Source organism: Artibeus jamaicensis, unplaced genomic scaffold, assembly GCF_021234435.1.
Source record: "Artibeus jamaicensis isolate MK-2021 breed Jamaican fruit bat unplaced genomic scaffold, CSHL_Jam_final contig_402, whole genome shotgun sequence".
Taxonomy (NCBI): domain Eukaryota; kingdom Metazoa; phylum Chordata; class Mammalia; order Chiroptera; family Phyllostomidae; genus Artibeus; species Artibeus jamaicensis.
Window position 1 is genome coordinate 16425937 of NW_026521818.1, and position 144179 is coordinate 16570115.

A 144179-nucleotide genomic window follows, 5' to 3' on the forward strand; every position below is an offset into this window, starting at 1 on the left:
GCCTCATACCTCTCCTTTGCCCTCACTCTCACTGACAGCTTTGCCTCATTAAGAAAATAAAAATGGAGCACAAGCCCTTCATCTTCCCACCGCAAGCCCACAATACCACTTTGTAATTCCTCCTTCCCGGGCATCAAGTCCTTCTCTCACCAAAAGCCAGTCCCTCTGGGTGTTTGCTCTGGACTCCTACCTATCACTTCCCAAGGCTCTCATGCCTTCAGTCATTTTCTGCCTCTCCTGTGTCATCAACCTCCCACTTTCTAAGGGAAAATTTCCACTCTAATGGTCCCCTTGGAAATAAAAACACACAAAACCTCTGCTCTCTGTGTGTTTGCCCAGCCCAGTAGCCCTTCCAGGTAAATCCTCTCAGGAGTTGTCTACAAGTGCTGTGTCCCCATCCTCACCCCGAAAAGACTCACAGCACACCACTTGTCCCCCTAGCCTCATCTCCACCGAAACTGTCCTTGTCGAGGTGGCCAGTGGTCTGTATATCATCAAACCCAATGGACATCTTTCTAGAACTTTCAGCAATACTCCAAATACTCATGTTTACCCCTTCATTTCTGGGTGTTTTGGTTTTTTTTTTTTTTTATTTTATATTCTCTCCAGACTTTCCTCCTTCCACACCAGATGCTGCTTCTCAGTCTCTTTTCCTGGCTTCTCCTTTGGCTGAGCTCAGGGACCAGCCCTGGGTCTTCCCTCTCTCCCACGGGTGACACCCACGAGTATTCACATGGGTTTCAAATCCATACACTGATGACTCGCAATGTTGTATCTCCACTCCCAGACTTCTCCTCTGAGCTTCAGGCTTGTGATTCCACCTGTCTCGTTGATGACTCCACGTACATTTTCAACAGCTAATTTAAACCAACTATATCAATAACAGAGCACCTGACAGTTCCCCTCAAAGCTCTTCCCTACTCTTCTAACCCCCACCCAGTCTTTCTTTCACTCATAATAATCATTAGCATTTATTCAATGCATACAATGCACTAGTAAGCAAGTCAGCTCCTGCATAACCTCATTTAATGCTCACAACATTCCTATGGAGTAGATATTTTTATTATTCCTATTTTAAGGAGGAGAAGACCAAGGCACAGAGAGGTGAGAGTTGCCAAGATTAAACAGTTAATAAGAATCTCAGATTGGATCAGCACCCAGGCATTCCAACTCAGGGACCAGCATTCTCACCCATACAGTATAGTGTGCTCTCCCTAGAAACTTAACAGTTGTATTGATTACTTTGTTCCCTATACCCCCTACATCTGAAGTCATCAGCAGGTCTGGTTAACTCCAGCACTAAAATATACCGTGAACCTGTCCACTTCTCTCCACGTCCTCTACCATCATTTTGGTCTCATGTAGCCCACGGCTACAGCCTCCTAAGTGGTTGATTCTCAGCCACTTTTCCTGTCTCTGAGCTGCGTATCATGAATGGACAAATATATCATATCACTCTCCAGTTTAAAGACTGGCAAAGGTGTCCCATGGCAGTTCGATGAAAGTCTCAAGTCCTCACCATGCCCTTCAGCATCCTGCATTTTTCTCCAATGTCATCGCAAGCCACGCTTCCCTAACACATGGCTCCTCACTGCCACTGGCCTCCTTTTACTGCCTCCAATGCACCCAGTGCTGCCTCCCTCACTCGAGGCCTTGGCTTGTTTCATTGTCTGGAGCGCCCCCCTTTACCGATTGCCTCCTGCCCACCCTATATAAAAATCACCCCTTAGCCCTGGCTGGTGTAGCTCAGTGGATTGAGTGCAGGCCTGTGAAACAGAGGATCGTGGTTCGATTCCCAGTCAGGGCACATGCCTGGGTTGCAGGCTGGTTCCCAGCAGGGGACACACGAGAGGCAACCACACATTGATATTTCTCTCCCTTTCTCCTTCCCTTCCCCTCTAAAGATAAATAAATAAAATCTTTTTTTAAAAATCACCCCTTAGAGAGTCCCCTTAAACATACTACCAAAAGTAATGCACTACCTTGCACAACTTACAATTCTTCCATTTATTTTGAATCTTCCTGTGTTTCTTTAAAAAACTCTTTTCTTCCCCAAGAAGTTCCACGAGGACTGAACCAGGTCTCTTTCATTCTTTATGATTTTGACAATGTCCGGGAGAGCACGCAGCACAGTCAAGCCCCTCAGTGAGTCTTAATTAATAAATGTACTCATTCTTGTTTCCTTAAGTATTTTAAGTAGGGTGAGAATTTCCAAATTTAAGGTTCAATTTTTTTCTAAAAGGAAAACTGGATTTTCTGAATGATAAAAAAAATTAGAATTATTCACTCCTAAAAGAGCTAAAAGAAAAGAGGATAAAAAGAATTTTCTTAGACAAACAGAAATGCAAATTGTTGAGAAAAGCTTAGCTTGGCAGAAAATAGACAGAATTTATGGTCGGCTGACAGGGTATACTGATCCTCTCGTCCTGCAAAGTAAATTAAGAATTTTAATGTTCTCAGGTATCTTCATACTGCCTTCCACAGTGGCTGCACCAGTCTGCATTCCCACCAACAGTGCAAAGGGTTCCACATCCACATCATCCTCACCAGCACTTGCTGTTTGCTGATTTATTGATAATGGCCATTCTGGCAGGTGTGAGGTGGTGTCTCATTGTGGTTTTAATTCGCATCTCTCTGATGATTGGTGATGTTGAGCATGTTTCCATACAAAGTATTTCTATTGAACATTTGTATGTCCTCTTCAGAGAACTCTATTCAGACCATTTGCCCTTTTTTTAAGTTGGGTTGTTTGTTTTTTTTCTGGTGTTGAGTTTTGTAAGTTCTTTATAACTTTTGGATATTAACCCCTTATCAGGTATACTGGTCAATATGTTCTTCCACTTTGTGGGCTGTATTTTTATTCTGTCAATGTTTTCTTTTACTGTGAAAATACTTTTTAGTTTGATGTAGTCCCATTTGTTTATTTTTTCTTTTGTTTCTTTTGCCTGGGAAAATATATCTGATAAAATAGTGCTACAAGCAATGTCTGAGATTTTGCTGCCTATGTTTTCTTCTAGGATTTTTATAGTTTTGGGTCTAAAATTTAAGTCTTTAATCCATTTTGAATTTATTCTTGCATGTGGCATAAGAAGGTGGTCTAGTTTCATTTTTCTGCAAATATCTGTCCAATTTTCCCAACATCATATATTGAATAAACTATTTTTAGCCCATTGTATGTGCTTGCTTCCTCTGTTGAGTGTTAATTAACTATAAAGTTGTGGGTTTATTTCTGAGCTCTCTATTTTGTTCCATTAATTTGTGTGTCTGTTTTTATGCCAGTACCATGCTGTTTTGATTACTATAGCCTTGTAGTGTAGTTTGATATTATGAAGCATCATTCTTCCAACTTTGTTCTTCTTTCTCAGGATCACTGTTTCTATGTAGGGCCTTTTGTGGTTCCATATACCATTTTTGAAATATCTGTTCTAATTCTGTGAAATATGTCATTAGAATCTTGATAGCAATTGCATTGAATCTATAGATTGCTTTGGGTAGTATGGACATTTTAATGATGTTCTTCCAGTTCATGAACACGGTATGTGCTTCCCCTTTTTGTATCTTCTTCAATTTTTTCCTTCAGTGTCTTATATTTTCTGAGTACAGGACAGAAAGTGTAAAGTTAAGGAACTTTAGCACCCCTATATTCATTGCAGTGTTATCTACAGTTGCCAAGATATGGAAGCAGCCATCAGTAGATGAGTGGATAAAACAACTATGGGACATTTACATAATGGAATACTGCTCAGTCATAAAAAAAGAAGAAAATACCCTTGCTATACCCTGCCATACCCTTTGTGACAGTATGAATGGACCCAGAGAACTTATGCTAAGTGAAATAAGCCAACTAGAGAAAGACAAATACCATATTATTTAACTCATATGCAGAATCTAATGAGCAGACAGAACTAACCAGCAAAATAGAGATGGACTCACAGACAGACAGCAGGATGACAGCTAAGGGAGGGGATAGTTAGAAGGTGGAAGGACTGAGCAAAAAGGAAAAAGGACTCACGGACACAGGCAACAGTGTGGTCATTGCAAGAAGGGAAGGTGGTGTAAGGAGACTAAATGGTAATAAAAAATACAACAAAAAAGTCTAAATTAAAAAAATAATGTAACAAAAATACTAAAAAATCCAGATCCAAAAGCCAACATCATAAAATCTATAATATAAGAACAGTATGAAAAATAGTAGTTAAGTATAAAAAATACAAATACAATCACCTAACTGGTAGACTTTCTCAAAAAGGAATGAAATTGACTGTGTCCCTGATGTTTCTGAGATTCTCCCTGAAAACATGAGTAGTTGTTGCTTCTTGTCAGGAACTCGTTTACACTTTCTAACAGGCAGCAAGGACGGCACTATTGAAATGCTGGTTCAACGATGACTTTGTTCAGTGTAACCCTGCAGCCAGTAAATTCAGCAGAGACAGCGCAAAAATATAATTTGGTGCTTTGTTATAGAACTCCACCTATCTCGACTGCCTCATCTTTTGCCACGTTCCAGCCTCTTGGTTACGAGGTTGCACTTCATACTGTACACCCAAAACATCCCATTCACCAATTCAGTCACGAACTCATTCATTCAGCAAATAATGTCTTGAGAGCCTACACCGTGTCAAGCACCCCTCCAGGGGCTGGGGTTGAAGCAGAGAAGAAAACAGACGAGGCCCTGATCTTCTAGGAGATGATAAGGGTAAGTATGACAATGACCAGAGAAACCACAAGGCACTTGAAGGAAATAAAACAGAGTAACAAAGAGAAAGAGTGAAGGGAGCCCCAAGGGGTGAAAACAGGGAACTGAATAGCCACAACTGAGGTAGACAGACGTCTCTCCAAAACGGTGCTGATTATCTGAGGAAGAACAAAGCCAGGCAGGGAATACACCAACAAAGATTCGGGCTCCTGAACCTTCTCTTGCTCCTATCTGTGTATGTCTGTCCTTGTAAAGCCCAGTTTTAGCAACAGCCTTGCTAAGTCAGTTTTATCAGAATGCACAGCCTCAATATTGGATTGGTTTTTTCATCCTCTATCATCCCCTACGTGGCATCGGATCACTTTGGCCTGTCTTCTGGGAGAATCGAGGTAGGGTGGTTTAGCTAGAATCCCCCTGACCCCTGATGTTTTCTCTTAGTAATTTCCCATCCATTGATCACCCCCGCCCTGCTCCTTAGCTTTAAATTCCCACTTGCCCATAGTATATTTGGAGCTGAGCCCAGTCTCCCTCACTGTAAAATCTCGCTACAGTGGTCCCTGTATGGTCAATGGTCATGAATAAAGTCTGTCTTACCATCTTCGCAAGTGTCATTAAATATTTTTTTTCTTTAACAGCACTAATGACCGATGGCCCAAGATCAGTGTGGCGGAGCACAGTGAGTAGGTTGTAATGACAACAGGAAGGCAGGTGCAGGACAGACCATGGGGTACAGGGAGGCCACAGTTAGGAAGACTGATCCAGAGCCTCACCCTTGGGCTCCTGTTTGGGTTAAGCCATTGCCCCCACTTTCCTACGTCGTAGGAAGCAGAGGGTGAGAGTTGAGTGAGGGTCACAGTGGACAGGCCGTGACTCTCCACTGAAAGTCAAACTCCCATCGGGGGGCCCTTCCCACTCAACTCTTGCCCTGGGTTTCTGTATTCCTCCTTCCACTTCACCCCTCAGGGCTGGGGTAGCAATAGGTCTACTCCTAAAATGCCGTAGGGATGCAGCACCATCCTTAGTGGCTTTTCCAAAATCCTGTCCAGGACCTCTTAGAAATACTTGTTGAACTCCCAGACTGAGAGTGATGTTCCTGCAAGGACTTTCACTGATAGATTCTAAACTAAAAACAGTACACCAAGCCACCTTCTCATTTTTAGCAGTTACCTTTGCTTCCTCCTTCATCTTGATAAGCCCCTTGCCAGCAGTTTGCTCCTCTCATGGCACGTAACTCCACATAACATTGCCTTTGGAATTTTCAGAAGTTTCCTGGTAGATCAAATGTCACTCAGCTCCTATGGTTCCCTTCCTTTGCACAAAGCTGCCCTGAGACCAGAGCTCTCTTTTGGGTGATACAGGTCATGCCAATAAAATGTTGAACCTGAATCAGTATATACATAGAAAAGGAACTGGGTGTGTAGTTTAAATTTAACTGTGTGACCCTTGGCAGGTTGATTTTCTCATCTTTAGGATGGTAATGATGATAATGAGCAGCAATGAACTTATTCATCAACACTCAGGGTAAGAACAGTGAGTGGTGATCAGGCCACACTGAGTAACTCCACTTCATTCCGCAGAAGAACCAGTCCGTAATAGCAGATCAATCCAGCATTAAATCATTCACTTCACTAATTCTGAGAAATGAAACATAAAAATCCAGGAAGACTCTTGTTTTGGTCACCCCTGAAAATTACAATTTCCCCCAAAATGTTAAAATACGTATGTTTTTATATTAACTCAGGCTGCTGTAACAAAATACCACACACTGAGTTTCATAAACAACAGACATGTGTTTCTCACAGTCTGAAAGCTAGAAGTCCAAGATCAAGGTGTTGGCTAACTCGGTTCCCAGTGAAGGTTATTTTCCTGGCTTGTAGAGGGCTGCCTTCTTGTCGTCTGTTCACATGGGGAAGGGGAGAAAGAGAGAAAGAGAACTCTGATTTTTCTTCCTCTTCTTATAAGGGCACCAGCCCTATTCAATCCGAGCCCCACAGCCATGAGCTCATTTAACTATTAGCATCTCCTCACTGTCCCTATCTGCAAATACAGTCTCACTGGAGGAAGTGTTTCAACACAGGAATTTTAGTAGATGACACATACACTCAGTCTATAGTAATTACCCAAACCCATTGCAAAATATTGTGAACCAAATATTATCTATTGCTCTCAGGAGCAGGAACACAGGCATGACTTGGAATTTCATTAGATTCAGTGTTTTTCTTCTGTAATACATAATGATGAATACTGAAGATTGTAATTAAAAACACAAAGTTGTGTTTAGTAAAAATTTGTGTAAATAATCACTTAGGATATATGTGCAAAACTAAACCAAAAAGCCACTCTCCAATTTATGGAACTATATGTTGTGTGAAAATCTAAATACAAAGGCTTGTCATGGCTTTGCTAAAACTTTAATGAAAAATCTTGGCCATCCTGAGAAATATTTTTGCCTTGTTTTTCTGTGATATGCATTCATACTTTAGTAAGAAACTGAACATTTTTAACTATTAAGAAAAGAAACAAGAATTTTTAACCAGACCTACGTGTTTCAACATGGATAAGTCTCAAAAGCAAATATGGAAGGTAAAAAATGAGATTCTAAAAAATATATCTCTGTACTTCCTTTCTACTCACTTTTCTCCCTTTGAAGAGATTGAAGAGTAAGTTCTAAGGCAAATGTTACAACTTAACCTTTGTTAAATCTAAATGGCCTGTTCATGGAGCTTGCTACATTATTTTCTAAACTTCCAGGGATTTTTAAAATACTCAAAATTAAAATAAAACAGTTTAAGAATAACAAAAGAAATACAAATCAATAATAAATGAAAATAATGCACAGTACACCAACAACAAGATAGAGAATTTAAAAATTACCTGTGGGAGAAACCTAACATATTTCCTTAGAACATCATTTGTCAAGGATTACTCATCAGAACACCAGTCCCTCTTGGATAAAGAAGGGTGAGTTGAGCTTAGTATGTTTCTTTCTTAGGGTCTTTAACATGCTACTGTGCTTTTTGTAACTTCAAGGATGCTAAGGAATTGAGGATGAATATTGGGCAAGGTAGAGTATGAGATTTCCCAATTCACATGCATTCTGGGAATGAAAGCCTTCACCCAGCATGGCTCAGACCATGAAGTAGAAATTATATGTACAAACTCAAATAGGGTTGAGTTTTCAACTCTTTGTAGGAGACTGTCTAGCATAGCAGTTTTCCATCTTTTTGGTCTCAGAATCCTTTACACTGAAACTAGTATTAAGGAACATCGAGAGCCTTTGCTTATGTGAGTTATACCTGTCAATATTTATCCCTACTGATAATGAAAAAACTTGCTATTTTAAAACAACAATAATACACCTATTAAATGTCAACAAATATATTAAGTGAAAATGACCACATTTTCAAAAATACTGTGAAGGGTGGCATTGTTTTACATTTTTGCAAATCTCTTTCATGTCAGTGTTAATGAAAGGCAGCTGTAGCCTCATGTCTGTTTCTGCTTCAGCCTGCTGCAATGTGACTCTCTGGTTGAAGTATATGAGGTGAATTGGGTCTCAGACAGCTCTATAGATGGAAAAGGGTAGAAAAAGAAGGGGTATTTTAAGGGTCTTGTTAGATCATTGTAACTGTTCTTTAATAATACACCCAAACTCAACAAATGGTAGTTCTTACAAATTAGTTGCAATAAGCAATGTGAAACTATATTAGTGAACTTTCACACTCTGTTTCATTAAAATCCATTGGTCTACCTTGTCCTTTGAATGGATCTTTAACCCATGCATGCTCCTGCAATTTGCATTAGTCATTTGGAAATTGTGTGCCCCCTCAGTCATACAGATCTTCCAATGGTTGACATATGTCACTTTCCAATATCAAGTAATTGCATTTGTTAACATCACCTTTTATCTCCTCAAAAGCTCCTTTATGTACTGGGAAGCTGTCAAGTTCATAGGGGCAAATGCACGTTTTTCAAATTAGGATTTGCCTTGAAAGCTCAAATTTGACCACTGGCAACAAACACTGTCAGATGTTTTTCCTGAAGTAACACTCATTTTGTTCCTTTTTGAGAAAACGTCTACCAAGTTGGAAAAACTATACTTTATCTGTCAGTCATTCTCTCAAATAAAAGTGGTGCTCCAGGAAAAAAAGCAGATAGTTCAGCTCATAACTCGAACAATATAGAAGGGCTTGTCCTCAATATAACCACTGTACTTCCATCTCCAGCAGCAGTGCTCCAGGTATACTTTTGGCACACAAAACATTACAAGACATGTACTCAGAGTCAAAATTTAGTAAAAATTAATAATTGAGGATATTCTCAAGAGAAACTCAAGCTTTAAAAAAAAAACTACACGTAGTTGCAGTGAAGATTAACAACTAGTACAGTTTGATGCTGTTGCTATGATTCGTTCTAAGGCACCATCATCTGCCAGCACTTTCCTAGTATCAGGGTAAATGTCAACAAAGTGGAAAGAGCTGAGTACCAGCATTATTATAAACTAGGTTTTCCCTCACAGACCTCCTAAAGGGGTCTTGGGAGTACCGGGGCAGCTGAAGACCTCACTTAGAGAAGCCCTGACATTACAGAGATAAATTAGTCTTTAATCATTTGAAAAATTAAACAAAGGACAATGCCTTTGGCTACTGCAACTCCCTAGAAAGACTAACTCACCTGCTTCTGCCTTTCTGAATCAAACGGAAATCAAAATAAAAGAAATAGGAGTCCTCACCTACCTTGTCAGTCTATGGCCACGTAGCCTCATTTAGACTTTGCCATTTTTTCCTCCTCCTTTCATTTCACGGGTAAAGATAGTAACATTCAATATTTAGGATGTTCCTCATGGAGAACTGCCAAAGGCATAAAAAGAATGTCATGTACTTTTACAATACAAAATTCTCCACTGAAGCTGTTTTGTGTATAAGGTTTTGTGGTCCAGTTTCAACTAACAGTTATCTATTACCATTTGGGAGTCAGACAAGAGAACGTGTGCTTTTACAAAAACCCATCAGATAGTGGCCCATTTTGCAGCTATGAAGGTTGAGGCACACACACACATACACACAAATTATTGTATAGGAAGTCCACAGTTCTGGAACCATCACATAAGCCTTATGTCTGAAAGAGATTAAGGAAATAAATGATCCAGCTCCTCAGGAACGCCTCATAAAACAGCCTCTCTCTCCTCTGCCCAATTTTTCTGCCATCCTCAGCTAGATGCCACTGCCTGTGAGATGGATCAGCCAATTAAGCCAGAGCCTCAGGGTGACACTCAACTACTGAGCCAACAGACACTCAACAGCCACTCTTCTGTATCCAGAAACACTTACTTGTCTAAGAGTGGGGATTTTATATGAATTCTATAATCATTAGTAAAGCCATTAATTAATTAATTAATTAATTAATACCAACTTTGAATGTTTGCTGGGGAATAATATCTACTTTTATAAATCTCTGAAGCAAAGGCTGTTCCACTATACCATCAAAAGGAGAAGGTGCTACAAACCCTTCTGTTAAATCACTCAGCTTAACGGTCACGATTTGACTCTTAAAAGGTCTTTGCCATGATAAAAAAAAAAATGTGTTTCTTAAAACTCAAACTTCATCTTCCAAAGACGGAAGATCAAAGAGCTTTCTGGCATATTGGGAAATTCTTTCTTCCATTTGTAGATTTTGCATCAAAACAGATGCAGCAAAAAAAAGCCACATCTTCAGGCATTTGGGATGTTATGAAGGTAGACAACTCTAGTTGTGTGGAGGCATTGCAGATGTCTCCCCTGTCACGGGGAATAACCTGCCTGCCCAGGTAGGTGGGGCCCGCTCATGGCAGAGGATGGGATGTGGAAAGCATTTTTCTGAGGGAGGGAGGACTAATTCACCCTGTCACCTTTCTTCCGTTGAGGAGGGCTGGCAATTTGAGAACCCATGTCTAGATCCATTTTCTATGTGAAAAGGAAGCCTTTTGCAATAAAACAGGCATTTTGTCATCTTTTAACAAGATATCCATTTTATTTTTGGAAACGCACAAAAGATAAGTGAAGACAGAGCTTCTAACATCAGTCCCCTGTAGTTAAAAATAAACATGGCTATACTTGAGCCTTTTGAAAAGCAGCAGGAAGCAACTCTACTGCAAATATTTAGTATATGACTTAGGTATAGGGAGATTTAGTTTTTTGTTTTTGTTTTCTAATACCACACAATTTGGAGAAGTCTTTATGGCAATTGCTATACACAACAGCTTGTTTTAATTCATTCATTCCATTTTAAAAGCCACAGGAATATCTCAGAAATGGGCAAATCATGAAAAAGTTATTTACTTTATTCTAAATGTAACTAGACCTAGGGAGGCTTTGCTAATTACTGGTATCGTAGCGAAGCAGAAATCTGTTCATGTCTCATTCAAGCCGTGGATTAGATAAAACATTAGTTCCACGAAGCTGATCACTCTGGAGGTTTACTCATTTGCCTTGATGCAGTAAATGTTGGCACATTAGGCCTCCTGGAATATCCTGAAGCTGGCCTAATAACACATCTGCTGTATTTATTTTTGAATGTAAATGGCACTCAGAAGTATGCTTTGAAAATTAATTTTAGCTGGAAAACAATTAACATTAATAAATACAGATTTTGTTTCTGCTAACAATTACTTCATGAAATTGTTAGATGTGGTGGAAAGTGCTAGTTTACAAATACAGTTTGTAGCAATTAAATCCTTTCTGAACCAAACTACTCCAAACTGGAGGGATTCCCGTCAGATGCCGTGATGGCTATGGACAAGACTTGCATGAGTTTTATGACTTTGTGATGTGCACACAAACAGAAAAGGCATCTGGTAGGTCAGGGTTGTTGTGGCCCAAAGGAAATTTGTTTCTAACAATTGAATAAAGACAAAAGGGCAGTTACACAATTCTTTTATGAAAATGCATGCTTACTTGATGTGGACAATGAAAAAAACAAGAGGGACACTTCCCTACTCCTACGCTCTAAATATCTTTTAAGCGTGGCCACAAAGGCAGGAGGGTGCTTTGTCAGCAAGGCTCCAAACCTAAAGTGTGGGACCTCCGTCACAGCACTCTGACCTGTGGTATGAACTAGAGATGGTCTGCTCACACCAATGGCCAGCATGGACAGAATAAAGCATTCAGCTGTTTCTCTGCACCACGGGCCATCTGTTTACATCCTGTGGTAAAATCACAGTGCTGGGAATTGCACACATATCCCTAGCATGGCCTGCAAATAATCACCCCAGGAATGTTCAGTTCTGCCCAGCCCTTGAGGAGAATGATCTTGGTCTGAGCATCCAGAGACCTCAATTCCTTTGTATCCTACCTTTGACCTGGGCCCTCTCATCCTGGCTTTGTGTACTCACTTTGCACCAGCAAAGTGGGAAGGATTTCACCTTATTTCCTTCTGAGTGGTGTTCACTGTGCCTCTGTTAAGCCTTCATTCCCTCAAAGGGTGATTGCAAAGTTAAAGGAGCAATACATGCAGAAATGGGGGAAAGTATTATACAGATGAGATCAAAAAGTGGTTCTCCTTCAAAACAAAGCAAACAACTTTATGAGAATAAGCTATGGTATTTTAAAAAATAGGACACTGATCTAGGGAAAATTAGATCACCACACTGTTATACAGCTAAAAGTGCTGGATTACAAGCATCCTGAAAGACTGGGGTAGCTACCAGCATCTTTGTGTTCCTTGGTTGGTAACCAGAGCGAGTAATAGATGCTCAGTGCTTATCTGCTGACTGGAAAGTGGCTAAATTAAAAATTTAAAAGCAGAGTTAACAGCAATTGCATTCATTAAAGGGATATGATATTTGCAAGCTTAAAATACTTCAAACGGTTCGGGGAACATCAGCTAAAGAATTGCAGGTTAGGCAGTCTGGCCCTGCGCCTGTTACATGGACAGAGCATGCGCGGCGTTGGGCAGAGCGCCAGAGAATGGTGCGGAGGGAACCTGTGTGGGCAGCACCCAGGGACAAAAGAGACTTAGTTTTTCTCCTCCACTTGAATTTGCTATATTTATACTAATTTTATTCACACTACCCATGAACAAATATAAGACTACGTGGTGAGTTTTCTGTTTTTCTCCATCTTTTCCCAAGACAAAAGAAATATATTTTGGGGGGAGAGGCGGGATTGCCATGTGCGTGTAGGAATCAAAGAAAAAACACCAGGAAAGCCACACACTGCCTTCTCTTATTTCATTCCTACCACTTGCCTAAAGAGTTTAAAGGAAAAAAGGGGGAGGGGTTACCCTTGCACCGATTGTTTATAGTTCTTCAGCAGTCTTGTCTTGGTTCCAGATCTATTGTTGGGTCAAGCCCAAAATCAGAATGCTCAACATGGTGTCAGTTTCTACTTCAGAAACTGGTTTGTTAATGACATCCTAATGCCAATCATCATATAGCAGAAACTGTATTAATATTTTTTTCTCTCAGGCACTGTTCCACAGATGTCAGCTCTAATCCCTAAAGAAGTCCACGACAAGTCAATCTTCATGCAAATACATTAGCAATGCCTGCAAAGATTCTAGAAATATGAGGTGTGAAAAGCATAATTGGAAATAAAACACCTTAAAAATATTAAGCTTAGCTTGAGATAAGTAAAATTATGTAGTCTTGATGGCAATAACTGGCCTGCAGATTGTCCAAGCCTACATTTGCCTAATGTAAACTAATAATACATATATTAAAATCTTTTAAGTTATCTAAATATGTCAACTGTTTAATACAAATCAAGCATAGGAAAGCTGTCTGCTTTAGCTGAAAGTGATGCCCAGCACGAATAGTTTACAATTCTAATGAAATGAATTAAAAAACTAGTTTGTAATATGTTATTGATGTTTCTCTTTCAACACAACCTTTAAGCTGTGTGCAGAGAGCGAGAAGACAGATTTGCCCAACCTGTGGGTCTGGGGCAAGCCCGCCTTTTAAGAGCTGAATTGTAAACCAATGAAAGGTGTGTAAACAGATGACCGGGGCAATTACAATGTGGAATTGATTAGGCTCTCAATTACTAAAAGCGCATCACCTGTATTATTCTTTTCATGCTGTTCTTTGATGGCAAAAAACATGAATAGCTCATCAGGATGACAATATGTTTGTATTTTGAGTTGCACTCAGTAAGGGGATGTCTACAATGAGAGACGGAGCCATAGAACGGCAACGGTGAGCTGGCACCAGATCCTTATGGCAATAGGGAATATACAATGATTCCACCCCCTGCAGGTATTGGTCAGAGGGGCTGCCTTGGTGTTAGAGCAGAGAAGGTAGGAGAGTCTGTGGGAGAGCATAGTAGGGACCTATACATATTAAGTTAGAAATAGAAGTATGAACTGGAGCAAAATCTGTAAGTCAATCATCCTAAGTATCAAGGATTTGTTCATTGCATCTGCTGAATACATACAGGTAACACCTACCCCTAATGATAATGACATTTCTTCTCCCTGTCCATGCTCTGTCTTTTCAGCTTGTCTTATAGATAGATGCTAAAGAAGCTCCCAAAATTGTGATAGTTGAGGTTTGGGTATTAAGTAGTTCACGTAGGGTTAAATTCAATTTTGGAGTGTCAGAACCTCAGAATGGAACAGAACTCTTGGGGTTCACTCCAAAATGGCCCAGCCTCCCCACTGGCCCCATGGCTGGCCCACACTCTGAACTGCATTGCCATCTCCAGACCCGAGGCCTTGACCTGGGTGGAATCTTGAGGCTCAAACTAGAAAGCAGCCCCTCTTCGAGGTCACCAAGGAAGCTTGTCATTCCTAAAGTAGGCCACTCAGCTTAAAATGATCTCCCCTGTGGGTTGTTGTTTTGGTGTGTAGGTTTCTGTTTGTCTGTCTGTTTGTTTGGAAAGGCAATAAAAATAGCTAGCTTGTGACCAATACCAGAACTGTTAAAACAGAAGGATTAATTCTAGACTTGGCCTCAAGTGCCAGCAGTTGTTTTTGAGAACGGAGTTGGGGGGTCTGTTTAAGAACGCTGAGAACTCGTGCTGGTGATGCGCAGATGCGGAGTAACTGGAGCAAGTTCAGAGACGTGACAAAGATGATTAAAGGGATAAAGAATGGTTTCTCGGGGAAGGCTAAAGAGATTCTTTTTGCCTTTATCCTCCCAAAATGAGAAAATAATGATTATGAACTTCAAAGTCTGCTCTCCGTGGCTACCACAAACCCAATGCATGGGCATGGGCTTGAATTCAAAGCAGGAGAGAATTTGGTAAGAGACAACTCTTGTCCCTCAGAGGACATGGTAATCTGATTCCCACAGAGGTGAAAGAGTCCCCGTTTGTGGGCAGTGTTTACCAAGGGGGTATACCGCACATTTAAACAAATCTAAGCTCAGTGACTGGTGTTTTCAAGTGTTTTTTAACTTGGCAATCCAGACTTTAAGGAGTAAAAACTGGAAATAATGCACGCATTTCATTTTCCCACCCCACTCTGGGTCTCCAAGCCCCCAGGGCCCAGTCTTATGAATGTATCATAAAAGGAAATTCATGGCTAAATTTCAGTTCTCGGTGGACAATGTTTTTCTTCATTTTTAGTATTTTCAGTACTTTGCAGAGCACATATGGGGAAAAGGAAATGAAGGATTACATCTAGTTGGGAGGCTTAAAGTAAAGAGAAAGAGGCACAGATTTGGAAGAGAGCCTGTGCCATTGATCTTGTCTACCAGCTAATTGAGAACATTCCCAGGCTTCACAGGGCAGTGCTATTTCTAGACTCTCAGGATTTAAGAAGCATTCAATAGTTCGACCCAAGCAGCGTGTCCCCCGGATAGGCAGTCTGGTTAAACAATAATTCAATCCTGTCTTCTGAGCACCCCCACCCCACTCCCCAAGTGCAGAAAAACCTAAGGAAGTTTTCCTTCTGCTTACAGACACTTCCATACCTACTATTAAAAAATTACAAAAGTAATCATAAAGAAAAAAGTCTGGGGCTTTGTTCCAAACATCCTAGTGCAAACTGACTCCTCTGTTTTCCTAATCCAGCCCAAATATTCTCTTTCCTAATTCTCCTTCTTAAGCAATCAGTCTGTCCCTGTGGGCCATGGGAAACTCCAACTACATGTAAAAAGAGCAAAAGACTCCACTGGTGACCTTCAGGCTGGCTAAGGACCCAGCCAAAACTTGTTACCATATGGAGTTTCCATTTCCCTGTGAGAAACCACTGGGGGTACATGAGTGGGAGACATGAATGGAGGTGCTCGGTTGTAAAATGTTATTCACATGCAAGAGATCATTGTTATTATTTCCTGTGATTATTCTGCCTAATAACAAAAGGAAAATAACTGATTCTGACACCCAAGTTTTGCTGTAAATAGGCAGAATGTTGTCATGAATATGCAAAATATTATGATCATTGCCATACCTAACTAATTGCATTTGAAACATGCTGGCCATAAAATAATTAATTAGCAGTGCAAAAAGGCATCATGATACTAGCTATAAATACTAAACATAGCTAATTATTTCCATCATAAAATGGTCCTGCCAAGTAATTTATGACAGAACCAGCCAAGCCCAGACTTCTCCTGCAGCAGGCCTTCAAGGGCTGTGTCACCAAGGCTTTCTATTTTGTAATATTGTTGGGATGAGTGGATGCCAATTTGGACATAAACTAAAATGAAACTAATCTAGGATTTTCAATGTTCTTTGAGCCGTTGAGTGATTGTTGTGGAAAATTCAGGCAGATCCTTTTGTTGTTGACATCAAAAGTGGTAGGTCACTCTGAACCTGCGGAGTACATTCTGAGCTCAAGCAAAAATTGATTTCCTTTTTTAAAAAGCAGCTGGCATTACAATGAATAGCCTTCTTTCGATTTTTCTTCTCCAGTGAAGCATTCAGTGAATGCAGGAGGCATAATAGGCTGAAGTAAACAGTGTCAGGTTCTGTTATATCAGGAGCTCTTTTAAACCAAGCAGACAAGCTATCATCAGTGCCTGAAACCCTGCAAATCACAGCAGAGTCAGAAAATGAGTTTGTTTCCTGACCAGTGTGTTGATGACATTTTGAAGAATGGGAGGAGGCGCTTCGCTAATCACTCTGGCTGCCGCATGCTCCATTATGATGCCATCTCGTTAATGAGCAAAAATAATGCGCCTGGATAAGGCGGTAATAGAATTAGAGCCTCTGCGAGCTAAACTCAGGACTATTGTGAACACTGATTCTGTGTGAAATGTGTGAGAGAACCTTGAGATTCGTGTCTGACACTCAGTTGTCAGAATCCTTTGGCCTCATTTTTTCCTCATGGTTTGAAGCTAGGAAATTGGCCCACGTCAGAACAAAGTCCCTTGCCCTTGTTCACAGTCCTTATGGCCAAGACCTCATGACCAACCCAAAGACAGCAAGTCTGGGTTGTGGCTTTTTTTGTTCCCGCTTTTGTTTTCTCTCCCAAGCAACTGTGGGAAAAACGGTTGTGAAATAGGATTAGGGTGATGGAAATGTTAAAACACATTTATTCATGCAATAGCAGAACCAGGCTTGCAAAGATTCCATTGCACACAAAGGAGCCTAAGGAGCCCAGCATTAACTGTGTTCTGAAAAATATTTCTCTTCTAGGTACACAGACTTCTCACCTACACAACTGTAACACTGATGCTAGGGACCGTTGAACCCACCTTTGTTCGAACCTGGGGATGAGGAGGAGAGCTAAGTGCCCTCAGGAGCCCCTACAAGGCAAGGCAAGTGCCATTCACCTCCAGCCGCTGAAACTTTAGTCAGGCTCTCAGGATGAGAGGCAGCCACTGGGATGGGAGGGGCTCCCGAGGCACCCGGATGAGTAAGTGCCCAGGGCTGAGCAGGGAAAATAAATACTTACTGCATGGTGCTGGGGACCCCTTCTTCCTCATCCCTACAAGTATAAAAAAAAAAAAAAAAGCTTCCTCGCCAGGAGGGTGTTTCTAAGCAATCTCACCTCTAAATAGAATGTAATTACGGAGGAAATTAACTTCACAGCTAAAGATTGTGTTGTCATGATAATTTAGAAGAGTGGGAAGGATGTTTTCTGAGCAATCCCTAATCTTTTTTTGTTCTCTCTTTTTTGTTATCACTTAACAGTATTCATTAAAACCAATAACAGAAATTGCTTCTCTTTAAATTTCCAACTGCGTCTCGATTTAGTTGAGTTAGACTTTTCTTGAAACAATACATTAATGTCATGCCCAATTGACTTTTGCTGTAAAAGAAATAAATCTCCCGTGGGACTTTGTTGCTTGCATCTGGAAATGGTTAAAAATATTCACTCTGTCAGCCCATTGTTCAAAGAACAACGAACAGCGTGGGTTTCCTTGTCCCCCAATCTCAATGCACTGTCACCACTCTCCCCCTTCAGCAGAGGAACTGACATCCGTCCCATTCAGCTCAAAGCAGTGTTTACCTCTGGAGAACAGCATCTTGGCTCCCCTCCCACCCTTGGCCCCTGGTCCCTGCTCTTTTATGAACTGGCCCCGTGTCCCTGCAGTTTCCCAGTGAGGCCATGACCATTTCCCCTTCGAAACGTTCAAGAGGTGCTAACAAAATTACAACAACTACTGATGTCATTTAAAATTGTAATTCATCTTCAAGTAACTCATAGAAAAAACAAATCCTCCCCCCTCACTCATAGAGTACTAAGGGTAATTCTTGACTTTGCTCTGCAGAGCCACCTGACAGTGTGATACGGTATTCACCACGTCCTCAAGCTGGGCAGTTGTATTCAAAATGAAGCAGCACGTACTTAGTGAAAAAATGGCAATAAATGCTGTTAGGTCTGGGCCACATCTTTACCAGCATAACTCACTTGTGTGATTGAATCCCTGGGTCTCAGTCTGTGACCCTCAAGGTCTCAACCAACGGAGGACCCTGACCAAATAGGAGGCTTCTAGACCCACTGCAGAGAGTATTAGAGCCCCCACTCTGCATGAAGCATTCAAAGCACTTGATACCCACATTACTTTACTTAATCTTCATGAATCTATGGGTGTTGTTACTAGGCTTTCTCTCATTATAGGCCCTGTTTTACAGCTAAGGAAATTGCAGCTTGCAGAGGCTCCGGACACCTGGCTAGTGGGTGGGAGGATCAGCGGTTGGTCTCTTGGAGCCAACATCCTTCACGATGCCTGTGTCCATGTGACTTAACCACTGGATGGTCTGCCACTGCTTTGGGAGAAGATACTATCATTATTTTTCCACTGCCTAATAATTTTACCAGATATGATAACAGCTAATCTACTTCAGAAATATAAAAGAACATGAAAAGAAAGTTACTTTATCCCTCTAGGGTCAAAGGAAAGTGGGAAGGGAACCAACATTTACTGAGTCTCTGTTACATTTATACACAGAGAGAATGGCCTTTCAAGGGGGCATTTTTATCTACATTGTATAGATGAAGAAATTAATGTTTACAGAGCATAACAATTGTTGATTTCATAGAACTCAGAAATAGCGGAGCCTGACCCAAACCAAAGTCTGGTTTGTCCCAAATCCCATACTGACACATCAGTTAGGACGAGAACTTCAAATCTATAAAGTTTGACTACATGAATGAATGAGCAGTGCTGTCCCAAATGCGATCGTAAAATTGTTGAATTTAGAGAAGTTGCTATTTAAAGCTTCTAATCCAAAGTCTTCCAAAGAAAAGAGAAGGAAATAACCTTAAAATCATCATTCTCGATTCCTCATGGGAAAAGCAGAATGAATATGTTGGGTTTCCCCATGTGGTTACTTGGGGTTTCATGTAAACCATGACACGTATCTCTGCTGAATAATAAGGAACTTAAAGTGAAAATACAAAAGCAAACCGGGAAGTACAGTGATAAGGTCTGGCAATAAAATATGGTTTAACACCTTTCACTGTGGGGTTTCTCACTATTCAAGGTCAGTGTGTCCTCTAAAAGTCTTCCTACCTTTTTAAGGAATTAAGCAAGTCTGCAAGGGTAGGATACCTCCTCATTGAGCATTTTCTTTTTCCATTTGTTATTAGAATATTTCCTAGAATGAAGTCATTGTCAGATACAAAAATGATATAATGTGCAACTTTGCAGAAACAAAAGTGTGCTGTAGAATACATATCAAGCAAACATCTCAGTAAGCCAAGGAGCATTGCATGAATACATGAGATGAATAAATAGTGAATTGCATTTTGCATTTTAAGTTGCTTTTTATTGAAGCAGTAAACAGTCACATGACCTTGAATATAGCCCTTAGGATTGCAGTAGAGCCAGCTTTGACAGCAACCCAAAAATACTGCAGTTCTAGAGAGACAGAAAAGCCCTAAAATTGATCAATGCCCCAGGTAGAGTTGATGAAAGTTTTACATAAAAGGAAATAACTATTTCCATCTGAATATTATATGTAGAAGTTCACACCAACTGTCCAAACCAGCCATATTATCAAAATGGAGAGTTGACTTAGTCATGAATTATATACTATAACCTTGTGATTGGCTGCAAGATGTAACATCAAGCATTATTCTCCACATAAAGCTGATAGTCATTGAGGAAATTATTAAATGCAGCCAAACCCCAAAATTTAGAATGCCTCACAGCAAGGAACAAGATTTTACCATGTACGCTTGGGTTATTTATAGCAAATGGTTTCACAAATGCCCTAGCTGTGAAAAAAAAAAAAGAGTTTAAACACAGTCGCCTCCAGTTTGGAAAGTCTGCAACATTTTAAATGCTTTATACTGCTGTGGTCACAAGTACACCTGTCATAGGGCCAACATGACTGGAAGTTGAATTCTTGAACTAATAGGACATAAAAGCCTTCTAGCATTAGCAATTTTCCATCTTGTTCCAACAAATTTTATTAGCATATATGCCCTGTTAAGTGGCAGAAAACTGTTACTGTGGTTGTCTTGGATTAGCAAGACCTAATGGTTCACTTCTTGCCACTTTAAGAATAAACTCTCACATTTTCTTTCCTATGCAATCTGCTTTTATACTCATTTGCACTAACAGAAGGCAGTACATGGGAAAAATATATTCACAAGAAACTTACATTAGCTCTTATTCAGAGAGCTGAGTGGATCCAATTTTGAGGGCAGGGCTGCTTCCTCTTATAGAAAACTCCATTTTACTTTAATTTTTAGAGTGGTTCTACTGGGCAGTAGGCTATCAAATCATTGCGTCTATGTGAATTTTGTGCCTTCAAAGTTGTTCACTGGAGCGTCTTCTTGGCTGAAGTTTGTTTATCTGCAGCACAAGTACCACCAAGGCAGCAGCAAAAGCATCCCCACTGGGTCCTCCAAGTACTCTATCTCTCACCTCCCTAATGCATGACCTCTACAGAGAAGAAAGAGAGTTAACCCTTTGGGCATTGTCCTGATTCTCCAAATTTAACATCTCATTTGGAATTCAAAACTACAGATTCCAATCCCTGGATGATCACTCGAAAGAGCTTTTGAAATTCACCTTTGTTTCTCTGGATTGAGGCTTCCCTATCTCTTATGATGAAGGTGATGGATAATGCTGACCTACAGAAATTAATTAGTAAAATTCACTTGAAGGCTTATTGCTAACATCATTATAATTCATTCCCATAGGAGCCATTTGATTATTGCCCTTCTTGCCAATAAAAAGTAAAGTAGCTAGTTACTAGTTGCAGATCATTAACCCATTCAATCTTTACCGTCCGTCATACAGGAATTCTGTATGAAGGACATGAGGACCCTGACATTCTTCTAGGCTCCACCCCCTCTATTTGCATAGAAAATGCATCCTAAAATATCCATGCATTGAAGATCTACAGATCACTGAGGGAGGGCTAGCCAGATTTTTAACAACTGCTTGGAGCTACGAAATATTCTGGAGAAAATTTCTCTACTGTCTGAGCCTCTTAAGAGAAGTGCACAGAGCTGAGCAGGAAGAATGAGGTAGCTGCCAAATCTGAAACATTCTCAACATCACTGAAGGTCTGGAAGCATCACATGCCTGGAGCAGGTAGTTTATAAACAAACAAGTATATTCGTTAATTATTTAATTAATTAATCTGACTTCCAAACACCCCAGTGTCCAGGGAGAACGGCTTCTGATGTACTCTTGAACTCGTTCTTCATACAAAGTTTATTTCACATTTTATTGCAAAAGTTGTTGAGATCTTTCCAAAGTAGGCCATAATCACAACTTGTAAAGCTATATTTTCATAGGCTCAATATTATTTGTACATGTGAGAAAGATCTTTGTACCTATGGTCAATGAGAGTCAGAGGTGTGTTTTACTGGATTAAACTGGATTTATTCATTTCACACAGGCATGAATAGTGAAGGAGTAAAGCTGAATTAAAGTAGTTTTGTAAGGTGGAAAAAATAACACATGATAAAAGCATAAACCATTAATAAGTAGTTACTATTTAATTTTTATTTATTTTTCCTGACTCTAATGGGCCCATTTAGGTCACTGGTATTCACATTACTTTCCTTAGCCCAGTGTTTCTGCAGAACTAGTAATTTATTCTCATGATAAATTTTCCAAACTCCTTTACTTGGCTTTTCTTTAAAATTTTCTCTAAGTTTATGTACATTACCTCTGAAGTATATATATATCATAGTTGGAATTTCATGAAGAAAATTTTTTCTGTGCACAGGCCTTACTTTGTACAGGAAATCTAGAACAGTCACCCTTAGGATAACTCTTAAGTTTATGTCTAATCATTAAGTGTCGATAATATGAAACTCAAATGAGATGATAAAACATGACTTAGAAAAAGTAACATTAAAATCTATTGCTGGAAAACTAATTTAAACTATTCTTCACTTCTGTGAATATTTATATATGTATAACTATAGTGACTAATACTTATAGACTCAGAGAATTACTTGAAAGGTTAAAAAAGAATCAAGGGCTATCCTAGAAGTAGCATTAAATTGAGATTTAAGTAAAATATTTGCTAAAATTGCTGTTTCTGACTTAAAAGCAATAAAAGAGGTGAACATTAAGCCCCCATTGACCCTAAATTATTATGTGCTCGAGCTGAAATACTTTAAAAGGAAGACATTACTGTGTTGCAAAAATCACTAGCCTGGTCACTATCCTGACTCTACTTGCAAGCAGATGCATGGCTAGATGTCCCTCCTCTGACTCAAATCTAGTTTTCACAGATAAAAAACAGACAGGTAAAGAAAAATCCGAGCTACATTCAGGACTGGAGAAACCTACATATTACAGTGCTCTTTCACCTTTTAGAATAAAGTGAAAGTGCACCCTGAAACTCTTGGCATGAAAGAACCCTTCCAGGTTGCTGGTTTTTGTCAGGGTCATGTATGTAGCCTTTTCTTCTCTAATGGAGAAATTCATCAACTCGACAACTACATTGGATCCCAGTGCTCTTCACAGTGGGCTTCTACTCTAGTTAGCCATTTGGTGCTTGTATGTTCAATACTTTTGTCAGTTTTGTCAGAGTGAGGCAGGAGCCATCATGGAAAAAACATAGCCCTGGACTTAGGCAGATCTGCATTCAAATCCCAAATCCTCCACTTACAAACTGGGTGTCCTTGGACAAGAACATCATTATCTTTTGCCCCTGATTTTTCTCATGTGTAAAATGGACAGCATTAGTATTTACTTCATGGAGGTATTTATAAGGAATTTTTCTTTAATTTTATATTCAAGGTATATTTGTACAACTCAGTGAAGGGGAGGAAAGTTTGCCGCTACCCCCCCCCCCCACCAAAATATGTCTGTTTGGGATATTGGTTATTTTAAGCTGATTGTTTTTAAGAAACAAAAAACTCAGGGAGAAATTTTGAGGAACTTTTGACCTTCTCCCTAACTTCCTAAAAAAAATTCAAAAAGAGAACATACTGCAGGAAGGGAGAGATCACCATAGATAACTCTAGTTTAATATGAACTAGAGAGTGATAGACAGGAAGGACCTGGCAAGGCCCAGTCTGATCAAAGTCTTATCTGTGTTCCATTGTTAAAGACTGCCCAGCACATGTCAGTTTACCAAACAGTTGCTTTTCCATCTCCATAAAAATTGCCTTCCTCCCCTTTGAAGTCCCAAAACACTGGCCTTCTTTCTTCTTAGCTCGAGATGGAATATAAGCCTTCACTGCCTGATCTGTCCTCAGGCCCCAGATTCTTCTGGAACTCTCACACAAACATACATTATTAAACTTGGTTATTTAATCCTTTAACGTATCATGTCATCTTAACCATTCAGCCAACCAGAAGAACTAAAAGGAGAAAGGGGAAATGCTCTCCTCCCCATATCAACTATGGTGCACTTGGCAAAGATAGCTTTTATTAGTAAGATAAGGTCATAGATTAAGGAAGAATTTAGTAACTGAAGAATAAATCAGACCTCACCAGTGTGGCTTACTTGGTTGGGGCATCATCCTGTAAATCAAAAGGTCACGAGTTTGATTCCTGGTTGGGGCACGTGCCTGGGTTGCAGGTTCAGTCCCCAGTTGGATGCATATAAGAGGTCCCCAATCAGGGTGCACGTGAGAGGCAATTAAATAAATAAGTAAATATGACCTGATTGATGTTTCTGGTGCATCAATGTTTTTCTCCTTCTCTTTCCCTCCCTTCCCCTCTCTCTAAAACTAATGAGTGAGTCCTTGGGTAAAAATAAAGAAAAAGAATTAATCAATTGTTGCATTGGTTTAAGTCATGGAGAAAACTTCTGCCTGAATGTGTGATAAATTTCACTTTCTAGGATCAGACTAAGGCTTTTGGACTGATAAAGTTTCCACGAACATATTGAAATAATTTCTAGAAAACTGACCTTTTTTTACTAAGTATAAGCAAAGCTATTTTAAGCAACTTAACTATAAAACAGAAGACAAGAAGAAGAGTCACATTTCCTTCTCATCTGATTTGTTCTCCTGGGAAAATGGTTACATGCATTACAGATACAGCATACTAAGATCTTATATTTCACAGAAATTGAGTTTACTGCATTTCTGGAGTTTCAGACAATGAGGACAAATGAAATAGCCTTGGTCTGTAATTCACTTTGCATCTCACTTAGAGCAAAGTGAAAATAAGTTGAAATCTCACATAAAATAGCCCTGACCAAAGTGGCTCTGTTGGTTGGGCATCATCCTGCAAAGCAAAAGGTGGCCGGTTCGATTTTTGGTCAGGGCACATGCCTGGGGTGTGGGTTCAGTCCCTGGCCTGGGCACATGCGAGAGGCGACCAATCGATATTTCTCTCTCACATCAGTGTTTCTCTCTTCGTCTCTCTCCATCCCTTTCCTTATCTCTAAAAATAACTAAGTAAAATCTCTTTTAAAAATCTTACATAAAGTGAAATATGAAGTAACTAGAATGAGAATAGTTAGACGGGGAGGTTGTATACCATTAGAGGTTAAGACTGTGGGTTACCTGACATGGAAATGCCTCTATGGGATGCTTGAATATTGGCTTCCTGGGAGCCACTGGTCCAAGAGAAAACAAGCAAAAGTGACCATGTCTGTTATGACCTAGTCTCCTGAGTCACACACCACCATTTCCATCCGTTCTGTTGCAGATGCGGACCAGCCATACAGCAGTGTAGGGGAGGAATACACAAGACCGTGGGTACCGGGAGGCAGGATCATTGGGGTCATCTTGGAAGCAGGCTACTGCACTAGTATCTTCTTGGAGTTGAACTTGAATCTCTCCCATTGAGGATTTTTCTGCTCCTTCTAATTAAATGAAGGAATAAATTCCCATAAATTTCCTAGCATACATTGTGTTTCTTCAATGATGTACTGTATGAGCTTGTGTTTGAAAGATATGTTATATGAAAAGCACAGACCTAAACATCATACTTAGAGTGGTGAGATGCTCACACCGCAGGGGACCCTAGGTAACAGTTGTCATGGCTTCCATCTCCTGCTCTGGCTGACATAAGCACTCAGACTGGAACGGCAGGTTGGATGCAGGTGGGATGATTCACACAATTTAAAATGTTTTCCTCTCTCTGTCCATTCTCAACCCCCATCCATGTATGTTTAAATCTGTATATGATGCTGAAGGGTCAGAAAGATTAGAGATGAGGACACATACCTAGAATGGAATTCATTTGTAAAATCCAATCCTTCAAGGGAATATAAACCTTCCCTCCTATATTTTCAGTACTCCTCTACTCATGAAATATAGGAAGAGGGCAACTAAACGTCAATTTGATCATAACTATTTGGGAGCATCCAGATACAAAGAAGAGGAGCCAATGGATTATTGGACACTCTTTTGGAGCTCTGATTGGAGTTCCTACAGGGGCATTTGCACCAGGAAGTAGGGAGCTGGGGAAATTCAGTCATTCAGGGCAACTCCAGGAAAGTATTTAACATAACTTTTCAAAAATCCACCTTATTGAAGTGCAATTTAGATGCAATAAACTGTGTGCATTTTGAGTGTCCAGTTTGATGAGTTTTGTCAAACACACACACATACACACATCCATGTCTACCACCACCACTATCAATTCCAAAAATTCCTCTTACTCCACAATGCCCTCTGGAGCCCAGAGCAGTCAGCCTCTCCTTCCTTCCCATACCTAGATGGCCCCTGACTTATTTTCTGTCTCTGTACATCAGTTTGCATTTTCTAGCATTTCACATAAATGCCATCATTCAGTATTTACTCTTTTGTGTTTAGCTTCTTTCATTCAGCACAATGCCCTTGGGTTTCATCCATGTGGCTGTGCACCAGGAGTCCATTTCTTTCCACTGCCTAGTAGTATTCTATTGTATGAGGGTGAGTGACTTGGCCAGCGTAATGGTATCAGCAGTGTTGTTCCAGGACTTTGACACGTTTGTGTCCATCCAGACGTGAAGCCCTTGCTTGTTCATTACTGGGCCTGCATTATTATGGACACATTTAATGAATGGACCAACCGATACACAAGAAATAAAATGAGTAACACAATGGCCTCTGGCCAGGGCTCTTTCACTTATAGCTGCCCCTAAGAAAGTTATCAGGCTCAAATGAACCTGTTTGAAGGTGTTTGCAAACTGTTGGGATGGAAATACGGGAAGAGTATATTTTATATTGCTTTTAGCTCTCTGGTGCCAGTACCATTTTAACTTTAACAAAGTTAAAACTGTTGCCATAGTGGCAACTGCGGATGAGTAAGAGTTGGAAGCAGTATGTGCTCAGTGTTCATTTGCTGTATGCCAGGTACAGAACACAGTGGCAAAGCAATCTTCTAGGGTAAATTACAGTGTGGATTTGACACTAAATTTTTAACTATGTTGTTGACTTGAGAGTAGGCTTTTTTTTTTAACGAAAAGCAGTGACCTCATTTTCCTTCTGTGTCTTCATTGTTGCTCTGTTCTTTCTTCTGTGAAATAAAACTCGCTAACATTCCTTTGGCAATTCTCCTAATCAAACCTCAGCTGGAATGAGGCCTCGGCTTCGGTTATGCTGGAAACTTACTGTCAGTTCTCCCTTTAGCACTCACGTCATGTCTTGGGGAGAAATGTGTTTCAAATCTCTGTGGCAGGAAGTAATAACTTTCTGCTCTGCTCTAACCCATCACAAAAGCCACAGCAAACGCCTTCCACAAGTTTTGCCAAATTTACCTATGTCATTGATCCAATGACACTGAAGAATATTTCTTGAAAAAAATCATTCACTAGTAGGAATTATGCAAAAGTCTCTCTCCTGATTTTTTTCTTTCCATGTACCAAATAAGAATTATGCTTTATTCACAGTGCCAGCTGATTTTAACAGAATCTACATTTTTCTTAGGAGTCTTTTGCCTTGTTATACACTATCATTGTCATATACATTGCTTTTCATCGTCAAAGAGAACTGTGTGCGAGCCCAAAAGAGGCACATGAGCAGTTTCACAGCCAGGGACTTCCCCGGCAGTAACAGGCTGCACCCACTGCTCAGGGGCCCCAGGAAGCACTAGTCAAGTGAGGCAGCCTGGCTCCTTCAGCAGCAACAGACCACTTACCAAACATCTTCATCATTTCAACACTGTCACACAACCCCATTGGCAAAGGCTCACTTCTCCCACAGACGGGTAATATGATAAACGCCCCTAGAAAACACCTGTTACCAACATTCCAGTCTTGCACAGTGGTGATATCACAACCCATGAACCCATTAAAGCATGAACAAAGTCCACAACCTGCCAAAGTTTATTAGGTTAACAAAACCATATTCCCAGATTTCTATAAGAAAGGAGGTCATCTGTAGGAAAGATTCAACAGAAAGACAAGAGTCAGAAGTTCCCTCCAGAATTTATAGGCAGCTGATGATATTCACTAGATTTATCTTTTCAACTGATCACCATTCAGATCCCAGTCATGATTAGACAATGAGGGTTGCTGACCATTATCTCAAACAATGTCTATTTAAACAATGAGAATTATGACATTAAAATACAATGTTATTTACAAATGATATGCACTGTACATTGCATTATTTCTTAGAGCCAGGTGTGACCATCTGTGCAACATTCATTAACAGAATTACCAGCAATACATGAGCCAGAAAGGTGTGTTACGTGGCTAAGAATCTAACGTGTACCTGAATATAGGTAACATATAGAGAAGGACTAAAATTGTCTATATGCCTCAGAAAGTTCTTTTTAAAATTATCTTCAATAAATATAGTAAAAACATCCAATGATCTCCTTATTCAACCAGGCAAATTATTTAGATTTCCTTTCATGTGATTTCTTTCTAAAACTTTTTCAATTAATATCTAAAACAGTTTTAGTCATTCTTCTCCCATGTGTTGCTATTTCTCATGACCAAGAAGAACTAGAACATTTATTTATAAATCTCTCTGTTCAACCTGGAGAAGTACTTCTTAAAAACCATAATTTAAGTTCTAGATTAATTTGGAATACAGGCAGAATCCTGACACTGAATTCTTCTTTTCTTTAAGAGTTTTTTTCTAAGTCTCTGGAACTTGTTATTTTAAGATCTATATAAATAATGATATGTTTCCAGATTTTTTGGTTATCAGAAATAGTTCCAATTCAGAATGGGCCTATTTCATTATAGAGCCTTTACCAAACACCAGTCTCTTGTGCTGGCTTAACAAACACGCCAGCAATTAACTTCCTTTTCCATCTTCTCACCGGTAGTTGTTTATTACACAGAACAACTTTTGAACAGTGACTAAACTCAATGAACTACATCAGATCAGATAATTTTTAGTACTTACAAGGGTTCAGCACTATTATAGGCACCTTCGACATTCTGACTTAATTCTTTCACCACCCTATAAGTAGTACAATTATCTCATTATCTCCATTTTACTGACTGGGAAGCCGAGGCACTGAGAGGTTAAGTGACTTGCCACCAAGGCCCTATGACTAGGTTGACATGAGGCCAAGAGTTGAATATGGGTAGTCTGGCACCCAAACATGACCTTTTAATACCTTTTTAATATTGACTTCCTTCACCCTTGTTGGATACAAATATGAGGTAACTATTCTAAGTACGTTACTGAAAAATGACTTCGGGAATACCCATCCAAGTAGAGTGAGTAAATAAGTAGACCCTTACAGCAGAACACTACACTGCAATGCACAAGAACAAACTACTGAAATGCACACCGATGTGGATGAGTCTCACAGACACGACGTTGAGCAAAAGAAGTCAGACATAGGGTGCATACTCCACAATTATTTTTGACATTCAGAGCTTTTCAACCTTGGCGCTATCGACATTTTAAGCCAGCTAACTCTTTGATGTAGGGTGTTGCCCTGTGCATTGTAGGATGTCAGTGGAATTCCTGGTCTCCTCCTACCAGATGCCAATAGCACTCCCATGCCCCCCACCATTATGACAACCGAAAATGTTACCAGATATAGCCAAATGTCCTCTGAGAGACAAAATCGCCCTTGGATGAGGACCACTGATGTATATAAAGCTCAAACCTGGGCAAAGCCGGTCTATGGCATTAGAGATTAGAATCATGCTGACACTGCAGAGGACCCACTGGCTTGAGTGGGGGTAGGAGGGGGCCTGCTGGGAATATTCTAGGGCATGGTTTGCGTTGCAGTTATATGTAAAATTCATTAGACTATACAGTACTTTTATTTTAATGTTGGCCTAGGTGTAGAAGCAAACAAGCTTCTTTGGGGACTGAGAGGAAGATGAAGAATCCATGGAGGCTGCCAGGAGGGCAGGGTCCTGAATGGGAAGCACTGGAAGAGCAGAGTTGGCAGAAGAAGAGAAGGCATTCCATCAAGATCAAGCAGTAAGAGCAAAAAGCAGAGCAGCAGGATTATTCTTTATTAAGAAATTTTACCGGGTACTCTTTTCCTGTGAATGTAACCCAGGGAAATTATTCAAAATGCATGCTGGCATTATGGGCTTCTAGGTGGTAGTGTTGGGTCAATGCTGTGCTCCCTGGGGACGTAACAATCACCATTAGGTAATGGTGAAAATTAAACCTTTGAATTAAATAGAATAAAAAACCATCGGGCCTTTCAGCTCATTAGCTCACTATCGCAGAATTCCCCACTGTCATCTATTCTCGCTATTTGTCCAGCCTCGCTCTGTTCCCAGGAGGGAGATGCTTCAGCTGAACTTTTCATGTGGCTAGTCGAAGTAGGAATAAAACTCTCCTGGGAAGTTTTCTACTGTTTTTTGAGGGGTTTTTTTTAGCCATCATTTTCTTTCAGGCTACTAATTACTGTTAGTTGCATTATTCGTCATCATCCTTAATTGAGCATGAACAATGGCTCAACATTGGAGGAAAAATGTTAAAAGAGAGTCATTTTATTTAAGCCAGGGGATTTGGAGCTGACTTAAAAAGGGAGAATAATGAGCAATAGCAATTCTACCAAAGGTAAGGCAGCCACTACTACAGCTCTGTGGCGTGCAACCGTCCCATGAAGATGGGGAAGCTCATCCTGCGCCACATCCAGTGCTGAGAGCAGAAGGACTCTGAGGCCAACCCTGGGCCAGGCACCACTGATGTCAGTGGAGCACACTCTTTGGCATTATGGGTGGGTGTGGGGGGACAGGCAGGGTGAATGTGGAGAGATGTAACCTAGAACATGGAGGAAAGTGCAGCATTACCTTACACACTGTGTTATTTTATATTCTGTACAGAGATCTAAAACCAGTGAAGAACCTGGAGGGCAGGATAATCCCTCTTCAGACTTTGATATTTTAAATGATCTCAGGTTTCTTTCTCTAGAATAGCTATGTGCTCATGTTCCCTGAGTAAATCGTTACAATAGAGGTTTATTTGAATCATGGTCACGTCTTCACATTTTCAAGCGTTCTGTATCTGTTAGAGTAATTTTCGCTACAAGTAGAAGAATACCCAATGAAGAGTGGTTTAGGCAACACCAACATTTATCATCTCGTGTATCGGGAAGCCTGCGGGCAGGCTGTCCTGAGGGCAGCAAGTGCCGCCCTGTGGGTAAGGATGTCAGCCCTCCCCGTGCTCCTGCTCGGGCCTCCCCAGGAGGGTGTGCTTCCTCCGTGCTTATAAGTTGGCTGTCACAGCTCCAAGCATCACGTCCTCTATAAATAATGTCCAAACAAGAAGCAAGGAGGAGGGCAAATAAAGAACTTTCCCCTGTATCACCCACTATTTTATGAAGAAAAATTTTTGGCCCAGAATCCTTCTGACATCATTCATTGGCTAGAACTGTCCTCATTTAGACACTGGACAAAGAGGAATAAGATTTTTGTGACCACCTTAAATTAACACGATCCATTCCACAGTCATGAAAGCGAAGGTCTTTCACCGAGAAAGATGATGAGCAATTCACTCCCTGGGCCACATCCTGACGTTGTAGTTATCATCCTTGAATTGCCTTCATTTTACCTACAGCTGCGGTGTGTTTCACCATATAAACAGTGGTCCCAGTTATAGATTAATTAATTAATTCAGCTAATCACAAAGTGCAGACCTTACCATAGAACATACACCTAAGTTAGTTTTTTAAAATATTCAAGATGGCCTCAGTGCCATTTGTACACTTATTCATTTGACAAATACTAATTAAATCTCTCTATAGGTCAAGCACTGCTTCAGATGCTGAGGATACAGCTGTGAACAAAAAAGGCAATAATTGCTCTTTTCATGAGTTCTACATGGGAATGGGAGAAAGAAGGTAGGTACTATTCATAAAAAAAAACAACCTACTGTACATCAGATTGTGCTAAATGCCCTGAAGAATAGCAAGGAAAGGATAGGGAGTCTGAGAGTGGGAGTTGCCGTTTAAATTGGGTGCCTGGAGAAGATCTCATGGAGATGATATTTCAGTAAAGATGGAAAATAGCCATGTGGGTGTCTGGGGAAAGCATGGTCAAGGCAAAGGGCATAAAGGCTCTGAAGTGGTAGTGAACCTGGCATGTTTAAATGATAATCAAGAGGCTCTGGCTGGAGAGGAGTCAGGAAGGGAGGGCAAAGTAATAAGGGATGAAGTTGGAGAGGTAGTAGCATCAGCTCAGGCAGGGCCTTGAAGACCAATATGAGGACCTTTGTCTTTTACTGGGAGTGGGACGGAAAGTGACTAGAGGAATTGGGGTAGAGGACTGACCTGATCTTGTAAAAGAATCACTGTGATCGCTTTAAGGAGAATAATCTGTAGGCAGGTAAGACAGGAAACAGAGAAATGGGTTAGGAGACCGTCAGATAACAGGAAAGTTAGTGGTTTAGATTGGACTGAGGATAGTGGCGGTAGGACTTTGCTAGTAGATTAAATGTGGTATGAGAACAAGAAATGATTTTAGGATGACTCAGTGTTTGGATCCTGGGCAAATGAAAGGATGGAGCTTTTATTTACTGAAATAAAAAAGATATAAAGGAGCAGTCATGGAGAAAAGCAGGCATTTAGTTGTGCATATGTTAAGCTCGAGATGCTCATTAGACACTCAAATGGAGATGTTGAGTATGCAATTGCATGTATGAGTCCGCAGCTCAGGGGTGAAAACGTAATCCACAGATACATGGTTTTCAAAGTTATGAGGTTCAGTGAGTCAAGGAGATCATCAGCACATAAGCCAAATAGAGGGTAAGTGATCCAAAGACGAAGAACATTCCAGGCAGGATGCAACCAGAAAAGGTGACGGCGAAGGAGCAGTCAATGAGACCTGAGGAATTCTGGTACAGGGTGGTGTCTTAAGAGTATTGCAAGCAGAAAGGAGTGATGATGTAAAAAAAATCTATAGGTAAGTCAAAATACAAAATGGGAATCTAGAGAGTTTGGCTTGAGAAAGAGAGAAAAGTGAAGCAGTTTCTACGTATTGCAAAGATTAAACAGCCATGAAATCTTATTTAGATTTTATTGACCAGGATGTGAATCATTCATGATTTCCTATAATTATCTTTCCTCTTGGTCATTCTAATATTTTTGCAGACATTTAAATTGCTTTCAACAATATTTTTATGCTTTGCTTGAATAAAATCTGATTTAGAAAATCTAATCAATTAGATATTTTAGGCCTAATCATTGACATTATAAATGGACTCTTGCTTTCACAAAATGATGAACCACAAATGACAAGCACGCTTATTTAATTTTTTAAATTTTACTTCTCTGTTGCCTTTCAAAACCCATTCACTGCATAAATCGAGACACAGAGGCCTTCCTAATAGAAGACATTGAATTTCTAATGGAAACTTCTGCAGTGACAAATTCATCATGTCCAAAGCACGTCCCTGCAATATTTTACTTTGTCATTGGTTACACTTTTCTAAGCTCAGTGATGTTCACAAAAGCCAAAGGGTACCATTTTGCCTGAATCAAGAGCTTTTGCTTTCCAAAGGAGAAAGAAAATGTCAAATGACTATTTAAATTTAATAATCTAAACTCACCAAATGTTTTGCTCCAAGAGGTACTTTTTAATATTTTTCATCATTACATTTTTCTAAAATATTCAACTTTTGAGTAACTCTATACATCACTTAACAAAATTAGATGAATATCAGTATGTCATGCTCAAAACCTAAATATATATGGGAAGTATGCTCTGGGACCTATTTGAAATAATCCTCTATTTTATGTTATCCTCTTTTTCAAGTCTGTTCTCTGCGATGTAGCTATTTTTCTTCTGCAGCTGATACAACATTTATGTGGGGGGAGATTTCTAATTTTACTTTGCTGGTATATAAATGTGTCATTTCATACAACGAGCTATTTTTCTTTGTTGTAACTTCTTTCTTTCTGTGTTAGCCTGAGGCTCTCCTCTTTATTTGATCAGTATAGTTTATATCATATTCCAGGCAGCACTTCTTCCCAAGAGAAAAACAGGGTTTCAAATTGCTACTCGTGATTCCTAAGGCAAACTGAAAGGGCGCTGCTTGAATTAATGTTTTCTTTACTGTTTTTGGTGCTTATTGGTTTTATTTCCATTAGCTGATAGATACATTTATTTTCTACCTTTTAATATTATTCTCTCCCTACAGCTGTCAATTTTTTTTGGCTTGAATATTTATCGTGAGTGGTTAGATAAATATAATCAATAGAAAAATAATCAATGTGATGACTTGGTGGCAAGATTTGCATTAAATTAATAAATAACCAAAAGGTAGTTGGGGTGTGCTGAGTTCAATTTTCCTTTGGTTGGCTCATGAAATGGATGCTTCATTTAAGGAAAGAGTTTGGTCCTGTGTTTTCTGTCACTATTCACAGCTTACAGGGATTATTATATCTACCATTAAAATACAAGATGTATTTTTAAGAGCATTTCTATACATGCTTCCTGACAACACTATATTACGTAGACTTAAATAGGCCTCACGCACCTTTATCCCCTAGTTTAAAGGAAAGCATGTACCATTGCAAAACATGATGGAAATATCCAATTAATTCCAATAGTGCGTTAGTTTCCCTTACTAGCCAAAAGCAGAAATAGTCCCCAATGCACCCCCATGATAAAATCCTCCAACTGAAAGAATTTTAAAGATAAAAAGTTAAGTTTTCATCAAATGTGAATTTCAGCTAAGAGAAAAGGAAGCAATGTGGACATTCTGAGAGTCAGATGTGGTCGAGGGTAGAACCGAGAATAGGGAAGCGGACCCAGGGCCCTCCTCACGAGACCTAATGAAGTGTGTGGCAGCCCCCATCCTCGGAAGATGGTGAATCCAGGTGGAGTTATTTCCAAAATGAGTATAAAGTTCTAGGTCCTTTCTCATGCCAATCTTTGGTTGTGTATTATTGGTAGCAATAGTTTTCATGTTATCTCATTATTTCACTCATATCTGTCACAACTCTACAGTGGGATTTTAAAAATACCTAAAGTTCCCTATCTAGAAAAGTAACTAAGTAATTAAAGTTCACCCAAGGCCTATTTTTCATAGCCATACATTGCCAAATAAAAGGATACCTTGACCTTGGGCTGAAATGCTAAGCTCCAGCAACAAGGATAGAATCATCTCATTACAACACATCTTCCAGTATAGATTGGAATGTGACCTGTCTCCAGACCAAGTACCACTTATTCATAGGTTAGAAAGCCAGATAGATACCTGTTTCAAGAGAATCCATTTAACCCTACCACCCACATCAATTTAAGGCTTAATTTGGATGATGGATGAATTGCTCTTAACCTTTCTCCTTAATATACCATAATTTATAACTATTCTGAAGGTGTGAGTACATTTATTCCTCCTCAGTTACCTTAAAATGAAATACATTGATAGGGAAGTGCTATTGTGTTTCACTTATTGTAAATTAAAATAATAAAATTAATGTCAAGTGTCATTTCAGCATATTCTTTATTACCATGGTAACCCAAAGGTAACTGAGTTGGTAAAATTGCAAATTACATATTCAGCTATTTAAAGACGTCAATGAACTCAAGTCACTTAATCAAGCTTCTCATTGCTTGTGCTGTTTAATCAAAACGACCCAATTAAAGTCAAAGCCAAAAAGCCAGAAGCTCCCCTTTCCTGTCTGGCATGTCTGCCCTCACATTCAGCCTGGGTCATGGCTCTAGGTTACATTTTGTAAGCGTATTAATAGAGATTTGTTTCCTTGAGGGAATGGCACAAAAGTAATTTTACTCACAAATACAAGACAGCAAAGGCTGAATTCTTCATTTACCCCTCAAATGCAAACACCGTAAAACCCAGAACGAATGTGCTTCCTGCAAAGAAAGACTGGGAGAGCCTTTTGAATGTACACCCCCAATCTAGTGAACTTCCACCATGGGCTGCTCTCCAGACTACGCCATGGTCGGTCAGACTGAGGCAAAAACTGGACTTGTGGTTTGTGTCCTTCCAGGTTGGGTACATAGCATAGGGTGGTCTCCAGCTTTCTCTATCACCCAGTCCTTCATCCTTATCTGGGGCAAGGTCCTAAATGTCAATCCCAGCATCTCCTTGGTGCCTGTCAAACAACACTCCCCTTTTTGATCCCCAAATAAGTCCATATACAGCCAGGTGTGCCATATACTTCCCCCCACTTAATTCCTAAAGGATCCATACTTCTCCAGACTGTCTTCAACAGCCATTTAAACCATACTGGACTGGGTTTCAGAGGACATGGAGCGAGTGAAGTGAGTTAACCTATTTGTCTTTTGAGAATTGAGCTGTGCTAATGAATGGGCATAGGAATAGAGAATTCTGTGTTTGAAAACACAGAAGCATGAGCCCTCGAATTACTGTTTGCCTGTGAGATTTACATGAGTAATGCTTATTAATGTGATCTTAATATGAAACAAATTGACATAAGGCCTCTCTCTCATCCCCAAGTAGCTTCGCCAGCAGATGGAAAGAGCTCTTCAGCCACTCCTGAAATACCTTGAAAAGCCACAGGCATTGTTGCCCTGGCAACATTCTATAAGAATAAATCTTGACCCAGATGAGAGGGTAAGGCAGGTAATGTGGAATTTACAAAGCGGAATGAAGCCCATGCAGAAAAAAGGCGGTTCAGCTGTGCTCAATGTTAGGTCCCTCATTTCTCACTCTGGGCAATACTTGAAGCTATTCTGAGTCTCAGGCTTAGTTACTGTGCCTTTCGCATAAGGCTGAGCTCTTTGCACCCATCCTCCATGGGCACAGAGATATGGTACAACCCAGCTCTGCAAGATGAGCTCCTGGCCCCCCCAGATCCATGTCTGAAGTGCAAATGGGCCAATATTAGTGATAATTGGACACAAAGATGAGAACTCTCTGAAGGACGTGAGGGCTGTTGTCTGGATAAAGGGCCTTCATACACTGCGAGCACCCAGGCCCAGAGAAGATGGCCATATGGGCATGAGAATGCCGCCTATAACCTATGGCACCACAGTGATCACTGACTCGCTACACTGGCCACCAAGGATCCAGAGACAATTCCTCCCACTGCTCCAAGGTCACGTACATCATCCAGATGGCTTCTCAGAGAAAGTGAAAAGAAGGACACAGAACTTTGAAAGCCTGGCTTGTCCCCGAATCAAACAGGAAGAGGCCGAGTTATCCAGAGAGACTTTTTAAATGTTTACATCGGATCAGACTAAGTTTATCTAACTAGACTAAAATTTGGCTTTTGTTCCTCCAGGTGGTGTGCAGGGTCTCAAGGGGGAGATCAGATTAGTTAGAGAAAAATGAAGTTACATTTTCTCTAAATAATCTTTCGAGTTTATATAATTTTATGATCTTGCTTGTCATGTGTCTGTGGGCATGTAAGTATTACACGACACACACACACATACACACACTCATAGTTACATAAAGAAAAAGAAAGAGAGGGACTGACTGGAACAATGCCAAAATTGGAAGTGATTTGTTCTGCATAATAAACTTATGGAAAGTTTTGTTTTGTCTTTCTGTCAATTCAAATTTTCTAGATTTAGTAGAATAACCTTATTTTTATTATATATTTCATCTTTAAATAAAAACACTCCTCAGGAGGCATCACTTTTTATATTCCAGACAGTCATCCAACCTCCTACCTGATACATTCTACAAAGTGCCAAGGACAGAGGCCAATTTCTCTGGTTTACCTGAAACCTGACCTGCCACCGACCACATACAAACTCTGATATGAAAATGACAGTTTAAAACCAGTGCTAGCTCAGCTCACACAAGTGTGGCAAAGACATATATCTCCATTTATTTATTTTGCTGAGTGAGAAAACTCTAAGAGCAACCTGCCACTGGACACTACCTGGCCATGCATCTTCTAGAAATTCTCTTTGCTAAAAGAAGTATCTGGGGAGAAGATGACTACATTCTGAGCATTCTCAGTTTTCACCATGCACCACAGGCCCAAGTGCTAATCGTCCTAAACATGCACACAGTAGTGTCTCACAGCTCAAGAACAAACGCAATCAAACCAAATTTGCACTGTTTCTGCCTCATCACATGGTGTAGTGCTCCACAAAGCTCTCGTACTTTCTCAGATGCAGACTTAACACCTGACACACTGAGATACAAAAGGTGCCATGTTTCTACCACCCACAACTGCACGTGTGTGACATAATCAAGACTATCATTGCATTTGTAGAGATTTCACCCCAACAGAATGGGCTCGGCAGAGCATTGAGTGTTTGGGGAAATTAGATTTTGTTTTCATATGTTATGGTCTTACTTTCATTTTTTCTGTAAATAAGGCCACAGCCCAACAGATTCCAGAAAAGATATCTAAGATGAAATCTGAGTCATGTGCTAATGATCCCTGAACATACAAACACTCTTGAAAGATAATATGTGACACTCATTCCAAGCAATTAAAGCTTATTGGAACCTTCCTTGAGTCTAGAAGTAGAGAATCCAAAAGCTCTTTTCTGACAGGGTAAAGAGGATCTGGAATGAATGGTGCTGCTGATGAAGGTCTTTAGAAATTAGTCATATTATATTATTATTAACTACAAAAGCTAAATTCCCAGAGATTAGAGTACATAAAATATATTTTTTAAAATTTTGTTTATTTTTAGAGAGAGTGGAAGGAAAGGAGAAAGAGAGGGATAGAAACATCAGTGTGTGGTTGCCTCTCACATGCCCCCCACTGGGGACCTGGCCTGCAACCCAGGCATGTGCCCTGACTGGGAATCAAACCAGCCGCCCTCTGATTTGCAGGCCCCCACACAATCCACTGAGCTGCACCAGCCAGGACACATAAAATAATTTTTAAATGTGAGCAAGTCAGTATTAAAGTGACAGAGGGCTATTTCCAAGTGGAAATAATAAGGGATAAAATATAAAATAAAGTGTAAGAATGGGTAAGACAATTAAGGTGTTCCTTCATTGAAATGTTTTAAAATATTTTAAAATGCAATATTTCACTTAATAATAGTTTGTGTTATTGCTTTTATCTTCAAACTTAAGTACTACACAAAAGAAGAAAAATGAAGGCAGGGGGAATATTTTGATGTTTTGAAAATAAAGTATAAAATGGAACAATTCTATTTACTTAGGAAATGTTGCTCAAACATAAGACATCACATATCTTTCCAAATACTTCAATTGCTTTTCTTTCTTGAGTTCAAATGCTGTATAGTCACTGAGAATGCCATCCTACAAGAGAATACAGCTCAGCGAGTTTTCAAAGGCAGAGCACCTACCTACATGGTACAGTCCCATCCTTCATGTGTATGCTAGGAACATTCAGGGATTCCCGACCAGCAGCCAAGCACCTGCCACTGAGTGCTGGAGACATGCTTTCTTTCTTGGCAGGAAACAAGGGGGCAGATTTTATTAAATATGCACCTCTCATTCACTTGGGTACATGAGCACCTATGTATATCTGGCATTGTGTTGGATGTTGAAGATACAGGGACGTGCAAAATAGGCAATGGCCTTGAACTCATAAAGCCAAGCTAACCAAGCCAAAAAAAAAGAGAGAGAGACATTTCAAAGAACTGAAAGAAAGTAGAGGGTTGAAAGGAAAAGATTTAAGCGGTGCGCAGGGGCCAGGACATGTTTTATCATTATTCTAAGATCAAGGCGAAGCCATTTAAGGATTCTGGGCAGGTGGGGGGTTGTATGTGTAACATGACCGGATATGCATTTTGAAAGGATCCCCACCTGCAGTGTGAGCCTTGTGAAAAGTCTGGAAGGGATCCAGGTATGGGGAAAATACTATGGCAATAGTTCAAGGAGGAAGTCTGGGTGTTTGGTACTTGGTATCTTGGAGTCAACTAAATGGATTCAAGAGATCTTAAGAATGTTTAAAAAGGGGGCTAAAGGATGGGGGACATGGTGATGAAGTGTATGCACAGGAATGAGATCTTTCATATCTATACTCTAAAGGAATCTTCAGGACGGCCTTGGGAGGTTGATAAGAATTGTCTTTACAGATATGACAGGAACTAAGACTCAGAATGAAATAAAGACTCAGAACTAAGCATGAAGACAGTAAAGGACAAGTTCCGGTCAAGATGGCAGAGTAGGGAAACAGTATGCTTTCTTTCTCCCTTTAGTATATCAAAATCTCAATGAAATTATAGAATGATCAACCTGGAAAACCATATAAAGACTAGATAAACAGACATCTCAGTTGCTGAGGCCCTCCTGAGGCACAACGGGTTCTAGTCTTCCACAGGGCTCTTCAATCCAGAGCACCAGTCCTGGGAAGAGATGCCCCTACAACATCTGACTGCAAAAAACTATGGGGATTCTGTCCATCTGGATAAGACAGAGGCTGCCAGAAACCCAGGTGTATTTTTAAAGGGCCCATGAACAGACTGACTCAACTGCATGTACTCACCCTGAATCCATCAGAGACATGGTTGACTGGGGTGCCAGAGACATAAAGGAAGAGAGTGGGTTGTGTGACTTCCCTTCGAGGGCTGGAGGGACAGCTGCCACTGTCCCTGTGTTGAGCCCTCCTCCCACACAGATGGCAGCTGGATGTCATCTTTCCTGTATTGAGCCCTCCTCCAACATGGCCAATTCTGGATCTTCATTAACCCAGTAAATACCAGTTGCTCCATCAATTGCTTCATTAACCTGGTAAATACCACTTGACTCCCTGAGACCCTACCTCCCCCAACTTGAGTGCTGCCTGAAGTTCTTTCAGTGGCTGAGCCTCCCAGGCAGCCAGTAGGCAGCAGCAAGCCTTGGAGTGCCCTATTGCTGAGCAATCCCAGGCTTGGTACTGGTGTCAGCCAGCCTCTGGGAGGTCACACATTTTCAGTGTGGCCTCTCCCTTGTGCCTCCAGGCCCTGTATAGGCAGCTACAGTGAACTACAGATTACTTTGCAGATCCTACCAAGTAGTGCTGGGTGGGTAACAGGCAGTGGCTGGCCTTGGCTTACACTGGAGCCCCTCCCAGAGACCCAAGAACCAACACAGCAGTGGCTGGCTTTAGACCACAACACATTGCCACTCAATTAGCTTAATAAGTGTCATACCCAAGGATGGTCTCAGTAAGTACCAGAACAAACCGGGGTGAATCCTGCTCCATGGGGAAAGCCCCCACACAATGGCTTGTACACTGTGGTCATGGCCAGTACCCAGAGCCAATCAGCGTGAGGGTCAATTCACACACTAACATGGCAATAGCAGTCAAGGCTCAACTGCAACAGGAGGGCACACAAGGCCACACAAGACTAAAGACTTTTAGTCTTTCTCCCTCCTTCAACTAATCACTATCTCAACAATTTGGTTCAGTTTGGGAGGATCTTTCACAACTATATACAAAGTCAAGGTAGCAAGTTACATCACATGAACTTTCTCATGCCCTCTAGTGCTCCTCCTTCTTTTATTACCTGCTTCCACATCTCAAAGACTTACTGACCTCAATCCTTGATCAGTAATGTCATATGTAATACTTTTGTGCTGCTTTTAAATGCATGACCTAGCCAGTTTTCTTCAGGGATTGAAATTATTTATTTTTTTTGAAGCAATGGAGTACATTTCCTACTGTGTGGAAGGCTGTGGCAGCTATTCGCAGGTCACCAAACACCTCCATGTGAACTTTCAAATGACCATCTATCTTCCTGGGCCAATCCGACACATTATATGTCTAGGGTCAGTGAGGGTGGGCTCTGCATGGGTTTAGGTATTGGTATGGCCGTGGTCTGGCCCCTGAGACCCTGCCCACTTCCTGAATCAGCATGTTGCTCAGACCTACCCATATTTTTTTCAGATTTTTTAAAAAGCAAATACATAGCTTAAAAGACTATTTCTCACATCTTTTCTTTGCATAACCACTCTATGAGTTTTTAATTGGCAAATACAACCCCCCTCGTTATAATCAGGTAACCCATTTCCCCATGCAGGTAATCAGTCACCATCCCTTTGAAGGTCACAGTGATAACTTCTTCCTTGGAAGTCCTTTAACGTTTACTTTCTAGATCAGTGCTTCTCAAACTTTACTGTGCACTTAAATCACCTTGGGATCTAGTTAAAACACAATCTGATTCATTAAAGTCTGGGATGAGGGTTGAGATTCTGCATTTCTAACAAGTTCTCAGGGGATGCTGATGTTGCTGGTCTAGGGACCACACTCTGAGCGGCAAAGCATCCTATGCATGGAGCATATGCTAACTTTCATGCAGAAAGGTGGCAGTAACAGGTTTTAGAGTAAATATGGCACAGTAGGTACTGCATCCACTCACTAGCAGCATGAACTCGGATGAGCTACATGATCTCTCTCCTTCGATTTTTTCCTCATATATAATAAAGAAATATTACCTACTTGACAGATTCTTAATGCCAATTAAGTGAATAAATACGTGTAGAATGTTTATCACTGTACTTGGCACATAATAAATGTTCAATAAACATGGTTGTTACCATAATCTCATCATTATCAACACTTTTCAATGACATTCTGAATTTACTGAAGTCAGAGATTGTGTTTTCTATCACACTGAATCCTCAGAACCTGCCTTGCAGCGCCTTTTCATATGCTGATAGGGTGCAGAGATGCTGACAGGGTGCAGAGGGGCTGAGGGTGATTTGGTTGGGTGGTTCTTGCATTTCTCTTCATCTGAACAGCATTTTTCTATAAAACCTTTAGATAGGTCATTTTACTTAGGAGAACCCTCCCACCCTATTTTATGCACTTAAGGAAATGGGAATTACAGTGATGAGTACATATCATTATTTGTAAAAATATAAATGATGAATTTATATTATTAAAAAAATACATTTAAAGTAACTCTGTGCAAAACCAACTAACACAGATCTATGGAAGCAAAGAGCACAGTTAGAGAGGACAGTGGGATGACCCCGGGGGCAAGCGAGACAACCCTCACACTGGACAAGGGGCTGCCCAACAGGTAAAACTGACAGTGCAGTCATCAGCTCATCATTTCATTCTATACAGTCACAACCCAGATGAAAAATGACACCAAGTCACCCCCACCTTCCTGGACCACTTTAGCGCATAGGGAAGCAGCCACTCATCGGCTTATAAACTCTGTTTCAGTTATCTACGACTATGCAACAACCGGTTCCAAAACCCAGTGACTTTACTGAGTTAAACAACAGTTTATTATTTACTGTCTCATGTAGTTCTTGAGGTGGCTGGATTCCACGAAGCAGTTTCCCTCTTGGGTTCTCTCATGCAGTCACAGTGAGAGGGCAGGTGGGGCTGGAGTCACCTGCAGTCGGTCAGGCTGGAGCTGGCCCTCTAAGAGGCCTCCCTCTCTCCCGAGTCTGGTGCCTCAGATGGCCGACAGAACTGGGGGGTGCTCAGGCACCTCGCATCCCTGCAGCCTCTCCGTGTGGCTGTCTCGTACTTCTTCACATGTTTAGTCAGACTTCTTAGGTGGCAGCTGCACTGCCCCAGGAGCACGCATCCCAAGAGACCCAGGGAAAATCCACCAGGCTTCTGAATGCAGCCGTCAGTACTTTCGCTTCATTCTATTAGCTGGCCCAGGTCAAAGGGTAAGGATGACACAAGGGCTCAGCTCTAGGAGGTAATGAATGCTTCATGGGGAAGGGAGCTATCTTTGGAGAGAAGCTACCGCAAGCCCAGTTCCTCGGGGAAGTCCGGTCCCACATGTGTATGGGGAGGGAGGGGCAAGGGGAAGGCATCTGATATTTCTCCAGCACAGTCTCCGGTAAAAATCAAATGGGAAAACAAATCAGAAAACACATTTTGCCAAAGCCTCTGTGTTTGTTCAACACTCAGAATCTTTGGACAAAATCATCTATCAAGAAGGAAGAAGGTTTTGTTCGGATCTGGAAATTCACAACCCAAACAAAAGGCATTCTTAGGCTGGGGAAGGTATGAAACAGCAACAGCAGGCAAGAGTTGAAAGAAGCCATCTTCTCACTGGCTTGCCCTGGTCTTAGAGGAATAGAGTTTGGACACCACCAGGAAGTTCATGGCTTCCTAAATGTTTTCCCTGAAAGAGATGTTCAGATGGCAAATACTCTGTGAACGTATATTATCGTCACATGAATAACAAAGTAAAACCAAGAAATAAGCCCAGTGATGGCGGATGACCTTATTATTATACAAAACTGTTTGATGAAGAAGTCTCATAGGAAAGAAAAAAAGAGATCCCCTCCTCCCTTTATCTTCTAGACCCCTCACCATTTCCCAAAGGAACAAACCTGGAGTCCTGGATTTTCACGAGCACACTCAGGGACTCACAAGTTACAGCCTCAACCGAGTGCAGAAATGAGTCACTTTGCCAAGCCAGATGTTTTCTTTTTCAGCAATGATTTGCATCCCTTATCTTTCGGTCCCATTCATAAGTGGGATAATTAAAATTGACTGGGCTTCTATTGGACATAAAGTAATATATTCAGTACACTTTCCAAAACTCTCTTATCTTCTTTTTGCCAAAAAACAGGGACTAGGCATACACTGTGGTTTCTACTGGTATTTATCCTTGGGCCCCAAGCAGCTGTTAAAAGGTGGTTAGGAAGGTCAGAATGCATTAGGGACAGACTGCTCCTGGGTTTCTTCAGTCTCATACACACAGGGAGGGTCTGATGCATCATTTCCATCACCCAGTAACAGACTATCTCTGAGAGTTTAGAACTTACAAAGTGTGCATCTATCACTTCCATTACCTCTTTCTGCCCAGTCACATCTTACATTTCAAGAAACTGTGACTTTTGCACTCAGTGGAACTGTCACTTCCTGGGCTCAGGCCTAAGCACATGACCCGGGCAAGTCAAAGAGCATATTCTATCCCTTAGCCATAGAGAGGGCAGCCTCGGAATCAAACTAGGAGAATTAGGTCTGTGCGTCTTCTGGGTGAAAGAAGGTCTCTCTCTCTTTGGGGCAGTGTAAGCTGAGAGCTCCCAGGGGCATCTCTGCACATGGGGAATGATCTAGCCAAAGAAAGAAGCAAAGAAAGTAGAGTTAAGATATGAATGGAAAGATGCCAGGTTTCACAACATTACCTGAATTTCTGGATCTCACCACATATAAAGCCACATACCACTGGACTTTGCAATTACATAAACCAATAAATCCCCACACACACTTTTTAAAAACTATTTTAGGATGGGTTTCTGTCATTTGCAGCAATAAAGTCCTGAGAAATACACAACTGCTGTAGGTCAAACCAGCCAAAGCATCCCACCTACATAACAGTACTATCAGTGCCGACATGGAAGGGCGAATTCTTTTTGACAGCACCACGGGGAAGAGTTTGCCAATACCTTGCAGTCCACAGGGCTATGGGAGCATTTCAGCTACCATGTGCACGAACTGGCTTGGGCACTGAGGAGTCTCGTTCTCCTGTCCATGCACCCATTATTTGTCAGAGTCTCGGGATCCTGGGTCCCAGGGCCCACCCCGTATAGTTTCAACAAACACATTTTAATAAAGTGGTTACTTGCAGAGGGATGAGCAGGATTAGCAAGGGAGGGGGCACCCAGAGACTAGCAATAATAGTTGGGAAGGCTTAGCCATCCTGCATTACCCATGTTGAAAGGGAGCTAGGATCCTGGAGCGGCTGCTCACAGCAGCTGTGACGGTGAAGGGACCTGTGCCAGAGGCACAGTACCATGGCAGAGAAGGAGCAAGGGAAAACAACCCGCCCCTCTCTCCTTCTGCCCTTTGATCTCTCGCCAGTACCTTTCACTGGGAAACCCAATAGAAAGCCAGCTGGCTACAGAGCCAGACGATGCAGGCAGAAAACAGCCAGCCCCTCAGCGAAGAAAGAATCCAGAATAGGATAAAACAGAACAACCAGGAAACATATTCCCCTGCCAGTTTAATGTTTTAAAAGATTATGTAACACCCTTAAAACACCTTTAAGAAAGGGAGGGCTATTTGTTTTTGACCCCCGCCCCCATGCATTGATACAATGCTCACTTTCCAGAATTTTCTTCCTTTGTTCATGTGAATCTATACTATCTCTTCTGAGATGGTTTTAAAATTTAAAGGACATTATTCTCTCTCTCACCATTACCCCACAAACCTCTTGGCTCTGTATTTTCTCACTTGTTCCCTAGATAGCCTTATATACTGAAGACACAGAAGGAAATAGAAAAGGACCTCGGAAGCTCTGAAGACAGGGTCGGGAATGACAAAGAACTTTAAATGTTTGATGTTCCTCACACTCTTTGAAGAACAAATGCACCCGAGTGTACGGTCTTTAACAAGATGAATGCACACGCTAGGATGTTTTGCCTTGTTTTTGTGCCTTTTCAACCTAAATCTTCAGGCAGACATTTCTCCTTCATACATCTGGTATCTGGGAAATTGTTTTTTGGCTATAAAAATGCATTAAGAGCTCCAGAGGAGCAATTACACCCTGTATTGTAAACGTACATTAAGACTAATACACCACACTTATCTCAGCCTCAATGAATCCGGGGCTGTGGTATCATGAGTCCAAAGGTGACTCAGATTAGTTCAAGAAATAAGACCCCAGGGGGAGAGGGCTTGCCTCTGTTGTGTCAATTATAATGATACAGGTATAAAGCAAAACCTGATCCCATTTTGTTGGTTTTTAGAGGAGCCCCAGCATTTAGAATGAGGCTACATGCACAAAGGCGTGTTTATGCCAGTACATCCCCATGGTGAATTTCTGCAAGCTCTCTCACGCGGCTTAGCCACTCGCGTTCGGAAATCATTGTGTCTCATGCAGACAGCAAGTCAATTACTGAGGCGATATGGCTGGTTTTAGAGTAGACTTTATTTATGACCCTTGTTATGTCTGGGATATGGGGGACCCTAACCATAATGTGTGAAATCAGATTCTTCTACTGCTGCATTACAAATTTCATTGGATGCAGTGAATTGGCTTTATTCAGGTCCATTCTGGATGAACGAGAAGGGAAATATGGATTTTTTTTCACTTATATAAACAATGAAGACTTGTTAGGGACTTGTTTCTGATGTTTATGGATTTCTCTTTAGTGCATACAGCCTATGGAAAATTGTTTTTACACAATAAACAATAATTGTATTTGGGGGACACAAAAGTACTAGTACTGTATTGCGTTCCAACTACTGATAAATTTCCCTGGCCTATATGTTTTTTCTTATGCAGACATAAAAATACAAAGACTGAAAATAAATGTCCCCCCTCCACAGCAACCTTTCCCTCTTCCACTTCATTTTCCACTACATTTCTCGATTGATATTACCTTTTTAAATTGCTAAATATAAATATTCCACAATGAATGTCTGTAATTAGGTTGTCTGCTTCCCTTCAAGGACTTGTTAGAAAGAGAAAGGGCTTTAATCTAAAGCAAACTAACAGAGCTAGAAGTTAATTAGAAATTAGCCATATATCCTGGGTAAATCATTTATGCTAAGCCATGTGTTACTGTAAAAATAATATACATTTACACTGACTATTGTAAACATAAAATAATTAACAATCAAAGGGAAGATATTATCCCTTAATAGATTCCTTTTGCCAAGACCAGTTTAATTCTCTCTCTCGTAATACTGAATGATAACCCAGGATCTCTGCTTTATAAATAAAGCACAAAGGCCCTTTTATAATCTTTCTTCATTTCTCTTTTTTCTTGTTTCTCCCTTTCTTCCTCCTCTTACAAGCAAAATTGTTCTCTGATTTATATAGCCTCTTAGCATGCCTTTCATTCTCTTTCCATTTTTCTTTTTCTTTTCTTTTCTTTTTTTTTTTTTGGTCTTTTTCTCTTTCCTTATTCTTGCCATTTCTTCTTTTAATTAAAAACTGGATAGACACCTAAAATCTCACTAAACATATTTTTCTCCTTTCCCAACTGGTCTCTGGTCCCTTTCTCTCCTTTTTCCTTTTATCCTTTTTGGTATCCAGCTTCTTTACAAAATGTTTATTGTTTGAGCTGCTCAGGGGGGAAAAAAAGCCCTAAGATATAGACAGCAAATGCAGTGCATTTTACTCCTTTCTCACTTTTCTTTCAATCCTATTAGCATGAGCATAAAGGCCAAATGGATCAACCCTGCACCGCCCTTTCAACCCATTTACAGGGCCTAGGAATTCAACTCGAATGCTGAAATGTACATTTGGTTCCTGTGGAGAACACATACATGTAGGAGGATTTCACAACATTCCTTTTGGGAATAGAGAATGTGTATTCATATACTTCTGCATGCATAATCGGTATTAAATATAATCTAATGAAGTGTCTTTGTGTCTAAAATGCTGTTACCTGAGGACTCTCCTTACAAAACATTCATTGAATTTTTCCGCCATTCATGTCTGGCAGCAACAAACACTGTGCAGCTTTTACATGGTTGGTGGAGGTGTTGTTAATGTGCTCTCCACATCCATTTAAATGCAAATCTTCATGCAAATCATCACTTGGAGGAGGAAAAAAGAGAGAATGTTTTTAGTGGAAGACAAAGCTAGAGGGATAATAGAAAGCCTGAATAAGGGTGTCAGTGGAGGGCCACACAATCAAAACCTCCTCCGCATGCAAATGAAAACACATTAACGACAGCACAGAGGATTTCTCAATAGGTTCTTACAGTATTGTTGTATGTAAACATGATTCCCAGCAGGTGAAACAAAAGAAATGAATTTGGAAGGAATTTGCACATGTCTCTGGGAGAAGTAAAAGGTCAGGCTGGTTGAACAGAACAGGCACTTGATTAATGCCCAAAATATCAACCACAGACAAATATTTATGCTTCCTTCAGAAATCCTAAATTTGGAACCAAAGAGCTCATTGTCCAAATGACTCGATTGTTAAGTAATGCTGTGGGGCTAGTGTTTCAACAGAAAAGCAGGAAATGAGCTGGGGTAGAATAAATATCATTGTACTTGAGAACAGCAACTCTGAGGCTGCATTTGGCTCTGGGGAGGACTGGATTGTAATCCTAGGGAAATTTCCAATTTGCACTATTTGCAAAGGAGGCGTTGCGTCAACAAAGGTTAAGTACTGGCATTAAGAAAAGCAGAGTGGCCCAGAGTTTCCCAGTTATTTCTATTTTAAGAACTCCAAGTTTCCCTTGGATGCAATCAAAGGAATTGACAAGAAACCAAGAAGTTGCAACATAACAAGGCCAAAGGGCTGGTGATGATGTATGAAGGGAAAAAAACGATCTGTTCATATTATATATTTCCAGATGAATAAACCTATTGGCGACACATGTTGTTACATCTGAAAAAATTAAAAAACACTTCAGTTTTCTTGTAGGTTTCTTTATTTGCAATGGCTTCATTTGACGGCACCAATAGAGCAATGAAACTTGGAAGACTTAATTTGGGCACAGTTTGGAAGGATTTCAATAGACTTCAGGCAGTATTATGTGCTCTTTAACTTGGAGTGGCTTCGTATTTCTTGGAGAGTACAAGGGGCTAGAATTACCACTCCTGATTTCCTTGGCTATGCACAGTCCAACCATCTCCCCAACCCCCACCATCACACTGCCAAAGGAAAACACATTTTTTAAATGAAAAACCTGCAAAAATTAACTCTATGAACTTTGTATTTTCCAACAACAGAAGTGTGTTATCATTTTAAATGGATAGTCTTTTTTGACAGCAGTTCTCTCATTTTGTTTATTTATTTTGAGGCTGCATTAGAAATTCTGAGACTATTGTCTACTTCCCCGCTCATTCAACCTGAGCTTTCTGTATTTGCATGCTTTGTACCCAGGCATTTCAGACTCTTAGACTATAAACAGAGGTGGATGAATTCTACAAAAGACTTGACTCTATGCAAAGTAACAGGTGAAAGCAGAAAGAAAACAATGAAAAAATACTTTTTCTGAATGTACAGAAGTAGCGAAGGTGAGGGGAAGAAGGGAAAGGGAGACATTCTGGACATTGAATAAACTCCTAGTTTTTCAAGCATTCAGTTGTTCAATGTAATAAATAATACAGGGCTGGATAGATATAAAAAGAGACATGTGCATATTTAAATTATAACTCATATAATAATTAATCATAGCTCATATTTAAGCTATTAGATATATTTAATCATTAATTCAATTATTTATTAAAGCCATTGAATAGTGCCTAAATGATTAGACACATTTGATGTTAATTATACATTTGTTTATATTCATGTTACTTATGTGGCACCTTCTTCGTAGAGAACAGGCTAGGATGAAGATTTTTCTAGTCAGGATGCACTGGATAATGCCATTATTTTTAAAAGTCCAGAATTTTCAGTGATATAACCCAACAAAGGTTTATTCTTGCTCACAAAACATACGCTGTGGGCAGGGATAGTGACTCAGTCATCTGGGCCCGCGCATGACTCATTTGCTTACAGCTGCACCTTCTGAGGCTGGAGGCCTCTCTGTTACCGCAGTGGAAGAAGAGAGCTACAGCTCCAATTAAGGACTTTAGCTGGGTAGTGGCCCACATCATTTCTGCTTATAGCCCATTGGTCAGAAATAATCATAAGGTGACAAGAGAAAGGTTTGGTCCTCCCATATGCTCAGAGGGTCTAGAGAACCCAAACTGAGTAAGACATGGAAGTCTCTAGCACAGAAGATGACAGTGGTATAACATGTGATCGTTCTCCTTAGACAACCCCTAAGTTTTAATTAGCACCTTGCCTATGACATTCAAAATTCTTTATGCATTATATTTGTAAGCTTGTCCATTCTGCTTCTGATGGCTTGTGAGATCATTGAAGTTAGGAAACACATTTGCTCATTTTTATACCCAACTGACTTTGCATATAGAGGGTACTGTGGAACTATTGATTTGACTAAATAAAGCTATTCTTTCTAAAATAATTCTGAAACTTTCCCTGAAGTATGAGGCCACAACCCTTGGAAAATTACACAGTGCCTGAACAAACGGAGTTTCAGGGAAAGGCAGAATTCAGTGGCCCAGCTGGACTGCATCAGAAAAGAGCGCTAAGTGTATTTTCCAATTAAAGTATTTCACATTTCTTCCCTTTTTCTAACAGAAAATAAAGCAGACAGTTTTAGGAAAGAGATGCTGTGTGGTGCTATAAAAATAACACTGGACTCGAGTGTGGAAAGTTGGGTTCCCGCGCTGACACGGCCCTTTACTTGTATAATCACATCCACTCCCTCAGCCTCAGTTTCTTCACATGTGAAGTGAGGGGTTTAGAGCTCTGAAGTCCTCTCCAGCCCCCCAATGCCATGCTCTAAGAACTGTGCAACCTAAGGAATTTTTAGATTTCTTCACATATTTTCCAGACAATATCTGTAGAAGAAATAACATTTAGCATTCCCCTTACCACTCCTTCCTGAGCCCGTTTTTCAATTCAGTCCACTGTTTACTGTGACCTTTGGTGATTCAACCTCTCTCCTTCCCCCATTAGCACTTATCTTAAATTTCTCTACCCTGAATTTACACCAAAGCTTATTGCTCCTATTTCCCTTTGATGCAGAAATTAAGTTAAGTTCTACATAAATAAATTTGGCTAAAAAGTTGTGATCCCCCGGTACATGGAGCCTCAATGCTGCATGCTGCAACAGTTCCCTGCATGCTGTTGTGGAGGCTAATGGCACCAGAGCCCCCTCCTGCTGAACAGTGGTAGCCAGCCTACTAGGTATGTGGCACAGGGTTGGCCAATGAGATGCTCCTGTCCAGGGCTTTAAATATGGCCCTTGTAGCAGCAAAGCACAAGAACCGCTTGCATTCACTGACAGCAGCAACTATGAGAGGCACATCCTCATTCATTCGGGGGCTAGGGGACGTCAGTAGCGGAAGCCCTGTCCTCCTGCTCTGGTGGGAGCCACAGTCTAGACAGGCTGTTTCCGCTAAAACATGGTGATGGGGCTCCCTGATTCTTGACCCTCTTGGCTTCTGTCCGTTTTCCAGTGTCTTAAGCAAACAGAAGAATTTATTGCACAGCTCCAGGAGGCCTCCAAATTGATAGGAGAATGAATGACCAGGCTTGGGGAAATGGACAGAAGCCAAGAGGGTCAAGAATCAAGGAGTTCTGCCACCGTGCTATAGCAGAAGCAGCCTGCCCAAACGTTGCTACCACCAGTACTGAGGACAGGGCTTCCCCCGCTGACGTCCCCTAGCCCCCAGATTAGTGAGGATGTTCCTATCATAGTTACTGCTGTCAGTGAACCCAAGCAGTTCTGGTGCTGAACTAAGAGGCTTTCTCTGGTTCAGCCTCTGTCCCCTGCGTGGTCCGATCTCCATGCAGGTAGCCTGCCCCTTGCTCTTTTCCTCTTTCCAAATCCCATGGGACTGTGTCCACTGGAGGCTGGAGGTCAGAGGCAAATCTCTCAGAAAGGAACCTGTCACATGTAGTTTCCAGCTTTGCAGGCTAGCCTGTCTGGGAGGACATGCTAGAAGGAATAGGTCTCAAGTGAGACAGCCAGGAAATCTGCCACATTGACCTCTGTTATTCATGCTCATTGGTCTCTAAACCAGAGGCACGGCTGCAAGGATATTTGCTTGTCATAAAGTAATGTGCTTGTTCTTGGGAAACCACCATCCAGATTTCATCTTAAACACATAAATCAAGCTCCCATTGGAACTCTCTTCCTCTCCAGGCAAAGATCATCAGGAAAACTGGCAAGCAAAAATGTCTCAGCAAGAAAACAGGAAGCCTTGCCCAGGAACTGCCCTCCTCCTGAATTTTCTGGACATGTGGACTGGCATAAAAAAGGAAGAGAGGCCCTGGCAAGGCCGCTCAGTTGGCTAGAGCGTCCTCCCAATACACCAAGGTTGTGGGTTTGATCTCCCATCTGGGCACCTACAGCTACCCATGAATGCACAAATACGGGGAACAACAAATCAGTGTTTTATACCTCCCACCCCAAATCTCTCAAAAATCAGTAAATAAAAACTTCTTAGAAAGAGAGAAGGGAACAGTCTTCCAGTTCCATAATATAGAAATTCTGTTAAATATTCAAGGCTGAGCCAAAGCCTTGATCCCAGGGGCAGGACTTGTAGGTAAGTAAGTGTTCTGAGAGTTTAATAACAAAGCCACCTGATGGGCAAGACTCCTTTTAAGTCCCGTAGAGCATATACACGGGATATCCTAGGATTGCAGAGAGGAGGGCAGCTTGGTGCCAGGGCAGCAATCAGACCGAAGGCAGGCAGCTGAGCACGTGTGTTTTGTTCCTAATCCAGACTCAGGTGCTTGCCTTCCACTCTGTCATGGCCCTTCAAATACATACCACTAACTGGTTATTTTACTTTTGTTTCCCCATCTTGCTTGCTCCAGTTTCCCCGTGATTAACAAGAAACAAGTAATAAATGAAGGGCTTTCACCCATGAAGCTTGAAGAGCTATTTGTTTGCTTGCTTATTATAGTTCGATCATCAAAGACCTTCTGCAAAGACACAAATCCCAGTACTAATTCTCATGAAAATTCATGGCCTCCTTGCATATTGTTATCTCTCAGGGAAGCAGGACACGTGACTCGGAGCATCGTCCTGCCCTTTCAAAGACAGTTGACCCTCTGCTAATCATGGTTGTTAGTCATTAAACCAGAGTTATTGTAAAGTAATGAGTTTGTTAATTGGAAATTAGAATCCTCAACTAAAGCTGCCTTCATCTTTAAAATCATGAGAATCCGGATACAAATCAAGCCTCCACTGGAAGCTGCCATGGTGGGTAACCATGAAATTCAAAATGACATTGCCATCCTAGAAAAACCTTCGGCCCACTTTTTGCAAAGTACGATCAGGAGAGAGCTTATTTCCCGTTTGAAAGGGGGAGCTCTCCTGTTCACAGCGAGATTCCAGGAACACGACTGCAATTTGGAAATGAGAACAATCTATTATTGCACATTATAATTATCCCTTCCTGGAGTTTGACTCATCTAAAAATTGAAGAAACTCGAGCAAAACAGTCAGTATAGGGGATCCCCTAGGGGCTGGCAAGGCCCCCTTATATTGTTTCTCCTCACTGAACCTCTGTGTGACTGTTTAGAAAAAGCGCCAGAACTCGGACACGAGCTGAGACTGAGGCGCGTCAGGTCCTGGAAGCTGGGGGCCATTACCCCTGGACAGTCCTAGGCAGCGCGCACTCGTTCCAGCCGCGCTGGCCGGATCCCTTCGCACTATCAGGGATTCCCGGAGCTTCCCTTCTGCTGTGACTCCTTCTACAGGAGGTGACAAAGGCAACAAAGATGAGAGAGCAGGTGACTCCCCTCTCAGGGAGGGCAATGCCCTCGCTGAAACGCGGAGAATGCTCTATCTTAGTGTGTTCTCCCTCCCGCAATGTCTCCTGGGTGTTCTGCTTGCGCACCAGCCTTGCCTCCTTCCTCTGAGCTCCGCAGTTTCTTCGGCTCCCTCTGGGTCACTGCCCACCTGCTCGGACTTTGCAGCTCCCTCCACGGCTTTCCCTTTGACATCTACTTCCTTTCAACGGCAGCCTGCTAGAGTCTTTCCAAAGATCTTCCAGTCTTTCTGAACCTCGCATTCTTACCTCCTTGCCTGTAACCCTGGCTCTCTTGTTCGGTTTTGACTATAAACCTCCTCTCTGTTGCCAGCTTACCCCTGCCCCCCAATATTTCACCACCATTCCAGCCCTACAACCCCTGCCAGGCCAGCATGCCCTGGCCTTGGTTGCTCAATGTGAATTAAAATCCCCGTCTGTCTTCAAAAGTAGCTTTTCATCTAGCTTAACCCACACGTTTTTCACTGACTTAAGGATATGATCACAGCTTAACAAGAGTTTGTACTGCCGTGCCCTGAGCACCTGGTGATAAACAAGTAGATCAAAGGGAGCTATGCACTGGGTTCTCACCCCACCCACACCTGCTGCTTCTGATAGACAGTCTCATCTCTAAGAATGCTTGTGCTTTAAAGACTTAGCCATTCAAGGAAACTAGACAACTTCAAACTGCTTCCCCTTGTTTATACTGGTGTCAAAATGTACAAGCCATTCTGAGGTCCGGGCATCCTTCTTCTATGCCACCTGGCCTCACCTAACTGAGAGGCTTGCTGGAAAATGTCGTGTTGGGGGGGCCCACTGTGTAGCTGCCAGTTCTGTGAAAGGATCAGAAAAGTGTGAGCTCAGTGGGAGGCTGGCTGGCAGTCTCCTCCACAACCTGTTATCTAATTGTTACCAACTATGCCAGTAATTCTGCTTTCACCGTGTGCCTCTCACAGGGTTGCAAATTATAAATCTTCTTAAATGAAATCACCCTGTTCCTTCTGCGATCGATAGGACTTTACGATTTTTGAGACTGGTCCCCTTATTTTTTCTCTCAATGCATTTGCTGTTGGAATTTGGAGATGCTACGTGGCTTCCCATTTTCTCTACATGGCCTCATATTTTTCAATTTAAAAAAAATTAGCTTTTGAAACCAGTATAATTTCAGGGTGGCCTGCAGCTAGTCAAATTTTCAAAAGCCTTCGATTCCATTTTTACACATAAGGAGGCAACGTACAAAATGGCAGCCCAAGCTTCTTGCAAACAGTGATGATTACATTCAACACCTAAAGCTCTACGGAGCCTCAGCAGGCTAGTCTTCCAAGTGCACCTTCTACGTATAGACTTTAGTCTATTTTATCTCTCACTCTAAAAATAAAGTCTTCAGAAAGGAAACCTGGAGAAGCGGGAAGGCTTTTTTGTCTCTTTGTGACAGACCAGCCCCTGTGTTTTATAGCGTCCCATGTGCTAACTCAGCTGTCCCATTGCTGGAAGAAGCTGAGGATTGAGAAATCAGAGCGGAGGCAATCTGTAGCACCATGCAGTATTTACTGCCAGGCAGCTTACTTCGAATGTGCCAGGAAAAAAGAGCCAGCACATCTATTACAGAAAACAAATCCTGGAAGAGAGATGGGGGTTGGGGGGGAAAGCAGGGAGGAGCAGAGACACTGCCAATATTTTAAATAGCTCTGTGTGACACTCTGTGCTCTTGTACCAACAGAGAAGGAGTAATATTGATGTTTAGGTAAAAGCAGTGACATTCAGAAATAAGGCGGAACTGGAGGAACTGTTGGGGCAAAAATGGCCTCATGACCCTTTGGTAAAGACCCAAGCCACCTGTGACAGAAGTGCTCGTCACGGAGTGGAGAATGCTAACAGTCATCCCAGGAGAATTCTGTGTGGTCAGCTTGTACCTTCCTTCCCAGGAAAAGTATGAGCCAACATGGGGAATGTGTGGCCATATTTCCCCCAGAAAGTTTTACAGACAATGCTGTAAATTCAAGAACAGTTTATTTTAATTTCACTTCCTAGAACATTAGCAATTTACCTTTGACCAGGACAACTATACCACATGATCTGCTCACCTGAAAATCCCCAGATCTTTCCCACAACCCTGGGACAGTGTCGGATTGAGCTCGAGCAATGGGCGGTACCGAATTTTCCTCCTGCCTAGTGGGGCGAGCTCAGAGACAGGTTTCACTTAACTTTGGAAAGACAGTTCACATGACATTCTTCACACATCTGTGTAAGGTTCCTGCCCACTAAGACAGAGAAACCAAAGAGTGGGATGACATCGGTGGCTTTTGTCTTGCATGGATGCAATAATACTGCTATATTTTCAAAATGACCAAAGCAACTTCTCCATGTGACGACAGGCAAAGGGATTGGCTGAATGCATCATGATAGGGAAAAAAAAGAATAGCTGGTCTGAGAGAACACACTATCTTCTGAGGTGAACACAAAGCAATTTTTAAAACATGCATCCAAACAAGTATCACCAAGAGAATTGCCAATTCCAGATTGAAATGAGTAGGCGATCGCAGCCACTTTGCTCATCTCTGCCAGTCGTTCCATGTGGTCACTGAGTGGCCCTGTGCATTCCCCCAGCTGCCCTGGGAAGGGTGCTGGGGTGGGGACGGGGACCCAGTGCTTGACTCTCCCTCTCACCCAAACTTTGAAGTGTCACAGCTCTGCTCTTCTCAGTTGGATTCTAAATATAGCATGTGGTTCACATGGTTTCATTGGAAGAAAACTCTGCTGCTCAAACAGTATTATAAACCACTTTCAGAGACTGTTATAAAAAAAAAGAGTTTCTTCCAAACTCCCTCATCTCTAGCTGCCCTAAAATGATAAACGAAGTCCCTAGGCAATCACTGGTAAGCCTGCCAAGTGTTTTCACACTAAATGGCGTTAGCACTTTCAGCTTAACTCGGTTTCTTGCCTTTATATTCAGATTTCTATTCTAGCTTCATATCCAAATGTCAAACAGTAATAAGGATTTCATCTAAAATGAAATACTGTTTGTTCCAAATCCATAAGATGCTTTCACAGCAGGAGAGTGGAGCTTATACCAATTTGTAGGAATGTAATGTGTTATATACATTTATCTCTAGCTTGTACCTAATCTTAGAAGAGAGGGGGATCCTGTGTGCCTGCTGAATAGAGATTAGAGGAGATAGATTTAAATGCTGGTTTTCATCATTCTTATTTAATAAGCAAAAACAAGCAATTGGAAACATCTAAGGTGCTTTCTATATTACATGGAGGTTAAATGCTCTCTCTGTCTGAGCCACATTGCATTCTGCTTTCAATATGCCATGAAGCAAATTTGCTAAAATACAGTTCTCTTCATTTAAGTCCAGTGTTGTTTATTTTTGCCAGTAATGTCAGGCTATTCTGCAAGGTTTCATTCAAGCGCAGTGGAGGAGAATCTGTAAAAGTTCAGCTTATAGAAGGCTAAGCATCCTGGTTTTCTCAAAATTTAAAAAAAAAAATCCAAAGTGGAAAGGAAGTTAGTAAGCTTTCTAGACTCTAGCACTACTTGGGAACCTGAAAGGTGTGCTGGAAAGTGGCATTCCTCCCTTCCTGGGCACTCTGGCTCTGGTACAATGGGCAGGCATCATCCCCAGTCTGCAGACCTTCTCAGAACCCTCTTGAGTCACATGGCTTCTTCCTCACCTAACCCCCAACATGAGAAATGGCTGCATTAACCCCTAATTTCTTAAGCAGTGAAACTTAGCATGTCTCATACCCCTGCCCCTCTCTCACCACCACCAACCCTCCATTCCATGATGCACCATGTCCTGTTCCATTTTCCTGCCCAAATGGTCCTTCAATTATTTTACACACCAGCCAACCTCACCCCTGGAGCCACTACCCTCATTGAGGCTTTTGTCATATATTAAATGGACTATTGGGACATATACTAATTAATCTTTCTACTCCTCATCTCCACTTCTTTCAGTTCAGAGTCTATGTTTATCATCGTGTAATCTTTCTAAGTAACAAATCCTATCAAGACTCTGCTTCTAATCTTTCCCTGCATTCCCGCTGCCTTCAAAATAAAGTGCCGAGTCCTCACTACTGCTCACAGAGTAGTCTGGCCCTTGCCTATCTTTCTGATTTCTGGTCCCATAGGTATGTTCCCTATGGCCAGCCTGCCTCTGGGCTCCATGATCAAGCCTCCCTCTCCACCCCCTCGGACATGCCCACTCTCTTGTCTCGTGAGAAAAGACCTCTGCTCTACCCAGTTGGCAGAATTTTACTCATCCTCCAAAATTCACTTCAAATAATACTATCTCCGCTGCAAAATTCTTTCACATCCTAGAATATACGCTTTTTTGAATACCTATCCTGACACAACAAAATCGCTTATTGACACATCCATCTTCTTCCCACTGGTTCATGATCCCCTCTAGGACAGGGACTAGGATGTTACCAGTGCATCTCCCTAGCACCATGTTTCGGTGTCTGGCTTAAAGCTCTGACCCCCAAAGGCTGACATAGTAATGGCTTCCTCGTCAGCAGGAACTTTCACAGGACTAGGAGACAAGAACCCAGGATCCTATCCCGCCTGCCACCACCTTCAAAGCAACCTCACGGAGGCCCAGAATCTTTAAGGATAAAACTATAAGAGTAAATGGAGAGATGAGCTCTGAATTTTTTCCCAGCATCAAAATAAAATTCTACAACTCTGTGAACTCTAGGATTGTGGTGACGGCCCTTTCTTTCCTCAAGAACGATCCCCAAAGTTGTAAACACCAGGATGATGTCCCACGACACCACCTGTGGCCCCCGTGCTCCCCAGACGCCAGGGCACCTCAGCCGTTCCACGCTGGCAAAGGCAGGGTCCTCCAAGAGGTGAACGCGTGAATGAACAGAGTCCTGTTTCACATTTTCCATTTTGGTTAATAAATTGGAATCTTGGCACTGTTCCCCTATTTCTGAAGGCTTTTTATTTTTATCAAAGCAGACTATGTTAATGAGGAGAAGTCATTGTTAATCACACACACACCATCCATACTCACAGGAGCAGAGCACAAATTATGTAGCGATGCTGGAATCAGTCCCATGAATTCTTATTTTGACAATGAGAGAGGATGAGTTTTAAGAAAGTCCAAAGTCAATGACCCCTTCTTAATTGCACAGTTCCCATTTTACTAAGAAAAACAGGCTGTTGGGATCACATTTTTAGTTCTTCATCCTGCACAGTAGGAGACAGCAAAGCTAAAAGATGTCCTCAATGGCCTCTTTATAAGTGAGCTGTCTAATAGGAGAGTAGGGTCCCAGCAGAGGGAGACTAGCCTGAATGAGCCAGTTCTAGAGGAAATATCTTAAAGCATAATGAAGTAAAATACATCCAGGCACCAAACTTGTTTGTGATAGTTTGAAAATGTGCCCTCACGCATCTCCAACGGGCTGTTTTTGCCATAGATAAGGAGAGTGCAGCAGTAACAAAGCTCTGTGGGCACTTGATGTACTTCTTCCCCAGGCAGACCAGTTAGTAACTGTAGCCTGAAAAGAATCACTTTGTGACTTTCTATCGGGAGAAATACTGTCCAACTTTGCAGGAAAAAAAAATATATATGGCTCTTTTTTTTGGCCTCTGCTGTGACAGCCTTCCTTTCCTATGAAAAAGATGCCAACCTTCCTCACGCCCCAGCCCTGAAGCCGGTTTGATGCTCCTGTCTTCAGTCCGTAACCCTGAGGGTACTGGCACCCAACACGGTTGCTGCTGAGAGACCCACTCCAGGTTCCAGCAGCTAGTGGAAGGCGACATATTACTGATGTGTTCATCAGCACCCCTTTTAGTTGGAAAGAAAATAAATGCCACCTCACAGTGGCTGGAAGCCACGGGCGATTCAGTGGTTCAAAGCCATCAGGAACCTGTCTGTGTGTCCCTCCGCTCTACCTCCCTCTTCACCAGCCCCCTCTGCAGCAGGATCCCCTGCATCACGGCCCAGGCGCCCACCCACAGCTCCAAAGTTGCACACTTCCAGCCAACAATCCCCTCTAATGCTTCATGTTAACTCCAGGAAAAGGTCCCAGGCCCAACTGTTGCCATCCTAGCTTAGGTCACACGACCTTCACAAATGAGACAGGGCAGCTGGCAAGGTCCGGTGCTCCAGATGACAGGCCAGGCTCACTGGGGAGCTCCTGGAGCAAGGGGGACACTGAGAATGAAGAGGGTGACTCCTCAACAAAAATTTGGGGTGCTGTGGCCAGAGGGAGGAAAGGAAGCTGAGAAGGCGAAAATAATATTGCGCCTGCAAAACTGGGTCACAATTTTTCCCCTAACATAGGGACCTGTTTCCTACCCAGTCAAAAGAAAAAAAGAATAAAAACTAAGAACAAAGGCAGGAATCAAATCGTCTCTCCACCCCCAGCAAAGACAAGCTCCTGGGCTCACGGCTTAACATCCTCCCTGTTTCACCTCAGAGCCTTCCTTCCCATAGCCCCAAAGTCTCCAAGGACGATTTAAACGCTGACTGGCCATCTCTACCCATATGACCCTCAGACGCGTCGGGCTGAACTTGTGCACAGCTGACCTCCTCCCATCCCCTCCTGTCCCCTCTCCTGCAGCCTCCACATCGGGAGGCACCATCTCCTAGTGCCCCCGAAATACCTAGCTTCTCCTGCTCTCCCACGACTGGCCACCTCCAATGCCACCGGCCCACAGGAATCTCCTAGTCCTGTCCATGTCTCCTCCTAAACAGAAGGCTCTGCACAGGTGTCCCCCTGCTCTGCCTCTAGTCCCACCGTCAGGGACCTCAGGATCTCTCGTTTGGAGTCCCATGGTAACTCTCGGTGGCTTCTCTGGCCGTGTGCTTGCTTCCCTCCTGGGCAGGTGTTGGGGACTTCACCCCTCAAATCTGACCATATCACCCCACAATTATAGCAACCACATCACCCCACATCTACAGCCTCTCGCCGGTTCTCCCTCATCTATCACTACAGCTTTTCAATACAATCTTATACAGAAGCTCAATGTAGTCATTTCCAAGGGCTGCTGTAACAAATTACCACTAACTTTGTGACTTAAAACAACAGAAATGTCTTGTCTCATTGGTCTGGAAGCCACAAGTCCAAAGTCAAGGTGTTGGCAGGGTCAGCTCCTTGAGGAGTCTCTGAGGGAGACGTCATGCATGCCTCTTTCTTGGCTTCTGCTGGCACCAGAAATACTTGGTATTCCCCGGCATATGGACTCCTCACTCCAGAAGGCCTCTCCCTTGTTTTTCCTCGGGTCTATAGGTCTTAATTCTCCTCCTTTCTCTTATACAGGACACCGAGTAGTCATTAGATTTAAGGCCCATTTAATCTGAGATAATGTTATCTTGAGATCCTCACCTTAACTGCAGCTGCAAAGCTGCTATTTCTAAATAAGGTCACATTCTCAGGTACCAGGATTTAGGATATAGACATGTTTTGAGGGATACAATCCACCCACTAGGCCCAATATGTGCAATAGTTACAAGATAAAACCCCAACCCTTGTAAGTCACGGCGCCCTGATTTTGTGACCTGGCCCCCGTCTTCCCTCGGGTCAGGCTCCCCGCAGCTTGCTGTCCTGCTGCCTCCGCTGTCACTGGCCTCCATTGTGCTCTCGTTGTGCACAAGGCTCTTCCTGCCTCTGTGTCTTCCCCAGTGCTGGCGCCTCCACCTGGGACCCCTTGTCTCCCCTCCTCCCAAATGGCCTGACTGACCACACCAGAACTCGGCCACAAGGCAGAGGTCTCACTGCTATCAGTAAAATTTAATACCACCCTTAATTTGGGATTTGCAATATTTAACCAGCTGCCAACTTTTAAAACCCAAGAGATTCTAGAGAAATCTGTATTCCCAGCTTTTCTTTGGCAGCATGAACCTGGATCTGAGTCACTGCAGGCCCGGGCAGGGGGGGGCGGCTCCGGCCTGCACCTGCGCCCTCCGCACCTCCCCCGAGAAGAGGTGAACACTTGCGATGTGTAATTAGGACTAGGCCTGGCACCAAACAGCATCAGTTATTTTTATTTCTAGTGCAGGGGGCACATTCCTAAAGACAAGACTTCAAAATTCAGATGTTTACAAGTTCCACACGAAGAACTGGAAAAAACACAGCTGTTACTAAATTTCAGATACAGTGAGTACCCTGTGTGGCCTTACCTTCCAGGGTTTCGAGGGAATCAAAACGCAGGTTTTTATGTAAAATGTCTGACTTTTCATTATTTAACTTTCAAGTCGCGGCCCAGTCAGAACCCAGCAATGGGCCATCGGTGAGTGACCTCGGCCCAGAACAGGAACGGGGCCTCTCCCCTCGCTACTCTCTCTGTACATCCCTCACCGGCACATCGCAGACCCGTCCTCGACTTCCCATTTCCTGCTTCGGTACTGATTCGGCCCACCTACCAATCCACCCTTTCCTTACTTTCTCTCTAAATGACTGAAAGAGGGTTGAAACCTGCAGCCAGGCAGGCACATTTTAATAGAAAGGGTGCATTGCTGCCATTACCCCTCCGCCTTGCACACCTGCTCTCTGGTAGCAGAAGAGACCTCCAGACTCCCTGCAGGATTTTCACCAGAGCACACTGCCACACCCCACACTGGAGGACACCCCTCCACACACACACACACACACACACACACACACACGCACACACATCCGCACACAGCCCCCCGAGGTCTGTCCTTCCCTCAAAGACTGCACGTGGCAAGGAATAAATGCTAAAATGCCGCCGTGGAGTCACGCGTTGCCCCGCAGCTTGCGCTCCTGTGCCGGTATGTCAGGTTGGTAAGAATACCGCTCATTTCCCTGAACTGAGCCTCTCACAATCGCAGAACCGCTTGAAGTCACTGTCCCACCACAGCACTCTTCACAGCCAGGCAAACAAGAGGGAGCTGTCGGGAGGCCACCTCGAGCTCAGATGCCGCGTCTGAACTGCCCTGGGATCAGGAAGAGAGTGGTGTTGCATCGTGAGACCGCAGTTCCTCCTTGAAACAACGCCGGCCAGAAAATAACTCACCTCTCATTACTGTATTACTTGACTGCTGTGCTTCTACTTTTTAAATGACTGCATTGAGCTTTTAGTGCCTACATTGCACTTTATTACACCCTGAAGGTGTCATTTAAGTGTGTCTTTATTCTCATTTTAGGGCATATGGTCTGCAGTTTTGCAACAACTGAAACAAGTTGGAGCCACAGTAAAGTAATTTGAGAAGAGGCTGGTCTTTGAAGCTTGTACTTTTAAGGACTTTGAATTAGAAAAAAAATTGCTTTACTTATTTATTGTGGTTAAAGGACCAGTACATTTGCTTATAAATCAGTCATAATTTGAGAAAGGATGGTTTCTTCAGAGCCTCAGAAAATGGCGCACTTGCCACCAGCAAATTTTCCACGTTGGCTCAGCAGTGAAACAGTATTCAGTAAATGAAAGACATTGGAATTAGTTTGGATTTCTTTTTTGAACTTTTTATATAAAACTCTTCTGTTCCATTAGGATAATCCTATTTGACTTGCTTCTCTCAGTCAAAGAAAAAGGAAAAGCTATTATGAGAGAGCCAGGAACAAAGCATTTCCCACCCCTGGTCAGGCTTTTGATCCTCACGTGGCCGCAACAGGCCTCGGCAGGAGCCAATAACTTCCGGCTTCAAAGACGGGGAAACAGGCTTGAAATGAATGCACCTCCCAGGGATGCCACGAGGTCTGTGGCCAGCAGACCGCTCTGCTGACCCCTGTGTACAATCGCTTTGTGCCCGCAAGTGATGGATGCAATTACCACTGTTTTTCCCCACATCACATAAAATCCCCGCTATTATTTTATGGCCACTGAATTCGTCTGCCTGCATCTCAGTACAGCCTGGTGTTAAACCCCACCATCTCACACCACACTTGTATTAACATATTCAAAGAATGGGAAGCACTGAGTCCCTTTTATTCTTTGTAAAAACAGCAGAGCTGAAACCAACAGTTTTACAAACCACTCACCACAGTAAGTTCTTTATAAATGAGCCTTTCTGCTGATAGAGCAATTGCTTTACATAGGAAAAAAAAAGATATAAATTTGATGTTGTTCTGGAGGTAGGCAAACAAGAAAAAACATTCATAATTTGGGAAATTATCTAGTTCAGCAACTTCATCAACTTGCAATTAACCTCAGAATGCCAGGCCATTACTGCTGCCAGATTAGCTTGAAAACTTTCTAGGACCACTTAATTATTTACACTAGACCTTTTCCATATTTTTTTATCTATTTATTGTCTTCCTCCCATATCCTTGCTCTCTCCTCTGCTTCCTCCTATTCCTTTTCATTCTTCCCTATCTGCCACAATTTAGCAGGGATAGTGGGCAGAAGTCACGGCTACCACGGTGGTACCGGCTGGAACCAAGGGTTAACCTAGAAAGTCAAAGGGAACATTCTCCACTGAACACGGAAAAGGCAGGTTGATTCTATCTAGTTGACCCTTCCCACCTTGCCCACATCACCCACGCTCTTCTCCTTTGTGAGTCCTCTTTCTCTTCACTTTCCTCTACACGTGACTTTGTCACACGCTTTCCAAGCCTTTGCTCATACCATTCATGCTCTCTGTAGAGAATGCCTTCCCTGTCTATTTACACAAACCTACACTCCATGTCAAAATACAGCTCAATTCCTTCTCTTTCTCCAACAATTCAATGACCAAAAGAGCAGGCCATGAACTTCTCTACCTTGAATTCATGTAGCACCCACTGCCCAGAGCAAGTATTTTATTCAACCAACAGAGTGCACTTGAGTAGCTACGGTGTCCTTAACACAGTGCTGAACCCTGTACTGCAGGATATTTTTTTAAATAAATAAAGTTTACTCTTGCGAGGTAGAAAAGATTACATGACACAAGTATCTGTACGCAATGTAGAACTTGGTGAGTGTCATGAAAGATACTGAGACTAATTTTATAATTTGAAAGAAAGAGATGACTTCTCTCTGGGGAAATTGCTTCAAGGATTTGCTTGCTATGCCAGCCTGGCAGGAATGCCGGTCTCTGTCACATTAGTGCCTGTGTCCCTGCAGCCACCCTCTTGCCTTTCACCACTTGCTGCCTCCCACAGTTCACTTACATTTTCAGATGCATCCATTTGCCACTCTAGCTAGGTTACGAGCTGAAAAGGTGCTGCAGTCTTGCCTAATATTTTACGGAGTTTCCTCTCCGCCTCATACAGAGTAGCCGGGCAGTAAATATTTGTTGATTTACCCAACACACTCTTATTTAACTCTTACTAGTTTCCAAGCCCTGTGCTGCATGCAGGGTAGTTGCAAAAATGGATGTAATCATAAAATTCAGTCCGCACCTAAGGGTACAATCTAATACTCAAAATGGTTCCATAATATGGTATAGAGTAAACTGATAGGGAGGCATGCTGAGAGCCCAAAGGATGGTATCAGCCAAGGTCAGCAAAGAACCTGGCCAGGGACAGTTCCACTAAGGAAGGAGAGAATGACCTGTGCTTCCTAGGTGGCTGGAGATTTACCAGATGGCTGAGGAGAAAAGCAGTGGTTCTGATTCAAGAAGAAAACGTGCAAAGAATGACAACGTGTGAAGAATTACAGCAATGTGCAAAGATGGAGTACGAGAGATCTTCATCTGCCACCCTGACTTTCCCCCTAATGCCTCTTATATGCACAAACAATGCATAATTCATTCCACCATTCTTTCTTTTTATCCTAAATATTATATTGGTAAAATTGTATTAGAAACTGTAAAACAAAAAATTGTTTTAAAGTTGTGCTTTTCTCTTACTTTCTCCTCAGTCTGCACCACGCCCCCTTAAATGAACAACTCAGTAAATTAGTCCACCTTGGTAACCCAACTTCTCCAGACTGTTAACGAGGAATTAATTTTAATGCATAGGTAATTTCTCATCAGATACAGCATGGCCCCTTCTGAAGGAAACGTTCCAACCAAGATTCCTTTAGAGCACCTGTGTGAGTTAACACTGGCATTTGCCTAGAGTATACACTGGGGGTCACACCAAAATTATGGGTAAAGCAAGAGCCTTTTTGGTAAGAGACCTAGCCAGTAGCCAGTTCCATGTGCCTCCATCGGGAGTTACTGGGATTCCCAGCAGGAAGCAGGCAACCCCAAGAAATTAGGTCTGAGTAGCCCTCTGCACAGTTGGACTTCGTCATCAATATTCTCAGCCCTGTGCTGTCCTCTCTGAAAGTCAAAAGTAACTTTCTCATCCCAAGTCCTTCAGGGGATTCCCGACCTAGGAATTATTCAAAGGTGTGCTACTGGAAAAGCAGGCTTTTCATTTAAAATTCCCATCTTTGTTTTAATAAGTGTATCATTCCTAAGACAAATGTTTCATATTCTGAACATGTTTGTATAGATCTGGACTTTTTCCCACAGGCTATGTGCCAAAACTCATTTAAAATGTCAATATAGTAGGTTCCAGAACATGAAGGGGATTTGTTACTAAGGAAGTTGTTAGTAGGACGATGCCAAAGATAGCTCCTCACTAGAGATTTGTGTTTTTCTTGGGTGGAAGTTGGACACTGGAAAGCATTTGATTGACAAATTGGGGGACTAAAAATGTGAATTTCATGCTCAGCTAATAAGCATACAAAGCAAATTATGTGGAAGCTGAGCTAAAGAGAAGAATGAAAATTAACTTCAAGAGACTGTATAAGGGACTTGAGGGCATATCGATGACCCTGAAAGTGGGAAGTAACTGTGACAGGGCACAGAACTGGCTGCTCCAGTGACCACAATGGGTCAGACACTGGTACCATAGATTTCTTCTTTTTTTCTTTTTTGTATCTTCACCTGAAGACATTTTTTCATTGCTTTTAGAGAGAATAAAGGAAGGAAGGGTGGGGGGGAGAGAGAGCAAGAAAGAGAGAGAGACATGAGAAAGAAACATCGACTAGTTGCCTCCTGTACACGCCCTGACCAGGGGTTGAACCGACAACCCAGGCATGTGCCCCGACCAGGAGTCAAACCTTTCAGTGCACGGCCTGGTGCTCCCCTCAACTGAGCACCACCAGCCAGGTTCATACCACAGATTTCTATTTGTCTTTGTCCCAATAATCCCACTCTCCAAGCTTCTACATAGAAGAGATGTTTGCCTGGAGTAGTAATGGCTGTTTTCTCATAAATTCCAGAAAAAATATCATTTGATTCTACCCTACACGTTAGGGACCACCCATTTCTTAGTTACAAAAGTTGCACTTCTCTCCTTTACCAGCTTCTGTGCCAGGATTGGAGCCACAAGACAGAATCAGTGGACACATTTTGGGCTACGGTTTCTAGCAAAATCTAATTCTTACCTATGCCAAATCTCATCCAAGGCAATGGATGTGTTGTTGAGACCTACGGGTTTCTTACTACTCATCACTTCTGTTCTTCCCTGAGCAGCCTCTCCGGTCCTCCTCCTGCACTTCCAAGCCCTTTTACGCATCCCATGCACCTGAGTCTGCTCCCGGCAGGTGCAAGCCCAGCAGGGCTTCCTTCCCCACACAGCTCTCCGTCCCCATCACACCCTCCTTCCCCCCATGGCACCAAGGAAGTAGCTCACATCCACGGTCGCTGAGCAGATGTGCTCTGCCACCAGCTGTGCAGGGAAAGGACGGAGTAGGAATCAATATAACCCAGGGTCTACTTGAGGTCAAGTGAGACCAACATTTCTGTCCTTTGAAAGAGTAAGGACTGGGAAAAAGAGACAAAAGGACAGAGGGAGAAGGGTAGCAGGGGTTGTCGCCACTGAAGTGATGGCTCTTTCAAAGTCAAAGAAAACATTAAAACAACATGGTCCTTGTTCATTTCATCAACAGGAAAAATGGGCAACCAGCTTTGCCAACACATGAAGTTCAGCCAATAGACCAAATTCGTAATGGCTTGGGTCTCAGAGACACCCCGGAGCCACCGCACTGGCAGCTGTGTCCCACACAGAGCTAGAGAGCAGTCCCTGGGGCTGTCTTCATGGGGGTGACCACGGTCCCACGTTGGAAACAGCGGGGCAGCCCACTGACTATTTTAACTGGAGTTTTCTCCCAGGAACTGAATAAATGGAGCATAAAGAACTTTCTTTGGCTCTCATGATACATCATATTAGGGAAATTTGTTGGAAAAGAGGTACTTGAGGAACTCTGTTTAGGGTCTCTTGGTCCCACTATCTCTGAATCTAGGCGAGAGGCTCCACTCAGGAAAAGAACTGAAGACTGAGATAGTAACTGATCATATCTCTTCAACTCCCCCTCTTCCTGCACCTCAAAACTCACCTGTTACCTAATCCAGAAAATTAAAACCATCCTTGACCCTTCCCACTCAACTTATCACAAAATCCTATAGAATTCACCTCCTGGAATATCTCTTAACTCTATTCACTTCTGTCCTTACCCATGGCACACCCCCTAACTAAGCCTACCATCATACTGAGTCCATTCTTCATAAGCTTAGAGATATATTTAGAAATGTCACCTTCCCCCAGATTGAAGCTGATCAATGCCTTCTCATTGATCACTTTTAAGGTCAGCTCCTAAATCTCTACAGCAAGGTCTTCACAGTCCAGATTCTATGAGCCTTTTCAACCTCACCCCCCACCCTGTCTCTTGTATTGCATCCCTCCCCACCTCAGCCCACCCACTCCATCACACATGTGCACAATGTTTACACACATAGGCACAAACATATATACTTGGTGATTCAGCCATCTCAAATATTTACATCTTTCCATGAATGGCACCCTGTCCCTTTACCTCACTCTTCCCTATCCCTTGAAGTCTCTTCCTCCCAATCATTCTTCAACACTTACCTTACAAGTCACTTCCCCTGGTAAGCTTTCCCTGAGCAACCGAATAGGGGGGTGCCATCAATCCCCTGTGCTTGCTTCCTTCAGTGTTGCTGTCTATGACATCCTGTGTGCAGACCTGCTCCTAGTGGATGTGGGATCTGGACAAGATTACAAATGGAAACCCCTGGGCTGTGCTTTGCTCTCTCCTTTCTTCCCATCCACAGTTCTATCGCAGCTGAGGGGGGCCACACATACACTTGGACACTGCAGCCCTTACACGCAAGCTCTACTCACCACCCCTTTCTCAGATTACTGGCCCCAGCCATGCACAGCCCCGGCAGAGACCACAGGGTCAATGCTGTCTGCTCTAGGGAGCTGGATGTGGAAAGAGGCCAAGCCATTCCTGAGGAACTGCTGCAACTGCTGGGACAGAAGCTCTGTAGACTGTTGGACAAGGGGTAGGGACAGTGTGCTTTAGGTGGAAATTTGTGTCATTGGCCCGGGGACTCCTGGTCCATGGCTAGAGTGGAGCTTCATACAGCACAAGGTGTAGTGAAGGGGCCAACCTGCCTGGCCATGGGGGTGCTACCTGCCTGCCTCCCTCTCCATGTACTTAAGTTCCTTGAGAAGATGTACCCTGCTAGCTTGATCACTACATCTGTTACACGGTCCTTGCCACAGCATGTAGTAGCTGTTCAATAAATACTGACTAAATAAATTAAATGAGTCAGAGTTTTGGGTAGACAAAGAGGGATTGCAAAAGGATTAATAAAAATATGCCCAACTCAGTAACTATTTACTGATCCCTCATGGGTGAGGCTCTGTCTGAGTATCAGAGATGAACCAGTTGGGTTCATGATGAACCAGGGGCACCTACATTTTAACCGCTTACAATCTAATGCAGGTGATGCTATGTATCTATAAGTATAGTGCCAGGCAACTGGATGTATAAGCTCATGGTAAAATGCTTATGGACTGCTGTTTCTCAAAGGAAAATCTTTAAAGAAAAATGCTGATTAGTAAAGGGTTAATCCATCTTCATAGTTATTATGGAGTCGGGACAAGGTTACAAATAGAAACAAGGTTTTGGTGCAAGATTTGAATATGATGGTTGATTGAGCCACTAAGAAGAACTTCTATATATCTTAGACACATTTCATTTTAGTGGCACCTCCTATTTCTTTGTATTTTTACCTGCAGAGTAACTGTGGAATGTGAATAACATTTTTTCCCTTACCCTTTGTGTTCAGCATAATAGCCTCCTGAAATAATTTTACGTTCCTGGGCAAGGTGGTGTCCTGTGAACCTGCAGACGGGGCTCTTCACAGGAGACTGTGCATTGTGTTCTGTCACAATGTTCATTCCTCTCACAAAACATTTAATTAACTCAAATTGCAGAACAGAAGAGATGTGTGTTTGCTGGCAACTATTTACAAAAGGAACAATACATATACAAGATGATCAGAATTGCGTTTCTCAAAAGCTCGAAGATTTCATCATTATGTATTTTTGTTATTGTTCAAAGTCTCTTGGGTAAATATGGCCCCTGGCCCTCAGGTCCTCTTGAATTAGTTCCATTTGATTGCAATTGCTCATATTCATTAGGAACTTCACCTATAATTGAGTATATTCAGGAGAAAGCTTGGTGGGTGTTTCAACACAACATGAAGCTTTCATGCTTCCTATCAGAGATTCCATCCTGTCGATATTGCTCATTTCCAGGTTTTTTCCTCAGTTTGGCTACATCAATAAATTGTTAGACTTGGATTCCTCCTAAACAGAAGGCCAATGTCCACAGTATTATTTGATCAATATCTTAGTGCTTTGATGGTCTTGATTTATCCTTCTCCACTTCAGTATTATAGGTCATAGCTTAACAAACTTCAAAGGCCTCCCCAGGAACTTAGATATACTCTAACTTATCACATTACTGGAAATTGATGGGCCACTCACTGAGGTTTGGACACTTTGCTCTCTAGAGACTCACAGAAAGTATGTTAGGCTCTTTCAGGATGCTCAAAAGAGACATGGGCTCAGGTTATTTCCAAAAGGTCATGGGATTTGTTGCACATGTTAATTAATCAGCGTTCTTTTTAACCTTTCTTCATTATGGTAAAGGCTCCCCTACCAACCTCACCCTCATGACTTGTCCCTCATCTGAGGAGCCAGGTCCATGACACGCACCACCTCCAGGGAGAGTTAGTGCAGCAGAGAGAAAGAAAAAGAAAGTCTCTGGCTGGGTTTGGTCTCAGAGTTCTAGTATCTAAAAGCGAGAGGAATAGACAGGGCTCAAAACATTTAAAAAGCAAGGGAAATTAAAGCTACCCCCCCTTCCACCACGTAGACAGCAAAGTAACCTTGGGCTTCCCCAGGGTCAGGGAGAGAGGGGTTGTGAAGAAAGAATACAATGGAGAGGACATGTACCAGCCGGAAACGAGGAGGGGCTTGGAGTTACCATGAGACGGTCAGGACTTGGGGATCCCTCTCCTCTTCCCACATGCCCTGCAGCACCAGCAGCCTGTAGCCCCTGGGAATCGATCAGCCTCTGCAGACCACCCAGTCCCCACTCTGCGAATGCAGCTCCCGTCCCTGTGCTGCCTCTTCTTCTCAGTGTTCCCCACACAGGCCTTGCCATGACAGCAGTCACATGCTTGGTGACCCTCTGGGAGACCAATTGCAATCTGGTTCTTATAACCTAACCCAAGTTTCAGGAACTCTGAACACTCATGAACCCTCAAAGAAAGAGGGGTATGTGGATGAATGTGGGCTCAAACTTCCCCAAGCCCAACCCCCACCCACCCTCAGCCCTGACCAGGCAGTAATAAAACACACTCTTGGATGAGAACTCAACAGAAAGCTAGGAAGTCAGGAGATCATCCTGATTCAACCCAGCCAAGTCTCACAGAGACCAGAATATCACCCCAGATGCAGTGCAACACCAGACTTCAAGCCATCCTGTCCCCTCAGCAGGTGACTTCTGCAGTCCCCTATGCTGTAGTCCGTGGGGGTGGATGATGCAGCTATTCTCTCTGGGACAGAGTCTCTGGTTCACCTGCTCCCACTGCTACCAGTCCTGAGGGTCTGGAGTTCAAGCTACTCAAGTGGCAGGATTGATGGGTCTGGTCATGAGAAGGGGCTGCACTGAGCTCCCAGGCTACATCCTTGATAGACCTCAGGCCAGCTTATGAACTGGCTGCCACTGGATAGAGCACCAATCACCAGGCAGACGCAGGGATGCCAAACACAGAAGAGGGACTGTGGGTGTGCCTGTTGTAATGAGACCTCACAGGAAGGAAGGGGCAGGTAACTGGCAGGTGCTGTACATGCCGGGCCAACAAAGGGCCTTGCGATTAGAAAGTGATCCTCCTTGTAAGTTTCTGGGAGCCAATCTCAGGGTAAAGTCACCTGGATAATGTCGCAACAACTCATTAGTGGCTGAGTTGGAACTGGAATCTGGTTCTCTTTATATTGTAGAAGTTGACATATAGACTATAAATATAAATTGAGGGGCATGCACACCACTTTCCAAGTTGCCAAAAACCCAACATCTTTTTTTCTGACGTGTCTAGATAGAAGAGCAGCGGCACCGACCATGTAGCAGGCACAGCGCTCAGGGGAGAAATTGCCTGGATCTCAAACACAGCAGACAGCACACTGAGGAGCAAAGGCTAACTCTCCTGGATTGGAAGGTCCCCAAATCGCCATAAACTCAGCCAGCATCTTTCTTTCACAGGATAGGAAGGAGAATATAGAAGCCACCAAAATCACTACTATATGTGCCCATTGGTGGAATGCTAGAGGCTCTTGAACCTGGCCAAGCACCACACACTACACCATCTTCTACGCAGTGCTGTCTTAAGTTGTCCTTTCTGTTCTGGGGAAAGAGTGGTAACATGCATGCCCAAGGATATGAATTTGAACTATTCAAGATGTTTTGCAGGCATTTCTGTGATAGCTCCTGGCGCACATAACCCAAATTGCATGCTAAAAATAACTGAGCTTTGGGGGAAAATAGTGTCATGGAAATTGAGACAAAAATCTTTGTAACTTCCACACTAAAGCTCCAACGAAAAGAATAGCAACTCATAAATACCTGGGCTTATTTAACTTTCTACCACTCGGCCCCCAGCACCTCCTTCAGTTGATCATTTGCAGTTTAAATCCTTCAGCCCAACTCCCTCCTTACACATGTAAGTCATCAAAGGCATGTGCTTTTCCTGGAGGTCAGTTTCATCAAAACTGAATATCAGATCCGTGTTTTAATACAGGAGGAAATGCCCAGTTAGGTTCTTGTACTCTCAGCTTCCTCAGATAGCTTAACACATTGAAAATGTAGCTATTCTTCAGGCCACTAACACAGCCATGACTAGCACTAAAGGAGGTCAGTTCTACAGGATTTTCAGCTTTTTCTTGAAGTTTTCCTATTTGGAAAAACCTTTCTCTGTCATGGTGACGGAACTTGCTTCTAATTTCTACAAAACATTAATGTGCCTGGAAAAATGCCAGGCAAATCAACATGACTTCTGCATTATACTGACATCATTCCCTATTTACCAACTTTGCTTCAGCCAGTACGCCTTCGATAAACATGCCTTGCAACAGAAGATAGAGTAGTGCCTTAATTTTTCTGTTTCTGAGACAGAGGGAGCTATAAGAGCAGCACCATTTTCACTGGCAGGTTGGCATTTCTGTGACCAGTTGGAAAAGGAGCCACATATTGTAGACAATAGTAATCGCTGAAATCATATTCATGAAAGTCAAGGTGAGGCCTGACTTTCTATGAGCTGAGTTTGGTATTACTGAGCGGAATGGTTCGACTGAAACAAATGAAAAAAGAGGTGTCAAAAATAGAGCAAAGGAGTAGGAGGGAATCATTGTTTCATGCTTTCTGTCAGGGTAAGCTTTACATCTCTCAAACCAGAGTAAACTCCTCCAAGGCTAGCGATGAGAGACGCAGGGAAAATAAAGGAAAGAACATAACTAGAGCTTTCATTCAGTCAAACTAAGTACGGGAAGAAGACGAGGTGGAGAGAGGTGCAAGGAGATGGGACCATCTGGGTTCCAACAATCACATGAACACTGATGGTGGGCAGGAAAGCGGAAAGAATACTGGATTCAAACTGGTTTAATGTGTCCTTGCTCCTTGTGAAACAATCTCCTACACCCCCATGGCACACAATCCACCACGGGAATTACTTCTCTAGTGTTAGCATCGGGCACACTTACCTCAGCAACGTGGGGAACATCCCCACAGGTGCTGTCTCAGCCCCAAGGAGAGTTTCGAGTCAACCTAAAGAGTTGGCCATTCGTCTATACTTTTCCTTTTGAGCAAGTAAGGAAAATCTGATCCAGCCGACTCCTTCTTCCAGCTTTGGGTGTATGTGTGCTCCAAATGGATTCCAATTTCACACTCGAATAAATTATTTTGCTCCTCTCCCAGACCACATAGGCCCACTCCCAACTCACTTTATGAGAACCCTGTTCCAAATTTGTTTCAGATCCAGGCTAAGGCAAATGTATAAGAATTAATGCAGGGAATGGAAGCATGAACACCTATCTGAGGATAGGAGCGATGGTGACCCACCGTGCTGTGTGTGTGACCGTGTGTGTGCACACTCACGTGTGAGTGAAGACTGTCAATCTTCCACTCATGACAGCTATTAAAACCATTCTTCCTTGGTCCAGTAATTGTGAAGTGGAGACATTATTAAATATAGCACAGGTGAACTTTTGTCTCAGTTGAAAGTGTGAGCAATTGGAATTACTATACAAGCGCACCCGCATTAGCCTCCCCACTTACTTCTGTCTACCCATTTCTCCATGAGACCTATTGTTCCCTTCCCCAAAAAAGGGAACTGAAATAAAACAGGGGCATAAGAGAAAGTGAGCTATGATTTACGTTACCTTTTCTCTTCTTTTATTTCAAAAGAATGATCTGGAACAAGGACTACTTTCACGAGGTAAAACAGATGATCCTCTAGGAAGACTGCACAATATGTGAGGATTATTGATTTTTCTTCCTAAGTCATTTCAGCGATACAATCTTGAGCCCAGTGACCATCGATAGTAAATAATTTCCAACCAGACACTCTCGATCGTCAGACCTGCTTCTCTCAAAGCTTTAGCGCTTCTAGCAAAAATGCGTACATGGATTTTGAAGTACCAGTAGGATGTAATAGAAGATGTAAACTTCAGAGGATTTTTTTACTTATTATAATAAGCCCTATAACTGGAAATACAAAGGAGGGAGTGAAAGGGAGCCACAATTCCTGCTAGGTCTTTTTTCAATGTTTTTACTCAAGGCTTCAAAAATTACATCAACTCGATCTGTTGCTTCCTCAGCCTTAAAGTCAAAAAGCAGTAATATTAAATCACCCAGGATGCAATTTCTCATATGAAAAGACGCATGATAAGACAAAATTCCCTTGTCTTAAGTAGCAGCATTATCACCTTAAAAGTTCAGTATTGAATAATGCAGGAACAACTGGGGCCAAGGAAGTTTGTTTTTTTGTTTTTCACAATCCCTGGCAATCCGCCTCTGAAGCTTTAATCACTTAAACAACATTCAAGCCAAAATCCTAAGAGAATTCAATACCAGTGGTTCTCTTGAATTCTATAAAATGTCAAAGATTTAACCACAAAATGCAAGTTTCAACACAGCTCTTAGGATCCTGGTAACAAGAAACAACAACTCAAACCTTCAGATTCAGTTCATGGTTTCGCAACCGTGTATATTCATTCTCATTCTCATTCTCATTCCCATTCATTCATATTCTCTCACTCTTCTCTTCCTCCCTCCCTCTCCCCCTCCCTTCCTCTCTGTCCCTCATTACCTCCATCCTTAGGGCCAAGATGATGCTCAGCAGCTTCATGTAAGTCCTTGTAAAATCAGAATGGCAGTGGACTACACCGATCTACCTAATGAAAAAGAGCAAACACAGTCAAGTCAGACAAAGATGTAGACACTAAAAGAATACAATGTAAGTTTCTAGTAGGTTCTCCACAGATCTTCTGAAAAGAGAGCAACATTTAAACTCTTAATCACGCAACAGAAATTTAATGGGGCCAGGGGCTCCAGGGATGAACTCAACAGGATGCACCTCCAATGTTACTCTCCCCGAAGGCCTCACAGTGCTGAGCTTTGCGTCACCTGTATAAACAGCATTTCCACGGGTGCACGGGCTTGTGAATTTTGCCAACCAGCTGGCCAGGTTTTATGTCCTTATTTTTTTATTATTTTTTATTTTTTTACTGAAAGGCCAGTCTATTCACCAAGCAGATATTCATTAGATTTTCCAGTTCCAAACAACTCATCATCTGATGTCCAGCTGATCAATTTAAATTACCACTAACTTCACTGTCATCGCTTCTCTAATTATACTGATGCTGAAAGACTTTTTTTGAAAATTACCTGGGCTTCTTTAATACTTGCTATAGCTTCAATCTCCCAAATACCAATTGTGGGAACTGGTTCCCCCAAAGAGAAGCCTATGGAAATAAAGGGAAGGTAGAAACAGTCAAAGGGAATAAATTTTCTAAATCTAAAAGTTAGCTTTGCTTGGAAAGTCTGTCTTGCTCTTCTCAGAAACCCAGAGTTTCCAAAAGTGGGACATCCCACTGGTTGCAAAATGTAGGTGGTTTAGGAATTGACAACGGTGCTTGACTGGAATGACGGACAAGCTGAGGGGTGCGCAGGGATTCAACCAATAGATTATGTCCTGTTCCCATCTGTGCTAATTGTCGTGTAATAGCTCGTTTAAGTCTTCTCACCACCCTCAACTGCAGGCTGGGTTCTCACCTTTGAACTATATCTCCTAGTTTCAATCATAAGCAATAAATTATCTTTCAAATACTTTCATTTTTATTTTTAAGATTTTACTTATTTATTTTTAGAGAGAGGGAAAGGGACAGAGGAAGAGAGGGAGAGAAACATCAGTGTGGGAGAGAAGCTTCGATCAATTGCCTCCCACACATCCCCAGCTGGAAACCGGGCCTGCAGCCCAGGCCTGTGCCCTGACTAGGAACCCAACCGGTGACCCTCTGCTCTGAGGGATGATGCCCGACCAACTGAGCCACACCAGCCAGGGCAGTGCTTTCATTTTTCGCCTCCATTCTCTTGAAATGGAATCTTCATCAGCTGGTGCAGCAGAAAGTACAGTGGTTAAGAGGAAGAGAAGCCAGTGCAGAACTAGGACACAGCCTCTAAGCTGTTTGCAAACGAGAAATACAGGGAGACCTAGAAAACTGGGTATCAACAAACAGCAGGTAGTTCACCTGCCCTAGTGGCCAGGTTGGCTGTGACCTGCCTGCACCTCCATCCTCATCTCCTCCAGCAGAAAGGCCTTCGGGGAAGGCCGACGTGGCCATTTAGACAGTTTGTTTCCCAGTTTGTGCCAGATATTTCTTTCAAATTGCCTGTGGGCCTGGAGGAATAAATAGTACGCCACCGAGGTCCTTCAACTTGTCCTAATGTGAATCAAGTGCAGATCTCGCAGTCCACTGGGTCACGTTCCCATCCATTCTTTTGTACATCATTTGGGGTCATCAATCAATCCAGCAGCTGCTCCTTCTCAGAGGACATGTGGGGAAGTGATAACGTTTTATGTAAGTAACCCTGTGGCAGATGTGGAGTTTCCAAGACCACTACGATTAGCACGCCGACAGGTTTCAGAACACGTACGCCAGCAATGGTTAGCGATGATTTTAATATGCTGATACTAGGTTACTCATAAACAAGAAACATTCAGGCTTTAAGTTTTATGTAAGTGCTATTATTTGCTGAGGCTTTTCAGAGAGCACTAGTGATGAGGTTTTTATATTCTTAATGCTGCTGTGGAATAAACAGTGTCCAATTAACATACCAGCTGGAAGTATACCATTCCTCAGTTCTATTTCTTCCTATAATAGTCAACATCGGTGAAGTGAATAAAATAATACAGAGTGAAACTAATGGCCATTTGGGGAAGAGAAAACAGGAGTTCCGCAGTGGCTTATTTTTCTGCCAATGAGGCTTCTGGTCTCGGAAATTACAAACATGACAGAGATACCGAAGAGAATGGGGAAGGAATACCAGCTGCGCTGAATCACTTACAAAGGCTTCCTGAGAACGTGGGCGAAGCCCATGGATGCTCCACGCGGGCCTGGTCCAGTGGCGGTTGTGCAGTGTTATTGTCGGGTAAGTCTGCATTTGTCCAGTAGTTGTTTATCCAGAGCTGACGTGGCCACAGCCTAAAACTTGCTGCATTATTCTCCTCTCATTTAAGTAAGGTCATAACCTCCAGATAGCAACAGTGCCTCTGTCTACCTCTCTTCTCGTCCCATTTTCTCCTTAAACATGCTTTAATATAGTAATAAATCACTCTCTGTGGTAAATGGGCTTCATCATAATTTGGCTTCATGCCCAATTCGTAAAGTGGCCACTGTCCCTGACGAGCCACTGAGACTGACGGCAGCCACGGAGTTGCTGCAGGAGGTGACTCAAGGTCAAACCCTCAGTGCTGGAAAGCGTAAAACGCTGTCTCTCAAACAATATGGTTTCTTATTGTTTCAGGTTGTTAAAAAGAAAAACCAGGCCGAAATGCAGTACCTTGTGCTAAGCTCCACATCAGCGAACCTCAGCTTCCCAGAAATGTAACCTTCATCCTGTCCACCTGGAATTACCTGATCAGCACGAGTGAGGCATCTGCCGACACACCTCCTCCCTTCCCCTTAGGAGAGGACCGTGCCTAAAACAGCGCATTCCTTGTGAATAATTCCCACTTCCTCGCCACCTTTACGTCTTCAGAAACATTTCATTTTGTGCAAGTCCTTTGGAGTTCCTTTCTCCTTGCTAGGTGGGAGGCCACCCAGTTCATGAATCGTTCGGGGAAGCTAATTAGATCTTTAAAATGTACTCACTTGAATTTTTGTTATTTCACATTTAAATCCTGCCACAAAGAAGGCTTTGTAGAAAGATGGTATTTAAAGATTTAAATTAAAAAAACATTTTAATCAAACAGTTCTGGCCACCACTTGCTGTGGGTTGAAACAGAAGGTCAAAAACAAAGGGGGAGGAGTGCGTGAAGTAACAAAATAAACAGACTCCAGCGTGGCCAGCGGCTTCTGTCGGTCACTCTGTCTCCAGGGGAGGCTGCTATGCACAAAGGCGAGGTTCCCTGGGACCTTCTCTGTAGCCCAGTGCGCCACACCCAGGAGACAGGTTCGTTTTGTCTAGGCAGCTGTGGACGTTACGTTCCATGAATAAGATCATCCCTCAGAAACATCATTCAGGCCCATCATTTAGACGGACTGCACAGCCATGCTTCAGGTACCAGAAAGTACCCTTCCTGGTATCCCCCAGGGAAACAGGGAGGAGAGGGTGTGACTCAGGGGACAGTGTTTTATTCTGCAGTCACCTGGGACACCCTCCATCCTCTTACCTCTCACACTCTGTCTTTTAGTTCAACGAAGGGCACTAACATTTGCTGAGTGTGTGTGAGTACACACCAGGTCCTAAGCACCCTCTCTCCTTATTTAATCCTCAGAACATCCTTATGAGACAGGAATCATTTCCTCACTGCAGGTGAGCCACAGCAACAATAATTAAATTGTTCCTGGCCCAGAGATCCAGTTGTGCCTGGCTCCAGATTCTGCTTTCATTACTTCCTCTTCTCATCTTTCCTATATCAGCCATATTTCCTGGGAATTATTCTTGAGACTCCAGGATGATAAAATTATCCCTCTCATGGAGAAAGTCAAATTTTAGCTAACAAAGTAGAAGTTTATATTATCAAAGGACATTTTCACCTTACAGAATATTTGCTAAAGAATTCATTTAAATCGAAAGCTTCAATGGTATGACCAAATTTTAAAACTACGGGCAACTCAAACATTTAAATTTTCCCACTCCTGTTTTTAATGATTCTTCTCTTGAACAAATGAGGCGTCAATATAATTAGATAATAAGATGCCTTCCCCATAAGCAGGTGGAAACCTTCTGATCAAATGCGTCAGTTTTAGCGATGACTATAAGCACACCCAAAAGACTAGAGCACCACTATATGTTATGTACCTACGAGGAAATAATACCTGACTCGTGGTGAACTATAATTACAGTAGGTCCTTCACACAGCTAATTCATGACTTTAAAATTTCCATTTCACTGGACTCGTGTAGCTACTGTGGGTTTATGTAAGACCTGAAATTCTCTTCCTCTATCAATCTGAAAAAGGCAGGCAGCATTGCTCTCCACCTGCCGTGGCCTTTGGAAAACATATAGTCATGATCCCAAGATGATGTTTTTAATTCTTTCAATCATTCTCTCCATGGCAAACACATTTTCATAATATGCTGCTTCCTTAATTCAGCAACGATTACTTCGCACCTGCAACATGCTGGCGGCTTGCCAGGCACATGGCAATAAACAGGCTGACGAGGTGCTTTCCTTGCCCATGTAGAGCTTGCATTCTAGATCAGGGGTCCCAGATTATTTCCTATAAAGGGCCACATGGTAAATATTTTAGGCTTTGTGGGTCACATAGTCTCCACGGAAACCACACTAATTTGCATTGCATTTCAAACTGCAGCCACAGAGAGTAGATAGGTTAATGAGCACAGCTGCGCTCCAAGGAAGGGTCACTTACATAAGTAGAAGTGGGCCATACTTGGCCTGCCAGCCAGCATACTGATCCCTGTTCTATAAGATGCCACCTTAAGACCACTCTCACTTTTCATTTTATGTATTGCTGAAATGAACCTAGTATTATTTTTCATTATTTTTTTATTTTGATATAATTATAGATTCACAGGAACAAGATCTGGGCATACAATATACTGCATGGTGACCATGTTAACAACACTGCATTGTATATTTGAACGTTACTAAGAGAATAGATCTCAGAAGTTCTCACCACACACAAACTGAGATTGTATGAGTTGATGGGTTGATGGGTATGTTAACTAACCTTACTGAGGTGATCATTTAGCAATATATACATAAATCATCACACTGCACAACACAAACTTACACAATGTTATACTGAAAAATAACTGAGGCATATTACACTTTTAAGAGTTGAGCTGAGTGGAAATCTGCTGGAATTGGGCAGTACCGAACTGGAAATGTTAGCTACTCTTCACCAACAGCAGCCAGGGAAAAAGCTTTCACGGAGAAAAGGTGAAAGCTAAGCAAGGAAATAATCTGACTGGCTATAGTGTCCATGGTCCCATTATTTGGAAAAGGCTGGTTGGTTATTTATGATTAGTTAGTTGCCTTCAGGGTTTGATTTTCTAACCTTGAAGCATTATAGGCTTAGGTTTCTGTTTGCTTCTGTAGGCTACTAGGGCCTACTGAGTAGGCTACTCAGTCTCATGGCCTAATTAATTAATAATTATGTCAATTATATCTCAATAATGCTGGAATTAGTTAATTTTTAAAACAACAGAGAAATCCCATACACCCTCTGTCCAGTACTCTCCCACCCCCTGGCCATGGTAATATCTTCGAAAACTAGAACACGTTATCACAACCAAATATTGACATTGATGTACTCAATCTACAGGACATTTTCATCATCACAAGAATTTCTCAGGGTGCCTTTCTATGTCTATGCATCTTTCTGCCCCAGCCTCCCCCTTATCCCCTGGCAACCATAATCTGCTCTCCATTTCTATTATTTCCTCCTAACCTCCATAACTGTAAAGGTAAGAATAACATTTTTTCTACACCTGTTGCTGCTACCACAACTCAGAAAGTCCCGTCTTACTCAACAGTGAGATTCTAAAACTACTAAATGAGTTGAAAGTTGACTGCCTATCCTCAAAATCACCCTAACAGTGAATAGAAAGACCCCATTTCATACTCACACCAACTCACTGTAAATACAACAGTGCTGCTTCTTGCTTCAGATAGCTTTCTCTTTACTTAGGCACCTAGAGGACTCATTTATTCACATTCAGGACTGTGTAGCTTCAATGCCTAGAACTACATGTAGCACTTCAAAAAAGTCCCATGTGGAAACTGGGGTGACCAAGAAACAACAGCCTAAGCTCCCATCTCAAGTGTCTCCTGCTCCTTGAGTGGAACACCCTGTCCCCAGTGTCTTCTTCTTGTTCTTTAAGGCCAAGTATATATGGCTTAGTACTAAAGATATCGATTCCTCTACTGATCACTTAGGTTTGTACAGTGTAATCCACTGCCCTTGTAGAGTTCATCTAACCCAGTAGAAATAAAACTATTGCCTTCTTCTGTGTTACCATATTTTTCAGACTATAAGATGCACTGTTCTCCCCTGCCTCAAATTTGGGAGGAATAATGGTTGTTAATGCTGCTGTTGAGCTCTGTTTACATCTACATTGATGAAATATTATTTTATTTATGTTATTAAATATTTTACCATGCATTTTGCTTCAATTTTTTTTTCTATTTTGCTCCTCTAAAATTTAGGGGTGTCTTATAGTCCAAAAAATACAGTAATCCCTTACGCTGGGTTATGCTTTAGTCAGCTGGCTTCTCACAACTGCATCTGTTCTTTAAAAAATGATAAAAACACACTTTTCTTAACAGACATAAATGTAGCTTTTATATTGCAACTTTTGGCACATTGCATGAGGTTTCTCATCTAAAACTGGATATTTGTTTTGCATATTAGGGAAGAATAATAAGTTTGGCTTTGGGGTTTTTTTCTTCTGGGGGGCACTTTTTTTAATCCTTTATGCAGTAAGGAATGCAAACATCTATAGAAAGAATCAATTATTTCTAATATTAAGGGCTTTGTTGTCTTCTTCTGACTTTCAAAGAGTTTGACTAATGTAAACCAAACCTGTTTTTGCTTTTTTTACTTTTTAAAGGCAGGCTTTATTTAAAAGGAACATTCTAGTATAGCAAGTTTACACCTAAAGGGAAATTTTACAGTCAAGTTACAACCCTTTTAAAATAAGGTTATAATGGAAAACACCAGTAGACAAACAGTAGTCACTTTAGCAGTTCCCTTTAATAGCAGAAGCAGCATTGGCTATTTTTTTCCTGAGACATATTTGAAGTAACTAAATGCGTTCCACCTTTTCTCAGCCACGCACCTTCTAAATAATTTCCTAGCACAAGTAGAGGCTTGTGTTTGGAAGAGCAGCTGGGCTGGCGGGAGCATTCCCTCACATTTCTGCAGCAAGCTGGGCCCTTCACGTCAGCCACTCCTCACATGAAAGAGACTTGCTTTAACTCCTGCCCAGCTGCACACCCCCGGACTGCTGTGTAATGGAAGCTTATATCCAATGCATGAGCTTGATCCACAGAGCCGTGCAATTCACAGCTTTCCCCAGTGGGAGTAAAACCCTCACTCCTTCGCCTTCGCCGTGACATGGCCATGCCTCAATTTTAGCACATATTTCATGCTACCTTGTAGAACGATTTCTGGTGTGCGTGTCCATTTTTCCAATCAGAATCCAAGGTCTCAAGAACAAGAATGTTATTCCCCACAGCATCTAGTGCAGAGCCTGGCATGCAGTGAGTGCTCAAAAAGTATGTGTCAGAACAAAGGCCCTGAGAGCTGTGGGTCCCCGCTGTCAGATTTCAGCAATAGAGAGGACTATGCACACACCGAGCCTGAAGAAAAACAGCAAGTTTTTAATGCAATGTGGAGAACACAAGACAGTAAGGAAAATCTTAAAGGGAGATAAAAAGAAATAGAAAAGGGACAGCAGATAAAACTGAAGATGGAGGGGAACAGTAAGAACACGGAATCTGGAGTTAACCTGAAAGTGAATTCCTGTTGGTACGGGGCTTGGGTGGCTACGTTTTGAAAATGCTGTAAGCTGGGGAAGCTGAGTACAGGAGATATGCTTTAGTGTGAATGCTCCAAATAAGCTAAAGAGCCCAGGTCAGTAGCACCCCGCTCCAGCTCCAAGCTGTAGCAGATACAAACTGTCTCTGAGAGAAAATATTCTCAGGATTCCCAGAGATTAAGTTGAGCCAATAGGAGCTCATAAGAGCAACAACAAAATCAACAAATGCACAAGGAAACAGCAGCTATAAATGAATTCAGTTGAAATCCATAGATTTAGTGACCTGATCCTTTTGCTATTAAAATAACGCTAAGAATATAAAATAAGTATGAAATGTTCTAATATGTATTTTTTTAAATTAGTAAGCAATAAGAGACTTTACAAAATTATCTCGAAGGTTTGAATAAGAATCCCAACTTTCAAGACCAATAATTAAGCATTTAAATGTAACATGTAGTTGAAATTTTGGACAGATTATATGCAGTTGAAGAAAACATTAGAGAACTGAAGGATAGATATTTAAAAGTTTCAGTGCAACACAGAGAAGGTGCAGCATGGAGGAGGAATGAGAAGAATAAGAAATCATTCAATCAAATTCTCAGAAGAAGAGAAAAAGAACAGAGGAGAGGCCATATTCAGGAAATAACAGCTAATGACTTTCCATAGCTGACGAATATCAAAAATCTTCGGATAGTGATTGCAGAACTTATATCAAAGAGCATAGATAAAAAGTTAATCTACACCCTGCCCTGGTTAGTTGGTTATAGTGTCACCCTATAGACCAAAAGGTTGCAGGTTCAATTCCCTGGCAGGGCATATACGAGAAGCAACCAATTGATGTTTCTCTCTTTTTCTCTATCTCAAAAATCAATAAACATATCCTCCGGTGAGGATTAAAAAAGTTTATTCACACCTTACTATATTGTAGTAAAGTGAAAAATACCAATGACAAAATAAGGAAGATATTTTAATGCAATGGTAAACCACCTACAGGATAATAAGATTCTGAGCAGCAGTAATGAGAGCTAGAGGGCCGGAAGAAAGCCTTTAAAGTGGTAAGGGGCACAAAGATCAATCTAAAATGGTGTAGCAACCAGATACTCTTTAAGAAGCAAAAGAAATAAGAATATCTTTAAATAAACAAATACAAAGATACTTTACACAGCAGACCTTTACTAATAGAAGATATATTTCAGAAAATTTTAAAAACCTGCTCAGTTCAGAAGATCTAAAATGCAAGAGGAAAACAAAAAAAAATGGAAAAACATGTACGTAAATCTAAAAATAATGATGCTCATGTCTAAAACAATGGACAAAAATAGAAGGCAATTTGGAGGTAGGTTATCAAGGTAACAAGTTTCTTAAGTTATTTTATTGTTTGGAGAAGCATTTATATAAGACCAACTTTAGACTTTGTTAAGATAAACACACAAAGTAAAATTTCAAGTGTAACTCGAAAAAAATAGGCACAAGCTATATCCTACAAACAAGTAGAATGAAAAATAGAATAAGAAAATAAAACAAACTCAAACACCTTTGAAGGAGAGAAACACAGAGAAATCAGGGTATAGAGAAACCTTAAAGTGATATGATACAAATAAACTCAAATTATTAGTAATCAAAATAAATGTAAATGAATTAAATTTTCAGCTAAGGAATAGATATATTCAGATAGGAAAAATATCTGACTATAAGCTATTCACGCAATACAGTTTTAAAATGAGGACGTGGTAAGGTTAGAAGTAAAAAAGATAAAAGCCGAGGAAGTTTAAAGTAAAAAGAGAAAAAAATATTCTAGGTCAACATGAACCAAACAAAGCACAATTGGGTATATTAATTCAAAAAATAGGCTTCAGAATATGTATTTTTTAAACAAAGCATGCCGTGGTGGTCAAAGGTCCACCTCACCAGAATCACATACAAATTCAAAAAGTGCCTGCACCAACTACAGACTTAAAATACACAAAACAACAAAATGTTAAAATTGCAAGTAAAAATTAATTAGTTCATCATCATAACTGAATACTCAATATCTAGTTCAGTTACTGATGCTCAAGCAGGCAAAAACTTAGTAAACATATGGAAATTAAAATTGCAATCAATATACTCCAAGGGCCATGTGGTTCTGTTGGTTGGAGCAACATCGTGCACCAAAGAGTTGCTCGTTCAAGTCCAGGTCAGGAACATACCTGGGTGGCCGTTTCAGTCCCCAGTAGGGGCACGTACAGAAGCAGCCAGATGATGTCTGTCTGTCTGCCTCTCTCTTTCCCTTTCTCTCTTGAGTGAAGATTACAATATAAATGTGTGTGTGTGTGTGTGTGTGTGTGTGCGTATGTGTGTGTTTAAAGGACATAAGAAGGAGGTGAACCGGCAATTAGAGAATATATAGCCCTCTCCAGCACACATGGAACATTTACGAAAAACTGACCACAAAAATATCAGAGTAAGCAGCAAAAAATGTCCAGTATTAAACATAATACAATTAAGTTAGATATGAAAAACGAATAAGTTAGGTTTCATTAAACTCAAACATGAAGCAAACTTCTAAATAATAGTTCAAAAGATTTTCTAATAGATACTTTTGAAAACTTACAAGTAATGATAACTTGTGGGAGACAAACACCAGGAAAAAAACGACAAAAAGAATTACATACACTAGAAAGTTGCGGGAAGTCTTGGCACATATGTTACTGACAATGGATTACTACTCAGAATGTAGAAAAATGGGCTGCTAATCAATCATACAAGGGCCCAAGTGAGAAAAAATGAGTCAAAGATATGAACTGATGTTTTACAGATGAAGAAACAAAACTTGCAAATAAACCTGTGACAAGAGGCTCCACCTCATCCTCAGTCAGGGAAACATTAAAACAAGAGGCTGTATATTGCATCCCTTAGATCAGCAGAAATTAAGAGTCCTGAAAATATTAAAATTTGCCAAGGCCCTGACCGGTGTGGCTCAGTTGATTGGGCATCTCCTCACAAACCAAAAAGTAGCCAGTTGGATTTCTGGTCAGGGCGTATGCCTGGGTTGTGGATGTATGAGAGGCAATCGGCTGATGTTTCTCTCACATCAGTGTTTCTCTCCCTCTTGTTCTCCTTCCCTCCCCCCTCTCTAAAAATTAACACATACAATTTTCTTATTTTAAAAGTTGGCAAGAATGCAGAAAAGAGAATATACCACTCAACTAATCTGATCATGAATTATAACTATTTTGTAAAAATTTTACATTTTTATCATTGTCTAACCATTATGCTGTACACCAGAAACTAACACAAAATAATATTGAATGTAAACTGTAATTGAAAATTTTTAATTTTGCATTATTTATACAGTTGAAATTTACAACTTTATACATGAGCATGAGCATGAATAAATTTTAAAAACATTTTGCTGAGTATATAAAATACAAAAAAAATTTTAAGGTCAAATAAAATCAAAACTAAATATACATTTAGGTAAAAACATATGTGTAGTACATCTGTGATAAACAGCTACATTTAAAAAATAGAAGAGGGATTTGAGAGCTGGAGAAGAAAGGATAGTAATGTTACCTGGATAGGGCGGTTCTTTTGGAGGTGATGGAAATATTCTAAAATTGATTGTAGTTGCGCTGTAAATATTCTAAAATGTTACATTGCACACTTTAAATAGGTGAATGGTGTGGTATGTGAATTATTTCAATTAAGCTGTTAAAAAAATTAAAAAACAAACACAAGGGAATGATTACACACAGAAACTCAGAACAGTTGCCTTTGACAACAGGATGATGGGCTCATGATGTTTCTCATAATTTTATTCAAGCTTATAAGTATATAAGAGTATGTGTATATTCTTCCATATGTGTCAAATATCATGTAAATTTAAATGCCATGAATTAAACTAATTTACTGAGGCAAAACTCCAGGTTTCACTCATTCACTGCCCCTGCTGTGCTATGTTTGATGGTTTCTGATCTCTCCTCTACCCTAAACCTTTAATAATCTCTGATGTCTATATAAATAAAGTACAAAAGCCATTTCAAATATAATTTACATGCATTGTTCCATGATGTTAACCATAGCCCTGGAAGGTACGAAGGGGAGATTTGGTTATTCCCGTCTTGTAGAGGACAACAATGAGTCCTAGAGACCTTCAATAATTCAGAGGAATTTAATAGAGCTGAGCGATTTTTACTAAATCTGAGCCTTGATGTCCTCACCTGAAAAAGGGGGAATAAAAATGATACCTATGGATGGGGTCGTTATGAAAATTAAATGCTCATATGTGAAGAACTGAGAATGATGCTTATCATGTACTATATGCTGTCTGCTAACTATTAGTTTTATCATGCAGGTTCCAGAATCAGTGCCACTTTTTCTGAACCTTGCTAATGCTTGTAGGTTACCCAATTTTTATTTCAAATTGGCACAAATGTGACCGAGACCTAGTTCCGAGTAATGCAGTGTGAGCGTTGGGAGACATCATAGAGCTCTGTGTGGCCCAGCCTTGCATTTTAGAGCCCTAGGACCTGAAAAGACCAAGAGCACTGGCCTGTTACCTGCGCCCAGCAACCAGGTCTCCCAGTTTCCAGTCTTCAATATGTCCATGCCAACTTACAGAACTGGCCCGATGCCTCTCGCATCCTTTCCCTACTCCTGAGATTTGTGCTTATCGTTACTTGGTCGTATTATTCTTATTGCCAAATGAATCCCTCCATGGAACCACTGGATTTCCCTTGATCTGGTAGCCTGGCCTTCAGGGGATCTAATCCCTCTGGTGAGTGTTCACCCACCTGAACTGCTAATCTGTCCTTACCTGTGTAAATGTCTACAATGTATACATTTCTTTGACTGCAAGGAATTCCAGGTAGAATCCTGCACAACAGTGGGTTTCCCTGCCATTGCCAGAATTTTACATTAAAGATTTGGAAATAGATTTTATAACATACCACCGGAAAAGATTTGCCTACCACATTCTTTCCAGATCCACAATTTTTTTAAGTGCCGGGACAAATATTCTCAAGTGGATTTACATTAGTAAATTCTGTGGTGCCATTTAAGCACCACCAGCAAAATCGGTAAGCTCCAAACTTCACCTCTTCATTTGTCAAGATCGAGCCCTTTCTCGCAATCTTTTTGGGTGGAGTGGAATACATCTTCTCTCAAACCACTAAGGTAGTTCTGTCTTCCAGAGTTCCTTATCAAAGTGAAAATACCCTTCTGAGAAGATGCCTACATCAGGCCAGCAGCTTAGCAAAATGAACAGTGAATTGGGCTCATGTCCATGGTCTATAAGAATCTGATACATAGGGGGAGAGTTAAGAAAGGGCAGATGGACCTGGGATGTCCCAGAGAACAAAGGACGGGGGGTACATGTTCACCTAGAGAACAGAGTTGGTGAAGACACTGCAGGGGAGGAGGGAGATCAAGCAAAACCATGCTTCTGCCATTTTCCAATACGTATTTTGGAGGGCGGGTGATACATAGCAGTTAGAGAGATTTGTTTACAGTACCAGCAGAACAAGACAACTGTGTGGCAAGGTAGCCAGAAACAGAGTCCTAAGTCACTAGTTCAGCTGGCTTTAGTGCCATTCATGAAAAAATGTATTAAAGCATAACAAAAGTTTTAATTGACTGGTATTATGGTACACAGTACTTTAAGAACAATAAATTACATACCTCTATGAGCTGGAAGAGGGATCCCTGTGGATGAGAAGGATTCCCCACTGATACTTGATACGTATCTAGATTCCCCGAAGCAACTCAATGTAGATATTGAGATTCAAACTGAGAGATGATTTAAAATTTATCTTTTCTAATTATAAAGGTGATACATTTTCACTCCATAAAATGAATTGAAAATGACAACTAAATACCACTTCTCATTCATCAGATTGGAAATATTATATGAAAAGCACAATAGTAGCACATGTTGGTCAGGTTGCAGAAATAGAAATTCATAAACTGCTGGAAAGACTGTGTCTAGGAGCAACCCCTTTGGCAAGACCTCGTAAAGCTAACGATGCCTGTACCCTGTCGTCCAGACGCTCTGCCTCTGGGTGTCCACCTGAGACAAACCTTTGTACCACAGAACATGCCCGAAGATGTTTGTCGTCGTATGTTTTGCAGCAATTAAATAGTAAAATCCATCTATCTGTTACTCAGTAGAGACACATTATAGAATAGTGTATAGCAGTCAAAATAAAGTGAACTATATCTACAAACATCAATGTGGATAAATATCAAAAACATCTTGTCACATTTTTTAAAAGCAAATTACAAAAGGATATGTACAGTATGATCCATGTAGTTATATTCATAATGTTAACACACAGTGCATGTATCGGCTAGAATACACACATCTGTGATACAAACACAAGTCATGCATGAGAATGATACATAGGGTATTAAATGGATAAATTTAGGCTGCCAGAGACAGGAAGTCTAAAATAAGAGCGGCTTAAATCAGTGATTTTGAACCGGTGTGACACAGGAATTCTTACAACATGCAACACCTGACTATTCAGTCGGGGCCACTGACCTCTTCTCCCTTAGACTGTCAAATTAATAAATGACAACAGCCAACACAGCAATAGCCGTCTGGTGTGAATGAATCAAAATTATACTTTTTTTTTGCCACATCAGTATAGTATATTTTTTTGGTGTGCTGCAGAATTTTAGTAATTAATTTATGTGTGCTATAAGATGAAAAAGGCTGAAAATTGCTGGCTTAAATAAATTAGAATTTTGTCTGTCAAATTGAAGTCCAGGTAAGTTGCTTCTGGCTGTAATGGCAACTCTGTGAGCATGACAAAACCAGTTTTCCACCTATAGCCTCACCACCCGTCACACACAGCTTCCACCCGCTGGCCCAAAGCAGCTCTGGCCGTGAGAGTCACCTTCCAGCTACCAAAAAGGAGGGAGAGGAGAAAGGACAACCCAACCCTCACACACCTTCCTTGAAGGAACTTCCCAAGATGTTGTGCATATAATTTCTACTTTAATTCCACTGGCCGGAATTTAGTCACTAAACGTGCTATTCTTTCCAGGCAAAGATAGGCCAAACTGAAAATCAGGGGTCACTTCTGCAGAGGAGGGAGGGGAGAGAGATAAGGGTGGAACCAAAGTTGTTATCTGTAATGTTGGATTTCTTGTATGTTTGAAAGAGAGACTTGAAACAAATATGATACATTATTAATGTTTTGATGGGTGCATATGTGTAAGTTCCATGGTTTTCCTTCCTGTTTCTTTGAAATTTCCATTATATGTTGTATATTGAATATATCCATCCATAGTTCCTCATACATTAAAATTACACCATTAACACAGCTGGGCCTTCGTCTTTCCTCTACATACAGTGTGCCTTTCATGCTGACATAGTTTGTGTCCTCCTTTTCAACTTACTGTATCATAAGTTTTTCCCATGCTGTTTAAAATTCCTTTGAAATATAATATTCAATGACTGCCAGGTAATGTAACAAAAGGATGTGTTATAACTTAATGAAACTCCTATTAGTGAACACAAGAAATTTTAAATAAATGTTATATTTATGAATTTTAAAAGTATGTGTTTTAATCTGTGACACTTTGTCTCCAGATATTATTTACTTCAAGGCATAAATAACTATTGGTACCCTCATTCATGTATAGTTATAATGGATTGAAGAAGCCGTTTTTTGTTTTTCTGACAGGATTTTATTTCCTCATGTTCCCAGACAAAGTCTTTGGACCAAACAAATATCTGAGAATCGGCTGAAACCCAGAACTACTTCTCACTCATTTTCTCAGTTCTCGTGGAACTTCCATTGAATTCATGTGACTCTCACGGTTCAACAGGAGTTCATGAATGAGCGAGAGGCCCGTCAAGGTCTCCAGCCCTGAAAGAGTGGGAGCCCGCAGCACTCAGAGTTCCCATCCCTGCCAGGCCGGGGCAGCTTTTGGACCACCCTAACCCCCTGGCAGCACCACGGCAGATGGGCGCTGCTTTGAAAGCACTACTTGGACATATTTGGTCAACGTGGCCAAGGTGCTCATTTCTTGAAAAGCTGAACCTAAATCTATCTGTGAAAGGAGTGGTCCTCTTTATCACTCTCTCTCTCTCAATCATGCATTTTTAGTAATCTCCCATTTAGACCATGCATGAAAGATTCCTTCTGGGGCTACTCCAAAGGATAGTCTTTTCTCATGCCTGCATCCTAATGGATGTTAGAGCCTACCTAGCTACTATTACCATGAACAAGCATTCAGTGGTGCATTGCCAACCCGATTCAAAAAGATCACTACTATACATCTTGAAAGAACCTATTCAAGGAAAAACTTTCCAAGTAACTCCACACTGATTAAGTTACTCATTCAACAGATATTTTTTGAGTAGCCAATGGGCTCCATTTCTGATGCCACAGAAATGTTCAGAATAAATGTGAGAGATAGATGTGTAAGTAAACAACTAAGACAGTGTAACAACTAAGTAAGCTAAGTGCAAGGTGCTAAGGGAGTATGAATTTGTGTGTGTGTGTGTAAAACAAAGACAGGCCCTTTTCTCTGATACATATGTCATTAATCAGGTCCAGTAAGAGAAACACACAGATTCACGAGTTCTGCCCAGTAAATCCATGGGACCCGCTATTTCTTTCAAGAGCCTTCCTTCTCCTTCTAGCTTTTTCCCAGATATTCATAACTGGCACTCCATCCTCACCACCACCTTTGCTGTGTATGGATTTTAACTGTGTGTCCCTCACAAGCCCCTTTTGTGGGGCTCATCATCCAGGAAGCCTCTCTGAGTCACAAGGCAGCCCCGATCTGCCCAGCCTGACCATTGCCACCACCCCAGCACCCAGCACGGTGGCCTGACGAGGGATTCTACAGCAAGAGGTCATGGAACAGGCTGGACAAACTCAGATCATGCCTGCGTTACACTTAACCAGTTTTTTTTAAGGACATTGCAAATGAAGTGCATGATAAAGACTCAATAAATAATTGTTGACTGAAAGAGAGAATAAATCAATTACGCGCTTCTAAGTTCCCCTCAGCAGCGTGCTGAGCACATAGTTTTCAATAAATTGTCAATTGATTTCCTTCTGTGGTGCAAAATTATGAGTATATCAACAGATTTCTTTAAACTAGGTGCCCTTTTCCTAATGATTTAGCTTGGTGATTTTTACTTAATATATATTCCACTAGATGTGGAATATTTGGCAGCACCTTTTCAGAACTGGGAGTGTGGTCCATCTCCTAACTTTGACATAAAAGACATAAAATATTTTTTTAAAGAATGTCTCGCCCAGCTCAAGGCTGTCAGAAGGCCCTTTCAGAGCAGAACCCACACCACTGTAGCCCCGTCTCCCTAAAGAATGCAAAACAGACCCTTCATTGTGTCATCTGATGGTCATTTTTCTTAGGCACAAGGTGTAGCACGTTATGTGGTGCCCAGAGGATAAGATAATGTCCCCCAAAACGCATCCATACGAAGGTCTGCAATCAGACATTCTTCTCTTTTTCATGTTTATGGGCTGAGTTGTGTCTCCTCAAAATTCATGATGAAGTCACAACCCCCAATATCTCAGAATGTGACTGAGACAGAGTGTTTCAGAGGGTAATTAAGTTAAAATGAGCTCATTGCAATGGGTCCTGACGCAGTGTGACTGGTGTCCCTATAAGAAAGGCAGACGTGGGCACAAACACGCATGCGCACAAGCAGAGACCATGCAAAGACAGGGGAAGAGGTCGACCATCTACAATCCAGGTTGAGAGGCTTCAAAGAAACCAGCCCTGCCAACACCTTCTTCTCAGACTTCCAGCTTCCAGAATCGTGAGAAAATAAATTTCTGTTGTTTAAGCCACTGGTTCTCTGGTACTCTGTTACAGCAGCCCCAGCAGGTACTATACCTCCCATGGAAACTCTCCACGTGACCTTTACATACCCTGACTCATTATCAATATTACAAAGATGAGCTGCTGGAGACTTGCCAACAGGGTTAAAAATGGCAGAGACCAGTGACCTGGAAATCGAGCTACTTGCACAAATCAGCATAATTACCTGCTCCTCGTGGACAGCATCACTGGACAGTGGCATCTCTCTCGACACTGCCCCTCATCCTCAGTCACACCTTGTTACTGTTTCTATCCTTCGGAGCATCAGCTGTGAACGCGGTCATCTTGTCTGTTGTCTGCTTCTCTGGCCACACTGTGAGCTCCATGAGGGCAGGGACTCCCTGCTGCATCCCCACTACCTAGCCCAGTGCCTGACACAGATGAGGACATATTGATGCAATGTGTCTACTGTTTCTGGTTTTTTGAATGCCCTCCATGGGTACAAACTCTATTTTTGGCATAGTAAACCAAAAGCGGCTTGGTTTTCTTTTTGCTTTCACTTCACCAAGTTCTGAATACTTGGCTAAGAAACCTGGGATTTGACTTCTGAAGCAGAGGTGACAGCCTTGCGGGGGCCCCCAGTCTGCCTGACAGCAGCGTGTCACAGTATGTTCAATGACAGAGGCTGGGCCAGGGAAGTGAGCAGGAGAAGGGACCCATCAGAACAATGATGGAGCGTTCAGAGGACAGTTAAAAATGATGCATGTGTTATAAATAATGAAATACATCCAACTGTGCATATTCAGTTGTAATTCAACCTCTGGCTTCTTCTGACGGTGATGAACCATTCAAAGCCACCCCGCAGCCCCCCTCACGGTTTCTGGCGCCAACAGTGACTAAGCCCTCAATAGAATGTCTGCCTTATTATTGTCACATACGATCAGTGTCACATGCTTCTGCATGTGCGAAAAACAGGCAATGAGGGTCACATGGAATGGACTGGAAAACCCCAGATTTTGCCTAAAACTATTCAGCCAGCGATAAAGAGATTTTTTTTTAATGTGCTTGTAAATGAGGCATGAAGGGGCAGTTGAGCAAGCAAACTTTCTAGATTCTGGGTTATATCATAAATTTAGCCATAAAAGAGACGTCAAGAGCACAAGATGTAAACGTCAACCGTGCGGGTCCTGACAGGGAAGTTTTCTCCGTCTGGGGCCGACCTGGAGCAACACTCACTCTGAAGGAGAAACTTCCTGGCCTCCTGGACCACATGCAGGCGGTGCCGCTCAGGGTCCCGGCAGGCCCGCTGACCGGCTTCCCAGTCCTTAGTGTGAAACGGCCCTAACAGCTCGAATAGCCCTTGACTGTTCTTCCCATCTGATCAGGACGATTCACTCAAGTTGTCTTTTGAAAGTGTCACTGAAAGAACCAAGTCTTGCTGCTACTTGTTCCACTGTCACCGGGGTTTTTAGCTCCAGCTGAAGCTCAAACCTGGGATATGACTTGGGCAGGGGTGTCTCCAGGGACTTGGAGAATAAACAGAAGCTGATTCCTCCACCTCTTCACAGATTTTGACCACGGTCCCAAGTCCCCTGCTTCTCTCACTTATCTGGTGTATTCCCCTCAGGGAAATAGGATATTTGCTAAAGCTTCTGAGTGTACTGGTTGGTTCTACCCCAAAGTCCTTTGCTAAATCACAGGAAAGGAATCTCAGCTACCTAAAGACAGATGCGGAGTATTAATTTTTTTCTCCTGTCTCTCAACACTTTCTCTCCCACCTCCCTACCAGTTACTTTCTTCTGAATGTTTTCCACTCAAACCATGATTAAAGATGGTTGAGGAGAGGAGGAGGGTCAGGAATTAAAGCAGGAAAGGAAGAGTGAGAGCAGAGAAAGAAGAAGACAAAAAGACACAGTCTGGTACAAAAACCCCAGACAGGTCAAAACACACATTTCCCATCACTTGGGCCAGCTGGGGACCACTGCTGGTCCCACAGTGGCTCCTGAAACACACACAGATGGCCATGCAGAAAAGCCACAACCAGAGGCAGCCAAACGCATCCTGAAACGGACATCTCAGAAGCTCAAGGTCATCCTGTGTCCTTCATGCCAAACAGCAGGAAAATCAGACTCACAGTTCTATATTGGGGTTTTCTAGTTTTCAAATAAGTTTTACCAAGAGGAAAAAAATAAAAGAAAAACAAGGAAGAAAGTTTTACCAAGAAAATGGTATGGAATTACACATACACAACTGTTAACAGAGTTTACCTCTGAACGATGGAGTGGGAGTTGGAGGGAAGGACTTTGACTTTAGATCTTTTTAGAAAAAGCAGTAGGAGAATAAGTAGTTTTTACTCCTGTTTGTGCTTTGCAAATTTTCCACAAGAAATGATTTGCACCCTGGTCCATGTGGCTCAGTTGTTTAAAGCATCATCCCATAAACCAAAAGGTCTTGGGTTTGAGTCTCAGTCAGGACATGTGCCTGGGTTGTAGATTCGGTCCCCAATGAAAGCACATACATGAGGCAAAGGATGTTTCTCTCTGGCATTGATGTTTCTCTCCTTCTCTCTCTCCCTCCCTTCCCCTCTCTCTAAAATCAATAAGCATAGTGTCAGGTGAGGATAAAAAAATGATTTGCTTACATAATTTAAAATAAATAAATAGAAATGCTTTCTAAAAAAGAAAGAAAGGTGCTTTCACAGGCAGGGTCACATTCGATCTCAACAGCCCAGTGAGAGGAGCAGAGTGGATGCGGCTCAGGGTTCAGGGTCACTGACTTGGGTCCTGATTCCCCTTCTCACACCCACTAGAGGTGGAGCCAGCGATTTAACCTGTGCACCAGACAGGTTAGTAAAATCCAACATGGCAAGTTCCTAGGAGAAGTATACCACACCGGACATATTAACCCTTATAAAAAACTCTTGGTAGATAGTCAATAATTAGTATCATCATTATTACTAGTAACATCATCAATATTATTATTCTTATTCAAGATGTTAAAGATAGAGCCTGGACACTACAGCAACACAGCTGGCAACTGGCCAAGCCAAAACCAGAACCAAGGTGACTTGCGGCCATCACACGAGGTGTTAAATAGGACTGTCCACATTGAACTCCCTCGAGAGTCTCCAATTGGAACAGGGCATCCAAAGCCTCCGGAAGCAGCCTCAGACAGAAAGCTCTGCATGCTCTGTACAGAGGTAGGTATAGGCCTGCCTAGCCGGAAGGGCCTCCCAGTGTGACCCAGCGATGTTTTGGAACAAAGGGTGCTATAAAAAGAATGCGTGGAAGAATTAACATCTGTGCCTGGTGGACACGACCAGAGGGAAAGGTGTGAAGGCAAAGAAATAATGTTTACGTGGCTACGCCTAAAACTGACTTCCCATGGAAGATTTTTAAAAGAATTGTTGGTGGCCCTGGCCGGGTGGCTCAGTTGATTGGAGTGTCATCTCATACACCAAAATGTTTGTGGGCTTGATTCCCGGTCAGGGCACATACCTAGGTTGCGGGTTCAATTCCCCATCAGGGCGCGTGCAGGAGGCAACCAGTTAATGTTTCTCTCTCACATCATGTTTCTCTCTCTCCCTTCCCCTCTCCCTAAAATGAATAAAAATATACCCTGAGGATAAAAAAATTTAAAAATAAAAATAAATAAAAGAAATGTTGGTTGCACATAAAGAGAAACAACAACAAAAAGTTGTTTGAATATTCATCAAGCCTGGTCTCTCATTTAGGATCAAAACAATTCCAAAAGTTAGAAGCATTCCAGTGTACTTTAGTGTTTCCTTCATTTTAAAACTGGAGACCGAGGTCTGAAGTATATTTGAGATTTTCTAGGTTTTTCTGTTCTAGCCTGGAACGGTCTGCAAAGAGGCGTCTCGCCAATCCTGCCGGGCGCGCAGGGTGTCGCAGGGTGTCCCCGCGAGGCCCGCCTGCAGGCCCACTGCGTGCGGACAGGGGAGGTGGGGCCTGGCGCTTCTGTGCATTGCCGCCCTGGTGCCCCCTGATCTTTACATGGTGCTGTACAGTTGACAAAGCACATTCTTGTACATTATCCCACACCATCCTCTCAACAATCCCATAAAAAATAGACATTATTAGCTCTATTGTTCAGCCAAAGAAACTTGGAGGCTCAGCAAATTGAAGTGATTTTCTTGAGGCCATAAGGCTCGTAAGGAAAAGGCATAGCTTGAACCACACGTTTGGCACCCTTCTCACTACCCCTCAAACGTTGTTTCCACTCCTAATTCCAAACCGAAAACAGTTTTCTATTTAACCTCTCCACCCCCTTGCCCCGCCACTGCCATCCCCCCAAACATTCTCAGCCGTCTGAGACAGCTAAAGCCACAGCAAAGTCACCCAACGCTTGCTGGAGTCCTGACAACGCTGACAAAGTCCTTGGCAGGCCCTTCCATTTCTATGATCAATGGCACTGCAGCCAGGGACAAGCCTTGCTGGCGCTGAGCTGATCTGTGCCGTGAAAATGCACGCACGGTGTACGTACACATTCATTTATATTCTGAGCACAGAGGATGAAATAATTCTGCACCGTGTCCATTTTTGTGCTGTTAAGGCATATGGTTGCTTTGCAAGCAAAACAGTAGATCTTTCATTTGCCAGTGACATTCCGCAAAGTGCTTATAATTCAGTGTTAGTTTATCAGCCGTCCGATCTCCCACTCTGGGGAATGTGTCAGCCCTCCAAAGGAGCGGAGGAGGTGTGCTGCATCTCAATGGCTTTCATTTCATCAGACTTACTTTCTTAAGGGCATTTAATCAATGAGGACAAGTAGTGGGCAGATTTTTAAATAAATGTGTCACTTTAGGTTAATCCACAGCACAGTTGAATGTATTTGTTTATGCGACTCCCAAATATGTCTCTCTGTTGCTCAGCAGAATTGATAATCTGTAAATCAAAACACGTTACAAGTAGTTTTAAACTCTCCCCCAGGGAACAGCTTTATTTGACCTGCCAGAACGGGAGATGTCCAGAAGTTTCAGGTACAAGGGTGTTGAATGTCAGAGCTGCTCAGAATGCTTGAGTGAAATGTCAGGATCATTTACAACAAAGCCTGCTATTCAGTTTTCCTTCCTTTCTTTCATTAACCAGGTGAATAATGTGCTCCAAAAAAATGTGTTTGGGATGACAAAGAAGCTGGCAGAAGATGGCAAAAAAAAAAAAGACTGCAGGAATTTTAATTTATTCTTGGGGCTATTATTAAATGCAGAAGCAAATCCAAATGAAAAGTAGACTAGAATCATACTGATGGGGCTCGCATCATTTTGCATTGATTATACCAAGATCCTGGCTTCTGTTTATTCTCTCCACTTTTCGCGTCCTTGATGCATCCCAGACAAACAGAAGACCTGCAATTGCGTAAACTCGGGTCCCATGTCAAATAGGCATTTCTTTTACCATCCGTTATCACCTATCTGCACTGTCAAAATATGATTGTCACATCTGCTGGAAATGGACTGGCCAGGTTGTGACGTGGAGGTGGTTTTGTTATTGCAGATCAATTTTCTTAATGCCGGCCATCAGCATGCCAAGTGCAGGCTCAGGGATCCTTTCAGTCCTTTTTAAACAAAGCTCGAACTGTGTTTGACATTTGTCCCCAGACAGCGGTGTCCCTTCAGAGTCAGACTTCTGCTGAGGCTTTTGTTGGGAACACTTAAAAATCTCTTTTTCTTCTTCTTTTTTAAACACGGAGTGTTTACCAAATAAGATTGAGGCTGTACGATCCTTTTGACACTGCAGCTAACAAGTTATTAATATTCTGTGGGCTTCAGAGCAAACCTGTTTAATGCTTTCAAGAATCATTCGAATCCCGGGCACAGCCTTCTCTCCAGCGTTTATAGATAGAAAAGGCCGTCCTGATCTGTGTGTGTGACATTGCAGAGGACACTGGGGGTTGATAAAAGCTTGCTGTGCCCTGTCTCTTCCTCCATTTCTTTACAGACAGCCAAGGAGAAGCTGGCTTTTTTCTGACTTGGGAAGAGTATTAAACTGCCAGTGCTTGTGAATGAATATCAACAGAAAAAAGGATCCTACTCGTTTCATTTTATTTTACCGAAAATAGCAACACTTAAATAATGTATAATCTCTTTGTAGGCCTAGTAAGGGCTCTGAAGTTTTTCCGAATGTTGCCCCTGCTTCCATAGGGTGCCAGACCTCAGAGTTTCTAAGACGCTCAGCGAGCAGACCCCAGCCTTAAGTGCACCCATAAACATGCATAATAGCCAATTAACAACAAAGTCAAGTCAGAACGGATATTCATGTGCCAGCTTGTAGTACAATTCAGCTCTCAATTCTGAGACGAATTAAATTCAATCTTGTGCATCCTAGTGGCGATGTACAATTAGCTTTCAGGAAACCATAATGTATTTTCCTATCATATAGGAGCCTCTGGGAATTTCAAGGATAACCTCTCCCGTCCCCTAACAGTAGTAATCTTAAGTGTATGTCTCCAAAGCTGCATAAATCAAACCATTTGGTAAACTGTGTTGTAACCTTTTCCAACATATCTCCCTGTTAGCTTTAACATCATTATATCCCATTGTGATGAAAATGGAGTTTCTCTTTCTAGCGATAATGAAAATAGCCACTTTATGCAGTTTCTGCATGCAATTATCCTGGCTTTTCTCAGGCTCTAGAGAAATCTAAGCTAATTGCTTTGGGACTTTTCCTACATTTCCATAAATTCTTTGTTAATTTTTCATGAGAAACTGTTATTGCAGTCGCCCTTAAAGTTCCCATTGTATTCAATAATGTAAAGAAGTCATTATGGAAACAGGGTCATTTGCCGGTGTCCCTGCCAGAACTGGATTCCTATTGATCCCTGCGTATTCTCAGGTAAAGTGGGGTTCTCTCCTTCCCTCTCTCTCTCTTTCTCTTTGATAAAAGCTTTTCTTCATCTGAGTTTCCTCAAAGCCAATCTAAAAGCAGTCCATGCGGTGCATGACCTTGTCATTATAGGGTATGAACTTAGTATGCTTTATCTGACAGTTGGCTCTGGAATTGCCTTTATGCCTACTCATCAATCCCAAAGACAAAGAACTCTGTTTTAACTGATAGAGGAGCAACTGAATGAGCCAAGATTCCCAGGGAATGCTCTGAAATTACCTTCAATGTTACATTTGAATCATTGATTGCTTCAAACGCAGAGTCACCATTTCTGTAGCTTCCAGGAAGCCTCATCTAAAAGCACCTCCGAAATATGGCAGCGGTTCTCAAGGGATTTTTCAGCCTGATTCTCTCCTTAAAGCCCCCTTGGGTACAAGAGGCACACTCTCTGACACCACGAAGGGAAAGCTACCTTCCCTTTCTCTCTGTTAGGCAGGGCTGGATTCAACCTGGGCAGACCACCCAGATGCTCAAACCACCAGCAAGATAAGACACACAGAGCCATGGAGACAGGAAAGTTCAGCTCTGGTTAATTTATCCAGAATTAGCCATCAGAAAATCTAAAAGGAGCTCTTTTCATTTTCAAACACACGCAAGGATGATTTACAGTCAAGATGGAGGCATAGGTAAACACAGCTTGCCTCCTCACACAACATCAAAATTACAACTGAAATACAGAACAACCATCACTCAGAACCATCAGACATCGAGTTGAATGTAAGTCCGACAATTACAAAATTAAAGAAGCCATATCCATCTGTACTAGCAAGAGGAGTAGAGACAGGAAACAGGCTGGTCCCACACCCACATGTGGTGGATAAAAATTTGGGAGGCATATCTCAGGAGCAAGGAGTCCCAGCCCCACACCACGACCCCCAGAACAGGGTTCCAGTGCCAGAAAGATGAGTCTCCATGACTTCTGGCTACAAAAACCAGCAGGGATTTAGTCAGTGGAAAAAACTTCTTGAGATTCAAGCAGTTCCTCTTAAAGAACCTTCACACAAACTTACTCAGACTCACTCCCTCTGAGCTCCAGCAGCAGAGTAGCAGCTTGAAAATCACCAGTGGCACATGGAGAGGAACTGAGGCATCTGGAATCAAGGCAAGAGCTGGGGGACAGCTTCCTACTAGACAGAAAGGTGTACAAAGGCCATTATTCCTTTTCTGAACCCTCCCTGCACAGAGCCACAGAGCCAGCAAATGGGTGCCATATCTGAGACTCTATCAACCTGGCTAACACTGTCTTACCCTGGAAATCCCCAGAGACTCTGTCCCACCCACCTTAAACACCCACCCAAGCTGTTAACAGTGGCTTTTCCATATGAATGGCTGGTCTTGGCTCAGGCTTCACAACGTCCTAAATTCTCTCAAACAACTGGCCCCCTCGGTGAGCCCCAGCCCCTGTACCTCTTGCTGAGTGGCCCCAGGCCAGGCACTAGCAGCAGCCAACCTAGATTCACAGCTTGGCTTTGCCTGGGAATCTCCAAGCCCAGCACAAGTAGCAGCCACCTCAGATTGCTTTACAGCTCACACAGGGCAGCTCTGAGCAGAACATAGGTGAGGGCTGACTTGGGCCTGCACCATCTGAGAAAGCCCAGAGCCTGCACACCCAGTGGACGGGTATAGACCATGTCAGAGTGCAACACCCTGCCTCTGCACAGCTGATCCTCCATGGAGGGTGGATGTGGGGGGTCAGTGGTCACGGCCAGTCCTTGCAGCTGACAGGCCTGGCAAAATATCTCCCATTGACTTGCCAACAACAATCAAGACTCCACTACAAGAGGAGTGTGTACTCAGCCCACACAAAGGGCACACCTAGAGTACCCAGCTTGGGTGCCAGGAGAGGCTGTGCCAGTGTACCCTATAGGACACCTACTACATTAGGCCATTCTACCAGAACAGGGAGTCATTGCAGCTCCATGTAATACACAGAAACAAACCCAGAGAGTCTGCCAAAATGAAGAGAAAAAGGAAAAAGGCCCAAATAAAACAACAGATAAAAACTCCAGAGAAATAAACAAAATGGAGATAAGCAATCTATCAGATGCAGAGATCAAAGCACTGGTTATAAGGATTCTCGAGGAACTTGGCAAGGACTTCAACAGCATAAAAAAGACCCAGTCAGAAATGAACAATACACTAATTGGAATAAAGAACAATTTATAGGGAAACCACAGTAGAGTGAATAAAGCTGATAATCAAATCAATGATTTAGAACATAAGGAAGCATAAAACAACCATGCAGAACAAGATAAAAAAAACAATTTAATAAATGAGGATAGTATAAGCAGTCTCTGGAACAAATTCAAGAGGTCCAATCAATGTTCACACCATAAGGGTGCCAAAAGGAGAAAAGAAAGAGCAAGAAATTGGAAATCTCTTTGAAAAAATAATGAAAGAAAACATCCCTAAATTGGTGAAGGAAGTAGACATGCAAGTCCAGGGCATGCAGAGAGTCCCAAATAAGATGGATGCAAAGAGACCCACTCCAAGACACATCATCATTAAAATGCCAAAGGTTAAGATAAAGAGAGAATCTTAACATCAGCAAAAGAAAATAAGTTAGTTACTTACAGGGGAGTTCCCATTAGACCAACAGCTGATTTCTCAAAAGAAAGCTTGCAGGCTAAAAGAGATTGGCAAGGAATATTCAAAGTCATGAAAAGCAGAGACCTACAACAAAGATTGCTGTACACAGCGAATATATCATTTAGAATTCAAGGCCAGATAAAGAGCTTCCCAGACAAGAAAAAGCTAAAGGAGTTCATTACCACCAAGCCCTATTATACGGCATGTTAAAGGGACTTACTTATTTAAGAAAAAGAAGATCAAAACTATGAACAATAAAAAAGAGAATAAAGACACATCAACAATTGAATCTAAAAAACTAACTAAGCAAACAAGGAGAATAGAGGCAGAATCATGGAAATGGAGAATGTTTTGTTGGATGCCAGATGGGAGGTTGAATGTGGGGGAATGAGTGAAGAGGTGAGAAGTACAAATACGTAGTTACAGAATAGCCATGGGGCTGTAAACTGCAGGATAGGAAATGGACTGGCCAAAGAACTTATACATGACCCATGGACGTGAACAACGGTGTGGAGATTGCCTGAGGGAGTGGGAGGTGCTGGGTGGAGGGGGACAAAATGGGGAAAATTGGAACAACTATAATAGCATAATCAATAAAATATAATTAAAATAAAAATACATGCAAGGTTTGTATTTTACAGTTTTACATTCAATATTTATTTTAAATTACATGGAAGATATGTAACAGTTCATTAACTTACATTTAAGATTTGCTCAAGTTACTGTATGCATGCTGTATCTCAACAATAAGTCACCTGGAAAGCTCGCCCCCCCCAAAAAAAAAAGTAGCTCTAACCTTGCGATTACCTTAAGTCCATAAAGGCCTCTGTCTTTATGGGAAGGCAGTGAGCACTGGGGAAGTTACCCTGCCACTTGTAACCCACCTTGAACTGTAAGTTGGAGCCTTCAAGGGCTGACTTCTAAGAAAAGGCCCTGCATTTTCTCCATTTATAAACTCTTCTTGAACATTACGAAAAGGACCTTGGCTCTCTTTAGGACACACCACACAGAGCTGGAGTACTCCTTGTACTAGGGCACACCGGTGGTGAATGCAGCACTGGCCTTCCCATGGGCAAGCTCAGAGCTGGCATTCCAGAATGGTAAGGGAACCCTCGCTCCTTGCCATGGGCTCCTGGTTATCTACAGGTTCCTTGGGCGGCCCACATGTGAAAACTGTCCCATTACAAATGGGTGCAAGTATCAGCACATAACCAAGTGGACCTTCCCCAAGTACCAAAACCCGCTGGGGGTCATTCAAATGGTCTCCCTCAAGGGGAACAGAATAAAAACGTTTTTGTGCAAGTGAGAATTAAACCTGCTGTCTTTCAAAGTCATAAAAGCAAAGTTTTCATAGCCTGGTATCTTCAGGAGTCCTCCCAAAATGTAACTACTCACCTTGGTAGGCAGTTCTGTAAATATGTGTTAAATTAAATGAAACCTGAAATAGTAGTGGCATCCGAAAGTCTGTTTTCAGGGTATCTGAACATTTAACTTGGTATTGAGGATTCCTGAATGTTCTCTGCCTTGGATGAAGACTATCAAGCCACTGCTGGTACTGAAGATGTCTGAGCGTCTCCCAAGTTCTAAGGCGCAGCTTCAGCTGCACTTCTCTCCAGCTCACAACTTCTGATTCCGTCCTCTTACACCTTCCAGTTACATTGGCATCAGTGCATTTCTTCCATCAGTTTCACAAACTTTCTTTCATGAATCATTGCCCTTGACTGTGTAAATGCACAACAGCTACACTTCATAACAATAGATGCATAATGTCATTCAAGGATATTATTGTGGGTAGCAAAGCCAGGCTCTAAAGTTACTATTCTTATTGATTCATAGAGTGAAAACTCAAAAATGGAAATAAATTGGGAAGTAAGTACTCCGACTCAGAAATAAGGAACATTGGTTATCAAACAGAAACTTAACAAGAAGTTCACAGGGAGCAGTTACTTGCATACACTTGCATGTCAACATTCTCTCATGTAATCCTCCTAATATATGATTTAAGAAGCAGAATTCTGCCCTTTCTATTCAACAAGGACACAGTAATGTGGATCTTTGAGAAACCCCTGACAGGTAACACCATTACCCTCAAGGTCAAGCTCAGTGGCACCATCGAGAATGTCAAAGCCAAAATCTAAGACAAGGAGGTGTCTCACCTAACCAGCAGCACCTAATTTTTGTGAATTAACAGTGGAAAATAGCCAGACTCTCCCAGACAACAACATCTAGTAAGACACCACTTTCACTTGGTGCTTAGCCTGAGGGACAGTATCCTCAACCCTTCCACCACCAGCTCGCCCAGAAATACAACTGCTACAGGATGAGTAAGAGGTATGCTCCCTTGCAACCCCATGCTCTCAATGCTTCAAGAAGTGGGGGCATGCCAGTAACCTGCACCCCAAGAAGTTCCCATAAAGCCTCTCTACTGCCTCCTTCCCCTGCGGGGCAGCCTCCGCCTGAACCCCATGACCCTGAGGCCTCAAACAAGTTCCCCTCTCCTTGAAAAGAAGGAAGAGGAGGGAGAATTGATAGGGAAAGAAGGGAGAGGCAAACAGGAGGCAGAGGAGGGGCAGGGGCAGCAGCAGCAGCAGCAGCAGCAGCAGCAGCAGCAGCAGCAAAAACACCATCCCCGCTTCACATACAGGTGAAGAAACTGACGCTCAAGTCAAAGAAATCACCCGAAATAACACAGTAAGTAACAAAGTATTCCAACCTGCCCATCTGCAAACTCCTTTAATTTCTGCTCAGCTCCCCCATGCCCTTTAGACCTATGGCTTTGATCCATCCTTGGAAAATTGCCCACATGGTTCTTTGGATGCCTATAACATTCTATATGAGCTTCTTCCATGGTACTTGTAAGATTTTGTTACAGTTCTTGTGTAGGCGTCTGATGGAGTAAAAGGTATTTGAAGACAGGTGTCTGGTCCTGCTGGTCTTTGTATTCCTGGAACTTATAATACCTCTACAGGTGCGCATTTATTGCAAGATAATACTAATGCTCAATAAACATGTATAAAGACATTCAAAATGCAAATTAAAGCAACAAGGACATTATATTTTTTAGTTACAAGATTAGTCAATATGAGAACACTTTATAGCACTAAGTGTTTTCTAGGATGGGAGAGAAATAAGGACTCTCATACTTTGTTGGCTGGTATAAAAATTAGTACAATTTTGAACAGCTTTTGGCAATACCCACCATTTTAAGTGTATACTCCTCTTCCAGTCATTTGTCCTTCAGATATACCCCCGAAAAGTATGAATATAACTGTAGATGCGTATTATAGTACCACTTGAAACTGAGAAAATGAAAACTTCCTTGATGTCCTTAAATAGAAAACTTTAAATTGTGTGGTATATTCATATGTCAGAATACCATGCATCTGAATACAATGCAGCCCAACTGTAAAAAAAAAAAAAGCAGAAGAAGAACGATCTTTGAGTACTGACATGGAAAAATATCCATATGTGTGGCAATCTCTACAAAGTGGAACAAGAACCTGAGAGTGGTGGTTATCTCTGGCAATTGGAGGCCAGGGTGACTGAGTAGGGACATTTTTTTCATCTTATACTCATCGATATATGAATGATTTCACAGCAGTCGTGTATTATTTTGATAATTATGTAGAACACATGGACTTCAATTAGTGCCATTCTTTCTTTTTAAGGTCTGCAAACTGCCTGGCTCAGTAAATGTCTGTTCCTTACCCCAATCGCCCATAACATTTTAAGGGGAAAGTGTGGTGTCCTCCTAGACAGAGCACCACAGGACTTTGGGTCAGAGAAACCAAGAGTTTTATTGTGGGGAAAGTGTTAAATTGTGGTCTGATATTTCCCTCTCCTGTGAAATAATATAAATGGCAAAAAAAAAAATTCATGTCAGATTCACTATTTATACAAACTTATGAAAATCGTACCTATTAAGCTCCTTGTGTCATCGTCTGCAAAACTCCACCTTCCTCACAGGAAAACTGAGGGGTGCTGATCAATGAGTAACGTGCTTGCCACGCAGCAAGCCCCTAATCCTAGATTCTTCATGCCCTTTTCCTTCCAAAGTCACTTCCCCATTTATCACTCATCTCCCCCAGGAGCAGCACTTGGAGACTGAAAAGTAGAACCTCTCACTAGTTAATTTTGCTGCTTATAGTAGAGTTAAGAGAAGATCTGGAATCCGTGAAGGAGAGCAAAGAAACAACAGATTACAAAGAGATTCCTGAGTTCCCAATGGTTTTCGTTGTTTCCAACAACGGACAATAGCGCCCATTTGCTGTCTAGCTGAGAAAGGGCAGCAAATCTTTCGAAACTATGGTGACCAACTCGCCCTGGCTTGAGCATTGAAAGGTCTGCGTTTCAGGAAATCCCCCAAGTCCCGGGCAATCCAGGAACGCTGGTCACCCTATAACTTTGCTGACTTGCCTGACACTCATTACTTTCCTCTCCCCCCACACCCAGTTTCACCTGGGCTACTACTTCTGGCCCACGTCGGGGGCTCCTTTTCCCGGAGAAGGCAGGCACACCAGGCGCAGTTAGACCCCACCCGGCCAGGCAGCCTTTCCCAGCCGAGTGGGAATGGTTTTTCTGAAGCCAAGCAGGGTGCCCAGGGCCTCATTTGCATGTGAATGCCCTTTCAGGCGCAGTGATTTTCCTGCTCGGGTCTCGGAGCTCTGGGAACAAACGGAAAGGTTTGTGTTCGCTGCTGAATGCACGCCATTCTTTCTGCTTTGCTTTGCTTGCTATCTGTCACCTCGAATGGTGAGGGTTAGACAAACAGTTCCCTGAACTGTTTAAAGGAAAACCACCCCTGCCCAAACAAGACAGATTTGGTTTTCTCATCCCAGGGATAATGATAAAGAGACCGGACTTTGGCCTCTGAGTCCAAATCCAATGCCTATTGAGAGATTGAAAGTGAATTCACTTTTGCTTAAAAGTGACCACCAAATTAAATGAAGAAAAGGCTTTGTTTAGGTTCGGGTTTGTTTTTCAGCTCCTCAGAAGTCTGGCTTTAATGCATTCGAACTGTGCCGGTCAGCAACCAGAAAATGCCTCACTCCACAGCTGGGCTTTGCATTGCTTTCCTGCACCCGCCCCCCACCCCATTATCCCATTGCAAACATCAGTCAGCATTCAGAACAGACAATTGGTTCTTTGAAAATCAACTGGAAAGCTAGCATTCCTGTGCCTCCAGTGGGGAGAAGGGGCGGGAGGCAGGGAGACGAGGGCAACTTTTAGGCTATTAAAGCATCCATCACACCGTCCTTTGCTGTAATAGGCACCTCCCAGGAATGCCTGGAGCCTAGGCAGAGCAGAAACAAGGATCGTCCGGGACTCAGCAGCAATCTCTAAAAACTCTGGCCCCTGCACTCCAAGCCCCAGTTGGCTGGAAATGAAGTGTCCTTTGCGTCAGCCGGGTTGATTCTCCGTGACTCTCATTTCTTTTTGTGTCGACTAGGAATTGTCACTGCCACCAAGCAAGAGTGGTGTTTTACTTAAAGATACTGTGTTATGTGAAGCAGACAGCCTGTCATTACTTAGCAGCCACAGTACATTGTGCACGCAGCCCTGTTGTTTCTATTAAAGGGGTTGTCAGGATCTATAATTCACACATCATTAACCGCTTCATTAAGATAGCAGCCCTGTGGGCCCTAAACTTGTAGCAATTTGAAGGCCACAGCAAGTAAACACTTTCCTTGCCTGCGCCAGGGAGGCAGCCCCCCATCCTGACCAGTGCTAGTGTCTCGAGGGGTGCTGTTCTCCAGGAAAAAGCTCTTCCAAACTCTGGCGCATGAATGTGTAAAACATATTCACTTAAAACTGATTTAAGTTAAAAGCATTGCTTTGCAATGAGCTGCGCAACGCCACACCATTCATCAAAGCCAAGCCATCACAGGCTGCAATGTGGAGCGCCTTAAGCATTTTCATATGCCATGGCCTTTTTTCTGGAAGGAAAAGCAAGACCATGAAACACAGAAGGCAAAACATCCCAAGATTTGTACATGGCCCATGACATTGGTATTCCTCTAACACGGGTTTTTCTAAGCCTCATTTACATAAACAATGGAGCCAAATCCTGTTTTCCTTCATAATGAATGTGGTTTTTTTTCCTGCAGTAGTCTACAGATCTTTAAATGCAATAGAGGGGATGCTGGTTTCCCAGTGAAATCATTCCATCGGTCTGTTTCCTCAAAATAAATGTGCCATCTGAAACCAGCCCCAGGCCAGGCCCGGATCAAAAGGAGAAGTAGCTAAGGACCTCTTTGGACCAGCCACCACAGCCGATATGTAGACCAGTGTTTTCTAGACTCCGCCCTAACGGTTTCGTCAGACCCTCCCCTCTTGGTTCTATATATTGAGGTTCCTCTGAAGTGTTTGTTTGAAGAAAGGATTCTGTGACGAAAATCAGCTGGAAACACCTTAACTGGTCTTGTAATACATAATTTTTGAGCCCATCAAACCTTCTGTCTTTACTTAGCCAGTTACTCAGAGATCTGCTGAGTAACTGGCTAAGTAAACTTACACTGTGATAGAGTGTAAGAGGTAGAAACAGAATGTGCTTATGCTGTCCGGTTAGAATTTGCATTTTTTGCTTGTCTTTAACCTCTGAACCAAAAGAGTTAAATAGGAACGTCAGGTTCCACTCAGGACCACCTGGCAAGAGATTTTTGCATAGGAAGGGGGATGGAGGTCTGCCTTGGCGTGAAGTCACGCCACTTTTAGCCTTTGCCTGAACCACAGGTGGCAAACACAAGGCCCATGGGCTGAATCCAGCCCTCCACCTTGTTTCTACCAGGTGAAAGCTGAGCTCTTGCTTAACTGTTAAGGAGTAGTTACATTCATACAGTTCTAAGTTGAAGGCAGCCAAGGCTGATGTGGTCTCTGATGAAAATGAGTTTGACCCCCCTTGGCCTAAACAATGATTGTCCAGGTGTGGTGCTCAGACCAGCCTCACCTGGCAATTTGTTAGAAATGCAAATTCTCAGGCCCCAGCCCAGGCCCGCCAAATCGGAAATTCTGAGAGGGACCTAGCAGTCTGTGTTTTAACCAGCCACCTAGGTAGTTCTGATGCACGCAAAAGTTTGAGAACCACTGACCTCAACTAGAGTTCGAAGTTGGATAGTCTGGAAGCAGAGTCTGAGATGGGGAGTCTAATGCAAGTGATGAATTAAAGACACGCTCTCAGGAAACACTTGTAAGAAAGGCAGTGGAAAGAGATAAGTAAGGAGGCAGAGCCAGGCAATCATGTGGGCACAGGGAAAGGCTAGCCTTGCCCGGATTCATGGGAAGAGCTCTCTAGAATAAACCACAAAGCAGCGTTATCACCCCTAATGCCACGAGCCAATCTTTGTTGTAGCCTTTTCTTAGTCACTGACTGTGGGGGAAAAAGGGAAGCTGATTTTCATTAGCCACCAACAGTCACTAGAGCTGGGGAATGGGAGTGAGACACCAAAATCTCCTGGTGCTGCTCCAAATCTATGAGGTCAGCTTCAAAACTAGACAGGCTCCACTAGCTTAACTGTGGATCAGCTGGAGGAGAGCTCACCTACTTGCTCTTGGTACCCAAGACAGTATTGAGCATGCAAATAAAAAGCAGGAAAGACCTTCAACTCAGCCTACCCTGAATAGACACCAGAAACCTCACTCACCTCAGTCATCCTTGAATAATATTAATACTGAAATAAAGTTGGCTTTAGAGCATGAAGGCAGCAGCCTCTAGAATATGTCAGAGCACATGGAGCTCCATACAAAGTGGGTTTTGGGTGCCCCAGATCCATTCCTCCTCCTGTGAATGAGAGCACCCTGATTTCCCTTGGGGTACATACCCCTCTCCAGTTTGTGTGGGTCTTTGAAACGGAAAATCATGTGTCTGTCTTCTCCTAGACAAGGAGTGGGCATGACGCTCAGTCTGGGTTGACTGGTTGCTTTCCTTGAAATTAAAACCTTTGATCAGAGCAACACGACTGAGTATGGTCAGAGCACATCCATAGCAGCTACTGACTCTTGAACAAACCCTCTATCAGTTCCCACTACCAGGGCCCCGAGGACTTCCTGAGTGATGTTATTCTGAATTCCTTTAGATCCCTTGGCCCCATATCCTTCTAGTAAATTCTCTTTTGCTTGCAACCAAAGAACCCTGACTGGCACTGGGTCTCAAATTCCTTCAGCTGAAAGGTCCATTTTTAGATGTTTTGGGCTTTTTATTGTTATTAAATCTTGTTCCTGTCATTATTACTGCATGACAAACCACTGTAAAACTTAATGGTGTAAAATAGCTATTTAATAGATTCAAAGACTGTACGTGTCAGGACCCAGCAGGAATGGTTTGTCTCTCCTCCAAAATGTGTGCAACCTCAGCTTAGAAATCTAAAATGCCCAAGAACAGTGCAGGGGTCACTTAAGAGTCAGAGGCTAGAATCATCTAGAGGCCTGTTTTCTCACGAGTCAGGCAAACGAACTTGGATGACTCAGAGGCTTAATAAAGCAGTGCCCTTGACCTGAGTCCCTTCCTACCTGTGGCCTTCCCATGTGCCCTGGGCTTCCTCATGGTGTGGCAGCCTTGGGGGGGGCTGACCTTCTTACAGGATGGCTCAGACTCCATGGCAAACATCTCAGCCAACAAAATGGAAGCTGGTTACCTTTGATGACTCAGTCTCAGACATCACAAAGTTTCCATTTTGACACCTTCTATTCATTATAAGTAAGTCTTAAGTCCAGTCCAGATTCAAGGGGATAGGATATACAGAGATTCTATTTCTTGCTGGGGCAGAGTCAAAGAACTTGCTGATGTGTTTCACAACAGCTATCAACACAGACAATGAAGTGCGAGTATAAATTCCATTGATTTTAAGTGCACAGCTGGATAAAGTATTACATATGTACCCACGCCCACATACATGCCACTCTCAGAACGTTCCTCAGAACCCTAGAAGTTTGCCTCATGTCCCTGCCCACAGTCCCCAGCAAAGGCAATCATTGTCCTGACCTCTGTGACCATCAGTTAGTTTTGCCTGCTCTTAACTCCACTGAAGCTGAAACACACACTGCAGGTACTCTTGTACCTGGCTTTTTTTTTTTTTGGCTCAACATCCTATCTATGAGATTTACCCACGTTGTTGTATGTATTAGTAGTTTGTTCATTTTAATTCCTCTGTGTCATTCTGTTATACAACTATTCCACAATTTATTTATACATTCTCTTGTTGATGGACATTTGAAATGTTTCTGGTTTGGGGCTTTTATGAATAAAGCTATTAGTCCTGTCAGACTATTTTAATTAAAAAAAAACTGTTAATGAGCCCCCACCATGGTCTAGAAGCTATTAATTTTAAAAGTATATAACACTAAAAAAACATGCTTTTAAAGGAATTTCTACTAATATCTTCTAACAGCATACACATGCATTTAAAGCAGGACATGTGTACATGACATTATTCTTCATACCAAAAGGTGTTAGAGCCACATGGAGTCATAGAACCCTTTGCAATAATAGTGTGTGCTTCCCAACCCTCCATCCCTGGGTACATGGCTCTCAGGACAGGAATAACTGCTATGTGGGATTCAACTCTAGCATCATTTAAATACGATGCAAGCCAAAATTTGGATGCCCCTCTTCATGGCTATAGAGTCACAAGCTATAGCAATCATGCCAGAAAGCAGAGTTTGTAATCACCATTCTCCTGTTACGCTTTCTTGCTTCCTACTGAGGCACAAATTTTTATCTCAGTGGGGCCCATAAGCCCACACTCTTCTCTGCCAAGTAGAATGGAACATGGCAAAAATGGCTATTTCTGTAATTCTGATAATGAAATGGACTTTCAATCTGATTGAAATTTGAACTATACCAAATCAGGCATAAATAAGCGTCCCTGTTGGAATTAATTTTTCAGAATGGCCTCCCAGTTTTCAGAGATGCGCTCGGAGTCACCCTACCACATTTCTCACAGCTTACTCTTCTGTCAAGGTTGATTCTGACTCCATCACTGGAGTTAAGTTGAATTTTCTGGCCCGTTTACTCCATCTCTCTGATGTTGTCCCACTCTTCCATTACTCACTGCCCATCAGGTTTATATCCACGAATTGGGGTGTTTTGGAGACGATCACCTTTCACTCAGAGACATGCAACATAAAATGGGTGATGTTGTGTTGTATACTTTGATATTAACCTCAAAGGGCCAGAAGGAAGTTCACTGATTGGTGATGTGCCAAAGATGTGTTTGAGTTGTGCCAACTCATTCATTTTTGTTTTCCTGACAATCTGAACACCATGTTGGTTAGCACAACGTCAGTCTCTGGGTGCATGTACTGTCAGTGGTGATATTATACCGTCTTTAGAGGAGTGATGGGAAAAGCCGCCATCGATTATTTTGAAGTAAATATATCTAAATTGAAAAGTTTTAAAGTCCTCCCCTACCACCCCCATTGATGTGTGTAGGTGACGGATACAGCCATCGCTTTCTCTTGAATTAACATAGACTGTGTGGCCGATCTGTTAATCACAGTCTCCAGGGAAACTGTTACTCTAAATGCATTTTTTAAGTCTAATGGTTTCTTAGGGTGTGGTTTGGGGGTGGGCTCCAATCAGGAAAAAACACCTTTTGCTGACAATAAAATGCAGATAACGACTTCACTTTTGCTCTTTTGTATATAGGTCACAAATTACTATAGAGCCTTGCTATAATTCATCAAAATAAACATACTGCAAAATTGCAACTGGTGCAAAGATGTCATTAACCTTCATTTACAAATAATGACTGTGTCCCTATCTCCCTGAATCACCTCAGTCATTCTATTTTACTCTCACGAGCAGGCCCTGCATCTCCCACTGATACGTTTGTGTCGTGCAAGTTCTGACAAGAGGTTACTGAAAATCTCCTTATTTTTCTTTTAAAGAACCTCCTAGATGATTACTATTGGTACTCATTAGAAAATAAAACTTGAGGACATTTAACATTTGCCACTATAAGGTCCTTGTAAAAAGAGGTTAGGCTACTGCCCAGCTCCCACCTGCTCTGTTCCCCAACCTCCACCACACACACACACACACACACACACACTCTTACCACTGTCCTCAGTCTGAACCTAGAAATATCATTCCTTTAAGGAAGGGACTTAAGCCTAACAACATTACTTATATAGTATGGCTCTTTGCCTGGGAGGAATAGCCCAGAGAATGTTAATTCTGTTTCCTGATACAACACCCGTTCACCCATTTTTGTGTTGGAAACCGATGGACAATTTTTCATCATATGGAAAATGTGACTTGATATCCCTCACTATCAGCTGGTAATTCTGGGCTTAATTGCTTCTGCCTTGCTGCCTATACCAAATAGATAGTTATGTCGATTTTGAAGTTTTTTCAAGATGCTTAGCAATTGCACAAAGATACTTGATTATAAATATCAAGAAAGCTATTCCAAAACTATAAATAATAAAATGTAACATCTCTGCCTTGTACCAATAGGCAGAGATTACTCGAGGCTACTTTGCACATTTCAAAAAGATTTATACATCTTGATACCTCAAAGGTTTATTCTTTCAATAGGCTTATTTTTATACCTAATGTAATATAACTTTACACAGCTTAGAAGCAGACTGTAAGAAACATATATTAAGCAGAAAATAGCAATAACTATTTTTTTCCTATGTATTAGTTTTACTCACCAACTAAAAATCTCCTTGGGCATTTTGAAGTTTGAATCTTAACATATGTTTTTTAAGTCATGCACCCTGTTCAGCCCAGTGTTACATTCAAACTGAGTTCTCCAGGGGACGTTTTGGATTGTGTGGATGCTGGTTCTGACACTTGTGAGACCAGAGGGCATTTAGACCTTTCCTGCCTCTTTACCAAACTTCCTTACCATTTTTTGTCTAGTTATTTTTCAAATTCTTCTTCAAAAGTTAGCAGATATAGCCATATGGAGAGTGGGCCACTAGCAACATTTTCAACCAATATATAAAAAACAATATCAATGACTTGAGAAAATGTTCATTCAATAATGTTAATGAATGATATCAGGATGTCAAACTATGTCCTGGCAGGTCTGTTCATTTGCAAGCCCGTCCAGCTTTCCACCCTGTTGTACTGCCCGACCAAAGCCCGGAAAAAGAGCTCAGAGCTCTGATTGCTGAGAGATCACCAGCGATTGGCCCAAGGTTGGGGTCTGACCTAAGGGGTGTCAACTGTACTTTCTCTTCCACTGGAATTTTTTCTATTTAAAAAATTTTTTAAGTATATATACTGAAAAATCATTTTTTAAATATATAAGTCAATACGTTTTGACAGATTCATAGAGCCAAGTCACTACCACTATAATCAGCCCATGGAACATTTTCATCATCCTCACCGCCCTAAAAAAAATCCCTTATGATGCCCATTTGTAGCCAATTATTATCTTCACCCTTTACTCCTGGAAACCACAGATTTCTTCTACAGTTTCATCTTTATGAGAATGCCATGTAAGTAGAAATATATGGTATGTCACCTTTGAATCTGGCTTATTTTACTTAGTAAAATGCAGTTGAGATTCATTCATCTTGTTGCATATATCAGTAGTTCATCCCATTTTATCACTAAGTAGTATTCCATTATATGGACGTACCACAACTTGTTGATGCATTCCCAGTTAAGAGGACTTAACAGTCAGTTGTTTCCAGTTTGGGGAAATTATGAATAAAGCTGCTATACTTCCCATTTTTATAGAAATATTTTTTTCATTTTACTTAATCAAATATTTAGAAGTAGAATTTTCTGAGTCATATGGAAAGTATACATTTAACTTTATAAGAAACTGTGTTCCAAAGTAGCTGCAGGTATCTTGCATTCTCCCAGCATGCACACCTCCAGCATGGTGTGCAGTGTCCCGGAGCTGTACATCACTGATGATTTTTTTTAAAAATTACTCTAATAGGTGTGTAATTATATGTCATTTGGCTTACATTACCCTATTAACTAATAAGGCTGAGCATTTTTTCAGCCTTATGAAACAATACATACAGTTTTCATCTGTATGTATTGTTCGGTAAAGTGTCTTCAAAACTTTTGCCTATATTTTATTTTTTTAAGATTTTATTTCTTTTTAGAGACAGGGGAAGAGAGAGGAGGAGAGGGAGAGAAACATTGATTGGCTGCCTCTGATGCACCCCCAACTGGGGAGCAGGACTGCAACCCAGGCATGTGCCCTTATGCGGAATCCAACCGGCAACTTTTCGGTTCACAGACCAGTGTTCAATCCACAGAGCCACACCAGTCAGGGCATTTTTTGCTTTATTTTAATTATGTTCATTTTTGGAATTTATTCGGGTGACACTGGTTAATATAATTATATAGGTTTCAGGAATACAATTCTGTAATAAATCATCTATATATCACACTGTGTGTTCACCACCCCAAGTCTCCTTCCATCATCATTTATTCCCTCTATACCCTCTTCCACCTCCCCCAACACCCACCAGACCGCCCTCTGTGTCCATGAGTCTTTCCCTTTTTTCTTTGCTTAATCCCTTCACTTTCCTCACCCCTCCCCTAACCCCCTCTCCTATGACAGCTGTCAGTTGGTTCTCTGTATCCATGAGTCTGTACTTTGTTACACTTACAGGTAGAATCTAATGAACAACATAAACTAACAAGGTGTTTGTTTTTCTATTACTGAGTTTGGAGAATTTTTTATATACGCTGGTTAGAAGTCTTTGTAGGTATATGTCTTACAGATATTTTTTTTCTTGATGTGTGGCTTGTCTTATCATTCTCTTCACAGTGTCTTTTGTAGGAAACATTTTTAATATTGCCGAAGTCCTAAGTTATCGATTCTTTTGTGAATTGTGCTTTTGGTATCATACCTAAATATACATTGCATAATCCAAGGTCACAAAGACTTTTCTCCTATGGGTTCTTCTAAAAGTTTTATATTTTATCTTTAGCTCTATGATCCATTACTAGTTAATTTATGTAAAATGTTCTTATTGGAATTTGAACTAAGAGGTCCAAAAGTAAGTTGTCAGTTGGTGGAGAACTTCTAAATAAATGTTCCTGATGTAAATTTGGGGATGGCTGCCATGCTGTCCCAAGCACAGGCTTAATAAGCAAAGAGAAGCAGAAATGAGAGGGGTTGTGTTAACTCTGAGAGGTGGTGAGTGTAACCTAGGATCTTGAACTTCCCAGTCTGCTTCCCCTGAGTCCTGTCTCTTCTTTTTGCCTGGTCTGTGCATATCCATGAGATTGCCTGTAGGATCCCTAAGTGACCCCTTACCCTGGTGCCTGCATCAGCCTCCATGGGTTTCTGATCTTTGCCAACAGATGAATTTTGACAAGAGCAACTCTGCACCTGGTACCATGATCTTAACTGAGTGCATGTGTGTACACATGTGTAATATTTATAATATTCAATTCTGTATGTTTACTCTTTCCATAAGGGGAAAAAAAGATTTTCAAAACTCAACTGATGTCTACCTCCTCCAAGAAATATGCTCTACTAACCCCCACCTGAGTCCCTAGTAATCAAATTAATTTATTAGACATTCGACTAATATTTATTGAGGCTAGCTACATGGCAGTCTCCACGCAGGGTGTGTGTGTACAATGCCCAGCAAGTCCATGACAAAGAGAGTATGTCCAAAATATTTAGCAATCTTTATGGCCCATGTGACAACTATACAGAATAGCCCCAGGCCAAGGTGCTAGACACTGTCTTGAGGCCCCTGCTCTGCCTTTGCTGGGTCTGTTGGACACAGCTGGGGCATCTGGGACAGAAGGGACACTGAGGTCATTCACCAACTGGAACAGGAGTGTTTCGATATTCTAACAACAGGGACAGTTGTACCAGTGCGTCAGCTGCAGTTCAGCCCTGCTCCCGTGTTCTGCTCTTACAGTTAAGTAAGAACAAGTGAAGGAGCTGTAGTGACTCTGAGCATATGATTAGGTGCCTCTTCTAGTTCCCATCTCCACATGAGTAGATCTACCACAGTCCTTATCATAGCATAAAGTAATCATTGCTTTACTTGCCTGTCTTTTCCCACCAGATTCCAAGATTCTAAACAGCATCGAACATGTATTATTTAATCAGGTGCCTACCTGGTACAGAGCCTGGCACATGCAAGGTACTCACTAACATTTGTTGGATAAATGAATGAACTCTGAAGGTTCTGTTTCCCCACCTTAGAAAAGGAAACAGTTCTGCCAGATGGGGTCCTCTGAAGAATAACACAAAGAATTCTGGATGAGAAACTTTTGCTAACATACACATATTTGGACACTTGCTTGGTAACGAGAAATGGTGCTGAGAGATGCTGCAACAGTAGGACAGTAGAGAGAATCGGGAAGAAGTCAGGAGGAGCAAGTAAGGAGAAACAAAGCAAAAGAATTTCTCGTTACTGTGCGCCGACCCACCATTCTACTTCAAAGCCCCAGCCGAGGTGCAGGGGCAGACCCTGCTGGAACACGCGCATGTACGCACCTCTATCCGAAAGGGCAGATGAAGGTGAGTTTTAAATTCTCAGGATCATACCGAAGTCTAGGGGTTCTCAACTGTGTGGCATGAAAGCAGATCTGGACACTAAGAGGAAGCCCAGCTGCTTCACTATTGAAGGGACCTTTCCATTTCACTTTGGGCAGGGTGAGGGACCAGCTGCACCGGGGAGGGGTGGGCGTCCATATTCCCAGGGCTGGTGAAAGGGCTCCACACCCTCCTCCCTGGCTTTTTGTCCTGAGTGTCCTGCACAGCCTCTGAAATGCCTGTGTGTGGGTCCTGCTCCCTGGGGTCCCAGAGGAAACACTCTCGTTAAAATGGATGAAGACTGCCAGATTCCGTGACTGAGGTCCTTCCCACCGGCATTTCTAAGTGCGTCTCTAAGAACTGCTCTTTAGAAAGCCAGTCTACTCCCATCTCCAACTTGGGTGGCTGTGTTCCGTGCAGAAGGCCAGCACTGTGATCCTGCTCGGACGGCAACTTCCCTGAAGCGGCCGAGCCCAGTCAACGGACCACCCTTGTGAGCCACCCCGCACCCCCTCGCTCACATGGATTTTCATTCAGAGCACTTTAATCCAGTGAGCCACACCAGCCAGGGCGCAGAGCACTTCAAAATTCCAAAAGAAATGCCACAGTTTTGTTTCTTATGAGGTGTAAAAAAATAAAAACACCTGTCACCTCACCAAATCCAGTATCACCTTACTATCAAGTCATCAAGCCCAATTAAGTGAGCACTCCCTGATTATTTTGATGAGGAGACCTAATTCCCACAAGGATTTGCGATGGGAAAGTAACACCATGTATGATAACCAAATGAATGGTAAGACACGGTGAGAAAATGCCTCCTCAATATTCTCCTTAATAGCTTCCCCAAAGCTTCCCTTTCCTAATCCTCATCCTTCTCTTCCTGGATTCTCCTTCTGTCCTCTGATCTCCTTCAGACTAAATAAAAGCATCACAAGACTTCTGATATTTGTATTCATCATCTGTAAAATGAGCTCTGTACCACCTTTTTCTCAGGTTCAACAAGATGTAAATGCCAAGATGCACGTGGGTCTCCCGCAAGGTACCAGAAGCAGGGTGGGAGTCCAATCAGTTCCCCCACCTCTCTTGCCTGTTCCTTTTACTCCTCAGGTTTCATCATTATACAAAATGAAGACGTACATTTCTGGCTTGGTTTTACATATGAGTCCAAAACTAATGGAGCTTCCTTCAGCTAAAATTGAACATAACCCTTCTAACCCACACTTAAACAAGACTACAAAAATCTCACCCACCAATCATCTCACTTTGCAGAATCCCTTTTCCCCAAGGTCTCAAACGGAAGTCTTATTCCATTTCTCTCCCTCCTTTGGGCTTTCCCGAGTCCAGAGGGTTACATCTGGCACACGGTGGGCTAACCTGTGTAGCTCCCTAACACTCACTTAGACCCCTTCCTCTCTTTGTGACCAATAGATGCTCTCGAGGGCCACTTGTTTCCTACCCCCAGCTGCCAGGACCAGTGTCCTCATACCTTTAGAGAGAATGACAGCACCTCAAGCACCAGAAATGTCTCTCTTTGCCAATAATGTCAAATCCCAATCCAGCTTTTACACGGGGTTCCTGCTAATCAATCCTGTGTGATCTCCCATGTCCCTACATCTGACCTGGACTCTATGGATCCGATGCTGAATTGCACAACAGCGCTTTGGCGTCCACTCTGTCTCCCTGGGAACGCCCTCCTTCCACTTGCTTGTCAATCCAAAACATACATGTTAACTTTAAGCACCAGATTCTCATGGAGCTTCTCCAAGGCAACACATCTCAGAATGAGGTGGCCTTTTCTCTGAGTCCCTGGATGCTCACCAGCTGTCACACATCCCATTTGTTCACATGTCAATTTAGTCCTAGTCTCAAATCTCAGAATATAAAACATAAACTCACACAAATATATATATTTGAAACCCAATTCAGGTTAATCTGTTTTATTTCTATTCCTCATGGTGCCTTGCACACCTGATACAGACAATAGACATCCAATAAACCCATGCCGAACCTTTGAATTCACTGGTCAGACAATGGGTATATGCCTTGTTTCTCAGTGTGTAAGACGTGTCCTGCCATCAGGGTGTGAGATGAAATAGTTCACAAACACATCATTAAACAATACTAACTCGCATAGTGAGAAAGTTATTCTATTTCAACTCTCTCTCAGTCCTTCCAAGTAAATCAAGGAGAAATTTTTAGCATGGCACCAAATACCCTTCCCACTTCTCTAAAACTAACATTTTTTGGGGGGGGGGGGGGGGAGAACAAGCCTCAAGCTCAGATCCTTTTTAGCCTTGAGACTCTAAAAACCATTGGTTTTTTTTTTGTCAGTTTTTATGTTCAGTTTCCTATTTATGGCACACGATATCCTGTGTCCTTTTATAACACATTTATTTAAATAAAAAAGTAAATAAGCTTTTTTTTAAGATCTAGCAAGTTTTGGAAAGGTATGTCCACAGATGACTCAAATGTGGAAAACACTGCTCTAAAGATACTCTTGCTATAATGGTTCCTGAGGCTTGGTGATCACCTTTGAGCAGGAGCCTTAAACACAGGCAATGGATCAAGCCTTCCCACCCCCAAATCATCTCACTGTTAGAGCCCCCTTTGCCCCAGGCCTTAAAAAGTGAGGTCTTGTTTCACTTCTCTCCAGTTCGGGAGGGAAGACAGGGAACAGGAAGGACACAGTCTGGACCCTGCATCTGAAAAAAGACCTGAGCTTCTTAAACAGGCAAGTCCTCTGTGTAATACCTCCAATAACTAGGCAAGCCTTCCCCACCCCAGCCCCACCAACAACGCTTCTGCAGCTCAGCTCAGGTCATTACTCTGCTTTCTCCCAAGTGACCACACTGGGTCGTGGAAGGGGCAGGCCATAGGACGCTTCCCAGTCCCAACATCATCCAAAGACATACACGTGACTCCATGTATCCAAGCTCATTACGATCTATTCACCTTTGAGCTATATATAAAGTGGAAATGAGAGGTCAGAAAGATCCATTCAACACAATTTGGTGTTCTTAAATGTTCGCAGAAACTAATCTAAATTCCTGGACTTAGGAATTCCTGGGGAAATCAGAACAGGAAAGTCACATGATATGCTGCCAGGAATGTACCTAACAAAAAATTATACTGAAATTCCTTTGTTATCTATTAATATCAATTGCCAGACAATCTGTCAGCATGGGGATAAACAAGTGACTCTGATCTTTCAATTCTTTCATTCTAGAAGAGATAAGATAAAACAATAGATTTCTATTTCTGGAGAAGCAGACTCTTATTTTTGTGGTAAACAACATGGGGCACTGAATAAACCTTGTTATCATTTGATAAGGATCCAGGAGAGATTGATGGTTAAAGTTAGAATTCCAAGAGATTTATTCTGAAAAGAACTGGTAGGAGAAAACAAGAGTGGTGTAGAGTGAAAGATTGTTCCAAATCTCAGGCATGAGATCCACAAGGGAGCAGGGTTAAGTCCAGGTGCAAAGGAAGATTATGGCAACAAAGCTAGAAAGGAAGTCCTCCAAACTGACTGACTTCAAGTCAAAATTACAGGAGCTAAGATACAATGCTATAAATCATTTAAACAATAGCATGAGAAGTTGATTACATCAAAATTGGTACAGATTTAATTCTCTAAACTAACCTCTCAGACTCCCATTGGTGGAAGAGTCCAGGTGGTCTCTAAGGATGAGGCCAGCAGGATCCGTGGTCAAAGTCCTGTCTGGTCTCCCAGAGGCCTGGGTAACCCCGCCACCACTGATAAAACAGCCAGGCAGAAGTGGACTGTCACCAGCTACTCTGATATTTTGTATTTTATATTCTCGATAAAAACTATACACGAATGACTTTTGGAAAATATATTCACATACCACATGTGAATATGTTAGGGATAAATCAAAATCTCATTTAAAATAAAGCAATGGAAACCTTGCTTTGTTACCGATAAAGCTGCATTAGAATAAACTAAATTGAGATCAGTTGCACTCACATAGCACCCATATTATAAAATGAAGTATCTGCTAACAGTAATAAAGGCAACAAAGAGAGTTAAATTGGTGGTCGCTTATATGACATAAAAAAGTATATCCTAAAGTCCTAAGTTATGCTCTACATTTTGAAGTTTCCTTCAGGAAAAGTCAAAATCACACATGCCAGATTTTTAAGCTTTCAAGAGCTGCTTTAGCAAATACCACTTAAATGAGGCTGTTTTAGGTCTTCATAAAGTTCACAGTAAAAGAGGTTTATAGGAATAAACCTTCATGGCAAACTATTCAAGCAGGCAACAGACATAAACATTTAGTCAGACATATGATCATAACCGACCAAGGGTGAGTCTTCATCTTTTTCTTAATGTATATGTAGACATATTTAAAACAACATTGATATGTTCAGATTTCACAAGTGTTCATTTTACGGGCGGAGGCTACCTTGAAGACCCCATTGCCTAAGAAAGCCAAGACCCATTACAGCTTACCAGTCAGACCAGGTTCAACCATCCTAGCTACTAGCTAGCGTGCTCCAGACCATCTATGACTTTGAGCAAAGTTCTTAGCCTTCCTGAGCTGCGCTAGGAAATGACACAGCTGATTGTACCCACCTTCTAGGGCTCTGTTGAGGACGTGACGCTGGGTGGAGCCTGCAGCAGTGCCTGGCACAGAGGATGGGCTCACAGCACGTGAGCGGTGTCAGCCACAACAGCTGCACTGCCTTAGCAGGGTTCAATGGACCAAGCTCCCACAGCTGGGAAGGGGCAGGTTTCCTGAATTTTCACCCCGCACCATTTCTACTTAACCACAGCTGCCCCTGATGTTTCATCCCGTTTTCGAGATCACATTTGGAAGAGATTGATTAATGTGGTAATCCCCACAGCTTCTGCTTCGCTTCATTTCAATTTTGCAGAGAAGCCACAGGAACTGCATGTGATGTCAGATAAAATCGCATTTGGAACGGGGTCTTTAAGCCAGTTAGAGAAATTCCTCTTGTGTTCCATTAGTTTAATTATGACACAGTTAAACAGACTCTGAGAAATTTCAGACCTGGGAACATTTGCCCACAGAGACACTCAGGCCCTGGCAGCCGCTCTTAATCACATTCCTCAGTCAGGTGTCAAGCAGAGCACAGGCACCAGCGCACAAGCAAGTTTTGTTTAGAATACCTCGAAAAGCCAGCCAAGTGGCAAATGTGGACATCTGTGCTAGACTGTGGCTGTCCTGTTTTTTCAGTCTAATCTGTCAAGATAACCATTTCCCCATTCTCTTAAACAAACACAGACTTCCTTGTTTAAACACTATAACAGTTCTAACAGAACACACAGCTTTTAATCATTCTGTGTTAAGTACACTGGCAAGAGCCTGAGAAAAGAATCAAAACATCTTGAATGTAAACTGGCTGATTTTGCTGCTTTGCAAATCCGGGGGAAACGGGACAGAGAAACCTGAAATTCCAGTTAAAAGGAGTATTGGCACTGTAGGAGAAACTATACTGAGATTTTAAAAGGATAGTTGAATTAGAAACACAATGGCGAACCCAGTTCAGCTTCTAAAGAAAAAAAAATAGACAATGTTGTGTTTTTTCTTCTGCAAAATCTTTAAGTTTAGCAAATTTAAGTTCATTGCTTCGATTGTTTTGTGCGTATCGATGACAGCAACAGAAATGCCTTGAGCAGCATGCAGTCCTCGGGAAAGCCATTACAAATGCAGCAAGGTTGCTCCGCCACGGAGTTAACTCCCTCTTGAAAGCCCTTTAGTATAAAGCTCTGTCACAGCACGGTGCACATTCTTTCTCACTGATGAGGCGTTCTGGGTCATTTCCTAATATTTGAGAATAGAAATGTGAAGGGGGAAGAATGTTCACAGTGGAATGAGCAGGAATATTGACAATGCTGAAGTTCGGGATGTGCTCCTTCAGCCTGGCTACTCTTGATTTCACTTGCAAAATAGCCAAACTCACCTTGAAATGTGAAGTTAAAACTTACATAAAACCCTAATATGTGTCCTACTTAGGAAAAAAGTGGTTAAATAATCCAAACTCTCCAATGTCTGTGCTTGAGAGTGGTTCAAGTTCAGGCTTCGAGATCTGACCAACTTTAGTTTACATTCTGGTTGAATGACTTAATCATGTGACTTCAGACAGGTTAATGAACCTCTCTGAGTCTTAGTTTCTTTATCTGTGAAATGGGGATAAAAATACCGTACAGGGTATTTTATGAGGATCAAAGTGATATGTTTGCAATGGTAACTGCTTAATAAAATTAGCAATTATTAAGCCAAGAATCCACTAATACTTATTATAATTGAATAATGCTCTGACTGCCATAAAATTCAAGTTATTAGAGTTTACACAGAACATACGGACCACCAACCTTACAAAATTAGAAAACAATTTAACATCAAAATACTAATCCTGTTTAAAAGATATAATGCTCTGTCAATCACACGTACACTTTGTCCTTATTTTTAAAAAATAGAAGTGGCCAGAATTCACATAGTTGTCATGTCTATCCCAACAAGACTAGCTGGGCACCCTCCCTGCACACAGGTGAGACTCGGGTGTGTAAGCTCTGGGTTGCAACCCCTAGATGGCTGGAGGGCACTTGTAGGTGCAGGCTGGCCAGTCAAATCTTCCACTAGAATGACAAAGTCAGTCTCGACGAGAACAAAGGCAGCAATGACAAGCAGAAGCTGGGTGACCATTATCTGACCATAACAGAAAAATTCTAGAGTCAAAAGGGACAGAGGGACACCTGTGCTGAGGGGACAGGAAACTAGGCTAACAGAGCTGAACGGTCTAGTTCTCTAATAGCCCTGGCTGCGTGGTGTCAAACAAGATCACTTGCAATCTTTTTTTTTTAATGAATCCTTACAACATACACCATAATTGAAGTTACTTGAAAGAGACCAACAACATCATTTTACCTTGGATGATTCAGGAGGTACCCAAAGATCTCAGAAGACCTGATGGTCAGAATTACCTCTGTTACCATATGACCTTAGACACGCAGTTCCTTCCTTGAGATTTTGTGTTTGTATAGTGCTGGCTGCTACTAAATGGTGGGTGATAGTAATTAGAGTCTTTTAAGCTCAACTTAACACTTTAATTAAACAAATATTTATTAATATTATATGTCATACTTTGTGTAAGACACATTCGTAAATATTGTGAAGGAGCAAATGAATGTTTTCCTGTCCTTGAAAATACTACAACTTAATGGAATTTGACAAATTCACAGTACCATGAGACAGAGTACGATAAATGCTTTAAGAGACAAGCAAAACATTTACCATGGCCTAGGTAACTATGTGAGGTGACGGACGTGTTAATTAGCTTGATTGTGGTGACTATTTCAGCATGTATTCGAATATCAAATTATCACATTGTTCACTTTAATTATATGCAATTTTTATTTGTCAGTCATATCTCACCAAAGCTGGTAAACGATGCAAAAAAAAATGTAGGTAAAGTAAATCATTGGCTGAGATGATTTTTTTTTTTTTAGTAACAAAAACAACAACAAGCCAAGTTTGAATATGGTCTAGGGTTGTAAGCAATTATAAGGTTTTGGGAGGCGAAACATGCCAGAAATCAGGGGAAGCTGTGGATGGGCGTGACCTTAAACACCTCGAAACCTGAATGTAATTTCCACAGGAATAAGCAGCCTTGGCCGGGGGCAGGACAGAATGTAAGCAAGAACAGTGAAGACTATTTACGGAACAGCAAGTACCACTGATTGATTGGCGTGTAGAGAAACTGTAATGAGAGATAAGAATGGAAGGAAGTTTGTGGCCCAGGAGTGAAGGGAAGCCTTGAAATGTCAGAATAGACAATTCAGAACTTATTTTGTAAGTAATGGAATCTAGAGAGGCTTCTGAGCGGGGAATGAGATAATCAGCTGAGTCAGAATCTGACACATGCTGCCACACTTGAATAACTTTCCTGTAAAAATATAACTTTATCAAAATATCTTTATGAATAAAATAGCACATACCTGATATAAAACATGGAGCAATAGAAATATAATAGAGACTAAGAACTTAACTAGTACAAACCTGGGCACAATGTGGCCTCCAATTTACCTTATCAGAGAAAGATGTCACTTTTTCTCCTAATAATCACTTGAAGCTGATTCCTGAAACCAATATTCTTTTCTTCACAGAGCATAAAACAAGCTGGTATATTTGTCTGGTTCTTCCCGGAGGCGGCAGATAGCACAGACATAAAGAGCGTGAGCTAAACCACACTGAAATGGAAATTTTCATTCATAATTGCTGCAGTGTAATTTGGCACAGCCCTTTTGGAGAGCAATTCAGCATGTGTATTAAGAGCTCTGAGCCCTGACTGGTGTGGCTCTGTGGGTTGGGTGTTGTCTCACAAAATGAAAGTTCCCTGGTTCGATTCCCACAACTGATTGATTCCCACAGCCAATGATTGTTTCTTGCCCTCTCTTTCTCCCTTCCTTCCCTTCTCTTTAAAAATAAATAAATATATTTTTTAAAAAGAGCTTCAAAAACATTCATATCATTGACCCAGTATACCCATCTCTGGGTCTCTAGTCTAAAGACATTTTTAAAAATAGAGGAAGAGGTATAAATTAATATGATTATTACAGTGTTGCTTATAATTGTGAAAGAAAATAAACAGAAACTTAAATTTGAAAAAGCCAAGGAGGAAATTTTAAAAAATATTTATTGACCTTTAGAGGGTAAGGGAAGGAGAGAGGGAGAGAAATATCAATGTGTGGTTGCCTCTCATGCGTCCCCTGCTGGGAACTGGCCTGCAAGCCTAGCATGTGCCCTGACTGGGAATCGAACTGAGATCCTTTGGTTTACAGGCCCATGCTCAATCCACTGAACTACACCAGCCAGGGCTAGGACTAATTCTTATATAAAAGAGGGATTATCTACTTCTTCAACTACTATACAGTTCTTTCAAATAAAAATTATGAAGACTTTGCAGAAATATTCAACATTCTAGGTTAATTGTGAAAATAGAAAGACCCAAACCATACACCATGATTACAAACTACGTAAAAAAAATTCATAGAAAAGAGACTGTATTACAATGGACAAAAGAAACAAACAATAACAGCACTTGAGTTGGGATAATTTCATTAAAGGAGATGGGTTTTTCCTCTATTTTGTCTTCCAAAGTGCTTGTTGTGTTGTTTTAATTATTAAATAATAAAGGAAAATGGATTAAAAACATGTCTCTAAAAGAGACCTCTTCCCTTTAAAGACAGCAGGTGAAGAAAGAAGCAAGTGGCCCCAAGGGGTTTCTCTCCCGACCAATCCCCGGAGCCTCAGAGTGCTGTGCAGGGACCCAGACGACTTTAAGTTGCCAAAGCCACATAGCATAGAATGAAAAATGAGTTCCACACTGATTTTTTCCTCTTTAGTTCCTGTATGATGGCACAATAAAGAGAGAATAGAGCAAAGGAAGAAGGATGGATGCAGTCTGTCCAGAAAAGTACCCAGCCTTGTACTATGAAAAAACAGAAGTGTTTACTGAAGAAGACACAAGATACAAGAAACTTTGTACATAGGACTATGATGCCTCAGTCCCCTTCAAACTAGGCACCTTGGGACCTCATACAGTTCTCGAATTTGCCATCAGCTGCCCCGTCGTATTTTCCTGAATCTCACTGATGGTCTGAAATCTCTTTCCTTTCAAAGGTGATTTTAGTTTTGGTAAAAGCCAGAAGTGCCAGGACACCAAATCTGGGCTGTGGTGGGGCTAACTTGCCTTGGTGATTTGATGCAAAAAACTGCATGAGACGTGATGCATAAGTGGGCATGTTGTGATGAAGCTGCCAATCACCAGTCGCCCATAGCTGCGGCCTTCTGAGTCATCCTTGTAGTTTCCATAGAGGAATGTTTAAGCATAACACAAAATTTGATGTGCTACTCGCTCAGTCATTTCGAATGTGATGGTCACATTGTACACATGTTCACTCAATGGCATCTACTGTCCCCACCAACTAGTACAGTAAGGTCATCATTGTTCACAGATGCGCATTACAGTCCACTCTCCTTGGCTGCCAGGTTACACTGATATTGTGCAAACCATTCTTGTTTAATAAACAATAGCTGGACTTTTTCTGGACAGACCTCGACATGTATGACATTTTATTTAATGGAACTGCAGTTCTGACATACAGATCATCAAACAACGCCCTCCATATTCTGTCCTCAAGTGCATGTACTGAGTATGGTTTCCTACTCCTTTCCTCTCCCTTGGGAATGGGGGAAAGGAAGTTCAAGAATAGAATACTCAGATAAAGATCACTGCTTACCAGCTGACGTTAGCACCGTGCATTTAGCAATGGAGCTATTTCATTTTCGTTTTTTGAAAACTGGTAAAAATGTTTTCTGATCACAACTGGGACCATGATAAAGACCTTTTTAAATGTCTTGTGAGTAGCATAATAGAATGTGTATTTAAAATAGTCAAAGTACTGGCTCTTCATTTCTGAGAATCAGCTTATCTATAGAAGTCTCCATAATCCTACAAGATGGAAAACAACTAAAAATATAGGAAAATAAAGCGTCACCATATAAAATGTAGCAAATTAAATAATTACTTCACAAGGATTTAAATATTATTCAATAATTAATCACGGCTTTGATTCGAATAGTTTTAGGGGGGCTGATCCAAAGGCAATTAGTACTATTAAATGAAAGTTTTGCTTTAGGGACTGTTATCATTTACAAGATATTTTTATCATTCTCTTAAATTTGGCAACATTAAACTAGGTTGCTACCAGGTAGGTTGTACAAAGCAGAAGCCAGTATTTTTCTCTGATCCCATTTTCCTGTTTAACTCCATCCCATTGGAGGTAGCTGTTTAGACCTGGTGCTGTGCGCTGGAGTTATGTTCTGGTGTACAAACATCTTTTAACCCCGTTCTTCCTGACTATTGTGAGGAAGATATTCAGAAAGAATGCAGAGGCTGGGCAGCATTTCACACTTCATTCTAAGGAGAAGGCAAAGGTTAAGAATGAGGAAAATGAAGCGGACAGGCATGTGTGGCCAGAAAAAAAGGCCTGCTATTCTGCAGAGGCGGGGCCCCCTGACACAAACAGAAGAAAGGCCCACGAATGAGATCATGTCAGCTTCCTCTGCTTACATAGCGATGCTGGCCTTCTTTCCTTTCAGAAAAACAAGTCATCCGTGCACCGGAGTTCAGGACTGCATTGCAAAATGTTCCTGAAGTCCCTGTGACAACACGCTGACACAGGTCCAGGGGATAAGCCACGCCAGACTGTCCAGGCCTAGTCTAAGAATTCACAGAGTCCACTCTCTGCATGTCATTAAAAGCTGAATCTCACATTATCCACTAGCCCATGGACCTCTGGAAGTGTGTTAAATGAGTGGGTTTGAATTTAGAAGGAAAACACTTTTTCAAGAATCTCAAGATGGCGTTGGGCTGGCTTTGGGCTTGGTGATAAATCTTGAAATATTAAAGGGAAACGATTCTGGTTTGGGGCAGTACCTGTACTCAGAGGACGAGCCTCAGTGAAAGCCATTTCACAGATGAACTAAGTCAGAGTTTTCTAAAATACATTTTAATCCATGGAATAGTACACTTGATTTTTTTCCCTCACTGAATTATTTTTGCTCTCCAGGAGTGATTTTAGTTAGGTAATATATCCATTCCCAGAGGAAGCATTAATTCATGGAAGATTGAAAGGCTCAAAATCATAATATTTTATATATGAATAAGGTTCCTATAACTTAAATTTGAACCTTACCCAATTATTTTATGGGCAAATTGGCTTCAGAGTTACTGAACATTAAACAATGAGGAATAAGTTGCTATGGAAATTCTATATTAAAGTCAGATGTGTATAAATGTCTTAATTTTGATTTTTTTGTTTGTGTTGCACAAGTGTTTTTACAAGTCTCTGTGAAAAAAGCTTTGAAAAGATGCGGTAGCTGAATGTGACACTAGCAGCCATCTCTGCCAAGGCCAAAGTTATGGGTGTGGGGACAGGGTATGAGTCCAACAATGCTCCCCCACCTCCAAGTAAGGTTCCCATGAGGTCAGGTATCTCTGCAGACTGTTAGTGGCATTCTTTAGAATTTCAGAAACAAAGATATCTCACTCCAGGTAACTTGACAATACAGTGGACGCTCTGTTAACTGACCCTCAAACAGCAAAATTCCCAGACTAGCCGATCTTTCCCAGCCTCAAATCTTGGCCGCTGTGCACAGAGGGCTCATTGCATCACCAATGGGCTCCTCTCTGCACAGAATATCTGAGCCCCTCTGCTACCGTCACTTGCACTGTATATGTACCGAGAGTAAGTTGTGCTTGCTCCTAAACCAGTTTACACAAATTGTCTTTGTTATCGCGACTGTAGAACTTACCTGCTATTTAAAATAAACTGACAAAAGTGGCAGAAGAAAAAAGATTTGTACTTTCTCTCGGAGTTTTTTAATGTCATCATATTAGGTGTGGGTGAGAAAACTGTAAACGATTGATGGCAATAACATAAAAATTTAGAAGCTCTTTTACTTAGATTGCTTCAAAACTTTCTTTAATTTGTGTTCCACTAAAAAAAAAAATAAAAAGAAATCATGCACTTAACATGCTCTTGCAAAAGAAACAAAGATGATGCAAAATATAAGTCCAATGGCCCTAAAGGTAGTAAGATTAATGTGTATTTATATGTTTGAAGTTACAAAAATGTTTATGGATTCCCTCTTTTAATTGACATTTTCTTATTAACCCACAAGCTACCAATCCCTGATAATTTCTAGTAGGAGATAGAGAAATATACTTTAGTATATAGCTATTGTAGTATAAGATTTCTACCGTAACATACGAAGTGCCTTGGAGCAAGAGAACTAGGAAGCAGAGACATGGTTCAGGAAGCAATTTTGATAAAAACAAGAAATGAGAACCTGAACTATGGTGATGACAAGAAAGTTAGGGGTGTGTGTATTTAAGAGAAATTGCAGAATACAAATAACAAAGGCCCGAAAACTGAGGAGGTGGTGTTAACAAAACTCCAAGGTTTGAGTGTGTGTGGTAGGTAGCACCTTGGAAAGGCAAGGGAGCCCAGGAAAAGCAGCTGATTTAGTAGGAAGAAAGGGGATTTGGGTTTCTAATTTATTAAGTTTAAGACTGACAGGGTCATCCAGATTGATACCTGGCTGTCATCAGGTGATAGTTAGAGATATAAGAGAGGGGGTCATTAATAGAAATGTAGGTTTGGAAGGAGACTTAAGGTTGAAAGAAACCTGAAGATAAACCAAAAGAGGGAAGTGGCCTAAAGAAAAATCTGTATTTGAAGGCAGAAAGGGGCAAGAGGAGCCACGAAAGAGACAGAGGAATTCAAAGCACAAAGGTGAGAATTACAATTAGAACAGGTGTCAGAAGCCTAGGAAAGAGAGGGTCAGGGAGGTGGCAGATGACCAAGGACAAGTGCTTTGGGGCAGTGCCATTTAGCTTATCAATAACAAGACTCCAGTCAGAGATACACTCTTAGAAGATGAGGAAATACACCAAATTACAAAATGCTACGATTTCCTCTGGTGAGGAAAAAGAGACAAAGATGACAGAAAGCCTCAGAAGTTTGATAGTGAAGAGACAGAAGACAGCATTATGCCTCAGAGGGTAAAAGGATGGAGCGATTCATATTTTTTTAGGATAATGAAGGCTTAAGCTGACCGTATCTGAGTGAGAAGAAAAGGACACAGAGTTGGCAGTGCACACAAAAAGAAGTAAAGGCCCCAAGAAGGTTGAGGAGCCAGAGAATAAGAATGAGCCAACTTGGCAAAAAAGGGAAAAAGAGACTTCTTGCTTAAAGGTAGAAGTGAGGAAAGAGAAAGGGTAAAAAGATGAAGACAACTGAAAGAGTTCACCTCCACTAGCCTCTATTGTCTTACTAAAGTCTTCCACATAGCAGCCAGAGCAATGGTTAGCGACTAAGAGTGTCTCCAGTCATCTGTTAAGTACGAGGATACAGCTGGGCATTGGAACTGATGCATGACAGGTAAGAGGCACACTTACTAAATGAGACAAATGATCAGTGTGCACAGGGCCTTCAGTGAAATGAGCACTCGATGCTGTATAAAGAAAAATATTTCGTGTCAACTTCTTTCAACCTGAGTAAACATTACATAAGCAATCATGGCATCCTGGAAAACCAAGAAAAGATTGAACTAATACTTTCTGAATTTCTCTTCATGCAGTCCAGTCATGGCTGGGTAGACCAGGCACCTGAAGTCTGTGGTGGGGTATGGGCATATGGAATAGCTCAGTCAGTCCCTCTGGGAATCCACTTCTCTGAATACTTTGTCCTTTTTACTCTCACACAATTGGATTGAACTCTTCTGCACATAGATTTTTCTATAGCTGTGACTGGTATTTCTTAAGGGAGCCCCATCATGCTGCTCAGGTATTTGCTTCTCAAAAAGCCAAACTGTGTGTTGATAGGAAGGATAACCCCCCAGTTCCCCCGTCAGAGAGGTTCATCCAGCAGGCCTGCCCTACCTGTTCACAGCCACTTAAAAGCGTGCCAGATTTAAACATGATGCAGTTGTACTGGCTTTTTCTTTTTAGTAACCTTGAACAGCTGAGGCATTGAGAAGTTTGTGTGATAAGAATCAGCCTTAACTGGGTTATTTCAATCTTAGGCTAAAGTATTCCAATTGCACTGAGTAATCATGTAAGTTGAAAGACATTCTCTGTTTCTGGTGCACGTGAACACTTGCCCACTGATCTTACTAACAGGCAGAAAGTAAATACACTGTATGATTTGAAGGGGGTACCTCCCAATGACTCACTGTCCTGAGCTATCTCCACCATGAGGTTGCCAAGTCACAGACAGCTCATGTCATTCCTACTGATGAGGCCCTTGTAGTTTTACAAATCAATATTAGGATGAAAATAAACTCAAGAGAGGAGATAACCATCAACATTTTGTAATTCGTATATTAAAATTGTCAGCCTGTTCAGAACTATGAAAGACAGAAAGTCAAGGGCAGCAAATGGTCTAGGCCCACTCCAGAAGAAACATATTTAAGAAGGTCACCTGGGTGTAGCCCACCATTTTGCTCCACAGGTGACATTCTAGTCCAGTGACACCCCATCCCTTCCCCAGGAATCCGTTCTCTGCTTTGGTTCAGGTAGGACCGAACTGTGAGATAAAGGCGATTAGAACAATGGGTGGATGATAAGACCAGGTAATACTTAAAATTTCTTCTAACTTCGAGATTCCATGATTCTGTAAAAGTCTGCTGAAAGTGTGTGGACTGAAGCTGAGGATTTCAAAGGTGTTTGATTAGATAAAGACTCTCTTATAATAAAGAATGTAGACTTTCTAAATAATGAAATTATCCCAGCTCCATTTTTTGTTTATTTCTAGACTGATTTTGCGTATAGAAAAGTCAGAAGTTTGTAACTGTATTTCATTTAGCAGTTGAGGAGTCCTGGTTACCTCGTGCACTTCTTAATGGTACTCTGAAGTAAGAAAAGAAATGGAATAGAATAATGTTTATTAAAAAATGATTATGCACTTTGTAATTCATTAGCTTGTTTAATTCTCTTTAACACTGTTTTGTTTTATCCCCGTCTTATAGAGAAAAGAATTGATACCTATTGAGGTTAAATAACTTGTCCAGAGACAAAAATCCAAGGAGCATAGATTCAAGGTCTAACCAGTGTTTCTAATGATAATCTCATGCCACTCTCACTGTGCATTAGGTCCTGTCTCCTACTCTGAGTTCTAATACAGACCCTGTCTGATGGATTCCCTCAGATCACTCCACATTCAATGGTGAAAGACATCCAAGTTTGAAATATAGCTATAACCCAAATACATTTCTGATCCAAGTACAGCTAATTCATCTTTTATCCAATAAAGAAATTTTTGTGCTGATTCTACTCATGGAAAGAATTTCAGTGGATTCAAATATGGTAAATCCCTAAAGCATTTTAAGTACCAACAATTAAATAGCAGTACTGTGTGTTCTACCTGTTAAAACAAATATTCAAAAGCAGAAGTGCAATGGGGTCCTTGTAGGAAAGAACCCGATACTCTAAAAACTGCCCAGTTTGACTGATACTGCACAACCGATCAAACAGGATGCTTGGTAAGATAACTCTAGAATAGTTCAGACTCCTGTTCATGTCACAAAGCAGGTTTTTTTACTCCAACGTTTTATTTGAATGTTTACCAGAATAATAAATAGATTCCCTTAAAATCTGGTGATGGACTTGCTAGCAATGACCATATTCTCTGATACAGAGAAAACTAAGTAGGCCATGACTTCCCCTAAATTAGAGTGACAGGAAAATAAAAGTGGATTTGTACCCCCACATAACTTGAAATGATTTCTAAGATGTCTATAGAATAAAATTAATCTTCATGATACCACCTATGAGCAACATGCATTATTATAAACTCCATCCATGGATTCTGTAAACATTTAGGCCAGAGAAGAAGGGGAGTTGAGTTCCCATAGCTCTCGATGGTTTTTCATTATTATCCAACCTTTTCTACAAAGATAGGTTCCAGATGAATCTCAGAGTTGGGAAAATCATGCCAAATACTTCAAAATTCTGAACACACTCCAAAGTAACTGCTGCTGTCCTATAACAATTTTTGACTTGATCTCTTGGGAAATTCTTTTCCATGAATATATACCTGATTTTATAATAGACATCAATAGGGAAATGGGATTTGCTTTGCAGAAATTCACTTTATAGCCAAATTTGCTAGCATGCATCTATTTCATAAAATGAGAGATGAATTTATTTATGGTCATATCAATCACCTCCATATCTGCTTCCCTCTCTGGGGTTTTCCTTCAGAAACTGACAGGACAAAATTGAGTCAGAGGAGAACGTGGCTAATTCAGCAAATATGATAGAACTCGGGAGAGCTCAACATTTATAACCATCTTGCAGAACACTTTATTAAGAGTATGTCATTTAATTGCCTCTCCTCTCCCAATCTTTTCTGCCTCGAAAAAAATAAAACTACCTACTGAGAAAAGTATTATCCTCACTGTGTTAGTCTCATCCCATGGTACAAATTAGAAGACAAAGCTTCAGTGATATTATTTGATTTCCCTAAAATCACAAAGTCAGTAAGTGTGGCAGTAATCTTAAAGCAAAGATTCTTTCCTGCCTTTTAACTCAAAATTCCACTCTTTTCTCCACTAAACCACTATATGGTCCTACTTGCTCAGTCTGACAACATAGTGACCATTTTTCTTTTCTGTCTTATACTTCTATCTTCCTTTCTCCTTACTGAATTCTTCTCCCTTTTCTGCCTATCTGAACAAAAACAGTTTAATGAATTCCAAATCTTCAAAATAGAGCTACCTTTTCTTTGCCTCCGAATTTTCCGATTAGAACTAAGATGCGCATTGAGCTTTATTTCAGGTCAGAGCAGCCTTTAGGCCAAGTTGCAGAACTAAAATTGGAGGTGGGAGGGAGGGGACTAAGAAGGAACCTTCTAGACATTCAGGTAGAATCTTTAAGGACTCAGAGCAACACCTCCTCCTGAGAGGCAGGAAGGAGACCCGAAGCGACAGAGTCATTTATATGAGCTTCAGATTATTCACTTTCCTAACTAATCAATAATTGTTATAATTAAAATTGATAGCTGCAAATAACATGACAGAGGGCTGCTGCCAGAATACTGATTGTGTCTTTGGCTTGGAAAGATAGGCAGCGGAGTAGAACACTTATTTTCCAATTTGCTTTTAGCTGTGTGCAAATTGCTTTAGCTGTATCCAGCTGATTTAGACCTTGCCTGGAGGTGCACTAGATTAATTGGGAGCCACACATTCATTGCTTACAGAATGGACTCTGTAATTGGTGAAATTTGTTAGTGCCAGTTAAAAAATAACTATATGGTTCTGCTTTCAGCTGTCCTTTCATTACTCTTTCTGTGAGAGGGGAAGGGAAACAATTAGAACCCATCTGACCATTAAGATATTTTTATGTAAGGACCAAAAGAAATGTATCTACAGTCAATATTTTATACAAGCAAACATTAGTGGGAATATGGTATTGATTTTTCAAAAGCTGAGAAAGCACTTGAGCATACGTAAGAATTTTTCCCTTTGTTGTGACTGAGCCTTAGATAAAGGAATCGACTTTGTTAGAACTATGAGCAGATTTTTCAAACGGAGGCCCTGCTCCCTCTCCTAACTTCATGGAGTTAAGCTCTCTTTCTTATCTGTCACCACATGAAATAAGAAAAATTGTGAGGCCACAGGCAGGTGCCCCCCCTCTAATTTGTCCTCTTGGGGCCCCAGGGTGCAACAGGGCCACCCACTCCGTCCAGTAAAAATAGCAGATGAAGCTCAATGAACTGAAGAGTCATTTTTAGCAGGAAGGCATTTTTTTCTTAAGGAAAAAAGCTGGTAGGCCAAAACCAAAGTATAAGCTACATTACATGTTAGAGTAACAAAGAGTTGTCTTCTTTGCTTATTATGACAAATGATTACTAGAATCAGTGGGCTGATCGCATTGTTCAAGACACAAAAATGTTGAATCATGATACTGTACACCTGATACTAATGTCATTAAAATAATATTATAAACCAACTATACTTAAATTTACTCAAAAGTATTTCATGTAAACAGATTTAAATATGCAAAATGGTCACTTACATTCCTGAATGACTCCTCGTATACTGCCATGCACACTAAATTGTACAGAGGCTATCTCCACATGCACTCAAAAACCGTATGTATGTGCAGAGTAGAGATGTCACTCAGCCATGAGGCTTCATCACTCGAGACAAACTCTTAAACTCATCAAGCAAACACACAAGTGAAGGTGTGGTGGTGGCTTATTGGTTCAGATAATTGACAAGTACAGAAAGAGACTGCTTTAGACACCACTGGATTCAGGGGTTCAAGACAGTACCATGATTATTTCCCTCATCTCTTGGCTCAACTTTATTTTCTGTTAGTTTCACATTCAAGAAAGCCCTTGGCACACGGAGGCCTCGGTCAGACCCAGGTTTACAGTCTATCTGGTCAGCAACTTCACTGAAAAGAGCTTTTTTCCCAGTAGTTGCAGCAAATTCTCAGACCTGGCTACTCACCGACTCTAAACCAATCACAGGGCAGATATGGGACCAACCTCCCCTGAGCCCTGTGCTCCACCTGGACTGTGAATGAGGGGACAGGCTCCCCCAAAGGACCACTGACAGTCGGTCAGCCAAAGAAGGGGAAATAGATGCCAGGTGGGAACAAGAAAGGACCACAACCCTAAGGAACAAAGTTGTAGTAATCTATCATCATGCTTAGTAAGGGTTCTTAAACTTCTTTCATTTGTATCTTTGGGATTTAATTAAAACTAAAGATCTTTTTCCCAAGAAAAATGCATATGTGATCATGTCATACAAAATGTTGCCAATTTCAGAGGACTGGTGCATCCCAGAACCCGGCTGATAACATACAAATGAGGAAATCTTTCTGAAGTAAAAGACACTTTCAGAAGAATCTGCATCTCATATCCAAGACCAACAATTTTAGGCTTTCTTTTCCTTTCATTCTTTTTTTCCCCCTTTCCCCCCGAGCAATTCCATTTGTGAGGGATTTTCCCTTAGGCAGCTGTTTGTAGTCCTTGCTGTGGATGAATGAACTCTGAAAATCCCAACTGCGCCAAATGACTATTTTGTCCAAATGACAGACTGTTGAGGACCAACCTTTCAGTTGAATGACTAACACACTGGCCACAAGAGTGAAGTCTGTCTTTCTTTATTTGGCACAAGAAAATGAGGGTTCTGGGGCAAGGATGTGTAGTGAGTCTAATTTAGGGACTCAGCATGAAGACATAGACTGCCAAAAAATAACGAGTTTCTTTGATCTTCTCATTTCATGTTGGACTATGTGTGACTACTAAGGAGGAAAAAATTATGCATAACAAGGCAAACTTTTCCATGGCTATGGTCAGGAAGATAAGTTCTTTAAACATTAAAGTGACTACCCAAAACAAAATATTGTATAAAGTTTTCCTTGGAAATGTAAATTAGTGTATATAAAATCACTATCACAATTAAAAAGTTAACTGCACTTCAGGGAAAAAAACAGACACTCTTAGCAAAAAAGGAAAAAAGTACTCTCCAGAACAATCCTCCTAGGAAGGGTCTTGTCCTGAGTTTGCAGGGTGGGATCTCAGAAAGGGCTAAGAATAAAAATCAAAGATAGGGAGAAAGAAAGAGGGATGGAGAGAGGAGCATGACTTCAGTCCTCCCTTTCAGATTTTAGAAAGAATTTACATTCAAGTTCAGGTAAAATAAGTGAAAAATCACCACTATCATAATGTTCAGCTTTGGTTGAACATTTTGTCCTTAAAGATAGAAGAAATTGTATTTTAAGACCAATCATTTTTTAAGCAATTTATTCACAAGTCCTGCAGCTATGGAATAAAAATGAAGTTAATGGCAGGATAGAATAAGGAAACCAAAAGCAGAAAAAAAAATGGAATATTAACAAAGGACAAGTTTAAAGGAATGAATTTGAAAATATATAATATTAATTTCATACATATACATACAGAAGAATCTAGAAGGATACATACCAACCAATGAAACATGGTTATTTTTTAAGAGCTGAGAGGAGGAATAAGGGAACTTTTATTTCCTTTCCTCTTCTTTTTTTCCTTAAAATAATTTTTAAAGTAATCATTTAGTTATATATGATTTGCGCAATGAAAAACTACATAATCAAAATAAAAAATGTCTAAATTATGAGAATAAGGACTTCTGGTTTAAACAAAGTGACAATTTGGTTCTGAATTTCTCTTCTTTTTCTGGAAACTGTATTAAGCAACCATGACTATGAACAAAAATTGTTTTATTTTTTTAACTTGGATACCAAGAATACTACAAACACTATTATTACTATTGCTGCTCAAACAACTGAGACCAAGCAGAGCCTGAACAGAAGTTGCCGGAGAAGCAACAGAGAACAGCCAAGAAGGGCCGAAAGGTCCGGAGCTGGCAGTAGATTTCCACAAGCAGAAGCCCAAACACACCTAGAATGAAAGGAATCCACTAGGAAGTGAAAGACTAAAGAAGGTGATGTTCTGAGGTAGCTGGGGCTGGAGAAAGCTAAGATCAGGCCCCTAGGCCCACAGAGGAAAAGGAAGCTGAGTGCACCACAGAGGGAACGTATTGAAATAAAATGTCTCTAAGGCTGCAAAGCAAAGCATCTTGAGTTACAAAGCCTAGAATTTCATCTTGCCCTACTTCCCACCACTAACCAAATATTCTATAAATAAGTGGCCCAGGAAAATCTAACCCAATTAAACCTGTAAAACATAATTACAAAGTTGTAAAAAACATAAATGCAAAGTCGTAAAAAAATATATTAAAGCATCAAAATGTATCAACAGATTGAAAGAACACACTCAGAAAAATATCACCATAGAGTAGATGAAGTTTTTCATTACAAATTTCACCATTATATCTTTTAAAAATAATAAAAGTTATCTCCATAAAAGAATACTACAAAATAAAAAAATATAAGAACGCAGGGCAGAGGAGACTAAACCCTGAAGGGAGGATAATAAAATATGTGCTGGCAGAACTTTGAAAAGAAATACAAAAAAGAAATTATTTTTTTAGTGGAAGGAGCAAAGGAAGAAATAGAAATAGCAGAAAAACCAAAAATAAATATTAAAGATAGAAATGTAATAAGCTAATAACATAAAGAAAAAATTTTTTTAATTAAGAAGATAATAATTTCAAAAAGACAAAATGTATCTAATAAAATCAAAGCTTATCTAACATAGACATAATTGGAATCCTTAAGAAGAAAAAATCAGATGGAGCAAGTATTTTTAAATAATCAGTAATCAGACTGTACTAAAAAAGAGTACTTCTAGACAAGATAGAAGCATAGGTAGATGCACTGTGCCTCCTTACAGATCCAAAAGGACAACAGCAAGTTGAAAAACAAAAAATAACCACACCTGCCAAAAAATTGAAATGTATGAAAGTCCAACAACCAAGGAGTTAAAGAAGAAACATTCTTCCAGACTGGTAAGAGAGGCGCATATGGGCAGACGGGGCAGAGAGGACTCTCAGCAAAGTGACGGCAGCTGGCAGAGCAGGTGGTCCCACATTCACTTGCAGATAAACTGGGAGGAAAAACTGGGGAGTGAAACAGACCACACAACCCAGGATTCTAGTTTGGAGAAATAAAGCCACAAAGCCTTTGACTCGAAAAACCTGTGGGGGTTGAGGTCAGAGGAAAAACTCCCAGCCTCATAAGAGAGTTTGTTGCAGAAACCCACAGAGTCCTAGAATGTACACAAATCCACCCACCCAGGAATCAGCACCAGAGGGGCCCAATTTGCTTGCGGATATCGGGAGAAGTGACTGAAAGCTTGCTGAGAGTCAAGCAAGTGGCACTGTTTCCTCTCAGATCCCTCCCTGACATACAGTGTCACAACATAGCTAGTGGGTTGTCCCACCATGGTAAATACCTAAGGCTCTCCCCCTTACTACATAACAGACCTGCCAAGACTATACATATGGCCCAAAGGAAAGAATAGATGAAAGCTCCAGAAAAAATACAACTAAGCCCTGAAGAGATAGCCAACCTATCAGAGGCACAGTTCAAAACACTGGTAATCAGGATGCTCACAGAATTGGCTGAGTATGGTCACAAAATAGAGAAAAAAGTGAAGGCTATGAAAAGTGAAATAAAGGGAACCAATAGTGATGGGAAGGAAACTAGGACTCAAATCAACAATTTGGAGCAGAAGGAAGAAATAAACATTCAACCAGAACAGAATGAAGAAACAAGAATTCAAAAAAAAATGAGGAGAGGCTTAGGAACGTCCGGGACAACTTAAACCTTCCAATATCTGAACCATAGGGGTGCCAGGAGGAAAAGAGGAAGAGCAAGAATATGAAAAGTTTTTTGAAAAAAATAATGAAGGAGAACTCCCCAATCTAGCAAAGGAAATAGACTTCCAGGAAGTCCAGGAAGCTTAGAGAGTCCCAGAGAAGTTGGACCCAAGGAAGCACACACCAAGTCACATCATCATTATATTACCCAAGATTAAAGAGAAGGAGAGAATCTTAAAAGCAGCGAGAGAACCGGAGACAGTTTACTTACAAAGCGAGTTCCCATAAGACTATCAGCTAATTTCTCAAAAGAAACCTTACAGGCAAGAAGGGGTTAGGAAGAATTATTCAAAGTCATTAAGGGCAAGGACCTATATCTAAGATTACTCTCTCCAGCAAAATTTTCATTTAGAATGGAAGGGCAGATAAAGTGCTTCTCAGATAAGGTCAAGTTAAAGGAGTTCATCATTGCCAAGCCCTTATTATATGAAATGTTAAAAAGATTTATCTAAGAAAAAGAAGAAGATAAAAAATATGAATAGTAAAATGGCAACAAACCCACAACTATCAACAACAGAACCTAAAAAAAACAACAAAAAAAATGAACTAAGCAAACAACTAGAACAGGAACAGATTCACAGAAATAGAGATCACACAGAGGGTTATCACTGGGGAGGGGGTGGGGAGAGAATGAGGGGAAAGGTACAGGGAATAAGAACCATAAATGGTAGGTACAAAACAGACAGGGAGAGGTTAAGAATAGTGTGGGAAATGGAGAACCCTAAGAACTTATATAAATGACCCACAGACATGAGCTAAGGTGGGGGAATGATGGTGGGTGGAGGGAAATAAAGGGGAGAAAAAATGGGATGACAGTAATAGCATAATCAATCAAATATATTTTAAAAAATAAATAAAACCATACTAAAAATGTGAACACTTTTTTCTATATATTCAAAAGGCATATCATGTAAAAGGAAAATTAAACCAGAACAACCAACATTAGGACATACACTAATAAAGCTATGGTGATTTTAAGATTAAAAAACAATTCTTTGGATTGGTAGGCAGAAAGATCAAGTCACTTACAATTTTTTAAGTCTGGAAAATATTTTTATATAACATGTGTTAAAAATAATAAAAGAAAAGTTGAGAGGAGAAAATAGGAGGTAGAAAATAGGTGACGATGAAGACAAAGGAAGATTTTCAACATTGAGAAAACAAGTGGTGGAAGTGAAGACATAATGAGCACTACAAAGGTGACAATAAAAAGACGACACTGAACTTGAGGGAGGAGTCGCGCAGAGGGGGAAAGAAGAGAACATCAGCTCATTTGATCACTGATGATGGTGACTGGTGCTATGACGTAATGGTAGCCTTTGCCTGTGGAAGCCTTAGTATGAAGAAGTAGCCCTTGTAGGAATGTTATATCTTTATATAATACAACAGAGTTACATAAAATATTTATATAAAAATACAAAATATTTGAACAAAAAATACAAACCTTCCCAAATACTGCCAGAATTACAATGTTAAAATAAATAAAAAGGTAACATAAAATAATATGACAGAACAAAAACAAATACACTTGGGTTCATAGCCATAAATAAAAATGGGCTAAGCTTAACTACTAAAAGAAATAGGTGATCAGATTAGATTTCATGCAAAAACCAGTATCTACTTTCCATAACAGAGATACAACTAAAACAGATAATTCAGAAAGCTTGAAATGAAAGAATGGACAAAGGCCTTACAGGCAAATGCAATGTTTTTAAAAGTAGGCTTGTCTCTTCTGAGAAGTAAATATACAGGATTTTATGAAATAAAAACATAACTGTTTTGCTTTCAGAGCTATCACAAGCATGTGTGCAGATTTTGGTGCCAGTGGTTACTGCTCGTCCCTAGATGATAAGCAGGAAAAAATAGAAATGGAAGCCTTTCTGTTACTCCGGGCATTAACTAACCTTAACTCCTCTCCCCACTAAATATATTTCTTGTCAAACATCTAAGCCATGGTATATCCACTGTCCCTAAGGGCCCTACACTACCTTTTTCCAAATGATAACCAGATTGCAGGTGAGTCCTCCTTCTCCTTGTTCATCATAGCTGAGTTCCTTAAAATGATAAAATTCCCTATTATTTCAAAATGAGAGCCAACCTCTATTAAAGAACTTTGTATAGACTTCTTCACAATCAGTATATTCTATTTCTAACTCTGAGATATTAAGTATTGTAGGAGGGTACTTAACCTACTATTAATAAAGACGTTTGTTTGCTATTCCATTCGAGCGCTTTCCTGATGAAGCTTGTACAATATGCACATGATGTTATGTTAAAATAAAATACTATCCACAAATAGCCAAGGACAAACTTTGTATAATAAAATTCAGAGCAGTTACCATCACTGTGAAAGATGCAATAACTCGCTAATAAGCATTCTTCCTGAATCTAATACATGCATTTTTAAATTTAATAAAAGAGATGAGTTAAGTGGAGATAGTGAAGAGATAGCAAGAGAAGCAGAGATAAAATGGACATGAGGCAGATATACCACATACTCTTGGCAGGAGAAATGGCAGTTTACTTGTAAAGTGGTTCGTGCCCATCAATTTTTTAAAAAAATCAAACATTTCACAATTCTATTTAAAAACAAAATCTTTCCTCCTGTAGGACACTTCTCACTTCCCATTCATCATAGGTAAACATGGTTAACATACAACACACCTAGACACACACATTTGAATATAAATATGCACTCATTTATTCATAAATATAAGGTTCTACTCCTCTGCTTTACACGTAATATCCAGCACCTTCCTTTGCTGAGAGTACGCTGTGGCCACCAGATCCTGTGAATGCATAAAGGTGAATTTCATCCCTTTCAAAGCAGTCTGTTGCCCACAAGTAGGCCACCCAGATGGACATTCTAGCTTTCAGTTGTTTAAAATGATGCAATGAAAATTTTGCACAGTATCCTTGTGCAACTGAGATTGACTGTAGGCTAAAACCCTAAAAAGGAAATTACTTTGTGTGTGTATATTTGGGGCAAGCAGGGCCAAGTTTGCCTCTAATGTATTTCTAACAGTGCAGCACCTTAACCCAAAACCTTACCATCACTT